Below are 128,462 nucleotides of genomic sequence, written 5' to 3' on the forward strand. Positions count from 1 at the left end.
GGGTAGTATAGCTGGAGTGCAGTTGAATAAGCAAGAGGGAGAGTAAATGAAGGCACAGAGGTCAGGTCTCAGGGACCCCAATCATGCAGGGATTTTACTGAGTACATGACGCAAAACCACAGGAGAATTTTGAGAAAGAGGGTGCCATGATTTGGCACATTTTGAAAGGGTCCCTCTACTACTATGGGAAGAATAAAGTAAAGAATGGCAAGAATGGCCCAGGGAGCCGAGAGGCTTCGCAATACCCTGGTGAGAGACAGCAGAGACTGGACTAGGGTGAGTGCATTCTCACATAGTTTTCCCCACTTGGCAGTTTGTCTTACAGTAAAATTTCCAAAGCAGGTCACTGGGTCAAAGGATATAAACAGTTCGTATCCTTTGTTTTGATACTCGTTGTCAAACCACCTTACAAACAGGTTGCACTAATTTGTACTCTTCTGAACTAAGCATTTCTCAAGATCTTGACTAATACTGTTATTTTTTTTAGCCAATCTGTTTACCTTCACCAATAGGCAGAACATGATATCTAAATTTTTTTTTTTTATCCTCACCCGAGGACATTTTTCCATTTTTTGCTCAGGTAGAGTGGGAGGGAGAGAGAGGAACAGAGAGAGAGAGAGAAACATCGACGTGAAGGGACACATCGAGTGGCTGCCACCCGCACGACCAACCAGGGCTGGGGACAAACTGCAACCAAGGTACGTGCCCCTAGCGGGAACCGAACCCGGATCTCTCTATACCGCAGGCCGACGCTCTAACCGCTGAGCCAAACCGGCCAGGGCGATATCTAAATTTTTAATTAACATTTTCATCATTAGCAAGGTTGAACAACTTTTTAATGTTCTGACCACTTTATTTCTTTCTTTTGTAAATTGCCTATTCAGTTTACTTGTCCATTTGTCTAGGTGGGGTGTTCATTCTCCTGTTGCTTTGTAAGGGCTTTGTGTATATGGGGCTTATTAACCCTACCAGAAATGTTGCAAATATCTTTCCCAATTTGTCCTCTGGCTTTAAATCTTAACCTGATTTTCACAAGGCAGATACTTTTCAGTTTTAAGTAAAACTAACATATTAGAAAACTACAGAGGGTTTTCCTAATTAAATGGTTAAATATGTTAGAGCCATATACTCCTACCAGCCCACAAATAGTGCAACCTTCCCTCCAGGAGCAAAGAGCTAGGTGCTGGGGAGAATAAAACATTGATTAAACGTATTCTGATGGCCTCTGTGCGTTTCCCCTCCCCAGCTTCTCCCCCTTGGCTCCCAGCCCTCACTGAGGCATGCTGGAGGCCATCTGCATGATCATCCCTTTCCAAGGTTTCTGCTCTTTAAAGGTGATGTATATTTGAAAGTGTCGTGTTCGCATTGGAACTGAATCCTCTGCCTTTGCGCATTCGTTTGAATAACCCTGAAGAACCACCAAGCATTCGGTATAGGTTTGGCTTGTGTTGGATGGCACACCCACTGAAGAACCTCCCCGGCTGACAGTGAAGCTGCTCCGTCCCACCCCAAAGAGAGAGAAAAAGACAGGAAGACAGAGTGGCAGACAGATTAGCAGGGGGAGAGCCCAGGGAAAGGCTCTGCCAACTCAAGCTCTTGCCCCAGCTCCCCATGACTGTGGTTGAAATGGAGACTGTCATCTGTGAACAGGCCGGCCTGGCCTTCTCCTGACAAAACCCAATTATTGCCAAACCTCAAAGGCCTCCCAGTGCACTGTGGCAAGAGTCCGCTCAAAGCGATGACTTCACCTGCAGAGAGCCGAGCCAAGAACCCAACTACTTTGTTTTCTGCTGTTTATTTTAAAATCACGATTATGTTCTCTCTTTTTTCAGGGACATCAAACATGTAGGAACATTGTGCAGGGACTTCAGGGGGGCCTGGTCATTGGCAAGAGCACAGAGGAGATTTCAGGCAGGTGCTGGGAACAGTGTTTCCATGGCCGATGTTCAAAGAGCTGACCACACTTGGCTGGAGTTGCTGTCCAACAAGTGTGTCTAGTTCCAAGGCTGTGGTCATCTGGGAAAAGTCACAGGGTACATGGTTCCCCATCCCTAAGAATAGTACTTCCCCTATTTCATCCTCTGGGGGAAACTGCTTATCTTCAAGCTCAGGAGGTGGGGTTGACATCCTCCTTGATCTCAGGCTCTCCCAGAGAGATCATTCTTCACTTTGTGCAAATTCTGGCTCTTTGGAGACTCATACTTTGAAGCACTCTCCCACTACCACTCCCTACCACTGCTCATTTATCAACAACCCCAGTGTCATGTGAACAATCATCTCCACCAACCAAAGTCCCTTGGTGTCATCAACATCTGCAAGATGACCTAGGCAACTCATGGAGGCTTAGGAGAACTCCGAGCAGGGAAATGACAGCTGCATGGGCAAAGACAGCAGAGTGTACTGCAAAACAGCAGAGCTGATCTTCCCGTGTGAGGGCAGGGGTGGTTCTCCAGTGAGCATGCGTGAAGAAGGGTGGACCCTTGACATACGTCCACGAGAAATGCAGTTTTTGATGTTTGTGAACTCCTAGAGTCAAGGATACACAGAAGTGTTTGTACTGGATCCTGGCTTTCTCCCAAATCACAGGCAATGGCTTTTCCAACGCACATTAGTTTTCTCCCACTTAGTGAGCCATTTTGAGCCAGTTAGAGAAGCTATTGAAAATGGTTTTAGGAAGCGCCTATTCTTCTTTTCACATGAGACACCTGGTAAATGCACTTCCACCACAGGTGCAAACCTCTGCTGAATTCAATGTTCCATCTGCTGATTTGTCCAGAGTTCTAAGAACACTCATTTTCTGGGCCCACTTCTGTTTCTCTGCCTGTCTCTCACCAGCAGAAACCTCTGGCATTCTTCAGCAATCATTATTTTTCACATAGAAACGAAGTTTTTAACACTTTACACTTAGTGTCCATGATGATGAGCAGAGAACATGAGGACTGCCCTAAGACGTTCCAAGCAACCTGTTGGGTGTTAACGGTCTACAGTAGAAGCATCTGTGCATGTTGCCACCTGGCATCTTTTTCATCCTTCTACTGACAATTGTATCGTCTCACCAACTCTTACAGCCTGCGTTTTGGTGGGCTGCGCTTCATTGTCAGGACTTGAGCCCACACTCTGAGCTATAAGCTTATGCCAAGTAGACCACCACATCCCTGGCCACGGTGACCAATTTGGGGAAAGATATAAGACCTGTTCTGAACCAGTGAGAGGCGAGGAGATCTTGGCTCCAGTTTCCGGGAAGAGACTCCTGCCATGTCCTGCTGTCTGTGCATCTGAGGCATGTACAGTCAGCCATTTAGGATCCTGAGGGAGGGATCCTGCTTCCAAATGGAGTCAGACCACAGGGAGCAGAGTTCAGAGAGATGGGGGGGATGAGAAATATACCGGATCCCGGTGATATTGGCTGGATGAGGTCCTACCTGAAGATAAGCCTGAAACCAGCCCAAACTCTGCCCTTTTTAGAGAAATGGGCTGATAAATTCTCTTTCAGCTTAAATTTGTTTAGATTAGGATTTCTGTCCCTGGGAAGAAAAAAGCTAAAATGGATAAAACCGTATCACAGCTGAATGTAATCTCAGACTTCACCAGTCCACGGCAGACATCTGGTCACATCAACAACAGTGTGGTGGTGGCTCTTAGCTTCCACCAAACCTGCAGGGACTCCGCACTCCCAACCCCAAGGCTCCCTCGGTATCTCTTGATGCTGTCCCCCCAATGGGCACCTCACATGTGTTCAGGAAGAGTTCTGGTCCTGTTCTTCTATAACATACTCTTGTCAAATGACCGTGGCCGGCAGGTCAGGATAAATCAATTGGCCTCATAATGACCACTGGCAAAGGTGGAAGGAAAGTGAGTATAGCTGGCAGCCTCCACTAGGACCACTCAATCAGCATAGAGGAGAGGCCATCCGTGAAGAAGGGAGAACTGTTATCAGAAGAACTGGTGAAGAGCTGGGCAGGCAAACCAGTGGGGTCCACCATGGGCAAGGAGGGCGATCATCACCAACTGATGAGAAAACAGAGGCCTAGGGGAGGGGAGACGTGTCCACAGTCGCCGGGGGAGAAATTTGCAAAGCTCGACACCAAGCCCCAGGGTCCAGGATGCTTCTCTTGCTCACCCATTACCTTTGCTAGAGAGCTGGACACGCTTCAGAAAGAGCCAGGGATATTCACAAGCTCATGCCCCAGTTCCTTCTAGTCCTCTGTCAAGGTTAAGTGTGTTCCTGAACAGTGGAGCAAAGACATGATCTCTTCAGCAACCCAACATCCCCCCAACATGAGCACCAGGCTCCCCATGCTGTAAACTGCCATAGGACAGGGTCTTGACCCCCTGCAGCCTCCTCCCTGAGAAACCGCTGGAGTTAAAATGGAATCTTTTTGCCCCAGGCTTGACCCAATACTTCCTGACACACCCCCACTTCAGCCATCCCCTGTGACTCTAACATCCTGCAATTCTCTTACATGCTGATAAGAAAATTCCCTTGGTTCCCTTGGTCGTTCTCTCTCTCTCTCTCTCTCTCTCTCTCTCTCTCCCCTCCCCCCATCATCCCAGAATTCCCTTACCCATTTCTATGAGCTAACAGCTTTCCTTCCACTTCTACCTCTAAGATTTTTCTTCTTCAAACCGAACTCCAGCCCGACCTTCACATCTCAGACTCTTCAATAGTAAGGACCTGAACTGGAAGCAGGAGCCTGGAGGGGCGGAGCCAACCCTGGGACCACTCCCCTTAGTTATGTTGGACCACTTCCTCCTCCTCTTGGGCTTCAGTTTGCCCTTCCCAATGCCAAAGCACACAAATGCCAGGACCTGCTGCATCAGCTGGCTCCCTAGAGGCATAAAAGGCACCCTCTTTCCCCCCTTCCCCAACCCCAATTCTCATGACACCAAATTCTCCAGCTGTGACCTGTTCCCAAGCTAGACCTGAGTGATGGGAAGGGACATTCTTGACCCTAGACACATGGGAGTCCAAGGCTATTTCTTTTTTTGAAAAGTAAACTGTGTGACCCTTTCAGATTTGGGGGCTGAAGAGCAAAGAGAAAGGGGATATAAGAGAAGTTTCAGGGCTGATTGCCAAAAATGTTCCCACCCCCCAATTTCTTTAACTGGGAACCTCTCAAGGGGGAGCTGACCACATGGTCTTCATTTATTACAACTTCACACATCAGACTGGTGCCCTTTCGGGGGCAATGGACGGTCAACCGGAGCCTTTTCAGAGCCCCCTCCCCTCTGTCCGGGGCTGGCCACTGGCCAGGAGAGAGACCCCAAAGAAGGAGCTGTGCAGCCCCCAGGAAGCTGCTCCTGCAGGTAACATCCCCCCTTGAGCCAGAGCTCTGCAGAGGATCACACATGATGAGATGTGGTGACAAATGGCATGTGGAGTCAAAGCCTTGGGACTGGGCCCAGGAGAGGGGAACACATGTGTCCATGGATATGGTTGACAACCTGGAGAGCACCATACAACACCCGCCCCCCATGAGTGTCACCTCCTCACACACCAGCTCCCACACACACACATGGACAACAGTCCACGAGCTCAGTCTCTGCTGCAGCTGGGACACCTCTGACTTCCCAACTAGCTGTGAATGGGGTGATGGACACACACACATGCGCACGCGCACACGCACACACACACACACACACCTCTCAGAAGTCCATCATCATGAAAAGTCATTTTAGTTACGCCAAGAGTTAACTTCCTTTTTCCCACTTCCCAGTCCAAGTGCAAAGTCAAAGCAAGCACATCTGTTCCCCACAACACAGCTGCCTGCAGGGAGGGTCCATGCTCGCTGACACCCTGTGCTGTGACAGCTCTGCAGCTGGCCCAGGTGTGTGCCCATGAAACATCAAAGCCCTCGGACACACGGGGAAGGAACGGTCACTGGAGAGCTGCAGCAAGTTCCGTCTGGAGCTGGCTCCTGGATGGGCAGGAAGGTAAAGGGAGAGGCTGGGCCCATGGCCCCTGTGGGCTCCTCTCTCCACTGGTGGCTTTCCTCTAAGTATTTTGCTCAAACCAGCAAAAGCATAAACCCAGCCAGAGTCCGGCACCTAGATGCATTTTCCCACCAAAGGATCCTCACCAGAACATTCTTTCCAGAGAGTCACTCAGGGACCCCTGTGCCCCGGTTTCTGAGCCAAGCCCTGCTGGACCACGTCTTCTTTGCCAGACAGGCGTGCCTGCACCCTGGTGCTCAGTCTTTGCCACTCCCACTCACAGACTGGAATCAGCTCATGGGCTCCGTCCTGGGCCCAGCCTGGCTGGGGAGGGCTGCTGGGCTCTCAGTCTGTAACCAACACTGCCGGTTCGGGGCCCCGTGGTGCAAAGCATCAGCCTACCAGGGCGTCCCCAGGGACAAGCCCACCCCAGCCTCAGAGAGGGCACAGGGCTGCCAGGGATGCCAAGGTTCGTTTTGTGATTGGGAAATATGCCAATGGTAACCGAGACAAGAGTCAAACCCAGCAACTGGCAGTTCCCCAGACCAGAAAGTTCTAGAACATGCTGCTATCCAGTCAGAAAGGGCTCACTGCTTCCCCAAACACCTCTCAGCTACACTCACTTTCAGGAAAACTCTGGAGTGAGATTCACAGATGACTCTGGAAGGCATTTTAATCCAGTACCTCATTTTCTAAATAAAAAACTGAGGCCCAGCCCAGCTGGTGTGGCTCAATGGTTGAGCGTCGACCCATGCACCAAAAGGTCGCCGGTTCAATTCCCGGTCAGGGCACATGCCCAGGTTGTGGGCCCGATCCCCAGTGAGGGGAGTCATGCAGGAGGCGGCCAGTCAATATTCTTTCTTATCAATGTTTCTATCTCTCTCTCCCTTTCCCTTCCTCTCTCTCTAAAAATCAATAGAGAAAAGAAATTTTAAAGAAAAACTGAGACCCAGAGAGACGACAGGCCTGCCCAAAGCCTGCACAGCTGGCTCATGAAGCCAGGCTGTTACAGCAGCTAGGGACCCCGGCCTTGGAGATGGGTGGGCCTCAGCCCATCCAAACTCCACTGTGGCCAGCAGCCAGCACCAACTTTTCTAGGGTAGCATCCTTACCAGTAAACTAAGAACACGGAGGTAGGTGAGCTTTAAGGGGGACAGTACATGAGAGTCCAGCACACAGTAGGAGCTTAATAAATGCCAGCTTCTGCCCCCTTGTTGCTCTGAGCAGTTTCCCGGCCATCTGACTAGGTGATGCTTTGGAGATCTGGCCCACAGTGGATGGGAGGATGTCAGCATCCACCCACCTGAGGGCCCGGGGCCAGGTGCAGCCCAGCATTCCAGGGGCTACAGGAAGAGCCACTCCCTCCAAAGCCTGCTCCACCGGCCCTTGTGCTTCAATCCCGTCACAACGGCAGTTCCAACAGAGCAGACCCCTCCTCACTCAGTGGCCCTTCCTGAGAAAGGGGGAAAGAACACTGATTTGCAGAATCATGCAGCCCCGGGTGTGGCTGAGTGGCTGGGTGGGGCCCTGATGCCTGTCCATCCTGAAGGGCTTTTCTGAGCCAGAGGGGGCCCTACGCAGGCTTATGGCCCCAGAAGGCAGATCCAGGACCCAGGGCAGCTGCAGCTTATTGGGAGGAGGATCCTACCTGCCCGGGCTCTCCCTCTTCTCGGGCTACAAGATGTTCCCTATGCATCTTCTCAACTCAGAGCATCTTCTCAACACTTGCAGGACAGATCCTAGCAGAGGATGCCCTCTAGCCAAAGATCACACTAGGGCTTTTTCTAGTGGGTAAGGAAGGAAGGAAGAGGGTGGCTTGGAGGTTCTCCCCAGACCCAGGGCTCTGTGAGGCCACCAGAGGGTTTGAGTTCAACTCCATCAAAGGTTCGGGGCACTGAAGGACAACCCTAAACATCACATAGTAAGAAGCTGGTTGCTTTTATGAAGTTCAGAAAGGACACCTCCTACACCAGGTATGTCCAACAACTTAGCTACAACTCCCCAGCGAGGACAATCCAAACTGAAATGCCAGGCCTCCCTCCCCAACCCAGAAGACGGAAAGACTTGCGGCGGAGCCTACCGCATGGCCCAGTGAGGGAAGTAGGCCAGCCGACGGGGGCGATCCGTGATTGGCACCTGCAGTGCAGCATTCCAGGCCAAGCCTCCCAGGACACACATCTCTGTCCGCTCGGTCTCCACACCATCAACAAGCAGAGATTTCTCTAGGCTGGTCCTCACCGGGCTCACCGGGCAGGAGGAAGACAGCTTTCCGGGGACAAATAAAGTCACTTTGCCCAGGAACTTGCTAGGGCCAAAGTGGGCCATCTCTCTTCCCTGAGTTCTAAGACCTCCATGCCGGGGGTGGGGTGAGGCCAGAAGGGACACTGGGAGCCATTCTAGCCAAAGCCCCATCCAGGGTTCGGACCCTTGAGCCTCTGCCACAGGACTGATGACCACCGACTCAGGACTCGCACGGGGTTGCAATCTAGGAGGCCTCTTCCACGTGTTGACTCTGCCTGTCTGTTTCCCCCACCCACCTTCATTCACTCCCCAAATAGGATTTGGTCATCTGCTATGAAGTGAGCGGATGGTCCCTGCCCTGGCAGACTTAGAAGAGAACAACTCGGCCCTGCTGAATCCCCAGCGGCCAGTCCCCCAACCCCCCTCCCTCAGCGGCTCCTGCGTGGAGAAGGTGGGAACTGGTAACACACCCCAAAGGGTTCTGTCCTGAGGGTTTCAAGGACCAGGGTCTCCCAGGTCACCGGAGGGAAGGGTGACCGGGAAAGGGTGGGCCTCGTGGGTCTGATCCAACCTCCCTTAGCTGTCATGGGAAGGCCCAGGGAGGGAGGCAGCCAGTGGTCAACACACAGTGCTTCAGAGCAGAGGAGAAAGAAGACGACACTGGCCCATCATCTTTGCCTTGGTTCTTGGATCTACAAGAGCTTGGAGCCATTTTGGATTTACTTTGTTTTGTCGAGCTAGGGGTGGGGTAAGAACCCGAGTGTCAGGTGTCACCGTGTCCTTACAGATAACCTACTCTAGTGGCTTTCACGATGCTTGATGGAGCCCTTCGGGTGGCATAGCCCTTTAAGAGGTGCTGGGGGAGTGCACTGTAGGGGCAAAGCAGGACCAGGTCTTCCTCCCTGCCCTCTCCAAAGAGTGATTCTAACCTAGTCCATGGATGAAGCATTTTGATTGAATAAAGGCTCCCATAGATCTTTATAAAATTTTTTGGATAATCCTTGCTTTTTATTAGAGAAAATAAAACCAGGGCCCAAGGAGGAAAGGAGATTGGCAAAGGCCACAGAATGGGATCTGACTGTCCAGCCAGAGTTCATGTCATCCAATTCGCCCAAACTTCAGGACTAGTTCAGGGCAAACAGGAATGCTGCAAGTGAGAGGTGAGTGGTGATTGCTCCCTCACTGAGACCCACAGGAAATGCAAATCAATATTCCACGGATGGAAGCTGCATGCAATCCAGGCTAGGGGGGGCCTGGGGCCTGGGCAGGTACCTAAGCTGCTGGTCCCCAGGCCCCCACATCCAGGAGCCCAGTTTCAGAGCCCCGCACAAGCCCTGCAAATGTTTCACTTTCCAGAGCCCGTCCACGGGCCTGGAGCAGAGAGTTGCTCCTGTGGGGAGTTACCTGGCTCAGGTGTGGATCCTTCAAGGCCCCAGGCCAGAGGCCCTGGACAGAGCCCGGCGGGGGCTGAGTCAGTTCAAGGAGGAGACATGGTGTCAGCGTCTAGCTAATGCTCAAACAGATCATGAATAATTTGCTGGAAGCAACTGAAGGCCATACACATTCTACAGCCATCAGATGTGGACTGTACATTGTTTTTAAACTTATTTCATGTTCTCCTTTGCCAAAAAAGGGAAAAAAATGACACAAGCTCTGGGCCACGAGAACCACGGCTTCCTCCGCTCTGCGGCCCTGCTTTTCCTCGGGCCTGGGCTTTTATTGGTGTTTTGTCTGTGATGGGCTTTGGCCACGGAAATGTGAACAAAATGAGGTAACTCGCAATTAAATCCTCTGGCTATATTGTGGCTGATGGCTAATGCCTCTGAGTATCAGCAGGATTGGCAGAGAGAGGCCGGCAGACAAACACCCCAATCAAGTGGCCATGGGGCCAGGAGCCAGCATGTTCCACAGACCGGGGGGCTCAAACCAGAGGTCTGGGGTCGGGGAGGCCCCGGGCAGCAGGACAGGATGCACCTTAGCTCAGGCTGCGGGACATGCTCGCCGAGCGGCAGGAGGGCCCCAGTCTGAGTGCTGCCTGGGGACTTCGCACCCCCACACGGACCACACGGTCCTGGGCAAGAACAATGGCAAACAGGAGACCACAGCCTGCTCTTCTGTCGCCCGTTCTTACTCATCACTGCAGAAGTGGCGAGAGAGGAGGGGAAGGGGGCCAGGGATGAAGAGGACACAAATCACGACAGAGACTGGACGTTCCAGCAGCCAAACTGGATTTAGGAAAATAAATGTGACATTTCTTACATCCAAATGACACGGTTCAAATTCACACTGGTTCCACCTGTGCCAGCAGTCCACACCCAGATACTAAGCACCCACTGTCTATCAGTCCTCTGCTGCGATCTCAACCCCAGCGGACCCGCTGTGCACCCAGGGAAGGCCTGGCTCCCTGCCTTCTCGGCCCCACCATAGAGGGTAGGGAGAGGCTGTCTGTCCCAAGGAAAATGCGGGTCTGTCTGGGAGCTTTGCATTTACGAAGTCATCAACAAACACCTAAAATACTCCCGGTAAAGATTAAACACAGGTCTCCCTAGATAGATGTGGGCATGGCATTTTTTCCTTTCTTCTATTTATTCTGTGGGCCTTCAAATTCGGAGCCACTTACTCAACATATCCAGTGCTCGCTAATAGCTGTTTCTTTTCTTCTTCCTGGGTCCAGCCCCTTTGCAGTTAGGTGGGGCCCCAGAACTAATTCTGGTTAATGAATGGAAGTGATGTGTGTCACTACAAAATCAAAGCATAAACAACAGTTGGGTGCCCGGCCAGTGTGGCTCAGTGGACTGAGTGTCATCCCTGGACTGAGAGGTCCCGGTTCGATTCCCAGTCAGGGTACATGCCCAGGTTGCAGGCTCAAACCCCAGTGGGGGTGTGTAGGAGGCAGCTGATCGATGTTTCTATCTCTCACTCTCCCTTCCTCTTTCTCTAAAATAAAAATCAATAAAAATATTTTTAAAAAGAAGAACAAGTGGTGACCCTTCTTCATCCCCTTCCTCCACAACAGTGGCCTGCATAGCCGCCCTCAGCTCAGGCCCCTGAATGACTACATGGAGCAGAATTCCCGGCTCCTGATCTGTGACAGACAGGAAGCATGAACAGGAAATAAAACACTGTATTAAACCACTGTGATTTCCAGGTTAATCTCCTACCTAACCTAGCCTACCCTGACTACTATAATGGTCAATCCCAGGAAACCTGTTCCGAAAACAGGAGTTTGGGGGTGGGGTCCAGAAATCAGCAGAACGTAGGGAGCCTGCATGGGGAACCCAGGAAGAAAAGTCACAGAAAGTGGGGCCTGGGGCAGCCAGAAGGAGCTTTGACAAGTTCATGTTCTCTGGAGGTCGATCCCATCCGGTCCTATCCCAGCCAGCAACTACCCCACCTGGAAATGTTCTCTGCTCAGCTCCTTCCCCAGCTCCCCCCCGTCATCCATCTGAGCTGCACGAGGGGTTGGGAAAACCTACATGGGCATGGGGACAGGACCAGCTACATAATCCAGGGGTCCCAGGCAGACTCGTTTTCAGACACGTTTTATGGGTCCTCTTGTTCAGAATCTATGAAGGGCTTCCAGACAGCAACAGTGTGAGGCTCCTCTGGGCACGGCCACCATGAAGTGGGGAGGAACCGACAGGGGCACAGGAGGACTCAGAGCCCCACACAGGGCCCCTGCCATCGGGCTGAGTCAGAGATCTCTGCTCCTAACCTGCCCCAGCAGCAGCTCTGAAGAATTCAGTGGACCACACAGCACATGTGCGCCCTCGAGGCCAGCCCCCCGTCACCCAGTGTCAGATGGGACCTGGGTGGAGCTGAAGTCATGAGCTCAGCCCTCGGGTGGGCCAGGAGGTCCGGGCATGAGGCTGAGCCCCAGTACCCACCTCCCAGCTGTAGCCACCATCAACAGAACGTGCAAGGAATGAGCTTTCTTACACACCCGTGTCTGAGAGAGGTCGCGAGTGCTGAGCTCTCTGGGCCCCAGGGCACCAGGCCACCTCCGGGGAGGCACCAGGACGTCTCCGCAGCAGCGGGCTCAGTGCCAGGGCTGGGGCTGGGGAGGAACAGTCACAGGCCGGGAGGATGGCCAACGGCTCAGACACCCTACCCCGCAGGAGAACCACGTCCCACCAGCTCAGGGTCTCTAGAAGACTACCTGCTGGGCATCTCTCCCATTCTTGGCTCCTCCCATCCTTGGTCCCGAGAGACGAGAGACGACAGATGAGAGAAAGAGGTGCGGTCTCAGGCCCACCACTGACCTCCTTCGGCCCTCAGACAGACGCCCTTCTCTTACCGGGCCTCTGCTTCCACAGTGAAACCCGAAGCCGGGCTCTCGGATCTCAAAGGCAAGCCGGCTCCAAAGTCAAGACTGTCCTGCGAGGACTCCTACCCGAGCGGGGCAAGCCAAGGGATGAACTTCAAGTCCCCCTGAGAGCAGAGGAGGAGTCGGGGCTGCACGACTTGACCTCCTTCCCGGCTTTGCTGGAGCCCACCTCCCTGTCGGGCCTGGGGCCGCTCTGCCCAGGTGGTGTGGCGTGATTTCACACGTGGGGACCGCCCACGGCGAGGGCCCTGCCGTGGACGCAGCCAGAAGCCGCTGTCCAGCTGGCAATGTGCGGATGCTCGGACAAAGGCCATGTGAAAATCACCCATAAAAATCCTTCTCTTGCTCCCCACCCAGCTTTACTGGACCCCACAGAATAATTTACGAAGCCCAAGTGAGGCAGACTTCATCCTCCACCCCAGGCCATAAAGCCAAGGGTTCCGACCGCCCCGCAGGCCCCAGGCTGAAACAGAGGAGCCCCCCACACACGGGCTTCCAGGCTCCAGCACAGAGCGGCTGCTTCACTTCCATGACGGCCTCTCTGCGGGGGCGCAGGCATCGCAGCCCCAGGACAAGGACGTGGCAGACTCAGGGCTCCCGATCCATTCGCCACCATCACTGCCTGCACAACAGAGAAAGACTGACGGCTCACAGCACGTTTCGTGAATTATTTCCAGATAGCTATTTTATTAACAGAACGAGTGTGCCTATATAGAGTTATAAAATCAAATAGCACGCAAAGTTATACAATGAAAAGGCCTGCATCGAACACTGAAGAGTCAAGTTGTGAGTAGAGTCTAGTCCCCATTCTACAGATGCAGAAATTGCAAGAACAGAGGTCAAGTGGTTTGTCCAAGGTCACTCAGCTGGTCCGTAATGGAGCCCAGGCTCTCTGACCACCTGAGGCGATAGGTCCCTCGAGAGGGCACTTGTGACACTATGCATCCCAGGGCTGGGAGGTCCAAAGTGCCCCTGTCTTCTCCTGAGCCCCATGCAAGCCCTGGTGCACTGTCCACCCTAAAGAAAGATGTCCGCAGAGACGGTTTCTGGTCCTTCCTGTGCAGGTGGGGGGCCTGGCCTCCGGCACCTCACCCACAACAGGCCCCTCTGCTCCTGGCTCCTCACAAGGGTCTGAGCCAGGGCCAGTGGGACACGGTGGGGAGAGAGGGAGAAAGTTGTGGGTCTGGCACCTGGGGGATGGGGCCCTTACAACCAGAACAGACTCAGCAGAGGAGCAGCACACAGTGGTGCTTGAATGGAGAATAAAGAAATGAGTACCTCATTCAGGGACAAACTGACTTGCAGCATCATTGGGTCGCCTGGGGGGCAGGTCCAGCCGGCCCCGAGAAAGACAGCCCCAGGACCACCAGGGGAGACCACCCACTGGAGGTGCAGATGCCACCTAGTCATGGCAGGATGACATCTGTGCCATCTGCACCTGCCTAGCCAGAGCTGTGTGATCTCAGACAAGTCCCAGAGTCATCTGAACCCCCAAAAGCATCCAGAATTCTAGGGATACTGAATTGTAAGAGAGCCCAGGATAGACCATTGTGTGCCCCTAACCAGCATCACACAGAAGAGGAGAAAGGCTCTTCGTGATCACAAGATTCTCCCCTCCCACGGCAGGAGTACCCTCAGTAGCTGTCCTCACTTATCTTAAATACTTTCTCCATCGGCACTTACGCCCTTAGAAGGCAACTGATTCTTTGGTTGAAATTTGAATTTCTTAGGTTTTCTTTTTATTTGACACGAATCTGTCTTTTTATCATTGTAGCAGAAGCAAGTCTAGTCTCTTAAAGCAGTTTTTTCAACATTGTCTTCCTCCATAACATATACTGATGACTTCCAAATGCATACCCATAGACATTCATTCATGCAGTTGCTCAGTACATTTTATTGATTGCCTACTAGGTGCCAGGCACCAGCGCAGAATACAACATTAAAGAGACAAAAACCCCTGCCTCTTCGAACCTTTATGTATTATTGCTTATAATAATAATAAGTAAAATGCACCAGATATCAAATGGAAATAAGTAGAAAAATAAATAAAGCAGAGAAGAGAAGGGTATGTTTTCAAATAGAGTAGTCAAGGAAGGCTTCCTTGAATAGAGACCTCAAACAGGAGAAGGAGCAAGCAAGCCACGGAAGCGAGCAGTAGGTGCAAAGACCCTGAGGCAGCAAAGGCTAGGGCACAGACGGCTCGGCCCCAAGATGGGCCTGATTCTACGGAGTCCAAGTAAACCCTACCCTCAGCTCTCCACTCCATAAAGAACTAGAAACGCAAAGGAATGAGAAGGCTATTTTAGAGGTAAACCTTGAATCTGCTCTAATTTCTTTTTTAAAGTACACAAGTACTTTATTATTAGCAACAGCTTATGTTGACAACATACCTCACAGTGAAGACAACTCCCCAAGGAACACACCGTGCTGAGAGCTCTCCCGTCCAGGATGCAACCCACCCAGCCTTCTCTTCGGAGAAGAGGAGAGAGGACTCACCTCCCTCACTGTCCTGTCCTCTGGACCCCCTCCAGCCTGTCTGGGCCAATCAATCATTCTCCATCTTTTTCTAAATCACGATGTGCAGCTCACAACACGAAAGATGGAGAAAAGGCACGCTGCGTATCCGTTCACACACAACTCAGGTTGCCTTAACCCAGACGCGTGACCCCTGTGCTGGGGAGTCAGCGCACAGACCACCCTCCCCCTTCGCATCCACGTCACCTCCAATACCAGAAACATGTATCACTCGGGTCTTTTCTTTTTTTAAAAAAAGATGTTCCCAAGAAAATCTGTATTTAATTTATGGGCAATTTATAATGGAAATAGACCATATAAAATGTATACAAATGCGAAGGGCTGTAGATGGGGCCGAGGAGACAGATGAGCTTAGCGGTAATTAACGTGCAGGGCCTCTTCCCTGCTGCCAGGTACACGTTTGGACTGTCCGGACTTTCATTAAACTGAAACCTCAGGGGCCGAGGTCCAAACATTCCTCAAGTCTATGGAGGACGTCAGGACCCGGAGCTGACGACAATACATTTCACCAGGGTTGCCAAAGCCTTGTGTAAGTTCAGGAGATGCCTGTATTGCATTACTTGGACAGAGGGAGCCAGCCTTTGCGCCACAATCAATTTTCCGGAGAAGCAAAACCGTTTCCCGCCAAGCCAAGCCCAAACCAACGTAAGGCCACAGGGCTTGCAAAGCAGCCGGCAGCACACGGGACACCCATCTGTCCCCAGCCCTGCGTCCTCGGCCCCGAAGGCAGGGTGGCTGCGGCTCCCAGGGCAGGGCCGCTCTGCTCACGTCCAAGAAGAGCTACAGAGAACCTCCGAGTTGCCAGAAGCCATTTCCAGGGGACTTTGATCAACTGATGCTGTAATCTCTGAAGGAAACATACTTCATTTAGAAGGTATTCTTTGGTGTCATTCCCAAGGAGAAGGCATACTTGTTTTTGGAATAACAGAGCCTTCGCTCTCTCTCCCCCCAACCCCCAGCCATGAGCACTAATTACGATGGTACACAAACAACCTTGCTGAATTGAACACAGTGAGAGAACATAGGACATTCTGTCGGCCAGAAAAGCATGTTTTCAACAATGCTCATTTAGGAGCCAAAATCCTAGATGGCAGCAAACCACAGCCTGAGGGCCAAATCCCAGGCCCCAGCCTCCCCCCACAGGCGCCCCCAGCCTCCCCTCGGGGACTCCCTGTCTCTGCCTCCGTTGGGGGTGAGGCTCCATTGTGGGAGAGGCGGGTCCTCCTAAAGCGTATATGGGTCCCTCGAATCCCTCCATGCCATGGTGAAGGGTGGTACATTTTAAATAATTTTTTCCTGGCATATTCTGACATGGCTTAGATCAATTACCTCATTTTTCAACAATGAAAAGATTAAACAGTTATTAAGGGTTATAAAATGATTTAATATGCTGTTAAGCGGAGATGTAAACTATCAAAGTTTAAGTTTCCAGCGAGAGACTTAAATATCAATTATATCCACATCCAATTTGTTCGCCGCTGGCCGCCACGCCCCCTCCCAGAAGCCGCGTTGGGGACCGTCCCGCCGCCGTGGGGACACGTGACGCCTCCTAGGCGGCTGTGAAAATCGCGTCCTGGACTCTGGTTTCATGAGAACTTGTCACGGACAAGGAACCCAGGCTCAGACGGTTCACAGTACTTTTTCCCCTTGAAATGAAGAACAAAATCAAACTTCGGAGACATTGCGGGCTGCGTGTCCACGTGGACGACAGGCCAGCCCCGGGAAGGACCGGACCTGAACCCAGAGCAGGGCGCTAACTTCGGAGCTCGCTCCGGCTTTCACCCTTCGCTGCGGGCAACATTTCAAAGGAGATTTGTTTTTGTTTGTTTTTCAAACTACCTTGTAAGGCAAAATGAAAAAGAATCCTTTTCCTTCATCCGTCTCTTCCAGCATTAACTTTGAACAATACTGGTTCTTCAGTCTCCCTGACTCCCCAAACACTTCAGCCTGGAAACCCGCAGCCCCGACAGGGACACCCCCCCCCCCCCGATTTGCATGGCGCCCGGTTCCCATCACCGAAGGGGCAAAGCGCGCATCCTGCGTTGGTTCACCTCTTGGCCCCGGACAGATTCCGACACCGCGGGCCCCACCACGAGGGTGACTCAATAACCCATTTTATCAATTTCAACCGCAAGAGGGAAGTCAAGGCAGACCCCGCTCCATACGGAACTCGGGATCAGTTTTCATAGAACACAGATGTGCCCCCACAGTCCTGCTGCCTGTCTCCTGTTCTCTCCAACTAGAGAAAATCACGCAAGAGCAGCGCCCCCAAGGCAGGCTCAGCAGCACCGCCCTGTGGTCAAACCAGGCTTCCTGTTCCCGCTGGACCCCTGGGCCCCCGTTTCCTCCTCCAGACGCCAAGAAGTCTTTAAAGACAATGAAGAAGGAATCCAGAGGTGAGAAGCAGGGCGCCCCACTCCTAACAAGAGTCTGGAAAAAAATGTTTCGCAGAGTGAACGTCTCCAGACCCCAAACCACTGCTACCCCATGTCCGGGAAACCAGAAAGCCCCCATCAGGGCAAGATTTGATCGCAATTATAAAAATGTACACATGCTATGCTTTTCAAGCTCTAGCCAGACCCCCCAACTGAGCAGTAAATCAGACCGGGCCAAACATGGGCTGCCGGCTTCAGAAACAAGCCCCGAGCTCCTCGAGCTATTAACTGCACAGGGCAGTTCGGCCCGTCCAGGGGAGCGCACCTGGCCGGGGTCCTCCGCTCAGCTCCGCGCCGCAGCCCGGCCGCGGGATGAAGTGGCTGTCCCAGGGGCTGGCACTTACTCGCGAGACAAATGGAGCAAGTGTCGCTCTGAGGACGTCCTATTTCTCCTTCTCGGAGAAGAGAGGCACGCGTGTGCACAAGGCGGCGGGGAGGCGTGGATGCGCCTGGAAGGAAGAGACGCACCACGCCTGCGCGTGCAAGGACTGAACGCACACTTGGCTTGTCAGAGCTATGACACCCGAGTCCCCGAGCTTGAGGCCACGGGATGGGGGAAGCAGCCTGGTGACTTCCAAGCTCCTCCTTCCAAGCTCCTTCTTCCTCCTGTCCCGTTTGCTACAATTCCTTTGGACTTTCTTCTTTCAAAATTGTGCTCCCAGACAGCTTGTGATGAGCAGGGCGGGGGCATCTCAGAAAGACCTTGAACCCTCTATCTACCTCAACCAGCCAGGCCCTGGTACCGAAGGACGGCACCTTGAAGGCAGGGTAGAGCACGGTTCTGTAAGGACCTGAGGTGGACCAGTCAGTCGCATTCAGGGTCCCTTAGCCAGAGGCCAGGGCAGATTCATGCGATTAGAAGGTCTCCTCTTTCATGTCTGAAGCGTTGAGTCCCTGGTGCTGTTTCTGCAGCAGAAAGATGCTTTGCCAAGGGTAGGGTCAATGGTGAGAGGCATCGCAGAAGTCACCCTCCAGAACCACAGGCTCTGTCCTCCCAAAGGCGCCTGGCTTGATGCATGCCTCAGAGGCGTGGGCGAAACTGCCCTGAGGAAGGCAGACCCGGGTTCTAAGAAGTGAGAGCAAACGCTAAGTCAAAATGGTCCAAATTATGACCTTCAGAGCTTCGGGTCGTTTCTGCCTTTGGAAACTTGTTTGGGTCTGAACAGTGGGAAGTTGGGATCCCAGCAGAGGCAGGTGAACTGCACGTGGAAGGGGCCCTGGCCAGGTATCCCAGCCCCCTCTGTCACCTGGTGACTTCCAGGCAGAGCCTCGGTAGGAGAGCCTGAACCCACCTCCAGCTGCAGGGGCCCAGGTTTCTGAGAAACATTGTCAGAGCTGTTTCTAGACCTGACTGTGGGTTTCCCTCCTTACAAGGGCATCCAGCAAGCTGAGCATTCTCCTGAAACGAGCTGAGCCAATGCTAATTGTGAATTTAGAGGCATCACGTAAAAATGGGATAAAACTGATGTTCTGTGCATAACGGGCCATAAAAGTTACCCCAGATGGTCTTTTCTCCAACAGACAGTCTCTGCCAGAAGCAGAGATAATAGCCGCGCTCGCCTGCCCAGCCTGGACACTGCACCAGGGCAGCTTCCCGAAACGGGGTGAAGGTAAAGAATCCCTGGTGCCTGAAGAACCTCAGAATCCGTAGTGTGGTTTGAAAGACTCAAGAATGCCCCAGCTCAGTTCCCAGGAAGCACTTCCAGAATCCACAGGCAGACTGGCACCTCTTCCTCTGTTCTTTATACACACAGATCACAAAAACATCAGGGCGTCCATATCAGTGCACCCCAGGTCCCAGATGAGGGACGGAGGTGAGGGGGTCACTCTGGTAGGAAGCAACAGGGCAGGACTGGAGCCCTTTCTCCCCAACTCAGCCATCTTCTTTCTCACACTGAGCACATGGGGACCGCTTTGTGTGCCTGCCTGTCCCCCCACTATGTCCTTCTGCAGGCTGGGGACAGAGGTCTGCAAAGCCCAACACGTTGGAGGCCTGACCTGTGCTGGCTGAACGATGACAAGGGAGATTTTCAAATGGCTCCAGGGAGGCAAAGAAGGAATGTGATCTGGTGAAGAGGGAGAGAAGCCGGGAAAGGTTAACAAACCAGGTGGGACCTGGGTCTGGACTCAACAGCAGGATTGAAGAGCCAGCAAGGAGCACAGAGGACCCGCAGGGCAGAGGGAACCACAGGCAAAGCGCAGGGGCCGGGGCCTAGTGTGCAGAGGGAGGAGCAGGACACTCAATGGATGAGCGCTAAGAGAGCCGAGGAGTGGGGTCAGCAGTTCAGATGAGCAGATCCGTGGTGGCCTTTCTGTTGTTGGGAAGGCTCTCAGAGGACCCGAGGGGCACCTGCAGCCCTCAGGTCCCACACCCGCTTCTCCCTGGGTGCCTCCATCAGCAGGGTTTCCTCAGCCAGGGTGGCCTCCCCACCCCTTGCTCCAGCACCAACCCATCCATCATCAAGGCCCTGATCAACCTCCACCTCCTCCACGAAGCTTTGCCTGGACTCCTCGGTGGGCAACCATGCCCTTTTCCGGGTCCTGCTCCAATTTCTATCGAGCTGTCTGTTCCACCCAAGCTAGCCATCCGCTCAGAGTGTGACAAGGTGGAGTGTGTGCTTCCGAAGCTCCCAGTATCCCCAGTGGGACACGCTCTTCTGAATGAAGGCCCACTGCACACACCGTGAGCTCCCCCCACCCCTGGCCCGTTCCAGGCCAGCCACACCAGGTGTGGGGAGAGACACTGGCATGGGAGGGGGCAGCCAGCCCTAACCCACCAGGGACTCTGCTCACCTTCCCAGCCCTTGGCCCAGGTACCAGAGCTTCTATCCCCTTCTTTTTCTTTTTCTTTTTTCTTTTTTTTATGTTTTGAAATAACAGTTTATTCTTTGTAGTTGGAAAAGGAGCTATAAAATACATTTTGTCCTTTTATGATTGATTTTTTCTTAATTAATTTTTGTTACAGATATTTCTCCTTTTTCCCCTGTTGACACCCTCCTCCCTACTCCAGTGCCCCCCGCCCCCCGGTATTTTTGTCTATGTCCATCAGTTATGCATAAATGCATAAGTTCTTGGGTTTATCTCTTCCTGCTCCGCTCCCCCCCCCCCAAGGTCTGTCAGTCTGAATCATACTCCTTTCTATGTCTCTGGGTCTGTTTTATTCATCAGCTTATTTTGTTCATTATATTCCACAAATAAGTGAGGTCATATGATACTTGTCTTTCTCAGACTGGCATATTTCACTTATATACTCTCCAGGTCCCTCTATGTCATCTCAAAGGATAAGAAATTTTTCTTTCTTACAGCTGCATAGTACTCCATTGTGTACATGTACCATAGCTTTTTTATCCACTCATCTACTGATGGACACCTGGGCTGTTTCCAGATCTTAGCTAATGTAAATAGTGCTGCTATGAACATAAGGGTACATACATTCTTTCTGATTGGTGTTTCAGATTTCTTAGAGTATATTCCTAGAAGTGGGATCACTGGGTCAAATGGCAGTTCCATTTTAATGTTTTGAGGAAACACCATATTGTTTTCCATAGGGGCTGCACCAGTCTGCATTCCCACCAGCAGTGTACTAGAGTCCCCTTTTCTCCACACCCTCGCCAGCACTTGTTTGGGGATTTGTTGATGACAGCCATTCTGGCAGATGTGAGGTGATACCTCTTGGTCATTTTAATTTGCATCTCTCTGATGATTAGTGACGTTGGCATTTTTTCATATGCCTCTTGTCCATTTGTAGGTCCTGTTTGGAGAAGTGTCTATTCAGGTCCTCTGCCTATTTTTTAATTGGATTCTTTGTCTTCCTTTTGTTGAATTGTATGAGTACTCTGTATACTTTGGAAATTAATCCCTTATCTGATGTATCATTGGCAATGATGCTCTCCCATATAGTGGGTTCCCTTTCCATCTTGATAGTTGTTTCTTTTGCTGTACAGAAGCTTTTTAGTTTGATGTAGTCCCATGTATTAATTATTTTCTTTGTTTCTCTTGCCCTAGGTATTATATCAGTAAAAGTTCTGCTGCATGTGATGTCTGAGATTTTACTGCCTACATTTTCTTCTAGGATTTTTATGGTTTCACAAGTAACATTTTAGTCTTTTAGCCATGTTGAGTTTATTCTTGTGTATGATGTAAGTTGGTGGTCTAATTTCATTTTTTGCATGTAGCTGTCCAATTTTCCCAACACCATTTATTAAAGAGGCTGTCTTTACTCCACTGTATGCTCTTGCCACCTTTGTCAAATATTAGTTGAGCATAATGTCTTGGGCTCTACCCCCTTCCTTAAGGCTCCTACAAAGCTCCTCCACCAGGTTCAAAAGGCAGCTCCACCTTCTGCGCCTCCCCCCAGAACCCCTCAGTTCCCCCACCTCGCCAGCCCACCACACCTGAAGACCATAGGTCACCACTCATTAAAGCCGGGCAGTGTGGCCTGCCTGGTGCCAACACTTTCTGGCTCCATCACATCCAGCCAGCCCCTCTCCCAGGAGGCCAACTAGGCCCGGCTGCCAGCACCATCCACCCCTGGGGCAACTTGCCTGGTCAGAGCAGCTGAGATCAGCCCTATCCCAGAGAGCACCCCATTTTGCCGAGGCCAGAGGAGAGCTGTAGGGCGGGGGGAGTGGGTGAGGGGAGCCGGGCAGAGTTCTGGGCTTGGCGCCTCCCACCGCCGAGGAAGTAGGAAGACCTGCTGTTGCTTCCCCGCCGCTGGGAGGTGGGCCTGCACACGACGCCTCCGCCTGGGAACAAGACGGAAGTGGTCCTGGGCTCCAGGTCAGCAGCACAGACACTGTGTCTGGGACTCTGCCCCTCATCACCAGGAGAAAACACACCATGTTTAATGAACTACTTATGGGCAAGCACTCTCATGACGAAAATATCCCTCCTTCAATACAGGGTCCTCTTCAGGAATTCACACATTCACCTCCAGCACGGAAGTGCTCCCGGGGGAGCTAAGTGAGGCCTTCCCCGGAATCACGCAGCGTAGGTGGTAGTCAGTCACCCCTTAGTATGAATCAGCTTAACAGATTGCTTTCCCAATGCCTTCTGATCGAATTCAGCTTTCTGAAAGACTAGGTTCTGTGGGGACTGACCTGCGGTGGGTCATCACGGGGTCAGGGGCACAGTATGAGGCTGAGAAGAATCGGGGAGAGAAAGAGGAGGGCCGAACAAGGGGGGGAGGAGGAGAGCTGGCGGATCTCAGAGGCCCAAAGGGAAGGAGCAAGGGTCCAAAACAGCCTCTCAGACGTGGCCAGTTCCTGTGCTAGAGCTGCCTGGCAACAACAGAAGCTTACCGTCTCCGTCCTGGAGGCCGGAAGTCCGCGACGGAGGTGTCAGCGAGGTTGCTTCCTTCTGAGGCTGCGGGGCGCATCGGTGTGAGCTGGTCATCTCTGCGGTCACTGGCATATAGAAACATCACCCCGTCTCTGCCTTCACTTCACGCGGCACTGTGCCTGCCTGTGTCCACATTTCGCCTTTCATAAGGACACCATCACACAGAATCAGGGCCCACCCTCGTCCAGCATGGCTTCATCTAATTACACCTGCAACCGCCGGATTTCGCAATAAGGTCACATTCTGAGGTTCTGGGGGTTAGGACTTCAACACATGAATTTGGGAGGATGTGATTCAACCCCTAACCGGCACATTTTCTGGGTGGAAGTGCCCAGAAGAGAGTGAGGGTAAGTGACCTGAAGCAAAGCGCTCCTTGTCAGACCCCCAGTCTCTGGCATGGGGTGGTGGGTCCTTCCCACCTGCCCCCAGCCTGCTGAAAGGGACCACGAGGACAGGCCCCAGGACAACAGCTGTCTCAGCAGTGCCTGGCCTGACTAGATCTTCTCTTCATCCTCTCAAATAAGGTCATAGGTCTCGCTACCAGCACCCCGAAGCCCCAGGAAGAGGGAGCTGGGACTCTGCACGGTGTAAATTACCAGCCCACCACCAAGAGCCCTGGAGACGGGTAAGCCTCAGACCACAGCTGAGACCTCCGCAGAAAAGCATTCTGTTCAATATTCCAATAAATTCCCGATGCTGCCTACAGCTTGTCCTTTCAGAGGCAACAGCACTAGCTCTGATCTAGTGGGGCCCGTGGCCTTCAGAACAGAACCGGACAAGGGGGCACGCCTCCAGCATCTACCACAGGCCAAGGCTCACTAAGCCCTCAAGGAGCCTCAGCCCGAAAGGAAGCCTCTCATGGAGCAACAGCGGCACCAAGTGGTCACCTAGAAAATGGCACTCTCAGGCCCTTAAGGAAATCGCCCAATGAGCCTACTATGTATAAATTATGTCACCTTTGAGCTCCACAACCTCTGGATTCCAAGTGACTCCAGTCTTAGGAGGGACGGAAAGGACACCTCCACCTTCACAGGGCCATCTGACCACCTGAACAGCTATATAAAAGAACAAAACCATGCCCCAAAGTGAGGCAGCCGAGCCCTCATCTCGGGTTACTCATGCCACCTGTGAACGGCCTGGCTGACTCTTTAACAGGGTTCCGCCCCAGGAACACGTGCAGCAAGGCTCCCAGGTGCCCCCAGCAGGCCCAGTGTCAGGGATAGAACTGGGTTCCAGGCCTAGCTCTGCACCAGGACCAGCCGAGCCCTCACCCCTGTCTGGACCCACACCCCCTGTCCCTGAAGTTGAGGGGAAGGTGGGGTCATAGCAAACCACTTCTGAGGGTATTCATGGCTCGGATACCTTCTGGGTCATTGCGAACGACTTTCCTTCAGGATGCTGAGCTTTGGCATCCTGCTTTCAAATTGAGTTCAAATCCTGCTTCCGCCCTTAACCAGCTCTGTGCTCTAGGGCAAGTCACTTAACTCCCATGGGCCTGTTCCTCCTTCTCTAAAAGGTTTTTCAGAGAACTTACCTCACAGGCTTACCAAGAGGATCTGATAATACGGTGTGCAAAAGCACCTCACACCACCTTTCCCATGACAGGTGCTCAGAGGTGGCTCCTAGTTTAGCCTCTGCCGACTGCACATGGGTGAGACGGCTCAGTGTGGAGTGAAGACATCACGGATGCAGGGAAGGCGTCTGCTTCCGCTGCCCCTTCTCAGAACCTGCTGGCCATGGACCTCACACAGCCGATCATGCACCCCCACACAAGCTACCCCAGAATCAAGTCTGCATTGATCCCACCCAGCATTCCAGCTTGGAATATAAATTGGAAAATATAATAATAATTGGAAACCCCAATTATTATTTCTCTTTGAATCTCTGCACCGCTGCCCTGATCCCCACCTCGCCAGCTGCCTGGAGAAGGCGGGAAAAGCCCAGAGACACGCAGGGCAGGTCCCCTCTGCTCTTTCCTCGCTCTTCTGATCCAAGGCAGAACCCTGAAGCCCAGGGACAGAGGACGGGGACAGGGGAGGGCCAGCCACCGCCAGCATCAGCAGCGCGCGGTAGAGAGGAAGGAAGGAGTCCAGAGAGTTGAGAGATGGTTAAAACGGGCCGGTACTCAAGCAGCATGTATCAAGGAAATTGGGGTTTCACACCCTGGGGAGGCCCTGCTGAACCCTTCTGCTGGGGTGGGGGGACATTCCTCTTAGGCTGGGGCTCCAACCCTGCCCAAGGCCCAGCCTCCCTGTGTGACTGGAGACCACCCTCCACCAAATGTCATCAGCCCACCAGCCTCAGAGCTGGCCACAGCCTGCAATAAGCCCAAAGGGTTTTTCAACTCAGTGACATTAGGAGCCAGTAAGTGGCAGAAGCAGGAGCAATAGAGGTAAATTGTATTTTGTTTGACCTAATATATCCAAATATGTTTTTCTACTGACACACAGTCAATAGAAAAAATTATTCCTGAGATATTTAACATTCTTTTAATTATACTAAGTCTTCAAAAGCCGATATATATTTAACACAACACATCGTGATTTGGACAGTAAATTTTCATCAACAATATTTTATCTGTATTCATACTTTATAAACTTTACCATTGGAAAAGGAGAGTTACATACTTTAAATGTGAATTTTGTTCCAACCATCCTTTAAATGTTTCCAATAACTAAATTGAGTATTTTTGAAATTTTTAATTAATTAAGATAAAATTAAAAATTCAGTTCCTCATTGTGCTAGTTAGTGTCTATCAAATGGGACAACTGCAGCTAGATCCTCCGCGTGATTCTGAAGTGAGCCATACCCAGGGGCACAGCACGTGGCCATCCAGGCCATTTCTCCTTTCCTGGTCCAAGAACTCGGTGTCTCTAGACTTCATACGTTACAGGGCCAACCATGTGTCCCAAACCCCTCCCGCTGACCCCTGGTGTGGGTAACAGTCAAAGCACCGCACGCAGCATCCACAGCACAGAAAGAAAAAGGGGGCACAACTGCTGAGCAAGTAGCCGCTGCCCGAAAGAGCCAGGGCTGGGGAGAACTGGGGGGTGAGGCCAGTCTGCCCCACAGACCCGAGGGGCCCACGCACCCGTTTGTCCAGACCAGCGTCAGTGAGAGGCAGGGCCACTCCTGGAGCCCCAGTCCCCGTGTGCCCAGTTCTGAGCTGACCTCACCACCTCTGTTCCCTGAACCTTGCGTTTCCCTAGGAAGGCGGTCCTATGCCTGAAGGAGGTCCTGCCTCCTCACCCAGTGCGGGTCGCAGGCAGCACGCAGGGCACCGCTGGCGGCGGGGTGGCCCTGCTCCGCCCACCTGGCTCCCCCACTGGCAGCAGCGGGCCTGCTTCCACACCTGGATGGGGCACAACTGTGAGAGCCGCTGGCCTGCCCCAGCCCTCCAGCGCCCCAGCCAAGTCACCATGCTCCCCAGGTAGGGGACCCGGCTCCCCTCCCGCTCCCCGATTGTCCCTAACCCACCTGTCTGCGCAGGCTCTCCCTGCCGCTCCCCGTCTTCCAGCCGTGGCTCCAGCCTTGGGGCACCCAAGCCACCACCTCGCTGCCTCCAGGTCAGTGAAGTGTCCCACTGGGTTTCACCTGCCGCTCCACGGCGTCTTCCCAGGCTTGGTGCCCTCCTGAATAGCAAATGCTTCGGCCTAGAACTCACCGGTGAGAGGGGGCAGGCCTTTGCATTCTTCTGGCCCCACGACCGACCGCAGCGCAACCTCCTGCCCCCACCCCAGCTGAGTTCTCGGCCACCCTGAGCAACCGGCAAGACTGGCCGGTGAGAGGAAGGAGAGAGCGTTGAGGGGCTGCCGCTAGGCCTGCGTGCCAGCTGGGCAGTGCCTGTTCCTTACATCTGCCCTGCCCTCCGCCCTCCACCCACAGGGAAGCCCTGGGCATTGCTCTAAGCAGCCGGTGCCGGGACGCTGACGCTGCCACTGGAGGGTAGAAGCCAGCCTTACTCCTCCCGCCTCAGCCCCCCTGGGTGCCCGGCTAGCCCCGGGCTACGTGCCATAGGAAGGTGTCAGGGGAAACCCTGTGCTCCAGGCCTCTGTGCAGGACTGGCACGTGGTCAGTCAGGTGAGAGGGCTTCTGAGGGGCCCTCAATGAACCCCCAAGAAACAGGAGCTCATGTCCCAAACTCAAACAATAGCCTTGGCAAGTCCCAGTAGCGACGTGGATGAGCACCCAGGCCCTGCCCCCGGAACCAGCGCCACTAGAGATCCCGGCATCCCTCCTGGGCGCCTCACCTTGACATCAGCGCTTCCCCAGCTGCGGAGTTCTCTTGTGTTTTAAGGGCAGAAACCACGGTCCCATCTGTGCCCTGCCAGGGCTGACCTGCCAAGCTATGAGCGGAGCTACTCTGCAGGGTGGACAAAGAAAAGCCGGGTCCCACTTAGTGGCGGTGACCTCAGAGGTGGGACCGGGTCCGTCGCCCTCCGGCCTGTGCTCCTCCACTGGTGGAAGGCCCAGCGCCTCGGAGTTGGGAACAGTCAGCTCACAGGAGCCCTGGCTCAGGTGAGCCTCCAAGCAGACTGGGGATGTCCCAGGGGAGAGCGATCAGGAAAGGAGCCCCCGATGCGATGGCAATGCCACTGGGCTCGCTACGGTGCAAGCAGGTGGAGGCCAGACGGAAGCCCAGCATGGCTCGGACCCGGGGCTGGGGGATTGAGGGTATACGGAGCTGCCGGGAGTTTTTACAGAACAGATGAGATTAGACATCAGTCTCTAAATCCTGAACCTCTTCAATGTGTCTCTACCTGCTCTGTTTTGTCCTACTGCTCCTGCCCTGCACACCTCCACCTGTCTAACAGGAGACATGTGCCTCAGCCCCACCAAAATATGTGGGACTTGGCCCAGTCTCTCTGCTCAACTCCTACCAAGTCCTCTTTAGGATTTAAGAGCTTTCATGTCCTTGCAGGATAATGAGTGTTTTTCCCTCCATGTGAACATAAAGCAGGACTTCCGGTCCGGATGGCGGGTAGGTAAACGCGGTATCCGTCCTCCCACAACCACATCAAAGTTACAACTAAACTACAGAACAACCATCATTCCAAACCGCCTGAAATCAAGCTGAATGGCAGTCCTACAACTACGGGATTAAAGCAGCAGCCACACCGAGACTGGTAGGAGGGCGGAGGGGACGGGCTGGGCCCACACCCAAGCGTGTGGCAGATAAAAATCAGGAGGACACCTCGGCTGGGAAGGTCCTTCCTGAGGACTGAGGGGTCCCCGTCCCACAGCAGGTGCCCCGCTCAGGGTCCCAGTGCCAGGAAGAGAATCCCCATCACTTCTGGCTGGAAAAACCAGCAGGAACTGAGGCTCAGGGAGGCTGACGCGCTGGAGCCCCAGGCAGCTCCTTAAAGGGCCCGCGCACGGACTTATCGGACTCTCTCCCTCTAAGCTCGGAGGGGAGGCAGCTCGAGGGGTGCCAGAGACACACAGGGAAGAACTGAGCTGTTTGGCACTGGAGCGAGGGCTGGAGAGGGGGCTTTCTCCGGGACAAATGTGCTGTCAGAGGCCTTTGTTCCTTTGGGGAGCCCTTCCCTGAGGCGGCAGACAGCCGCCATATCTGGGACTCCAGCAACCTGGCTCACACTGGCAGCCCCGCCCTGGTGATTTCCTGAGGCCCCGCCCCGCCCCACCCAGCTTTCAGGCCCACCCAAGCTGTTGCCACTTGCTTAACCATAGGATTGGCCTGTCTTGGATCCTGCTTCAGATTTTCCTAAATTCTTTCAAACAAGCAGCATCTGGTCTCAGCTAGCCCTATACCTCTCGTTAAGTAATACACTGAAACAAACACAGGGAGGCAGCCAAAATGAGGAGACAAAGAAACAGGTCCCAAATGAAAGAACAGAACAAAACCCCAAGAAAAGAACTAAGTGAAATGGAGATAAGCAACCTAACAGATGCTGAGTTCAAAATACTGCTTATAAGGATGCTCAGTGAACTTAGTGAGGGCCTCAAGAGCATAAAAAAAAAACAGTCAGAAATTATGGATGCACATCAGAATTGAAGGAGGCATTAACTGAAATAAAGAATAATTTACACAGATTCAATAGTAGAGTACATAAATCCAAGAAGCAAACCATCGATTTGGAATATAAGGAAGCAAAAAATGCCCAATCAGAACAGCAAAAAGAAAAAAGAATCCAAAAACAATGAGTGTAAGGAGCCTCTGGGACAACTTCAAGCGTGCCAACATTCACATCTTGGGGGTGCCAGAAGGAGAAGAGCGAGAACAAGAAATCGAAAACCTGTTTGAAACAATAATGGCAGAAAACTTTCCTAACTTGGTGAAGGAAACAGACATACAAGTCCAGGAAGCACAGAGAGTCCCAAACAAGATGAATCCCAAGAGGCCTATACCAAGACGCATCATCATCAAAATGCAAAAGGTTCAAGACAAAGAGAGAATCTTAAAAGCAGCAAGAGAAAGGCAGCTAGTTACCTACAAGGGAGTTCCCATAAGGCTGTCAGCTGATTTCTCAAAAGAAATTTCGCAGGCCAGAAAGGAGTGGCAAAAAATATTCAGAGTGATGAAAAGCAAGAACCTACAACCAAGATTACTCTATCCTACAAAGCTGGCATTTAGAATCGATGGCCATATAAAGACTTTCCCAGACAAGAAAAAGTTAAAGGAGTTCATTACCACCAAACCATTATTATATGAAATGATGAAGGGTCTTTTTGAAGAAAAAGATAAAATATATGAACAAACAAAATGGCAATGAATACATATCTATCAACAATGGAATCTACAAACAAGATGAACAGGTAGAACAGAAACATTTTCATAGATACAGAGAACATTTTGTTGGTTGCCAGATGGGAGGGGGGGAATGGGTAAAAAAGGTGAAGTGATTAAGAAGTACAAATTCATTGCTAGACTGACAAACCCCAAAGGGAAAGTGGTTGGGGGGGGTGGGAAGAAATAAACCAAAGAACTTATATGCATAACCAATGGACACAGACAATAGTGTGGGAAAAGGCAGGAGGTGGGCAGGAGTGGGGAGGGAGTCAATGAGGGAAAAATGTGGAACATCTGTAATACATTTTACATTCAACAATAAAGTTTTGTTTTTTTTTTAAGTGAGGGGAAAAAAAGCATCGGGCTGTTGAAACTTGGGGAAAAGACCACTTAGAGCTATTCCATGTTCTGTTCCTATTACATGGAGGTGAGCACACCTGAATGGAGCTTAGAAGGAATGATGGACCCAGTCAGAAGGCTGGATCCTCAGGCACTGACACTGCTTCATTCATTCATTCTATGAATATAAGCCAAATATAGAATACAGTCCTTTAGTACTAAGTCCTTATCTGCCATGAACTAGATGCTTTCCTGGAAGCAAGATTTAATTAGGTGGCAGGGAAGGAAATAGAGTATTTAAGGTGAAGGAACACAAGCCTAAAGGTAGGTAGGCTGTATGCAATCTCTACTGCAAGTGACTCCCTGCTGTTGAACTTGATCATAGAAATAGTGTCAAAGCTGGTGCCCCCAACCAGGCCCTCAACCCTTAGGATGGTCTCAGGAGACTGTTAGTCCCAACAAGAAAGGCCATTCAAATGTGTGACCTGTCACTTTGGGTAGATTCCCTACTCTGGAAGATGTCACTGGGCTGGCATGGGTATTTGCTGGACCAGGTCCTGGGAATGTGTGTGAACTGCACACATGTGTGTGAACAGCCCCTGCAGTGGAGGTGACCTAATAAAGAGGCTAAGACACACATGAATGTGGACAAAGAGGCTCATGAGATGCAGAGACTGGGGAACGTCTCTGAGAGTGCTATCTAGACAGAGGTGAATGAGTCAACCTTTTGTGTATACCTACCATTTTTAGAACCCTACTTGGTGACAGGTGTTCCTGAAGGGCCACACGCCTGTGGTCTCTCAAGCCCAGGGCCCTGACCAGTGCACTGGCTGGCTGCATTCCCCATGGTAAGACCAGCAGTGAGGTTCAGGCTTGAGCAAGCTCTATCTGGGTACCCTCATGGAGAGAATGCCCCGTGTCTCTAAGAAAAGCCTAGAGCAGAGTTCATGAGCAATGGCCAATGTTTGGGTGCACGGCATGCCATTCTAACCTCTAGAACTAGAATGCCCATTTCAAAACCAGGGAAGTCCGGGCAAACTGGGACAAGTTGGTCCCCCCAGAGGAAGCTTGGGTTTAAGAAAAAAAGTCTCTGGGACTCTCTCTGAACTTTGACTCCAGTGTAATTTAAGGCTAATGTAAGTCAAAACCCATCCCTTTTAGTAAACTGGAAACAATGTCAATTTAGAAGGGAAATGAGGAGGCTTACATGAGAACACATGGAAGATGGCAGGCATCTGCCTCACCAGAAGGTTCTCTGACTCATCCCTGACCCTACTCCCCAAAGCTTTCCTTCCTCTGGATCTTGGGTTTTATATGAATGTACCGTTCTTCCTCCCATATTCACAAGTCAGATGATAACCAGCAGTTAAGTGGGTGAAAACACCATTGGGGCTGTATAGCCTGCCTCCCCCCAACCCCTCCCAAATCTCTTTATACCAGCTTCCTTTCCTGCAGCCCCAACCAGGGCCCCACCACTTACCTGTGCCCGGGCACATCCTGTCTACCTCAGGGTGTGATGTCGGGGTCTCTACATAGCGCTTCTCTGCGTAGGTTTCTGGGCCGTGGCAGGATTCCGCACACGCTGGGCCTGTGGGCTCCCATTCTGCAGGATGGCCCTGGGTGAAGGACTGGATCCTGCAGCAGGTCTAGGTTTACCGCCAGGACTCATGGAAATAAGTATAAACTGAGGTGCTTCACCACCTGCAAGTCACTGTCACTCTTAAACGGAGAGCTCAGAAGAGTTGGTCAGGTTCCGTTTTTCACCAAGGGCATAACCTTTAATCCAGACCCCATCCTGTCTTCCCAGTAAGGAAGCATTGGGTGGGGGGATGAATAACCCCACCACAGCGGGTTTTTAGGGCAGTGAAATGACTCTGTATGATATTATAACGAGGGACACGTGTCATCATACATTTGTCCAAACCCATAGAATGTGCAACACCGAGAGTGAACCCTAACGTAAACTATGGACTCTGGGTGATTACAATGTGTCCATGTAGGTTCATCCTTGGTAAACATTCATTCATTCATTCAGTAAAATAAAAAGTGTGCCATTCTGGTGAGTGATACTGACATTGAGGGGCTGTGCATGTGTGACGTGCGCATTATCTCTGCCCGTCCCTCTCACTGTTCTTATAAACTCAACACTTCTCTAAAAATGAAGTTTTTCAAATAAATAGCAATAACCAAATAAAAAATAAAGGAACAGATGCTTTCTCAAGCGCCTCCAGCTCAAGTGTCATATGCTCTGGTTAAAATTACATACCCATTAAGCAACTGGAAAGGAATTATGTCTAGAAATCTGAAAGCCAGCAGCCAGCGGAGGAGAAGGGCCACTTGAGGCCAGGACACTCTGCTCCCAGCCCGGACTGCTGGCTGGGGGTTCACCGATGCTGCTGGGACCCCCAGAGTTTCACGAGCGTGATGAGGGGAAGCCTGAGCAGGCTATCGTTAGTCACGTCCGAGACCCTCCTCGCCGACACAGTGAGCCAGAAGAGCGAGCCACTGCCACCAACCGGATGAAGGGTCTACTGGTCCAGAAAAAGGTTAGCCAGCATGGCTGCATTTGCTCAATAGCAGTGACTTTCTTCCTGGGATGGAAAATCCACATAAACTATTGCAAACAGAAGTCTGGATCAACTCTGGCCCCAACGCGGTAACTCATTACCTGTTGGGCGAAATTACACGATGCTGATTTAGTCTCCAGTTTGCGAAAGGAGACATAGTGCTGCCCCAAAAAAACCCAAATCCTTGAAAGACTAAGGAGGACAACAAGAAATGTCCCCACGTCCGCCCTATCCTCTCCCCTTCTCCCAGCCCCACACGCTGGAATAGCATAGAGCGGGCAGGAGGAGACCCTGACTGGCTACCCCTGGACACCAGGCACCCCACGCTTAGACCTGGGCTAAGTGCCAGGGACACACACACACACACACACACACACACACACACAGCTCCTGACCCAGAGTCCCCAGCTTGAAGGCGGAGACAAACACACAGGAAATGAAAGAGCATAACTAGATACTTGACTGAATAAGACAAACAAGTGCATCTCAAACTCAAGTGTGCATCAGGTCTCCTGGACCCAGAAGGCTGGGCCCCACCCCCGGGGAGTCAAGTTCGGTGCCGCTGGGTCAGGCCCAAATGTTGTATTCTGACAAGTTCCAGGTGATGCTGGTGCTTTGACAGACGGAGGGTCGGGGCTCCACATGCAGGCGCCCCACTCCATCCGCCCTCCACCCACCCTCCCATTCAAGAAGCTGCTCCAAGTCCAGCAGGTCTGTCTTCACAATGGAAATGATTTTGTTTTGCCAGCCCCACTGGCAGCTCCCGACACCGCTCAGCCAACGTGGGTGGCGCCGCACTGCCTTGCTGCAAGGGCTTGTTGCTTGGCAGTCTGGGGTCTGGAGCCAGAGGATCTTCGGTCTTCCAAGAGGGAGCTGAGTGTCTTGAAGGCACCCAGGTGGTTACAAACGTCTCAGCAGACAGAGCAAACCAGTATGTTTTGTAGGGTGCTGAGTCACGCCCCCCCCCCATTCAGGGTCACATAAGGAAATAGGAGCCCCCCCCCCTTGGAAAGCGTTCATTTATAGGCTTGTGCTAGCAAAGTGTGCACCCTCTTCCACAGAGCTGCCTTTGTGGGGCAAGAACACAGAAGCAGGTATGTGGAAGGTCTCTCGTGTGGACGCTGAACTAATGTTTTTTCGATCTTGTCTCAGATCCCCGGGCTGCAATGGCCAAGTACCACAAACTGGGTGGTTTATAAGAGCAGAAACGAATTCGCTCACAGTTCTGGAGACCAGATGTCTGAAGTCAAGGTGCCAGCAGGGCCAGGCTCCCTCCAGAGCCTCTAGCACCAGATCCTTCCTCGCTCTTCCAGCTTCTGGTGACCCAGGTGTCCTTGGCTTGGGGCTGCATCACCCAACCTCTGCCTCCATCTTCGCACATCGTCTTCCCCGTGCTCGTGTCCAAATGTCCTTCTCATAAGGACCTGAGTCATGTAAGGTGGACGGCTAAAAAGGACACCGGTCATATTATATTAAGGTCCCACCCTGCTCCTGTATGACCTCATCGTAAGTAATGACATCTGCGACAGTCCATTCCTAAATAGGTCGCATCCTGAGGTACTGGTGGCTAAGACTTCAGCATCCCTTCTGGGGGACACAGTTCAACCCAGAACAGGCAAGTGTTATAAAACCATCTTAAAACAGAGTCCCTGCTGAATGTGTCCTTGTCTTTTTTTTGTTTTGTTTTGTTTTGTTTTGTTTTTTATCCTCACCTGAGGACCTTTTTTCATTTTTTGTTCAGATAGAGTGGGAGGGAGAGAGAGAGAGAGAAACATCGATGTGAAAGGTACACATCGAGTGGCTGCCACCTGCACAACCAACCAGGGCCGGGGACAAACTGCAACGGAGGTACGTGCCCCTAGCGGGAACTGAACCCGGGTCTCTCTGGACCGCAGGCCGACGCTCTAACCGCTGAGCCAAACCGGCCAGGGCTGTCCTTGTCTTTTGAAGGGCTTCCTTCCTCTAAATTAAACTAGAACAGTAAGCTATTTTAACTAAAGTGACACTAAACTATAAAACAGGCCACATTCTCAAGAACAACTGTAGAACAAGGAACCGAACACCACATGTACTAGCCAGTGATCAAGTGAAATAGCAGGTTGGACAATTAACTCATGTATTCATGCAACAGATTGGTGGCCCTTCTGAAAGCCATTCACTGTTCGAGGTGTTGATGACACAACAGAGAACAGAGCAGACAGAGCCCCGCCCTGACTCAGCTTACCTTCCAGGAGAGGATGGGCGGAGGAAGGACACACACCACCTGGGCGGAGAGAGAAAAGAAAGTGAGCTGAGGGACATGCTCGGGATCTGCAGCTTTAAACAGGGTGGTCAGAGGAGGACCACCTGAAGGTGACAGACGGGCAGAGGCCGGGAGGAGGGGCAGGCCGGGCCATGGGGCGAGGGGCGCGGGAGGGCCCGGTGAGCACGTAGGCCTTGGTGAGCACCCTGCTCTAACTCTAAGCGATGAGGAGCCTTTTCCCAAACCCTCACTCATGGCCGTGTTGAAACAGATCTGGGGGCGAGGACCAGGGCAGGGCACTAGTTGAGAGACCTTCGCCAAAGAGGGGGTGCATCTTGGCCTGGGTGCAGAGGGGGTGAAAATTGCTGGACTCCGGATCTGAGCCAAGGTCAGAACCCACATTGGCTGCTGGGGGCTCAGCTGGAAGGGGTCTGGCCCCAGGAGCCAGAGACTGGAGAAACCTTGAGGGGAGCCGGAGGCCCCGGAGCTGGGTTTGGGGCTGTAAGCTTGTTACCGCCACCCTGCAGTCTTCGAAAGAGCACTGAACGCGGTGGGAATAAGCTCAAATACAAGTGGACCTGTTCAGACACTCGCGCACAAACTGGTCGGAAGTGCCTGGGGCACAGCACCACCCAGCGGACCTCAGGAACAGGAAAGGGAGCATTTAACCCTTTGTGTCTAGTGCTCTGGTTAGAAGTGGTCAGTTCTGGAGAGGATGTGGAGGTGGAGGGGTCTCACTCTTCCCTTACACCTCCTGCCCCATTTCAATTTTTATTACCATACATGTTATTAATTTTATAACAAAAAATTGGCAAAAATTTCTAATGTGGTTTTAAAAATCATGAGACTGAGCAGAGTGAAGTAGATTTCTCTGTTCTTCTATAGAAGAATGCCCAAGATGATGGAGCATTTACGTTACTAATGATACATAAACGATAATGCTGTGCATGTACCTGCATACATGTGTCTGCGTATTTGTATGTAGGAAAATGTCTAGACGGGCAGGCATTAGCCTCACAGTGGTTACCCCCAAGAGTGAAAATGAGGAAGGGCTTTCCTGGGGCAACTTTCACTTTTTACAATAAGGTGTGTTCCTCGGCAGTTCTCGCCGACTTTTAAAGTCCTTACCTGTTTTGCCTGGCCTGTGTGGCTCACTGGTTGAGCATCGACCCACACACCAAGAGGTCGCCAGTTCGATTCCCGGTCAGGGTACATGCCCAGGTTATGGTCCTGATCCCCAGTGGGGGGCATGCAGGAGGCAGCTAATCGATGTTCTCTCTCATCGATGTTTCTATCTCTCTCTCCCTCTCCCTTCCTCTCTCTAAAAAATCAATAAAGAAAAAAAAATTTTTAAGTACATGTTTTGATTTAAGGTCACTGCCTTCCCTATACCTTTCTTCAGTCAGAACTCAATTAGACCTCCACGGAATGCAAACAGAAATCATTGAATATCTTAAATCAATAGGGTAAAAACTTTTCAGTCCCCTTCTCTCTTATTCCTGCAAGAAATAACTTAGGTGACTATATTAACGACGAACTCTATTCAGGTCGTTACTCTGTAGAAGTGTCAAAATAAACTTTTTTTTAAATTAATCGTGACTCTTGTTAGAATACAGCATGAACACATCCAAGTGTTGATTTAACTCATGAATCAAGAGCACCACCACTATGGTAAAAGACCATTTGAGAACTGAGTGTTTACGGTCAAGGAAGAAAAAAACTGGGGAATGAAGTTACCAGATTGGAATCGACACTGGTCAATGTCCTCCAGGGCGATAAAACCATCATCCTTAGGGCTGTTGTTTCTACCAAAAATCATTTGCCTCCCATCTGGACAAATTCTATCAGTTGCACGTCATCTCACAGAGCCCTGGCCCTAAGGGAGGGCAAATAGAAAAATCACAGGAAGACACAGCCCAAAGGAAGACACAGCCCAGGGAATGAAAACGTCCCTGAGTGGCTGACAGGCTGTGCTCAGTGTAACACTGACAGGACGCACAGTCCTCCCTTTGCCTTATTTGTAAGCGTTGGATACTTTTCTTCACATAAGATACAAATTTACATATTGGCAGCTGTGATTTTCAGTTTTCCAAATGCAGCTTGCTCTTCATATTAATCTACTTTTCACCATCTTTTGTGTCTGTTTTCAATCAAGAAGGAAAATTACCAACAAGCAATTCTAAAATTGCAACAATGTTCCATTATAAAAACTAACTACATTTTCATATTGTTTTGATATTCACCTTTTTTTGGCAATTTAAACTTTGTGTGAGGACCAATAAAAAGCATCCGCATATCTGCTTCGAGTTGATGCCAGCAACAACCAAAAAAATCAGTTGATACTAACTACAGTTTTTAATGTTTATATGGCTTTGGGAACCAGCTTTGGGCAAGTTACTAAATTTCTTAGCCTCGGCTTCCTCCTCTGTGAGAAATAGGACTTCTCCATGGCACCACTGCACATGTGATTGAATGCTGCAGATTCAAAGCCAGGATGATACTCCTGCACTTGAATTTCACTCTATCATCGCATATTCACAGGTCATAATTTCTGCTTTATGGACTTCCTTGAAGGCTTTTTTTTTTTTTTTATCATTTGTCTTTTGCTACATGGATGCATATTACCTTCTTATGATTTGAAAAAGCATAAGCCAGCCCGGCCGCTGTGGCTCAGTGGTTGAGCATCAACCCATTCACTGAGACGTCACCGGTTCAATTCCCAGTCAGGGCACATGCCCAGGTTGGGCCAAATCCCCAGTGAAGGGCATGCAGGAGGCGGTCAATCAATGTTCTCTCTCATCAATGTTTCTATCTCTCTCTCTCTCTCTCTCTAAAATCAATAAAGAAAAAATAAATAAATAAGCATAAGCCATTTATTAAATTTTTATCAAAAAAGAAAATTAAATTGTATTTCTCATCTTTTTTTCCTTTTTGTAAAGAATGCAATGGTCTCTTGATGACCTCTAACATTAGATGTGACATTTTAAAAAATGCCATTTTTAACTCAAATCTGCTTCCCATAATTTACTGTCACATTTTTGTAGAAATACAGAAAACACCAAAATATAAATTTATGTAGGAGCTATAAAATTACACACTTAGCTCACATGGCCCACTGTTCAGTTAGTTCTTCACTTGCCTCTTGAAAAACGACACCATGTGTTTGTCAACAATTCCTTTTTTTAAACAACCTGTTCGCTCAAACACATTAAATAAATATGCCGTAAGAAGAAATATTAGTCCTGACTGGTATGCTAAGTGGTTAGAGTGCCAACCCTTGGACTGGAGAGTTGAGGGTTCGATTCCTAGTCAAGGGCATGTACAGGTCAGGGTCATGCAGGAGGCAACCAATTGATGTGTTTCTCTCACATCGATGTCACTCTCTCTCTCTGTCCCCTTCCTCCCTTCCACTCTATCTAAAAATCAATGGAAAAATATCCTCGAGTGAGGATTAATAAAAAGGAGGAGGAGGAGGTAGAGGAGGAGGAGAAGAAGAAAAAGAAGGAGGAATATTACATCATAATGAAAGAGACATGCCCTCTCATTTACTGAACACAAGGATCTAGCCAGAGGATATCACATGAACCAAACTGGAGCCGTGATGCTTATTTAGATGGCACCAGAAGGGGCATGCATTTTAGGACTCTTGCAGCTGGTGTGTGTGTGTGTGTGTGTGTGTGTGTGTGTGTGTGTGTGTTTAGGTGTTTTGAAGCACTCTCACATTTAGCCTTTTATTTGCCCAAAATAACTTCATTAAATACAATTTGCCTGCAAGAAAACTGAGACCCCAAAAGCTTGAAATTTTTGTTTTAAAAATGATACAGAAACTCTGTGTATATTTAAAACCATTGAATTATACACTTTAAATGGGTGAATTGTATGATATGTGAATTATACCTCAATAAAGCTTTTTTAATGGTACAGGAAAAAGGATGAGTAGACACTCATGCCATTATGGTTTATGTGGTTTTTGTAAATATTATAATTTCAAAGTGTTATTACTTACATAAAACCGTTTTCGTTGCTCAAGTGATCCATTTTTATGTCTGTAAAAAGTATTTGGAATTCATCATTTTTCCAATTAAAAACTTATTGAAAATATTTTTTCACATAATGACTTTCCACTCAGCGTAAGTATTTTCAGGGACAGATTGAAGTATTAAGCGAGAGCTGGGTTTAATGATCTGAAACTGAGAGTCGAATTTGATGCGGAGACGAGTATGCGCTACGTGCTGAATTGATTCGCCGCGAGTGGTGGAGATGGAACATACTCTGTCCGCTGAGAAAGACGTGGGACCTGAGACTGGCGGGGGCCAAGACCGTGCGCGGGGTTGGGAGGGTAGAGGCCAGTGAAAGAGAAAACACAGGAAAGGTCTAGGGAAAGGCAATTAGATGATGCCTGAAAGCTGGCTTGGACATGCAGTTTATCTCACCGGCCAGACTACAGCTTGCCGTCACAAAGTAAGTCGCTGGGCTTTATTCAGCTCAATTTCGGGGGGGGGGGGGGGGGGGGGGGGTTAGCTGCATGCTTAGGAGTTAAGAGTAATTTTCTAAGCCCAAAAGCAACATAAATCCATTTAGCCTCTCTTATCTTACTTTGTGAAAGACAGACCTTAGAACAAATTAGAATTTTCTGCCTTGTTTTTTGCAGAGAGAAAAACTGGAAAACTTTGGGAACTTTTCTGGTAGAAAAAGGAAGCGTGGGCAATCTGAATGCCGGCAAACATGAAATAATATCCGTAAGGCACAGATCACAGGTATCAGTCAATCGGAAATTTAGAATCTGAATGGGTAATGCTTAAAGTTTTGAAGGAGATAAATGATGAAAATATATATATATATATATTTTTTTTTTTTTTTATCCTCACCCGAGGACATTTTTCGATATTTTGTTCAGATAGAGTGAGAGGGAGAGAGAGAGAGAGAAACATCGATGTGAAAGCGACACATCGAGTGGTTGCCACCCACACGACCCAACCAGGGCTGGGGACAAACTGCAACCAAGGTACGTGCCCCTAGCGGGAACCGAACCCGGGTCTCTCCAGACCACAGGCCGATGCTCTAACCGCTGAGCCAAACCGGCCAGGGCGAAAATATATTATTCGTTAGCTATTTCCAGTAACTTAAGACAAAAATAACTTGAGGTAAATAAGTGCCTTGGTTCTAACCAGTAAGTGCTGATTGTAAACTTCATTGAATTTTTTTTCTGATGAAAGATGGAGAAAAATTGAATAATAAATTCAATAACCCAAATGGAATTTCTTACAAATTGTGTTTTCATATTATATCTGATCCCAGTCAAGAGTAAGCAAAAGAGAATATGCGCTAAGAGAAAATACAGTTATTGAAGCATTATTTAAGTATTTGATGATCTGGGTAGAATAGCTTGAAGCTCCCCCAAGGTCTAGGGACTTTGCTTTTTAAATACAAGTTTTCTTAAGGGAGACTTTTGTACACTTTAATGCATCTTTACAAATTCTTGTAAAGATATTTCCAACAAATGGAAAGATAAGTCACTTTGGAAAATGTAAATAATTCCAGAAATATGGAGACTTTCGTTTCCTTTCGAACTTCATTTCCTTTTAATACTCATTCATGCCCTGGCCGGTTTGGCTCAGTGGTTAGAGCGTCGGCCTGTGGTCCAGAGAGACCAGGGTTCAATTCCCGCTAAGGGCAGGTACCTCGGTTGCAGTTTGTCCCTGGCCCTGGTTGGGTCGTGTGGCAACCACTCGATGTGTCCCTTTCACATCGATGTTTCTCTCTCTCTCTCTCTCCCTCCCACTCTATCTGAAAAAAATATCAAAAAATGTCCTCGGGTGAGGATGAAAAAAAAACAAAACTCATTCACCTGCAGCCCAAATGCTCCATGTACTTTGCCACATATGACTTATTAACCACAAACTGGGTGATTACTTCTGCTTCATGAGATCACTTAAACTCAAAACATTAAAGAAAAGAAGAAGAGAACTGTTAAGGCTGATAGACGGGGGCGACGGCATCTGAGAATGCCCCAGGAGCTCCCCTGCACCTTCTCCGGACTGGCCACTCCCAGCCGGCACAGGTTCCCACGGCAATAATAAACGGGTTTGGGAGGGCCGCACATGCAGGGTCGGTATCTTGGAGAGCCAAACCTCAACAAGAAAAAACACAAAAGGCACATGAGACACAGCTGGCTTCCGCTTGTTCTCCCTTCAGCTTCTTCCCACGTCTTGATAGCTTCGTCAGCCCCAATCGCTTGTTGGCAGCACCCAGACAAAATCAATTGTTTTACAGCTTTATAGTCACTGAGTGCTTTTCCTCAGTTCCTCACCTCTCTGTGCCCTCCCATCCCACTCCCGATTTATTATCTGAAGGGCGTGAACAGAGACTTGTAGTAAACCTTTAGTGAATGTTGACGACAATAATTATTGTCATTATCTGCAGACAGAAAATTATGTTCAATAACAGTCTGAGAAATAGGGTAGACCCAGAAACATGGAAGTAGGGTACAGACTGACAACCCTCAGAAGAGGGGGTGGTGGAGGGAGAGAAGAGATAAACCACAGAACTTATATGCATGTACGCATAACCAATGGACACAGACAACAAAGCCGGGGCAGGGGTGGGGAAGATGGGGAGGGGGATGCCAATGGGGTAAAAAAGGAGAAACATCTGTAACAAAAATAAAATTTTTAAAAATTAAAATTAAAAAAAAGAAGCTGGAGACAGGGTAGGGAGAGAGGGGGAAGGGTGACCAATGGGGGGAGGAGAAACATCTGTAACGAAAATAAATTAATTTTTAAAAAAAGAAAATTATGTTCAATATTTCAATCCTACCTTATCAGTGATTTCTAGAGAAAATCAGTGTAAGTTGAATTCTTTAGAATCTCTCTCATATAGGACATTTGTTTCTTTTTACCTACAAATACCTAGCTACATAAAATAGCTTTGCTCTCAAGCACACGCCATGGGGAGAACAGGGGCGGGGACCAGTCTAGATGAAAAGAACTCAAAGGGACATAACAAAACACAATGTAACTTGACTGACTCCAGATCCAGAAATAAAAATCTACACAGAACATTTCGGAAACAATTGGGAAAATTAGAATAGGGGCTGGGTATGGATTATATTATATTCTTAGAAGATGTAGGCGAAAATATTTAGTGGTAAAGTATTATGGTATCTGCAACTCATTTTCAAATGGTTCGACAAAATGTTATATATTTAAATATAGAGAAACAGCAAATGTGAAACAATGTTAATAATTAGTGAATCCAAGTGAAGAGTTTATAGGTGTTTATGTATTATACTTCAACTTTTCTATAGATGTAAATTTTTTTTTTTAAATATTGGGAATAAAAATATAGCAAAAAATTGTTTTAGTAAAAACACCACACATTTCATTAAATATTTTACTGTAATAATATACAATTATACATTGTTACTACTTATTTATACTTTATGAAAAGCATACCCATTCCACATAAATACTTAATCGGAAATTAACTTCCTTAAATCAATTCTTTAACTTTTAGTGCTAATGTATAAACCTCTTTATCTTAAATATAAATCAAAATAGCTCAACACCTACTTTAATTAGAACAATGAGATGCCAGGTGTAAAAATCATGAACTAATATTTCAAAGATAATTTTTCAATAGTTTCTTCTTTGTTTTTCTTCTTTGTCTAACATAGTCTGCTTTAAGCTCAAAATAGCGTCTTGAAATCCAGGATTTAACTCTAATACTTTCTTGAAATCTTCCAAAGCATCATCAAAGTATCCTGTACCAGAATATAAAAAAAAAAAATTGAAAAGAGAAAAAAAGCTGAGTATTTCCTTATATAATTCATAGCAAAGTTTAGATACACATGCTTTTGCTTCTATATTTACGAGCTTTTAACGACTCCTACTGAAGGAATTTTTTTCTCTTAATAATGATATAGGGCCTGGCTGGTGTGGCTCAGTGGTTCAGCACCCACCCATGCACCAAGAGGTCACCAGTTCAATTCCTGGTCAGGGCACATACCCAACCCGATCCCCAGTGTGGGGCACACAAGAAGCAGCCAATCGATGTTCTCTCATTGATGTTTCTATCTCTCTCTCCCTCTCCCTTCCTCTCTCTCTAAAATCAATAAAGAAAAAAAATTTTTTTTAATGATATAGGTATGTCTATATCAATGTAATTTTGTCTGACAGAGCAATATACTTAAAATTAGCTAGGGGTTTACTGAGATTTAACAGGTAAATAGGATAAATTAGCATGACATCTCAACAATATTATCTCACCTATTTTAGATAATTACAGTAAAATTAGGAAGCAAAAAATATTCTTTAAATAAAAAAACAGTACCTACGCTCCCTTGATTCCAAGGATCTGAAACTCCTTCACTTTCCATTGTCCTGTGTGCCTCCCAAGACTTTAACTCCGGAAAGTTCCACAGGTGATCATAGGCATTACCCTCATTTCGCAGTTGGGAACATACCGGCACAAGTAATGGGGTCACCCTTCCTCCGGTGCCCAGGCCCAATTCCCATCCCAGCGCTCCGCTGTGGTCGGTAATGCCTATTGAAAGCCTAAAATAAACTCAGGAACAGCCCCTTTGTTCCAGGCTCTAAACCTAAATTTCACATCACTTCGAAGACTTGATGATCACTACATTTGTGTCACAACATCCAAGAGCTCGAACTTCGGCAGATATAATCCAGGACAAAAGGAGAAAAACAATCTTACCCAGTCTGTACAGTATCAACCCTCTGTTGTAATACGGAACTTCAAACTCGGGTCGGACTTCTATGGCAGATGTGTAGTCATCCATGGCTTCGTAAAAGTCAACCCTGAAGTACTTGATTTGCCCCCTGTTGTTATACGCAGTAGCCAAATCCTCAGGGCTGCATTCGCTTTAAACAGAAAGTTCACATTGAGAAGACCGTGTTACCAAATTCCTCCCACTTCACCTTCGTTCTCTTTGGGGTACTGTCGGACTTCCTAGCTACAGCAGGCGGCATCCACACTCAGAAACCGAGTGCAGAGAAGTTAAAGCAGTGGACCCATTTCTGTTTAACCCCGTTTCCCACTTTCGCAGGGTTACAGCACTACCAGTGCATCGGAAGAGCACGTTCATTTCACAGTGGGCACAGAGCCCCTGTTCACTGCCAACTCGTCTGGCTGAAGATAGCATCGAAATCATTGTTCATTTTCTAAGCACAAGCCAGCGGGGCGAAGACGGATCAGATTCAAGCTGAGCAAAGAGGGGAAAGCCAGCTCCAGTTTGCTATGAACATGTCACAAAGCAAGTCATCAATTTTATTCTCAGATTTTTAAGTGATCTCAAAGCAATGAGAGTTGACATCATTTTCCACCAATGAGGAAATAAAATTAACCCTAAGTGAAAATTTAACACGCTGATCCCCAGAGAGCACCTTCTGGGGGGAAAGCTGCCCCCCTCCAGTCCTGGCTGGGATCCTGCCCAAGGCCAGGCAGGCTTCCTGTAAAAGGGTGTCAAGGCTCCAGTCCACTTGGGGCTCCTGTGTGCAGAATCGGCTCTGCATCTCAGGGCGCCGAGGTTGCCCAAGGATCCTTAAGGGGGGAAGTCCAGGCGGTTCTGACAGCCACCAGCCCTACAGGTTACACAGTCCTCCCCAGTGTCTTTCTTTTTTTCCAAAAGGATTCTCAAATTTGAACCAAACTGGGAAGAGGCAGCTTAAACTCACCTGTCATTTCTATACCCCATAGTGCAAAGTACAGTCCTCAGAACATATCTGGGACTCCGTCAGTGTTAGTAACAGTTACTTCCCTTTTAGGGGGTTGGAGGGGGGGTGGTAAATCAAAGAACTTATTTGAATATGCACAACCAATGGACACAGACATTAGTTTGGGGAAAAGCAGGACGGGGATGGGAGTGGGAAGGAGGGGATCATTGGGGAAGAAAAGGGAGACATCTGTAATACTTTCAACAATAAAAAAATAACTTAAAAAAATTTTAAAAAGAAAAGTGACTTCCCTTAATCTTGATCCTTGAGATGTCAGACAGGGACTTTAACTACCGCTGCCATAGAGGTGCTCACAGCCTAGGGCTCTCTTCCAAGTCCAGTTTGCTAACGATGAAGAGGGAGCGCTGCAGTTTTAGAACATGTCTGTTTCTATGAGCCATCACTGAGGGAGGCTTCTGGATGCCACGCACACACTGTTAAAACCGAGAGAACAAGAGGGCACATTCCCTTCATCTACCTAACTGCTGCCCCGTAAAGAGTTTTAAGAAAAATGCAGCCTCGGGAGTCCGGTAAGGTTTTAGTCATTAGATTTCTATGCTTCAGAGCTTTGTTATAAATTTCTTATATTCAGAGGGTCATGGAATGTTTGATTGAGAATTAGACCTCATTATAACAAATTCTGAAAGCCTACTTTTCATGTGGAAGTTGGTTCATATTTTAAAGACATGGGCTAACAGAGTCCAAAATTTGTTTCTATAACATTGAGATGTTTATAATAACAGTATTTATGGTCATGTCATTTAACCAGATTACCTAATCCAAATGTGGATTTTTAGCATTCACTAACTTTAGTAAAGAAAAATACATTTGGCAATTAGATTATGGCTAAGGCTATGCTTGTGAACATTAAAAGAAATGCAACATTTGCAAATACTGCTTCAAAATGATTCAGTGACCCAATATTTTTAAAATAAATTTAAATTCTAAAAGATGCATGTACAGGAAAAAGTTGAAGAATTCTGTTTCAAGCCATGAGTTTCTAGCAGAATTCTGAAACCAAGAAAACTGAAGGTCCATTTTACAGATAAGAAAGTGAGGCTGAGTAAAGGTACGAGCTATGTGGCAAGGCCAGGGCTGGGATTCCAGCTCCCTTCTACTAAGCCATGCAGATTTTCTCTTAAACTGGTAAAGGGAAGAGTTACATTTGCTACAAACACACACTGTGCTCTTAGGCTTAGATATGCAGAGGAGGAAGAGAACAAGACTAGATGGCATTGTAACTGGTAAATACTATTTGAAACCTACTAGATCAGTCTATTATTCTTAGAGCTTGAAACAAGAATAGAAAACAGTAATTTTTCTATGTTTACTATTGGGAGGGGGGGTAACACCTTATTGCCTATTCAGAAACTTCAATTAACTATTATTCTGGTGTATTATTGAAATGAGAAAGCAATCTTATTTTCCTGGCTTAATACATATGGATTTAACAGGATAAGAATCTTAAGTCAACACAAAAGACAAGCTGCCATCCTCTCAAGAAAAAAAATCCTGAGGGGAGAAGAGGGTGAAGGTGTAAACAACTCAAAACTGTCAAAAAACAAGCTGTTCGTTCAACTCCTCTGTCCTTATCCGTCCTTATTCTCATCCTGGTCCACTCCACGTCATGAAGAACAACTAAGGCAAAATTTGAATTAATGAATGTTATACATCCAGGCATAACCCCGAGAAGCTTCGGGCATGCAGATAGTAGATGAGATTGCTAACATCACACACACACACACACACACACACACACACACACATGAGACAACTGGACACCACCTGCTTTCTGCAAGAAGTACACAACACCACCTATAAAGTACTCTTGCCATAGTACTAACTGAATAATCAAACCTCAATATTAAACTACCCACATGCAAACCCTGTAGGAGACAGAGGACTGTATTAAATGACATCAGGGAGATGGATCCACAAATCCAATATATGGGGAACTCCCAGGCCATGACATGGTTTCCTCAACAAACTAACTACAACGTGTCAACCGATGGTCACTAGTGCCAATTCAACACCAACAGGAATCCCCAATTTGGGGTGCATTGAAGTCAACTTTATTCAGTGCAAAACAGCTCAACTGTGATACAGCATAGCTAACACTGCTGTGAGACAGCCCAGGCCAGGTCCCCCTCCGCCAGACAGCTTTGCTCAGCTCCGCCCTGCTCCTGCTTGGTCTGCTTTGCTCTGGCCAGACACGGTCAGTGTTTTAGTTCAACCAGGAAGACTCAGTCTTGATGGAAAGTGCACTTTTAGAGCCAGAGGGAAGCTGGTTTATATGGATAGAAGTCCCTGTGCCTGGTCCTTGAATGGTCCATCTGTCCTCGGGCAGAAAAGGCCTCCAAATCCTCAAAGTTTGATTGGCCCAAAAGGCACTGTCCTGCTTGGTCAGAATAGAGCTGCTATGGTTGGTCAGAGCTGTGCATCTGATTGAATGGGGAAGGCCTCAGTCCTATTGGTCCGAATAGGATGCCAGGAACCTGGCTCTGATGGCAGACACACAGGCAGGCAGGCAGGCAGTTAGTTCAGTGCGGGCTTCTTCCTAAGTGCAGTTTGTTTGAGAGGCCCCTGTGTAGAAATGGCTGCTAAACATGTGTTTTTTTAAAATTTGAGCCAAATTAGCCACCAGAAGCCCTTTTTGGTAGGTGTCTTATTTACCAGGGCTCACAAAGAGGGGAAGAAGAAAAAAGGGTGAGCCTGTAGATTAGACGACCTACCGTGTATCCTGACTTGAACCACCTGCTAAAACCAAACCAACCAACCAAATAAAAAAATAAAAAATTTGTGTTGCTCAATCAATAAAGTTCCAACATTTACTGGACATTTGATATTAAAGAAAAATGTGATACTGATATTGCAGTTATGTCTTTTGAAGGATGCCTAATATTGAGAAAGACATGTGAAACATCGGTAAATAGTATGAGGTCTGGGGGAAATGATAATGATGAAACCGAACCATGATCACCTGGAGGTTCATTTACAGTTTTCCATCTATGAAAAACAAAACACCCTTGCTGTGATGATGTGCTTGGGTCACCTCGCCCTCACCAGGCCTCGGATGTCCGTACTGTTAAAATAAAACAACGGGTGGAAAAGCCCTCTCCGCTCCGAGTCCCTGGATGGAGAGGAAAGGGAAAGGGGTACACGGGGCGAAGGGCAGCCGATGCTCCGGGTGTCCCCGGGTCCACGCGCAGGGGGCTGCACTCCAAGACGCTCCCCCCACCACCGCTGTGAGGAAACCTGCATCGGCCCTGGGGGCACCCCCGCCCTGGGGCGCAGGCCGCCCTGGGGCACAACCTGTAAGCCCGTCGCCAGGACGCCCCGACCCCACCTCTCGCGATAGCTACCTCCCGGCCGGCGCTCCGGCGGAGGCCGCGCAGGCGCACTGGCGAATGTACGCGGAGTACAGCGTCTCGGCCTCGGCGTGCTCGCCCTTCTGGAAGAGCGCCTGGGCGAGGCCGAGGGTCGCGCGGCTCTCTTGGCCCTGCTCCCCTTCCATAGCGGTGGGAGGCGTGGGCGGGGTTGACGCAGAGGCGGGGCCGCAGAGCCACTTCCGCACAGGCTTTAGCCTGCGCGCTGGCGAGGACCTGTCGTCCGGCGAGATGAGTGACAGTTGCTAGCGGAGAGCCCAGGCTGCCCAGACAGCTTGGACACACCCCTGGGAAGTGCAGGCAACCTGCCCTTTGTTACGGGGGGTGGGGGGGGCGAAACCCGCCCCGAGTAGGCCGCGGCGACCCTGAGCCACTGTCCAGCCCCGCTCAGTTGTCCCGTGGTCCAGACTCCCATTCAGACTGTGTATTGGCTCCACGACCATAGACCGCCGACTTCTCAAACTTTCTGAACCTTTGGAATAGGGTAAAGATTAAGTAGTAGTGTGTATCACTACTTTACTTTGATGGTCTATGATGTTACTTTGCATTCCTTGGCTGTTTATACCGAAAGGAAACCCAGAGAGTAATTTAAATACAATATGTTTAATTCAATAAAAGTTATGTAAAATGAACAATCCATAGAGGAAATTTTTTGAAAATTCAATTTACAATAACATCAAAAAGAATAAAATACTTAGAAATTAACTTTGAGGAGGTGAAAGACTTGTTATACAATGAAAACATTGCTGAAAGTAAAAGAAAGGCATTTCATGTTTATATATTGTAAACCTTAATATTTTTTAAATGTTAGTACTACTTAAAGCAATCCACAGATTCAGTGGAATCCCTCAAAACCCCAATGATGTTCTTATGGAAATAGAAAAATCCATTCTAAAATTCATATGGAATTTCAAGAGATCCCAAGTAGCCAAAACAATGTTGAAAAACAACAAAGTTGAAGGACTCACACTTCCTGATTTCAAAACTTACTACAAAGCTACGGTAATCAAAACAGTGTGGTACCGGCATAAAGACAGTTGCACAATAAATGATGCTATGAAAACTGGTTATCTACATGCGAAAGAGTGAAGTTGGATCCACTTGAGAAGATCTGGTCTATAGGACACTGGAGGGCCGTGTCCTGTGCCTGAGGTGCTGGGGCCAGGTTTCAGTGGCTGTCCCTCTCCAACTCTCATGCCTGTCTTGCAGAGGCCACCTACACTTGGTACTTTGTCTGCAGAGTGGTACCATCAAGCCTTCCCTCCACCAGCTCACCTAGAAATACAACTAAAACAAGATGATCTGCTCAAAGTGTTATGCCTACCTGCAACCTCATGCTGTCAACTGCCACAGGAAGAAGTGTGGCCACAACAACAGTCTGCACCCCAGGAAGAAAGTAAAATAAGGCCCCTCCACCAGCTCCTCCTTCCCCCCCAGGGCAGCCCCCTACCTGAGCCCCAGGGCCCTAAGGCCTCAATAAAATTTCCTTTTTGTTAACTGGAGCAGTAAAAAATAAAATAAAAAAATTTTTAAACTACACACACATATACATACACATGTGTATACATATGTATATTTTCAGAATATATAAAATAATAAGAATACACAGAAGGGGGCAGCATAATATTGCTATTCGCATTTTAGAAACTCAGTAGCAGTATCTTGGAGCTCCATCATCAAATTAAATACTCTTTTATTTTCTCTTAAAAGTCTAATAACATAATCCCCCCTGCCCCCTTCTGGAGGAGAACTCTGGACCTCTATGTAGTAATTCACTCAAACCTCCAGTCATCTGACATTTGCCGAGTACCTTTATAGGTGGTGGTGGTGATGGTGTTTTACCTGTTTGGTAGCAAACGTGATACTGGACATCTGTTCTACCTCCTGACCCTTTCTCCCCATATCCACTCTGCAGTTCAAACCCTCCTAACCAACCCCCACCAAAATATTTATATCAATAAAACAAATAACATGCTATCCATAAATTCTAGATAAAAGAAACTTAAATGCAAGTCATTTTTTACTTCAAAATTTATTGTTTTTATATTATTTCACTTAAACCCAAATAAAACCTAAGATCTCAGCCCCTGAAACACAAAAATATAATTTCAAAGTATACTTAAAAAATGAACAATAAAGTCAGCATTTGTGCATGACAGCGGGAGGGTCAACACTGCTGTGTTTCTTTTAGGCACACTGCTTGCTTGTGAGCTTTACCAGTAGGTTCTAAGTTCTCAACACTCTGGCCTATCATGCTACTTTGAAACTTAATATAATTCAGACCACGTTATATGATAAAGAACAACTCAGCATTACTTAAAGGAGTCGGTTCATGTTTATTACAAGAAGAGAACAACATAACTGCTTCATATACTATCTTCAATACACGCTTCATTGTATCTATCCAACTTTTCTCCAGGTATTTGTCATATAAAGACAAGTTTACTTCCCTTTGCCCCTCTCACCGTGGTAGAGTTTGTTGGTGGTGTTACCCTGAAATTTCCTTCGTGTTGAGTAAAACCAGTTAGGTCAACTCATACTGTGAGCCTTTCTCTAGTACCATTTTCAAGACAAACAAGGCCACCAAGACATGGCAGATCACTAAAACTTTCACAGATATAAATACCAAACAACAGTCATAAGCTTTTACAACAGTAGAAAAAATATGCCTCTGTGTGTGTGATAATTAAGTTTACAATATATGAGAGGTTATTTTTAGAGATTTTGGTTTCTATATTAAACTGAATAAGAAGTAGTGACAGCAGTTCAGGCTCTATCTGAAATAATTAGGTAGAGGAAAAGTCCTAGCGCTCAGGCATCATGGGATTAGCGGCCAATGAGAAGGCTCCACAACAGAGTCCCCAACAGGTCTCCTGGGAAAGGCCTGAGGAGTCAGCCGCCGACTGTGGACTTGAAGCAAATTGTTTAACCTCCTCCTGATACATCCTTGCCCCACTCCCACGCTGCCCTGCCAAGATTTTTTAGTAAATTGGTAACCTTGACAATGTGAGAAAAAAATTTCTTATTCAGAATATTTCCATAGTATTATGTAACCAGCCACAAGATAGAGATAGATAGATAGATAGATAGATAGATAGATAGATAGATAATAATGATGATAGATAGATGATAGATAGATGGATGATAGATAGATAATAGATGACAGATGATGATGATAGATGATAGATGGATGATAGATGATAGAGATAGATAGATAGATAGATAGATAGATAGATAGATGATAGATGATAGACTGACATGAAACAAGGTTGACTTCTACACATTTTACATGAAAAATAGCATCAGTATTTCATAGTCATAGTTTGACACAAAAATATATACATAATATATATATGTGTAATATATAGACATAATTTATATATAATTTTGTGTCAAACTACGACTGAAATAATGATGCTGATTTTCATATAAAACGTGTGGAAGTCAACCTTAGATATACGGTTACAGCTGTGCATATGTGCTCCCTGTCCTTTGCAGTTGGACGCAGTCTGTCATTTCATCATCCCACGGAGCTGTGGCACAAGGGACAGAAGTTGTAGTTACTTATTTCCTGAGCCAGGACACAGTGCTTGCAGACGCCGCACATCCAGAACTGGTACTCCGTGATCGGGCTCCCTGTGGCCACGCAGGTTGGCAGTTTCCCTTCCCCTCTGTAAGAATGAGAAGAAAAACAAATGAGGGTACTTTAAAACGTTTAGTTACTTAAAACTTTAATTACTACATTTTAAAAACTGAGGAGTGAAAAATATTTCACGGTAAACTTAAAATAAAATTTTCTTACAATGAGAAAATAAAGCATTAATACACTTGTAAGACTAAATGAAATAGGGTATAATGTTAAGGCAAACTACTTCAAAATTTAGTGCTTTGATTACTATATCAAACTATTATACATATAGAAATCCAAGCTTCTAAGAAAGTAGAATGATATTTACTAATCACAATTAGCCTTACCCTTCAAGAAGGCTCTCCAATTCCGATTTTCGGTTATCTTTTGGAGTGTGTTTGGTGAAGATTTCTAGAGCGAGATCTTCATATTGCTGTTTCTGTTCAGGACTGAGGCTCTCTAAAGACTCAAGTTTAATAAAGGCTTTTGAACAAGTACCGAAAGCTCGACTGGCACACGCACAGAGCGCTAACAGAGAGTAGATCTCAACGGCAGGGATGATGTCTTCGTAGTCTCTCAGGTGCAGAGCTGGGAAGGAAAGGACAAATTGGACTTTGCAAAGTAATCATGATCAAGCATGGGAAAGAATCTGTGTTAAGCTGTCTTAGTTTCACCTACGTGAACTTTAGCGAAGTTAAAGAAAACAACAAACAATGGTGGGCGATCGGAGTGCTAGTGGGAAGAGGTAGGGTACGTGATCTCCAGGGTTCTGTAACACCAGCTAACAGCTCGGGTCCTGGAAATACAACCATCGCCAATGATGCACATGCCATTTATAGATATACACACAAACAAAAATATTTGGTGTCAAGACACACATCTTTTATTCCATATAAATAGGTTAGAAAATTTTGTAGCATTCCAGAAAAAGTAAAACATTTTCTCTTTGTGTTTCTTTGAACAGATTACTGCTTTTCTGTTTGTCTTATTGAAATAATAGTACTTTGAGGGCAGAAAAGTGAAAATAAGCCTCTAAGTTGTCAGTTAAGATAATTTATTTGGACAGCTATCATATCTTATTTTCAAGTTTTTTATATTAGTAATGTAATCTCTTTATTAAAAATGCAGTTATCTCTCTCTCTCAAATCAATAGAAACATATTTTTTATTTTTTTGAAACATTTTTTAAATGCACTGTAGAATTAATATCAAATTTGTAACAAAATTGTATTTTTTTCTTCTCTAGACTTTGCAAATCTTAAAAATATCTTGTTATAGTATAATATTGGACATTTCATAAAACAATTTAAAGCAATATATGCATGTATTTTATAATTAGGTTTATATAAATTGGTTTGGGGGATCAAATATTTACAAAAAAGTTCACTGGAAGTAAGTTATAAAAAGTAAATTCATTCAGTTATAATAAAGAATTTCAGCCCTGGCCGGTTTGGCTCAGCGGTTAGAGCGTCGGCCTGCGGTCCGGAGAGACCCGGGTTCGGTTCCCGCTAAGGGCACGTACCTTGGTTGCAGTTTGTCCCCAGCCCTGGTTGGGTCGTGTGGGTGGCAACCACTCAATGTGTCGCTTTCACGTCGATGTTTCTCTCTCTCTCTCTCCCTCTCCCTCTATCTGAACAAAATATCGAAAAATGTCCTCGGGTGAGGATAAAAAAAAAAAAAAGAATTTCACAGGTTCATAGGCAATAATTTGTAGGGCATACATTGTTTGAAATCATTTTGTCAAAGACAGAAATATTAAAGTGCCCTGGCCAAGTGGCTCAGTTGGTTGGAGCATTGTCCCATACACCAAAGGGCTGTGGGTTCAATTCCCGCTCAGGGCACATGCCAGGGTTTTTGGGCTTAATCCCCAGTAGGGAGCGTGAAGGCAACCAATCAATGTTTCTCTCTCATCAATGTTTCTATCCCTTTCTCCCTTTCCCTTCCTCTCTCTCTAAAAATCAATGGAAGGAAGGAAGGAAGGAAGGAAGGAAGGAAGGAAGGAAGGAAGGAAGGAAGGAAGGAAAGGAAAGGTTTCTTTTAAAGATCACGCCACTACAATACAGACTGATGATCTATGAGGGAGTGATATGTGTTGGTGATGGTTAAGAGCAGCAGCCTGGTGATTTCACACTGGCCCAACCAATGTGCTACATGAAGGCCGAGGTGGATGGCGACAGTCCCTACAGTACTGTCATGGCCCATCTGAAAACATTGTAATGGTTCAGTCTTTCATATATCCTGTTTTATAAGATACTTCTCATAACTATGCTCTTTTGGAATTAACATATCGAAACTTTAGGATAGTGTTAATCCAGAAATAAAGACTCTGATACTGCATATAAATAATCATCTATAAATTGAAGCACATAAATACAATGGCATGTTACACAATCATTAAAAAGAGTCACACAGATCTGTTTACCAACAGGGAAAGATAACTGCAATATACTGTTGAGGGTAAAAAGCAAGCCCTTGAACAACATATATTGTATTATATTATTTCCAGTAAAAGTGTATACAACAAATTTACAGTCTTAGAGAAATGTCGAAGAGGAAGTTCACCCAAATGTTGGAAATGGTTATTTCTGAGTTATAAGAGTTTTCTTTTTTCTTTGTTTTTTTGTTTTTGTTTTTGTTTTAGGTGAAATTGTAACATAAGTATCACTTTTATTTTAAAAAGTTAAATGCTACAGACATCAAAATTACTATTAACTACAGAATAACCATCATTCAGAACCACCTGAAATCAAGCCGAATGGAAGTCCTACAGCTATGAAATTAAAGAAGTCACATCAAGACTGGTAGGAGTTGGGAGGAGGGTGTCTGGGGCAGAGGGGAACATTGATAACAAAAATAAATTAATAAAAATTAAAAAAAAAAAAAGACTAGTAGGAGGGGCAGAGGTGAGGACAGGCTGGGCCCACACCCACGTGTGGCAGATAAAAATCAGGAGGACGCCTCAGCTGGGAAGGTCTTCCCTGAGGAGTGAGGGGTCCGTGTCCCACACCAGGGCCCCAGCTCAGGGTCCCAGTACAAGGAAGAGAAGTCCCCATAACTTCTGGCTGTAAAAACCAGCAAGAACTGAGGCTGAGTGAGGCTGAGGCTGCTGGAGTCCCAGGCTGTTCCTCAGACTTACTCGGACCCACTCCCTTCAGGCTCCAGCATGGGGGAGGCAGCTTTAAAGGCACCAGAGACATACGGGGAAGAACTGAGTTGTTTGGCACTGGGGCGAGGGCTGGAGAGGGGGCTTTCTCCGGGACACATGCACTCTCAGAGGCCTTTGTTCCTTTGGTGAGCCCTTCCCTGGGGCGGCAGACAGCCATCATATCTGGGCCTCCAGCAACCTGGCTCACACTGGTAGCCCCACCCTGGTGACTCCCTGAGGCCCCGCCCCGCCCCACCCAACTTTCAGGCCCACCCAAGCTTTTTCCAGTGGCTTTACCATAGGATTGGCCTGTCTTGGATCCTGCTTCAGAGTTTCCTAAATTCTCTCAAACAGCATCTGGCCTCAGTGGGCCCCATACCTCTCGCTAAGTGGCCCCAGGCCCAGCACTAGAAACAGCCAGCCTTGGTTCACAGCGTGGCTTTGCCTGGGCACCTCCAAGCCCAGCACAAGAAGCAGCCATCTGCAGGTCACTCTGTAGCTTATGCCTGGGGGCTCCAGGTAGAACACAGGTAGCAGCTGACCTTGCCCCAGAGCCAGCACACCCAGTAAACCACTTCAGACCACACTGAAGCACCACCATCCAACCACATCCACGAGCAACACATTCAAGGAGTGGACTCAGTGGGTACCAGAACCCTGCTGAAGGAAGTCTTGCTCTGTGTGGTAGGCCCCTGCACAGCTGATCCTCCAAGGTAGTCAGAGGTCAGTGGGCACAGCCAGTCCTTGCAGCTGATCAGCCTGAGTAAATCCCTGCCATTAATGTGCCAATAGCAATCAAGACCCAATTACAACTGAAGAGTGAACAGTCCACACGAGTGGTGCACCTTGAGGGCCCAGCTAGAGTGATGGGGAGGCTGTGCCACTGGATCCTAGGGGACACCTACTACAATAGGCCACCCTAGGAAGCCTAGGAGACACAGCAACTCTACCTAATACATAGAATCAAACACAGGGAGACAGCCAAACTGAGGAGACAAAGAAACATGTCCCAAAGGGAAGAACAGAACAAAACTCCAGGAAAAGAACTAAACAAAATGGAGATAAGCAATCTCACAGATGCAGAGTTCAAAACACTGCTTATAAGAATGCTAAAAGAATTTAGTGAGAATTTCGAGGAACTTAGTGAGGACCTCAAGAACATAAAAAAGGACTAGTCAGAAATGAAGGGTGCAGGTAAATAAGAATAATCTGCAGGGAATCAATAGTAGAGTAGGTGAAGCCGAGAAGCAAACCATCAGTTTGGAATACAAGGAAGTGAAAATCACCCAATCAGAACAAAGAAACCAAAGAAATGAGGAGAGTTTAAGGATCTTCTGAGACAACTTCAAGCATACCAAAATCTGCATCATGGGGGTGCCAGAAAAAGAAGAGAGACAGCAACAAATTGAAAACTTATTTTAAAAAGTAATGACAGAGCCCTGGCCGGTTCGGCTCAGTGATTAGAGCGTCTGCCTGCGGTCCTGAGAGACCCGGGTTCGGTTCCCGCTAAGGGCATGTGCCTCGGTTGCAGTTTGTCCCCGGCCCTGGTCGGTCGTGCGGGTGGCAGCCACTTGATGTGTTCCTTTCACATCGATGTTTCTCTCTCTCCCTCCCACTCTACCTGAACAAGAAAAACAAAAAAAAAAAGGGAAAATGTCCTCGGGTGAGGATAAAAAAAAAAAAAGTAATGACAGAAAACTTCCCTAACTTGGTAAAAGAAACAGACATACAAGTTCAGGAAGCACAGAGATGAACCCAGAGGCCCACACCAAGACACACCATCATCATCAAAATGTAAAAGGTTAAAGACAGAGAGAATCTTAAAAGCAGCAAGAGAAAAGCAGTTCGTTACCTACAAAGGAGCTCCCATAAGACTGTCAGCCGATTTCTCAAAAGAAACTTTGCAGGCCAGAAGGGAGTGGCAAGAGATATTCCAAGTGATGGAAAGCAAGGACCTATAACCAAGATTACTCTATCCTGCAAAGCTATCACTTAGAATCAATGGGCATATAAAGAGTTTCCCAGACAAGAAAAAGCTAAAGGAGTTCATCACCACCAAACCAGTAGTATATGAAATGTTGATGGGTCTTCTTGAAGAAGGAGGACAAAAATATGAACAATAAAATGGCAATAAATACATATCTATCAGTAATTGAATCTATAAGTAAAATGAACACGCAGAACAGAAACAGACTCATAGATACATAGAACTTTTTATTGGTTGCCAGATGGGAGGTGGTTGGGAGGATGGATGAAAAAGATGAAGGGATTAAGAAGTATAAATTGGTTATTAGACTGACCACAAAGGGAAGAGGGGAGAGGAGTGGGAAGAGATAAACCAAAGAATTTATATGCCTATATGCACAACAAACGGATACGGACAATTTTGTGGGGAAGGCAAGAGTGGGGTGGGAGTGGGGAGGAGGGACGAAAAAAGGGGGAACATCTCTAATATATTCAATAATAAAGATAAGTTTAAAAATAAATAAATAAAATACATGCTATGGAAATGTATCTACTAATATAAAAATATTTTGTAACATTTTTATAAAATGTTATTATTTTTTAAAAGTACACAAAAGTGCACAGCCAGTGTGGCTCAGTGGACTGAGCATCATCCCATGGACTGAGAGGTCCCGGTTCAATTCCCAGTAAGTTACATGCCTGGGTTTCAGGTTAGATCCCAGTAGGGGCCGTGCAAGAGGCAGCCGATGGATGTATCTCTCTCCCATAGATGTTTCTCTCTCTCTCTCCCTTCCTCTCTCTCTAAAAATATCAATTAAAAAAATAAAAGTACACAAAAGTATAATCTATACTCCCAATATTGTAAAATGAAACAAATTTATTTACTTAAATATATTTATTTTATATAATATACATACACACACACACACACACACACATAAAAGGACAGGGACTGGCTACTAAGTAATTAACTTTGAACAAAATAGTGAATGCTACAAATGTTCTTTTTGCTTATCTCAAACTTCTGGTTTTTCTGTGAACCATACATATTGCTTTCTATCTGTTAAAAAAATAAAAAGAACTTCAGAAAGGGGAATGCACTAAACAAGTATAGGTAGCAAATCTCAAACATAAGAAAATAAATCCATAGGAAAAAAAGGTGTTATTGAAAGTAATGTAAAGGCAGGTTGAAGGAGGTGCCCCCCCACTTAATTTATCATTTTTTTCCATTTTTATTAATTTATTTTTGTTTCAGATGTTTCTCCTTTTTCCTCCCCTCCTCCCCATCCCGACCCCCCACCCCACCCCCAGTATTGTTGTCCATGTCCACTGGTTATGCATACATGCGTATGAGTTCTTCAATTTGTCATTTTAGACAGACTCCGTACACATGTAACAGGCTCACCTGTCTTCAATGCAGTGTCAACGTAGCCCTCATAGAGCTGCCTCTGAGCGAGTATGAAGAAGTGGTAGGCCTCGGCCCCTCTCCAGGCGTTGTCTGTGAACCGACTAGCTGTGGACAGAACCTCTTCTTGCAGCAGACCAGCCAGAGCAGACGTGGCCTACAAGCGAAGCGGATCACGATCCCTGTCACCACAGCCCTAACCTCTGCCTTCCAATGAAGACGACTTCTGAAATCGCTACATTAAAGTATCTAAATGAGCAGATTTCATCATTACGAAACTGTCACTACAGACTTAATTTCTTCATTACAATTCATGTTCTATCAAACTGGTATGATCAAATTTTCTTCTGCTTTATTGAGGTATAATTGACAAATAAATGTGAGATATTTAAAGTATATATTGCGGTGATTTGCAATATGTCTACATTGTGAAAGGACTGATCAAAGTTAAAACAGAATTGATTAAACTTTAATAAGTGATTCATTTGCCTATTAAAATAATATACATAATCTAGGGAAATTTTCTGAACTCACAGATTAGACAGGATTAACGAAGTAAGGAATTAAAGCAAAGGCTATAGATTAGTCTTGCAGAAAGAATAGTTTTCAATATTTCCAAACAGAAATTTCTAAAATTTGAATATTAGTTCCAAATCAGTCATTCCTTTTCCTCATGTCATTTAAGAAAATAAATGCAAATAAGCAAATGAAATGGCCTGTTCAAAAAAAGAAGTTTGCTTTTTTCCTTAAACACTTCAGATGAGCTAATCTTATTTGATGGTCGACCTTACCTCTGAACTCTTCCCTTTAACCTGTCCTCGCTGGGCATTTTTCATCTGCTCGTGGTACTGCTCAGTAAGTAGAGCTGACAGCACATAGAGCTTCTTGACACGTAAAGGTTTAGTTCTCTTCTTTGCCTCTTCATCTGCAATCTTTAAACATTTAAAGAATTGGAGGAAGATATTGCTTAATCCATATTTGTACAGGTATAATCATCTCTCAACTCAATTCTTTAAAAATCAGGAGGAAAGTCAGTAGGGTGGAATGTAAATATCCCTCATTTATGATAATTATTTTATTTTTTTATTTTTTATCCTCACCCAAGGACGTTTTTGCATTTATCCTCTGATAGAGCAGGATGGACAGAGGGAGGAAGAGAGAGAGAGAAACATCTATGTGAGAGAGACACATCGAGTGGTTGCCACCCACACGACCCCAACCAGGGCCGGGGACAAAATGCAACCAAGTTACATGCCTTTAGCGGGAACTGAACCCAGGGCCTCTGGTCTGCGGGCCGACACTCCAACCCTGGAGCCAAACCAGCCAGGGCTATGTTAAACATTTTAAAACCCACTTTCTTTTCCTTAGTACTGATAAGAACTTAGTTCTTTCTTAGTGTTTAGCCCTTGGAATTAGAACTTATAACAGTCTCAGAAAATAACAGATCCTGTCATAAGTCAGAATGAAGAAAGTTTTCTTGGAATAAGTAGTATTTCCCCTAACAAAGAGATTTTTTAAATAATTGCCCTGGCCGGTTTCACTCAGCGGTTAGAGCGTCGGTGCACGGACCAGGGAGACCAGGGTTCGGTTCCCACTAAGGGCACGTACCTTGGTTGCAGTTTGTCCCCAGCCCTGATTGGGGTCATGTGGGTGGCAGCCACTTGATGTGTCTCTCTCACATTGATGTTTCTCTCTCTCTCTTCCTCCCTCTCTCCCTCCCACTCTATCTGAAGATAAATGCAAAAATGTCCTCGGGTGAGGATAAAAAATAAAATAATAATAATAATAATAATATTCTAAGTACACAGAGATAAAATGGCTTTAACATGTACATCCTTCAGAAATTTTTATTTTTTTAAATAGTTCTGAGGGCAATTTTCAAGTCTTTTTGTTGTTTTTATTTTTTTTTTCTTTATTGATTTTAGAGAGGAAGGGAGAGGGAGAGAGAGATAGAAACATTGATGAGAGAGAACATCGGTTGGCCTCCTCCTGCTTGCCCCCCACTGGGGATTTGGCCCATAACCTGGGCATGTGCCCGGACCGGGAATCGAACCAGTGACCTCTTGGTGCATGGGTCGACGACACTCAACCACTGAGCCACACCAGCTGGCCTAAATTTTCAGTTTTTCATGAAAGCAACTGGGGAGTGTAAATTTGCATACACAAACACAGTCCTAGTCACTTCCTGCCAAGGGTAAATGATGAGAAGGATGATGTCTTTAAAACCTGTGCATTTAAAAGGACTCAAAATACAATTATCAACAGGACTCAATTCCCGGTTAAGGGAATTTGTACTTCATGGTCCCTAAAATTCTATAGTTCTCTAATGTCAGTATTAAGTAAACACATGATTGTGTAGATATCAGTTAGGTGCTAATATTAATAAATAGCCTTGTTAGTAAAGGTAATACTACTAAGATAACACAGTTATAGTAGTAGTAAAACCAGAGGCATTTTGCTATAATAAATACTTCTTTCCAAACAAAATGAAGAATGTATTCATTAATATCTAAGAAAACACTGGCAATTAGAATAAACCAAATGTTCACCAACTGTATTACATACCTTAAACATCAGTTTAGCAGCATCATAAAAGTAATTGGCTTTCCGATAGAGTTCTATGGCATCAAGAATTTTATTCTTTTCCAATAAATGAGCTGCATACCTCGCTAACAGGGATCCAATTTCTTTCATACTATGATTTTTAGCCAATTCAACCGCTTTGTTCCACTAGGAGAAAAAATATACCATTCAGTTACCCCAGCATTTATAGTCATGTATGTCATAGAATCCACACAATAAAGCCTTAAGTTTATAATAATATCACTATATTAAAATTAAAAACTGGTATATGTTTTTAAAAATCACTAAAATCAAAACAATTATAAGTTTTATAAGTTAAACGTTTATCAAAATGATTAAATGATCTAAGACTTTTCTCTGCTTAAAAAATACATCTGTAAAGAAAAGCTTCAAAGTATGTGATATTAATCTTAAAATTAAAATTCTGCACAAAATATAAGAGAGAAAGATAAGTTTATAGTAAAACAAAATGTGTGATTTCAATTAAGGATATATCCTATTAAACATTTAAAAATTATTTTTATAAAGCAAATGCAGCTTTATAAAATACTTTAAGAAAATGCTAAAAAGAATGCAGTGATAGTCAGCAATTTCAACAATTCTGCAGTTCAATTTTAAATTCCAGCTCTTAAAAATATAAAGTATACATTTTCTTTACAGGGGAAATAATATAGATTTGCCAAAATAAATATGGATAAAGTAACTTAATTCTTTCCTCTTGCAATGATCATTACCTGGTCCTTCTTTAGAAGCAAAACCCAAACTTAATAAAATGCAGAAAATTATGAAATTACTTCCAGACAAAATCTTGCCAGATCAAAAGTACAGGGTTAGTTCATGTTCCCACACTGAGTTAGTTATGGCTGGGTCACCCCTAACGGTGGCACTTCAAGAAGTGAGGGAACGCCAACATGTTCTCAGTCCTCAACTAAGTAAGAAGCTACCTGTCTCCTTTCACAAAATTCATCTGGAGCCCTCCAACCTTATGTTGGCAACAGTCTGTAAAGGATGTTGGCAATAGTCTGTATAGGCTATGGCGACGTTGATTTTCAGTTCCTTACTTGGTTGAGATGTACACAAGTATCTACTGCTGCCTTTGGTTGGTTACATTTCAAAAATGCCGTCACTGCTTGCTCACACATTCCAACTCTCACAAACATCTGCGCTATTTCCTGTGAGGACAAAACAATGCTATCAGATTTCACAGACCGAGGAAATCAGTTACATTTTAATGTACAAAACTCCATCGGGACATGTTGCAGTTAAAATGATCGGAGACGTGAAGAAAGCACCAGCAGGCAAGATGCATTCAAGATGATCGGAGGGCTACAGCTCTCTCCGGCATGTAGCAATAATTTCACGATCACCATGGCTTTTGTTACAATGCTTAACAATTGCATCTGCAGAGTATGTGAGTAACTACATGCACACAAACGATGCTTGGTAAGCAGTGACCAACTCTATCTTAATATCTAACCTTCAAGATTTATGGTTTGTTTCCTCTATAGCAGAAACACAATGGACCTCATGAACCTTTGAGACAGACAGTTCCAAGAATTTGTTTCAGGAACTGCTTGCAGTTCCTTGACCTGCATGACTCGCTTGCAAGACCACACAGAAAACTCGTCCTTGGCTGTCCTCCAGTCCTTAAGGATCCATCAGGGAACATGCGAGTATTAAATGTACTGGTGGTTACAATACTTTTGCATTTAAACAGCCAGAGGGCCAGAGCGGATGCTAAGGCATCACCTTCTGTAAACCTGGTGCTTCACCCGGTTCCTGCCGGGGATCTGGGTTTTAACCAGGACCTGAGGATACCGACTTGACTTTCTCAGTTTAGAAGCTGGTTTACAGAAATATCACGCTCTAAAACTACCCACAGTAGTGGGTAAGAAAAATCTTTCAGGCATAGATGGTATAATCAAAAGTAATTGTTCATTTGTGGCTTAAGGGAAATCTCATTCACAGAGCTCCCTGATATCTCTATAAAGAATGCCCCAGCCCTGGCGGGTTTGGCTCAGTGGTGAGAGCGTCGGCCTGTGGTCCAGAGAGACTTGGGTTCGGTTCCCACTAAGGGCATGTACCTCGGTTGCAGTTTGTCCCCGGCCCTGGTTGGGTTGTGTGGGTGGAAGCCACTCGATGTGTCCCTTTCACTTCGATGTTTCTCTCTCTCTCTTCCTCTCTCTCCCTCCCACTCTATCTGAACAAAAAATGGAAAAATGTCCTCAGGTGAGGATTAAATAAAAAAGAAAGAATGCCCCAGACAGCCCTGGCCTGTTTGGCTCAGCGGTTAGAGCATTGACCCGCAGACCAAAGAGTCTCGGGTTCAATTCTAGCCAAGGGCACGTATCTCGGTTCAGGTTTGTCCCTGGCCCTGGTCCGGGTTGTGCGGGAGGCAACCAAATGATGTGTCTCTCTCACACCAATGTTTCTCTCCCACCCCACCCCCCACCTTCCACTCTATCTAGAGATAAATGGAAAAAGTATCCTCGGGTGAGGATAAAAAAAAAAAAAAAAAAAAATGCCCCAGACAAGCAAGCTGGCCATTCATCAGTCAGGACGCTAGACAGGAAACAGCCCCCTCAGAGGGCGGTGGCAGGAGACAGAAACGCAACGAGAACCCATCATGCCCACTGGGCGGGACTTCCCATTTCCAGAATACCATTGTCTTTCCTCCTGAATGTCTAATTGGCCAGAGTTTTTCTCTCTCCCTACCTCTACTTTTAAAATATTTTGAGAAATATAAAAGTATATTTTATATCCAACTATCTTTTTAAAAGTAATGCTTATATTTTTCTGATTATAAAATAATACATTCTTATGGTAAGAAAAATTTAAAAATCCAAAAACATGGTTACACATAATCTCATTACGCACAGACCTCTCTCAACAGTCTGCTGTGGTCCCTGACGGCTCTGTCCTCTGAACACAGACGTGCTGGGGTGCTGCATGCATTGTGATCACACAGCGCAGGGTGGCACAGACTGTGGGGGTGCTGCACGCATAGTGATCACACAGCGCAGGGTGGCACAAACGTGCGGGGGTGCTGCACGCATTGTGACCACACAGCGCAGGGTGGCACAGACGTGCGGGGGTGCTGCACGCATTGTGACCACACAGCGCAGGGTGGCACAGACGTGCGGGGGTGCTGCACGCATTGTGACCACACAGCGCAGGGTGGCACAGACGTGCGGGGGTGCTGCACGCATTGTGATCACACAGCGCAGGGTGGCACAGACGTGCGGGGGTGCTGCACGCATTGTGACTACACAGCGCAGGGTGGCACAGACGTGCGGGGGTGCTGCACGCATTGTGATCACACTGTGCAGGGTGGCACAGACGTGTGGGGGTGCTGCACGCATTGTGATCACACAGCGCAGGGTGGCACAGACGTGCGGGGGTGCTGCACGCATTGTGACCACACAGCGCAGGGTGGCACAGACGTGCGGGGGTGCAGCACGCATTGTGACCACACAGCGCAGGGTGGCACAGACGTGCGGGGGTGCAGCACGCATTGTGACCACACTGCGCAGGGTGGCACAGACGTGCGGGGGTGCAGCACGCATTGTGATCACACAGCGCAGGGTGGCACAGACGTGCGGGGGTGCAGCACGCATTGTGATCACACAGCGCAGGGTGGCACAGACGTGCGGGGGTGCAGCACGCATTGTGACCACACAGCGCAGGGTGGCACAGACGTGCGGGGGTGCTGCACGCATTGTGATCACACTGCGCAGGATGGCACAGACGTGCGGGGGTGCTGCACGCATTGTGATCACACAGCGCAGGGTGGCACAGACGTGCGGGGGTGCTGCACGCATTGTGATCACACTGCGCAGGGTGGCACAGACGTGCGGGGATGCTGCACGCATTGTGATCACACAGCGCAGGATGGCACAGACGTGCGGGGGTGCTGCACGCATTGTGATCACACAGCGCAGGATGGCACAGACGTGCGGGGGTGCTGCACGCATTGTGATCACACTGCGCAGGGTGGCACAGACGTGCGGGGGTGCTGCACGCATTGTGATCACACTGCGCAGGATGGCACAGACGTGCGGGGGTGCAGCACGCATTGTGATCACACTGAGCAGGGTGGCACAGACGTGCGGGGGTGCAGCACGCATTGTGATCACACTGTGCAGGGTGGCACAGACGTGCGGGGGTGCTGCACGCATTGTGATCACACAGCGCAGGGTGGCACAGACGTGCAGGGGTGCTGCACGCATTGTGATCACACAGCGCAGGGTGGCACAGACGTGCGGGGGTGCTGCACGCATTGTGATCACACAGCGCAGGGTGGCACAGACGTGCGGGGGTGCTGCACGCATTGTGCACGCACTGTGATCACACCGCGCAGGGTGGCACAGACGTGCGGGGGTGCTGCACGCATTGTGTACGCACTGTGATCACACCGCGCAGGGTGGCACAGACGTGCGGGGGTGCTGCACGCACTGTGATCACACTGCGCAGGGTGGGGCAAATGTAGGTTTGCAGCTGAGGGCCTGAAATGGCTTATTCTTGTATTATTATTTAGTAATTACTGTCTTATTTTCCATACGAACAGCGGTAAGCCTACTTTTGCCAATCCTGTATACAGCTTTGTATCCTGCATTTCCCACTTAAATAGTATGTACAGCCCTGGCCGGTTTGGCTCAGCGGTTAGAGCGTCGGCCTGCGGTCCTGAGAGCCCCGGGTTCGGTTCCCGCTAAGGGCACGTACCTCGGTTGCAGTTTGTCTCCGGCCCTGGTTGGTCGTGCGGGTGGCAGCCACTCAATGTGTCCCTTTCACATCGATGTTTCTCTCTCTCTTCCTCTCTCCCCCTCCCACTCTACCTGAACAAAAAATGGAAAAATGTCCTCAGGTGAGGATAAATAAATAAATAAATAAATAGTATGTACATTTTAGCATATTATTAAAAACTGCTTCAAAACTTGATTTAAAATGTACTGTGCTATTTTAAATGTTTACCTACTAGTATAGCTATAAGTGCTTGGTATTTACCAGTAACATCACTATTCTGGGTGCCCTACAGTCACACCTTCTTTCTGCATCATCAATACGCTAACAGACGACAGGCATGTGGGCGACGCTGTCCCTACTCCCCGGGTTGTACGTGATTCCCATTTCCTTCCCACCCCAGAAAACACACAGCACTGAGAACAAGGGTGTGTAAAATGCCGTTCTCACAGGGACAAGTGCTCTAATTAACAGGAGAGAAAACTGAATTTTCAGAATTCTATACTCATCTATCAACAGATACCATTCTTGTGGCAGAACTCACCACTGATACCTTCCAGACCCTGCAGTTGACAGCTGCGAACTCCATGGGTATTATTCAGCTCAGAGATTTACATTTTAGATAAAACAAGTGAAATACAAACTCATTAACATCATTCAACAGTTAAAGACACTTAAAAAGAATCAATCAAGTTCCAGATAACTCTGCTTTCAGTTTCTCTTTTTCACATGAATCCTTCATTATGAACATAAACAAATAAAAGTCAAGCTATCTTTTTAAATTTTCATTATAACAAATTTCAAACACACACACACTAATCACCAGACCCAACATGGATTATTTGGAAGCAAATCTCTGACAACACACCATTTCATCTGTAAATGTGTCATGTGTTCAGCTAACTTTTAAAAACAATTTTATAAAACTGATAAGACTGCACAAAACTGTGATCATGTTAAAGTCACAGGAGTATGATTAATTTTCCCTCTATTTTCAAGTATTCTGTAATACTGATGTAGTGTTTTAACAATTAAAGGCATCATGCCACATCTAAGAAACTGTAAGATTATTGATCAACTTAAATGTTCCTTGTTACAGAGGATATTTCCTGACTATAACATAAAAACTTTGTAAAGTACACTAACAACTTCAACAACTAAAATTTCTACCTACTGGAAGCAACTTGTGGTTTTCTGGAAGGGAACCGGCAAGATTCTCCAATCCCTCATAATCTTCTAACATATAGTAACACTCAGCTAAGCGCTCCTGGTTTTGGCCTTGTACATAATATTGTACAGCACTGAACCTATGGGAGACAAAAATAGAAAAAAGAAGATTTTAAAGCTGATGTGAATCTCCCGATTTACAACACTTTCACCAACAATGTTCCTTCATTAGAATTACTAGTGCTACTCTAGTGGACATCTTCCGTTACAAAATGTCTTTGAAGCATATAAATTGGGAGGGGAGGGGGATCTAAAACTGTGAAGCATATTTTAATGACAATGTTCTTTGAATACTCTTAATATTGTTTTAATCTGATACACAGTAGTACTTCCAAACACTGACATAAAGAAAAAAGCATATTGCCCTGGCCGGTTTGGCTCAGCGGTTGGAGTGTTGGCCTGCGGACCAGAGAGTCCCGGATTCAGTTCCCGCTAGGGGCACGTACCAAAAAAAGAAAAGAAAAGAGCATATTGATCAAAGTGAAAATTTAAGAATAAAATAATCTACAATAGCAAAATAAGCCAACATAAAATACTGTTTTTACTTTTCGGAAATAAGTCATGGGACGGCTTAGAATTGCACACTGTGGTCTCCACAGGAAAAAGCTGCTTGGAGCTAAGAACAAGTTCTGTGAGTGTGGAAACTCCCAAGTTGTACAGGGCTCATCTAACAACGTTAAGCATCTTGTGCTCCCCATCGTGAATCCAGAGCTACTTGAAGTTCAGGGTCCAGGAAGATGGTCTTCATTTCCCGACATTATTCCACAGCCAGTATGCATTTCTTGTGCTGGTGACTGGATATGGGTCCAGACAGGTTACTCACCACTTCTGTCTGTCAGCAAAGTAGTCTCCAATGGCATTGTGGGCTTGCTCAAGGAGACTGTCATCTGCATCACCGGATCCGGTTTTCAGGAGTTGGAGTACTCTAAACCAATCTCCCAATTTCAGCCGGAGGCCAATAGCAAGATCTCTGCAAAGGAATTCATTCATTCATTCATTCATTCATTCATTCACTTAACAAATATTTATCAAGTGCCTAGTATGTGCTAGGTCCAATTCTAGGGTTCTGAGAATACACAGCAATGAAAAGACAGACAAGGCAGTCCTCCGAACACTTTAGAAACTTATGACCAGGTAAGAAGCAATGGAGAGAACCCGGAGTAGGGAAATTATAAAACAATTTTGCTGGACTTCCAATTTCCTCAGCAAAATAAAGACTGAAACAATAGTCACTTCTTTTCACCAATTTCTTAGACATGAGCAGGCTTATTTAAAAACCAAACATATAAAAAATGTTTGGTTTTGTCTTTCTTTTCAGGGCTTAAGTTGTAGTAAGGATCTCACAATATTAATCAAAATTAGACATAATGTTTACAGCTGAAATGAAGTCCATACATTATTTTATATAAATCTAAAATAAAATGTAAAGAATAAAACTCAATCCCTAAATACATTTGATTTTTATTTCATGCTCCTTGACCACAGTAAATTAAATAATGGCCTAAACCCAAATAGTGAACTAAGTAATAAATGGCAAAAGCCCCCCAAGTCTCTGAACTCATATGATTATTTTTCCAACCAACTGAAACAAACCTCCCATGGCCAGCTATTCCTACGCGTGAAAACTGAGAAGCATCCCCGAATTATAAACCAGTTAACGAGGAGCATGTGGAATACCTAGGTTGTAATGCAAACTGAAATTATTCTCTAAAAGAAATGGTGCGATACAGTTGGTCTGTTTCACGTGCCTCATTCATAAAGAAATCACAACTCTGGAAGTACTCCGGGGGCCTGCACCGTGGCACTGACCTTCTGTCCATATCCAGATACATCCGTTCAGCCTCCTCGAACCTGCCGAAGTAGGCCATGACCTCTGCCTGCTGCATGGCCTCGCTCTGCAGCCTGCCCAGGCGCTTGGCGAACTTGATGCCCTGGTAGTCTTTGCAGCGCACGAAGGCCTGCTCCGCGGCGTCCAGGTCCAGTTTCTGCAGAGCTGCTTCCGCCAGGAGGCGCCTTCGTGAAACAGGCGGAAAAGTTTACTGCAAATGACTGGGCAGCAAGTCTTATTTTTTTTATCCTCACCTGAGGACACTTTTCCATTTTTTGCTCAGATAAAGTGGGAGGGAGAGAGAGAGAGAGAGAGAGAAACATCGAGGTGAAAGAGACACATCGAGTAGCCGCCACCCGCACGACCAACCAGGGCTGGAGACAAACTGCAACCGAGGAACATGCCCTTAACGGGAACCGAACCCAGGTCTCTCTGGACCGCAGCCCAACGCGCTTACCGCTGAGCCAAACTGGCCAGGGCTAAGCAGCAAGTCTTGACCAAGAATTATTTGATTATTGTAACTATGATTTCCAGGTGGAAAGTGATTATTCTAACACATTTTTATACATGTTCCATTTCATATTATGCTTATTTTGAGTTCTTCCAAATCTAAAATGAATTTCTCTATCTTAAAAAGAAGAGTAAGAGGCCCTGGCCGGCTTGGCTCAGCGGTTAGAGCGTCGGCCTGCGGTCCAGAGAGACTGGGGTTCGGTTCCCACTAAGGGCATGTACTTCGGTTGCAGTTTGTCCCCGGCCCTGGTTGGGGTTGTGCGGGTGGCAGCCACTCGATGTGTCCCTTTCACGACGATGTTTCTCCCTCTCTCACTTCCTCTCTCTCCCTCCTGCTCTATCTGAATAAAAAATGGAAAAATGTCCTGGGGTGAGGATTAAAAAATAAGAAGAGTAAGAGGCGGGGGTCAGTGGGGGCGGGGGAACATCTCTAATACTTTCAACAATAAAGATGTAAAAAGAAGAAGAGCGGGAACAGGAAGTCCATCCCTATGAAGGCCAGAGAGAGGGACCACAGAGCTGAGGCTTCCAAAGCATCCTCCAGTCACTTGGGGAGGAGTCTCCACTTCTACGTACCAAAGCCGGGGGTGTGGATTGTCCTCTACGAACTGAGATGCATCTTCAATTCCAACCTTCTCAATCAGTGCTCGGCTATCTCGCAGGGACCGGATCTCAAAGTTCATTATGTAATCCTTGTTGGGATGTTCTGGATTCTAAAAGTGAAGGTGAAAAGAAAGGAATTCAAAAAGTTGTCTTTGGAGGATATGTTTTGTTTTTACAGTTTAACAAAAAACTGCATCATATTATAAGCAAAACTTGGAAGCAGAGAGTCCCATGCATGGGTCGCTGGAGTCACCTGGAGAACACCCTCCTGAGCCTCTCCGGCTGCCTGCGGGGAAGAGGGGGCCGTGGTAGAAGGGGACCCTTTCTAGAAGGGGAACTCGGTGGCCTTGTTTCCCTCGGCTCAAATGGCCTATTCCCAGGCTTCTCGTCGAAGCGCGGGGCCCCCAGGAAAGCAGGGAGCATGGCCGCAGGGCCTCGCCGCACCCTCAGCCTCCCTCTGGCCTTGGCAATGAGGCGGGTGCTCCGCGTGATGCCGAGCAGCAGGCAAACGGAAGGAAAGGAGCTGCTGTTCACCACTTTTCTTGGTAATTTCGTAGGCTGACAAGAGACTGAAGGCCTGCCTTGCAGGAAAGAGCCAACGGCCAAAGAAAGGAAACAAGTGGTTATGATGAACTCAGCAACATTCTACACATTCTACAACATTCCAAGTAACAAAAAGTGAAGCACACGAGGAAGTCAGAGCCCCCAGGTGGAAAGAGCAGTGGCTCCCAGAGACCAGAGTTCTCCATGAAGGTGAGCTGAGCCACACGGACGCCGCTCACCCCGCCACCACACTGCTGAACCTAGAAACTGGAGTTCTTAGGGGACTCCCAGGCACAGAGGAGGAAGTGGCGTGACAAGAGCATGACGTGGGATTCAATCAGACCCAGGCTCAAACCCTAATTCCACTGCTTTCTGGCTATGTGGCAACTCTTCCAGAACCTGCCCCACACCCTTCCCTCCCTACCAAAAAAGCCAAAACCATCTTCCCAAAATAGAAACCATGACACATCACTCTCCTGCTTTACTGTCCCACTGACTCCAGGATGAAGTCCAAACTCCACAGCAAAGCATCGGAGATCCCTTGTGACCTGGGACCCCTCCCCATTCCCTCTTCCCTTCCTCATGTCTGCCAGTTTCAAACACCAGCTTTGAAGCCAGACATCTTGGAGTCAAACCACGTCTTTGCCTAACAGGGTATCACTGGCAAATTAGTTTCCTCTCCAATCCTCGGATTCTTCATCTGAACAAATGGAGATAATAATCAAACTTACTTCCTTGAGTTATGAGGATAAAATGAGATAACATATATCAAATATTTAGCACAACGCCTGGCTGTGCTGCTCACATTGTTCAGTCTCAGAACTGACCCAACACCGTCTTGCTTCAAGACCTTTGAAGAGTGACACCTGCTGGCCAATCCACAGCATGCCCAACCCTTTCCTGGTTGCTGCATTTCTTGTCTACCTTCCCAACTCCTGTATCTGAGGCCAGGAACTATAGCTTACTGTCAATAAACATTTGCTGAGTCAATGAACAGTTACTTTTGGGGTAAATCTTTTAGCCTTCCTCATCTAGATCTGGCAACAGCCCAGGTGTCCATCAGCAGATGAGTGGATAAAAAAACTGTGGTACATGTACACAATGGAACATTATGCGGACATAAGAAAGAAAGATCTCTTATCCTTCTAGACGACATGGAGGGACCTGGAGAGTATTATGCTAAGCAAAATAAGCCAATCAGAGAAAGACAGGTATCACATGGCCTCACTTATTTGTGGAACATAATAAACAAAATAAGCTGATGAACAAAATAGACCCAGAGACACAGAAGTAGGGTTCAGACTGACAAATCTTAGAGGGGGGGTAGATAAACCAAGGAACTTATGCATATAATCATAACCAATGGACATAGAAACAATGCTGTGGGGGGGGGGGTGTGGGAGGGATCAGGAGGAGGGTGTCAATGGGCGAAATAGGAGAAATATCTGTAACAAAAATAAATTAATTAAAATTTTAAAAAATCATATCTGAGGCATGATTGCAATCTAGGATTATATAATCTCCAAATGTGAGCCTTGGGCTTTTCTCTATGTGGAGAACACTTCTGCAAAAAGTAGAGAAAGGCCTGTCCCTGTTAAGGTATTAGAATTGTGAAAGAACTGAACTTGTTTCATCCGCAGTTAAAAAGTAAATGCTTTGCCTGGCTGGTGTGGCTCAGTTGTTGAGCATCGACCCACGCACCAAGAGGTCACCAGTTCGATTCCCGATCAGGGCACAGATCCCCAGTGGGAGGCATGCAGGAGGCGGCCAATCAATGTTCTAGCTCATTGATGTTTCTATCTCTCTCTCCCTCTCCCTTTCTCTCTCTCTAAAATCAATAAAGGAAAAAAAAATTTTTTTAAGTAAGTGCTTTGGATAAAATAAAGCTAAAACTGCATTCAGTATAATCTTAGAGAAAAAAAAACTCTCAAAAGATGGTTAATGAAGGCCAAAATAGGAGTTCAAAAAGATACCTGGAACCAGAAATAAAAGTTACTCAAGCATCCTAGAACTAGAAAAAGACTAGAGTAAATTGACAAATTTTTCTTCAGTAACTCTCCATTATTAATGGAAAAACAGTAACAATTAGCTATCATTTTTGAGCTCTTGGTACTAGCACTGTGCTAAGTGCTTTTCACACCTTATAAAAAGTTAATCCTGTAACTTTATCATTATCTGTACTTCACAGAGGTAAAAAAGCGAGGTTCGTGACGGAAAGTGAAGCTCAGAAGGAACCCAGATGTGCTGACCTCTCCATCCACACTCTGAGTCAGGACACCACGCTGCTTGGTGCAGAAAGTAATCCCAGTCAAGCCAGCAGCAAAAAAAAATAACTGTTTTTGGATAGTTACCTTGCCCTGGTCGGTGTGGTTCAGTTGGATGGAGCATTGTCACATGCACCAAAAGGTTTCGGATTCGATTCCCAGTCAGGACACATGCCTGGGTTGGGGGTTTGATCCCTGGTCAGGGCAGGTTTGTATGTGAGGCAACTGATCAACATTTCTCTCAAACATCAAAGTCTCTCTCTCTCTCTCTCTCTCTCTCTCTCTCCAAATAATCAATAAAACATATCTTCCAGCGAGGATTAAAAATAATAAGAATAATTACCTTTAATATCTCGTCCAGTAAAACAGATTTAATTTCTAAATCCTCAAAGTTACAAATATATCCAGAAGTCTGAATGGGTTCCTTTAAAAACAAAAACAAAAGTTATTCTTAAATATATAAAATTTTCCTTCCTTAACGTATCATTATTTAAATTTTTATTATCAAAATTTCCTACCAAGAAAAAAGTAGAGAGGATGTCTTTAACACCCATATTCCCATCGTCTAAATAATTATTAACATTTTACTAAATAAGCTTCAGTCTATTATTTGGCAGAAGTATTTTAAAGTAAATTTATAAACATCATGACATTTTACCCCAAAATAGTTCAGTGCCTGTCTCTAAAAGATAAAGATGTTCTCCTGCATGGCCACATTAGTATTATCACACCTTACATAATCAATATTAATTCCCTAATAGCATCCAATATCAGTCCAAATTTTTCCAATTAATCCAAAAATGCCCTATAAAGCTTGATCACTCCTATTCATGCAGTTTGACACTAAATTTAATTCTTAATAAAATTGACAAATGCTATATTTGTATTTAAGTACATATATCAAAGTCTCACTGAAAAATCCATCCTCTGTAACATTAGCCAGAGAGCATTCCTGACAGATTTTCTAAATAAGAAGACTTAATTTGCCAATATGTAAATACCTGAGTCTCTTACGTGGCTGTCTCTTATCCCAGTGTTTTAAGGCTTGTAGAAATAAAGTACTGTAAATACTTTAAATAAAGTATCATAATCTAAAGTAGCTGCCCTAAATCCCTAGCAGAAATAATAGTATGAATATATAAATCAAAAGAAATTAACTCCCAATATTGTGAAAAGAACAGGATAAGGCTGTCTGGTAATGGAAATAATACCAGAGCATAATTTTTTTAAATGTGAATGTATATGTGTATCATAATAAAATAGAAAGTAACCAAAATCCAAATGAAATTACATATGAAATTTGTAATTCTGAAAGTTGGTCCTTCATATATAATAGAAACTACAAACATTTTAATAGGAAGATACCAAAAAGATGAAAATAAGAATCATATTTAGTTTGAGTTTAGTATGTCTAGGTTTAAGAATGAGGCCCCTGTATGCACATTATATGTTCTAATTGTGTTTTTAAATGTATATTCTTTTTTAAAGTAAAAATTACTGAATAAAATAATCAAATTATATGAGGAAAAATTTATGAAATCCCTTTATTTCCTCAAAAAAAGATTTTATTACATAAAAGTAATATATTCAATAAAAAGGTAGGTATTCAAAAGTTTGGAAACCCCTTGTTTGAAAAAGAAGCAAGTGTACAAAAATGATAGCCTAATAAAAATATGAGATATGAATAAAAACATGAATATGAACATGGAAATGAAATAGCAATACCAATGAGAGGGAAGATCCAAGAAAAAGAATAACAGAGCGGAATCAGCACCCTGAAAGGGTCCCTGAAGACGAAAACGATCGAGCAGGAAATAGCAATATTAAATTCTCAAAGAAAATGCACTTTATCAGTGAATCCGAACTCTGCACTCAAATGGCACCCTTTCTCACACATAGTCTGAAGAACAGTGTACAACTTAAAGAAAGGTATGAATTTAGAATTCATGGTAACACTCAGATAGATAAAATTCTGTTCGGCATTAACCGTCAAACAATAGCTTGCTTCCCTCCTGAATAACAACACAGAACACTGTGTCCTGAAGGAGCGCCAATAAGTTCTGTTCGAAGAGCTTGTCCTTACATGATCGGTCAGTAAAGCAGCAGAGGAATGAACAGCAGAGTAAGTCACCAAGCGGGGACCACAGCCAGCCAGCATCCTCACGAATGAGAACAGTACGGCATGGTTATGAGGAAGCCCAGTCAGTGGTAAGGTTATAAAAAATTCATCTAGCTGTAAATCTCATACAAACTGAAGTACTTGCCAAGCCAGACAACAAACTCCAATCTGAAAACAAGGCTGTTCTGTTGAAACTACTTAAGAAACACTTTCCACCGGGCACAGATTCCACTCGGTGCTCCTTGCTCTGTGTGAGCTACACACGTCCTGAACAGCCAAGCACACACCCTCACTTCTCCGCCTGACTTCTGAACTAGTACCAGTAGTAATGAGCAGCAATTTCCAAGGATGGAATAAAGGACCCTAACATTCAAAAAGTGTTCTACTTCCATCTTCAAGGTTATCCTGTGGTTATTCATCAAATTCCCACACTTGTTTGGTGGCAACGGTCGTATTTCCTTTGGACCCTTGAAAGAAGCCATGTTACAGGTCAAATGAATGCCTTTCCTTTGAACCACTACTCAGGGTCTAAAAATGACAAAGATCCTTGAGACTCCTAACAGCTTTAAGAAAACTTTTGAGAGCAGTTTACTTCAGGTCATTTACCAACCCAAAGAGCCTGTGGGGCTCACATGGGGAAATGTAAAAATAATTTAGGATATTAAAGAGGTAAATAGTTTACCACTAAATAAATTACTACAGAAGATGGTCAGCAGCTCAGGGGCCCAAGCATGCAATTCCTTCCAAGCAGAAAACTATAGGTGCAAACCAGCACCAATTAATGACATAAAGCGTTTATTAACCCATTTCTTATTATTTACATTAGCAGAGTACAGAAAATTCCAAAGTGAAAATCCACTAATTGTTTAAAAGGGTTATCTTTTTTTTTTTTATCCTCACCTGAGGACATTTTTCCATTTTTTGTTCAGATAGCGTGGGAGGGAGAGAGGAAGAGAGAGAGAGAAACATCGATGTGAAGGGACAGACACATCGAGTGGCTGCCACCGGCACAACCCAACCAGGGCTGGGGACAAACTGCAACCGAGGTACATGCCCTTAGCGGGAACCGAACCCGGGTCTCTCTGGACCACAGGCCAACACTCTAACCGCTGAGCCAAACTGACTAGGGCTAAAAGGGTTATCTTCTTAATGATGGCTGTCATCCACATTATTTTGAATTTCCTAAACACAACAGTTTACAGTTGGTCCACAGCAAAATTCAGAGCCTAAAAGTTAGCTGATGTCAGCCACAAGTAGAAAATCAAACTATAACTAACACTAGTGAGAAGAGGCTTCCTGGGACCCCGGCGAGAGGTCAGCCGGCCTACATTTGCCTATTCACAGGGTGCCGGCGAGAAGGACCGAGGATCAGCGGGACAGCTGCACGTGGAACGAAGGAGAAGGCAAGCGCAGAGCAGGGTGGGGTGTGGACAGATGAGAGTGAAAGGACGAGGCGGTTTCAAAACCATATTTTTTTGGTTAGGTTGTCTTAAGCAATTATAGTAAATGAAACTACTGATTTTCTCTTTAACTTTGACAGGGAACAAAACTAAAGACTAGATGGTGACTGCTCATGGTTCCACCTTTTAAGCAGAACAGATAACATGCTTAGGAAGTGCCTTTCAGAGGAAGGAGAGAATATTTAAAGAATGAGTATTATTCCCCCTGAAGACCACATATTTTAAAACCTTACAGAAATGTTTGTTTACTTTCAGAAATTCGTGCAGCCAACATCAATAAACCTCTTGCAAACACAAAGGGGAAATCCCCAGGTCTTGTATTTGGCTCTTTGTGTATCATTTTAATGCTCATTTCTTGTTTTTACCTCGGGATCCAGGTTTCTGAAAACATACATTCTCGTCTTCTCCATCATCGCAAACAAGTCCGGATTATCTCTGGCCCACTTCATGTCCCAGACGTCCTTTCGCTCCAGCTTCAACAACTCGCCAACGACTTGCTGTCCCGTGCTGTCGGTGACCCGAGCATCCAAGTCAAAGAAAGTCAGAACCCCTGAGTTGTCTACGATGGCGAGACGACTACAAATAATGAAATGGGAGAAGGGAAAAGTGTAAAATTGCTATCAGCGATCATGACTATAATTACCTATAGCCATTCTTTTACAAAAACAGCTCATCAGAACCTGGGAACAAGGTAGAAATGACTTTAAATAACCGATTTTAATCAAATAATTTTTTAAATATGTTTTTATTGATATTTTAGAGAGAGAGGAAGGGAGAGAGAGAAACACCGATGTGAGAGAGATACATGATCTGCTGCCTCTAGCGCGCCCCCTACTGGAGATCAAGCCCGCAACCCTGGCATGTGCCCCAACCTGGAATCGAACTGGGACCTTTCAGTCCATGGGACGATGCTCCATCCACTGAGCCACACCAGCTGGGCAAATCTTTATAAATGTGAAGACATGGACTACCCCTCCACCTGCTCCCTTGTGAGGAAAAGGTGTCCGAGTGGGTGCTGAGGCGAGCAGAGCCGGACCAGACGCGGTGGCCGGGCTGCAGGCAGGACTGTCGAGGAAACGCAGCGTTTGCTGGCAGAACCAGCTCCCAGCATTACAGCAGACCCAGATGGCAGCGACACCGTTATGTTCATGTGGTCACTGCTGGCCCCCAGGACTCCCCCTCTGGAGGAGGGACCTTTATTTATTTATTTGTTTCTTTCTTTATTTATTTTTAATCCTCACCGAGGGTATTTTTCCATTGATTTTCAGATAGCATGGGAGGGGAGGAGGAGAGAGGGAGAGAGAAAAAGAGAGAGAAACATGACATGAGAGAGACACCGATTGGTTGCCTCCCGCACGACCCCTCCTGGTCGAACCACAACCGAGATACGTGCCCTTGACCGGAATCAAACCCACGACTCACTGGTCTGAGGGCTGACACTCTAACCACTGAGCCAAACCAGCCAGGGATGAAGGAGGGACTTTAAAACTTGAACTATTCCTTCCAGAAAAATACCCAATGGCAGCACCTAAAGTACGTTGCATGACCAAAATGTATCATCCTGATGTAGACAAGTGAGAAGAATATGTTTAGACATTTTGAAAGCTAAGTGGCCCCAGCACTGCAGATTCGCAGAGTTCTGCCCCCATCCAGGCCCGTTCAGTGCTCCCAATGCAGACGATCCCTTCGCAAATGCTGGGGCGGGGCGCTGGAAGACCCACGGAGCCCAAGCCACAGAAACAGCTGGGGCATGGACAGGCCCTCTTCCATCAATAGTATGTACATGATCTGATCGAGTGCAGATCACTTCTCCTGTGCTCCAAGACTTACTCCTTTTTGTTTGCATTTAATGGACACAGTCCTAGAAACACTACCGAATAAAAGCCCAGACATCTTCAGTCCTTTGGTGATTGAATGCACATTAGCAAAAAAGAAAGAAAGAAAGCAAAGGTATCCAAGTGGATTAAAGCAACTGGTATGCAAATAACTTAAAACATTACACTAAAATTTCTATATTTTACCCAATTAGAGAAAGACATCTAGACTAAATACAGTACAAAAAATATAAATATTTAAATACAAATACAGTATAGTAAAACCGCACTGAACTATAAGGTAAGTTTAAACAAACACATATCTTTGTATTTATTCTATAAATTCAACAATCTAAATTGATAACATCTAACACCTGCTTGAGGAGAGTTTTCAGACTTACCTAGAGTTGCAATTCAGCGATAACTGGTTGGCTCGGCAATTAAGGGAATATTTTTGAATCAAACCAACATTAGGAAGACTGTATCTCTGAATGGTGCCAGATTCACGACCCTAGGGAAAATACTTTTATTACTAAAGCAAATTTCCCACAATAAAATTAAGCTACAACTACAGGACTCTCTATATATTTATACATTTGTTTCAAAATCCAAGTGATGGTGCCATAGTGAATTTCCTTGTGATACTGAATCATGTTACCAGTACATGTTTATCTCCTAAGTTAATTAAAACCTTTTAACAGGGGCAGAAGGTAATCTAACTTTGTTTCATGTAGCATTCAAAAAAGAAGTCAGAAATCTAGTTCTTCAATAACACATACCCACATTCTTACATCACAAGGAAGAAATACCTAGGGTCATTTATAGTTGTTGTCTGGCGTAATAGTCAGGGTACATTAAAGGCTAAAACATAAAGCATTTATTGAATTAAATTTCAAATATATGAAAAAGCAATAAAAGATCATAGGAAGCAGTTGCTACTGAAAATCTATGGGATATGAGTTCGCAACAAAGGGAGACAAGTAGAAAGCAGTGACACAATCAGTATTAGTTTAAATGTGTTTAAAAATAAAATAGAGCATAGGACCCTGTGCAACTCCGTGCATGCCTTAAGGAGAGGACTGTGGTTTCCGAACCCTCCGTCCTGGAGCCGTGCAATGGGACCGGGCCGGGGCTCGCTCAGCAGCCCACCTTCCCCTCTCCCCTTTGACAGACCAGCACTGCTCTGCAGCGTGTCTCTCAAGAGTGGCCTGTCCAGCCTCCCGGAAAAGCTGGGGAAGGCCAGGGGGTGGGGAGGGGGGAGGAAATTTTTTAATGTATCAAAGGGATGTATGGGTTTTACAAGATTTAATACATTGACAAAATAAGACTTTTTGAACAACAAGGGCCTGTGGCTTAAAAAGTTTGAAAAAGTGCCCTGGCCAGTTTGGCTCAGCGGTTAGAGCTTCGGCCCAGGAACCAGAGAGTCCCAGGTTCAGTTCCCACTAAGGGCCCATACCTCAGTTGCAGTTTGTCCCCAGTCCGGTCGGGGTCATGTGAGTGGCAACCACTAGATGTGTCTCTCTCATGTCGATGTTTCTCTCTCTCTCTTCCTCCCTCTCTCCCTTCTGCTCTATCTGATTTTAAAAAAACAAAGTTTGAAAAAGTAATAGTTATGAAAACTGTTCACATGGCAACAGTGGAAGGCAGTTTTCAATGCAGAAGACATCGTCTCCAGTGAAATTTTTTGGCTGGTATTAAAACTATTTGAGTGCATTTCTCTGTCATTTAGGAATTTGGTTAATTTTTGTGACTGCTCTGAGCTGCATGTTATTTTTTTTTTTCTGCAAGTGTCAGAAACACACACACACACACACCAGATAGAAAAGCATCTCAAAAGAAAACAAGAGATTCCACAGACCCAAGACAAACTGTGTAAAGCATACACCATGTTCATTTGGTGAGGAAAAGTGAACACTATGTTCTTAAGATTTTTTTCCCCTTTAAATCCACTTGTGGCTAAAGCACATAACTAGACCTGGAAACAGACGCTATTAAGGCTTGGTTTGCATAATTCATTTTCAGTGACTACCAGCATTACTATATTAAAGTAAACATTTATCTCTAAAATTAATATTTTCAAATGTCAGAACTCAAGAAAAGACACTATACACTGATGTTATTTGAAAATTTCAGCAAAAATGTGCTATGTCCATCTTTATTTTACTGGCTAGCAAACACACTGTCTCTTCATTCAAAGTCCCATGAAGGTAGTTGAGCCGAAGCACTTTCTCCCATGTGAATTAGCAGCCACATGGAGGAGGAAACTTCCCAAACCTCCGCTACCATCCGGTCTGCCTCACTCTGCCAACGAGTAGAGGGCTCATTCAAACTCTCCCCAGCTGGCCCCCACTCTACTGCTTTTAGAAACAGCTATTTTTGCAAAGGCTTAACACTATGTGAGGCAATCTTTAAGACTTTCTTATTTCTTATGTTGGACTCAGTAAAACACAAAGTGCCCCATAAGATGTTTTCAAATCCAAAATATATTGCTTTACTCTCTTTTTACAATTTAAACAATTATTATTCATAAAATAAATTTTTTTCACAACTTACCACAATCAACGTCTTATCAGATGCAGTTATGGCACAAATTGGATCCCTTGTGCCCTAAAATAAACCAAGTTGTTATTCTTTAACAAATATTTACTGAATGGCTTATTTGGTATGAGGTAGTATGCAGTTCAGTAATATATTTATTAACTTAACAAACATTTACTAACTGAGCACCTACTATGTACCAGACACCAAACTAATCACTGGAGATGCTCTGATGAAATCTTTACCCTCAGGGATTAGTCAGAAGTCTACTGGGGAAGACAGTGAACTGAACACCTAACTACTTTACAGTATGATACAAATTTTAAATGAGGTCCACACGGCAGTTATGAGAGTACAGAGAAAGGAGCTTAGTCAGAAAAGATGAACAGATGGTAGAAGGACCAACCAGGCCAAACGCGGAAAGGAGAGGCGGCCTGCCACTGGCACCGCTGGTGGGCTCTCAAGGGGCTGGCTTAGTGAGAAGACCCCATCTCCAACGGCCCCATGCTGTGACCCCATTCATAGAACATTCTCAGGCTGTCAAAACTCTGGAGATGGAAACAAGTTAGTGGTTGCCAGTGGACAGGGATGGAGTGGACAGAGGGTGTGAACAAGGCAAGTTCCTTCCTGATGATAAGATCACACAAAAGTGTGCGCACGCACATACATGTAGAAAGTAGTGCGAACAGTAAGGAACCAGGTCACAGTTTAACAATAATATTACCAATGTTAATTTTCTGATTTTGATATTAAACTATAGTTATATAAGATGTGCCATTTGAAGAAAGCTTGGTAAAGAGATTCTATTTGTGCAACTTCATGAGAGCCTCCAATTATTTCTAAATAAAATGTTTCTAAAAATAAAAATGAAAAAGTAATTGATCTACAAAAAAGTTTTCAGAATAAAATTTTTTTAAAGAATTACTAAAATAATATGCTATCACTGGAAACAAATTTTTCAGGTTTCAAGATAAAACTACAGATATTAACATTTGATGGCAGCAATAAAATCACCTACTTGAATGGCTTTACTATAATCAAGCACCCCATCCACTGATCCAGAAGGAGTATCATCAACATGATAAATTCTGAAAAAGAAAATCAGAAGTTCAAAGATAGTATAAAGGTTATACTAGTTCATAATCTCTAAAACAGAAGATTACATGACACCAATAAATATTGTTATTTAATATAGATGTCATTATTTGAAAGAGTTCTTCACAAAGCTCAGTCTTATAAAGGTAGAAACTATCTTCCAGGTATTTACTAGTTACACAGGTGATATGGTCCTGAGCCATGCCAGAAGTAGTTTGAACATAGACTCACATATTTCCAATGAATTTCATTAAGCCCCAAGAGATACAGTCTCCAAGTGAACATCAGTCAAGAGTAACTTCTAATACACTGTTTCTATGTTGTTTCTCCATAATTTCCCTTCTAACAATGTGCTTAATAAAAATAAAACTTAGATGTATTTGGGACGCTCTAATGAATGAAACTTGTTCTGAAGTAAAGACTTCCTCCCCATGCTTACTGTGTTAGGAAGACGCACCACTGTGGGACTGCCATCGCCTCCCTCTCCCTTTGCTGTACTACTGTTCCCACTGCAGTGTCACTGCTAGTTTCCGTGTCTCTCCCACCAGATGGTGAGTTTCCTGGAGACAAAGACTATCCCCAGTGCGTAGCACAGTGGCACACAATGTCAGGTGCTCTATAATGTCTGCTAAAATGAATTAAATATTAAAATAGAGTAGATAAATCGTAGAGTAGCTATGAGACCCTGAGCGAGCTGCTTAACATCTCTGAGCCTCAATTTCTCCATCCATAAAATAAGGATGACAAAGCCCCTGTGGAGGGCTTCTGAGGCACAAATCAAACGGTGCTTATAAAGCATGTGTGCACAGCCTGACACAGACAAGGCTCCAAGAAACTGTAGTTATAGTATAATCACAGAAAAAGCAAGCCAGTTTCCACCTTTAAAACATTATGAAATTTTGTCCTTGTTCAACTGAAGTCATAATTATACTTTCATCAATGTAACAAAATCAAATGTTAAATTTAATAGAAATATATTAAATGCAGAAAAATGGACCAATTTAGAGATAGCATGTGTCTGCATTTTAATACATTTCTAATAAGTACACACAGTTACTATTTCTACTTAGTTACCACAAATAAAAGTCAGAAGTCCGAACAGGTATTTCAGGAGATCTGATCCACCTCCCTCCCTTAAAACAAGTAGGTATGACAAGAAAGACCAATCTGAGCAGTGTGGTTCTGAGCTAGGTAACTGCCTTTATGTCCCATCTCTACTTATCAGCCTGTGACCTTTAGCAAATAATTCAAGCTTGTGTGTCTTGGTTTCCTCTCTGTGAAACAGGAATAACAGGAATATTAACTAAGGAATATAGACTTTCCACAGCGTCTGGCACATAAGGACAAATCAGTGTTAACTGTTATCCTCATCATCAAGTGCATTTTACAAATGAGGAAACTGAGGTCCAGACAGAACTAGCCCAAAGTCATTAAAATTAGTAAATATATCCCAGATAGAATACAAAAGAGTGCTGCCTTCTTTATTTACACAAAGCCAGAATCTCTGTAGCTGGCCCACGGAAGACGCGCTCCCCTACGGACAGAGTGGCCGTCTCTCCGGCTTTGTTCTGAGATCCACCTTCTCCCCGCAGCCTGCCGGCCTCCCCGTCTACCACGGCCACATACTCTCCTCAAAGAGGCCAGAGATTCTTCCTGCTGTGTCTTTCAGAAGTACCGAGAAATGCAGTATTTCTCAACTGTTCTTTTCTGCTCCACGTGAACTCACATACCAAAATACCTTTACTGGGGACATGTCTCCTATCTTAGTACATGAGTGAGTCTTAAAGGGAAGGAAGAAGATGGTTTGAAAAAGCAACCTGGGACTTCTGATATGAATGAATGACTGCCTGCTGCCCGCCCCATCAACAGAGGCTTCTGCCCTCATTAAGAATCATCCGGTTAGCCCTGGCCGGTTTGGCTCAGCGGTTAGAGAGTCGGCCTGCGGTACAGAGAGACCCGGGTTCGGTTCCCGCTAAGGGCATGTACCTCGGTTGCAGTTTGTCCCCGGCCCTGGTTGGTCGTGCGGGTGGCAACCACTCGATGTGTCCCTTCACGTCGATGTTTCTCTCTCTCTCTTCCTCTCTCTCCCTCCCGCTCTGTCTGAACAAAAAAAAGAAAAAAAAAAAAAAAAGAATCATCTGGTTAAAACATTCAACAAAATGCTTTACTTAATGTCTTAGGATAACAACAAACAGGCAACACATAGAGTATCACTAAAGAATCCCCCCGTCCTGGCTCCTAAATTCTCTTTGTGGTAGAGCCCTCTTCACCCTCAGTTACCAGAAATAGTTCCAAACCCAGACTCCTGGAATCCAGAGCAAGAGAAAGCCAAGTGACCAGCACACCCTGCCTGAGACCCCTTCCATATCGGTGTCTGAGGCCCTTCCTCTCCGATGTGAACACTAGAATCACCCCACCCGGTCCTGGCAAGACCTGCACCACTAACACAAACCCAGCTGAATAACCTTTTTCAGTAGAGCACTGTAGCTCTAATTTGGTGAGAGTAGATGAGAAAGAATAGCCATTTCCTTATAAAAACATAGACTTCCAGTCTTTATCTCTAAGGGCTTTCTTTTATTATACATTTAACTCTCTTTTGTTTTGATCAATTTAATTTTTTTTTTCTTTATTAATTTTAGAAAGAGAGGAAGGGAGAGAGAGAGAGAGATAGAAACATCGATGAGAGAGAACATCCACTGGCCTCCTCCTGCACGCCCCACTGGGCATCGGGCCCACAACCTGGGCATGTGCCCTGACCGAAATCAAACCAGCAACCTCTTGGTGCATGGGTCGACACAACCACTGAGCCATACCAGCTGGGCTGTTTTGATAAATTTAAATAGATATATTTGAAAGATATTCAAATTAACTGGAAAATATTATTTCTATTAATCAAAACAATTTACAGTTCTCAAGCATGACAATTTATAACTTGTCTGATTTCAATGTGATGTGGTTGAGGGGAGCATTGGAGGTCTTGCTCCCTGGCATATGTTGTCAGTTCAGCTCAAATAAACTCTTACAAAATTCTCTACAGGTTTTGAAAAAATAAATAATATAAATGTGATATGGTTGAGCTTCTAAAAAACATGCATCAAAAGATATAACTTTCTGGTTGCAGGTTCAATCCCTGGTCAGCCAATTGAGGTTCTCTCTCACATTGATGTCTCTCTCTCTTTCTTTCTCTCTCTCTCTCTCTCTCTCTCTCCCCCCCAATCCCCTCTCTGTAAAATCAATAAGTATATCCTCAAGTAAGAATTAATAATAATAATAATAATACAATTGAAATTTAAAAAATAAATGAGACAAGATCAAACTAAAAAAACAAAGATATATACCTTTCTCTCCCTTCTTTCCGAGACCGCGTCATCTGATTAATTTCCAATGCTGTGAGCTTCTTAGCCACCCGATATTGCCAGATATAAAATGCTTCTTTTGAAGCTGCTATCACATGGGTTTTGGTCATTGCAACAAATAATGGTACTATTAAAAAGAACATTCAGACAATTAGGTTATAGTTGCACAGAATTGCAGAACGTGCTGCAAAGGACTTCAGTGATCACTGAGCTCAACCCCTCGTCTCACAATGTACCACCACACAGTTTGGGAAATCAGATAGGAGTCAAAAGCTTGTAAAATCATATGAAAATATTAATTCCAAATGGATCAAAGACCTAACTATGGAACTCTTAAGAAACAATGTAGGAGTAAATCTTTGTGACTTTAGATTGGGCAAGAGTTTCTTAACTATGACACAGAAAGCACAAGCAAGAAAAAGAAAAGTAGATAAATTGGACTTCATCAGAATTAAAAACATTTTTGCCTCAAAGGACAACATCTGAAAACTGAAAGACAATGCACAGAAGGGAGAATATATCCCCAAATCATATACATGATAAGGAATTATATCTAGAATATGTAAATAATTTGTATAACTCGGAGACAAATAGCCCAACTGTAAAATGGGCAAAGGATTTGAATAGAAATTTCTCCAGTGAAGATACACAAATGACCATTAAGCAAATGAAAAGATGCTCCACAGCCTTAGCCATCGGGCAAGTGCCACAGTGAGGTACCACTTCACACCCACCGCGTCTGCTAGAACCAAGCAGCCCGACAAGGGTGTGGGGAGTGGTAGGGCTGCTCAGGGGTGCAAAGCCTAGAACCAAGCAGCCAGACAAGGGTGTGGGGAGTGGTAGGGCTGCCCAGTGGTGCAGAGCCTAGAACCAAGCAGCCCGACAAGGGTGTGGGGAGTGGTAGGGCTGCTCGGTGGTGCAGAGCCTAGAACCAAGCAGCCAGACAAGGGTGTGGGGAGTGGTAGGGCTGCCCAGTGGTGCAGAGCCTAGAACCAAGCAGCCAGACAAGGGTGTGGGGAGTGGTAGGGCTGCCCAGTGGTGCAGAGCCTAGAACCAAGCAGCCAGACAAGGGTGTGGGGAGTGGTAGGGCTGCTCGGTGGTGCAGAGCCTAGAACCAAGCAGCCAGACAAGGGTGTGGGGAGTGGTAGGGCTGCTCGGTGGTGCAGAGCCTAGAACCAAGCAGCCAGACAAGGGTGTGGGGAGTGGTAGGGCTGCCCAGTGGTGCAGAGCCTAGAACCAAGCAGCCCGACAAGGGTGTGGGGAGTGGTAGGGCTGCTCGGGGGTGCAGAGCCTAGAACCAAGCAGCCAGACAAGGGTGTGGGGAGTGGTAGGGCTGCTCGGGGGTGCAGAGCCTAGAACCAAGCGGTCAGACAAGGTGTGGGGAGTGGTAGGGCTGCTCGGTGGTGCAGAGCCTAGAACCAAGCAGCCAGACAAGGTGTGGGAAGTGGTAGGGCTGCCCAGTGGTGCAGAGCCTAGAACCAAGCAGCCCGACAAGGGTGTGGGGAGTGGTAGGGCTGCTCGGTGGTGCAGAGCCTAGAACCAAGCAGCCAGACAAGGGTGTGGGGAGTGGTAGGGCTGCCCAGTGGTGCAGAGCCTAGAACCAAGCAGCCAGACAAGGGTGTGGGGAGTGGTAGGGCTGCTCGGGGGTGCAGAGCCTAGAACCAAGCAGCCAGACAAGGGTGTGGGGAGTGGTAGGGCTGCTCGGGGGTGCAGAGCCTAGAACCAAGCGGTCAGACAAGGTGTGGGGAGTGGTAGGGCTGCTCGGGGGTGCAGAGCCTAGAACCAAGCAGCCAGACAAGGGTGTGGGGAGTGGTAGGGCTGCCCAGTGGTGCAGAGCCTAGAACCAAGCAGCCAGACAAGGGTGTGGGGAGTGGTAGGGCTGCTCGGGGGTGCAGAGCCTAGAACCAAGCAGCCAGACAAGGGTGTGGGGAGTGGTAGGGCTGCTCGGTGGTGCAGAGCCTAGCGGGTCCTCACAATACTGAACACAGAATTACATGTGCCCAGACATTCCACTCTTAGTATGCCCAAGAGAAACAAAGACATATGTCAACATAAAAACTCACACACAAATGTTCTTAACAGCATTATTCGTAATAGCCAAAAAGTAAAGGACCCAAAGGTCCATTAACTGATGAATAAAAAATAAAATCCCGTTCCTTCCTCCCATCCCCACTACCATTACTGCTTGGCTCTGCATCTGTCCTTCCTTCTCATCTCGTATGTCTTCTATTTCCTCATTAATTCAGAAAAGAAAACTTGGCCAGAGTGGCTCAGTTGGTTGAGCGTCATCCCGTGCACCAAAGGGTTGCTAGTTCGATCCCCAGTCAGGGCATATACCTGGCCTGCAGGTTTGACCCCCAGTCAGGCAGTGTATGAAAGGCAACTGATCGAGGTTTCTCTCTCACACTGATGTTCCTCTCTCTCCCTTCCTCTCTCTAAGCATGTCCTCAGGTGAGGATTTAAAAAAAGAAAATTCTCCTAACTTCCTTCCTAGGAATTTAGGAATATATTCTCCTAAACATGTAATTTTTTTCACATGTTCTGATTCTTATAGAACATTTAATTAAGCTCCTACTGTGTACCCTTATCAAATCCATCCTACAGATAAAGAAATGGAGAATTAAAGAAGATAACTTGTCCAAGGTCACAAACTAAATAAACAACATAAAATTAAACAAATTCAGCCCTGGCCGGTTTGGCTCAGCGGTTAGAGCATCGGCCTGCGGTCCGGAGAGACCCGGGTTCAGTTCCCGCTAAGGGCATGTACCTTGGTTGCAGTTTGTCCCCGGCCCTGGTTGGTTGTGCGGATGGCGACCACTCGATGTGTCCCTTCACATCGATGTTTCTCTCTTTCTCTGTTCCTCTCTCTCCCTCCCACTCTACCTGAACAAAAAATGGAAAAAGGTCCTCGGGTGAGGATGATTAAAAAAAATAAAAAAATTAAACAAATTTACACAAAATGTATTTTGAAAATTCCTTCAAAAAAGATCACTTTAGTACCTAATATCTAAATTCATGATTTAAATGATACAAAAATTACTCTTCTACTCATAAATGTTATGAAAAGTCACCATCTATAGCCAGAATGAAGAAATGGTGTTAATTATAGCTTCCATTTATGGAGTTCTTGCCACACACGGGACAAATAAAAGACATTTATGCCCTGGCCGGTTTGGCTCAGCAGTTAGAGCGTCGGCCTGTGATCCAGAGAGACCCGGGTTCAATTCCCACTAAGGGCAGGTATCTCGGTCACAGTTTGTCCCCAGCCCTGGTTGGTCGTGCAGGTGGCAGCCACTCGATGTATCCCTTTCACACCGATGTTTCTCTCCCTGTCCCTCTCCTCCTCCCCTTCTTCTTCCTCCTCCTCCCCCTCCTCCTCCTCCTTCTCTCTCTTTCTCTCCCTCCCTCCTTCTCTCCCTCCCTCCCTCCCTCCCTCCCTCTCACTCTATCTGAACAAAAAATGGAAATATGTTCTCGGGTGAGGATTAAAAAAAAAAAAAAAGACATTTAAGGCAGTAAGAGACTTAGAAACTGAACAAAGAATTAGAATCCAGACTGATGGTATGATGTTAATTGAAAATCTTAACAACTTGGGGATTCAAGTTCAAGAATTTTTAAGTGGAAAATAACACAGTATAGCGAATCATATTTTTTAATGTTTTTCCTTACAATTGTCAAGGTTTTTCTATTAAAAGTGTGTACTAGCTCCAGACTCTAGAGGGAGACAGAAGCCCTCATGTGGGGACAAGTCTCTGAAAGGCAGTCCTGGACAAGGCAGGAAGCCTGGGGGAGGCTGAACCGACCCAATCAGCAAGCCAGGCCCCTGTGAGCTTGGCTGACCCTGTCGTCTTCACTAAATCATAAGGCCTTTGAGAAATTCTTAGTAAATTCTATCACAGAGACTCTGATGCTGGTAACTGCTATGCCCCTAATGGGATGTGAAGTTCACCAACCATAACAGCGTTCTAATAAAATATCATTTTTCCTAAGCATGTTAAACCATTTTTCTAACCAATGTTTACCTACGATTATAAATTATACTCATGTCCGTTATTTTGACCCATCCTAAATAATCACAAGAGTTTATCATTAGCCTGATTAATTCAAAATTAAAATATTAGTGGTTCATAGTAAAAGTCAGACTTCTTAGATTCAAATCATAAGTATTTGCTAACTCTGTGGCCTTAGAAACCTTAGTTTATTCTCTCTGAACCTTAGTTTACTTAACATAAATTGAAGATAATAATAATAATAATACAAAGCTGCTTTAAAGATTAAAAGAAATAATAAATTTAAAGCATAGTAAAGTGCCTGGCATGGAATAAATGGTTAATAATAATTTTAAAAGCCAGTATTTATTGAATTTTTCAAAATTATGTAGGGCATATATTTTAATATAATTATATTAATTATAATTGTATAGTTATAATGTATAAAAATTATATTAATATATAATTAATATATTACATATATGAACTTACAACCACCCTCTCAGGTAGACAGCATTATTATTCCCGCTTATCAGATGAAAAAATTTAAGGATGAAATGGTTAAACACCTTGCTGGAGTTGCATAGCTAGAAGGTGCTAGAAGCCAGGACACAAACCCAGTTAATCTGGCTCCAAATCTACGCTCTTAACCACTAGCGCACACTGCCTCTCATTAAGGGTTAATGTGTTCGGTGTGGTTGCTATTGTTGTTTTTGCTTGTATAACCTACATAGGTTTTATAATAAAACCATATACTAGTCCACACAAACATCAAATACAAACATATCTGAAACATAGCTTCTTTTGAATCAATATGGCAGTAATTTCAGCAAATTCACATGGGTAGCGAACCCCATCTACATAAATTATGCTAGATCTTTACTAAGAGAGCGATCCCATCCAGGTAGATTTGTTCTTAGTTTCCTAGACCTAAGCCCCTAGGACAAAGTTAGAAGAACAAATTTTAACAGACAGAATATTTCAGGAAGAAAATAACCAGGATAAAAGCACTCCATGTCCTTCTCAGCTGTTCAATATCTGGAAAGAGAAACTCAAAATATCTACAAAGATTATTGCAAAAAAACTTTAACAAAGTAATTATGCTCTCATTCACTGAACTTTGTAACACTAGTAGGTAGTGATTACTAGCCAAGCAAGGATTTAAAATGATTTTTCACATCTAAGTAAAACCTGCTTGTAATATTTACGTGCTGAGGAGTGAAATTAATGTCTGCATCTGTCATGTTCCCCCACTTCCCTACTTATTCATTTCTCGGCCCTTTAAAGAGCTGATAAACTGAAGTTGCTGAAATGTCTTCATCCACCGACCTCTCTCAGAAGCACAGGGAAGACGCGGTGCATGCACTACGGACCATCATGAGATACTTGTCAGGCACCTTTCATGCCTTTGTTCCTCTGCAAATGCTATTTTCTCTCCTGAAAATGTCACCTGAAGAAATACCCTTCAAAACTCAGCCTAAATGAAACCTCTTGGTAGAAAAGATGTCCCTGATATCCTTATGCACTGATATCCACTTACCAGCACCTCGCACAACACCTAGCACATAGCAAGGGAGTAATGGTCATTGTTTGTGGATTAATAATATTTTAATTATTTAGACATCCTACGGGAAATGTCATAATTAATTTCTTATCCCTTCCTGTACCCAGCATAGTACCTGAAACTATATATATATATATATTCATTGATGGTTTACTAAATAAACGGACACTATTTTAAATATTTTCATATACTCAATAAACATTTGTTATCGGGCAAGTACAGCGTTAGGCGATAGGGATACAGAAATGAACAGATGCGGATCTTTAAGAAGCCCAGAGTCACGTGGGGAAGACAGACACGAAAGGCAACAATCCGCGCAGAGGCAGTACTGTGAACAGAAGCACACCACAGGTATTCTGAAGGCTCGAAGAAGAACACCAGGAAAGGGAGCCTAACTCCTACATGTCCAGTACAACAGAGTCCCACAGACTAAACTTCTACAGTAATGCATAAAGTTCTTTTAACGTTCTATAGTGATTGTCAGGAAGAAGACCAAGTGACAAAACAAAAATTAACTTTCTAGAACAATATCGGTTACTTTTTTTTTTTTTTTCTTTTTTTTGCTTTAGCCTCCAGTCCTCATGAAAATTTGGCATAGAAACTTAAAAAGGAATTTTACAGTAAAAAAAAAAATGTTGAGTCTTGGCTGAGTTTACTTTGGCAGTAAACCAATGAAAGAACTGTTTGTTAAAACTTCAGTCACAGAGACTGCAAAAAAAAAAGCTTCTAGACTCAGAACTACAAATAATCATGCCCTCAAGCATTTGCCATTTGATGAAGGTGAAGAATTTACATCTGGCTTTATTAAAAATAGAAGACGTGAAGCTAATCCTATCATTTTTATGATTCCATGTTAAAACTTGATATTAAAAGAAAAAAGCATATTATCTGAAGGTTGACAGAATTCACCTCCTTAGACCTTCGTTTTTTAATAAATAGAAGGTACTCATGCGACAAGTTGGTAATAATTTTAAGCTAAGCCTTTTAACAAGGAACACTAATACACACACACACACACACACACACACAAATATGTCCATGTAGCAATGAATTTAATACATTAAGTTGTGCCCTGGCCGGTTTGGCTCAGTGGTTAGAGCGTCGGCCTGCAGTCAAGAGAGACCCGGATTCGGTTCCTGCTAAGGGCAGGTACCTCGGTTGCAGTTTGTCCCTGGCCCTGGTTGGTCGTGCGGGTGGCAGCCACTTGATGTGTCCCTTCACATCGATGTTTCTCTCTCTCTCTCTTCTTCTCTCTCCCTCCCGCTCTATCTGAACAAAAAATGGAAAAATGTCCTCGGGTGAGGATAAAAAACAAAACAAAACAAAACAAAAAACATGAAGTTGAACAGTCTCAAGAAATAAAAGTGAGTTACCAAGACCCTAAACATAAAATACAAACTATTCCCCACACTTGTCTGTATCATCCAAATGGCTCAGCTAAATAAAACACTTAGGAGGCAGACACTCAGATTTAATTGTTAAGGCTAAATGCGAAATCTGAGGAAAAAAGAAAGAAAGTAACGACTAGCTCTCCGTCCAGAACATAATTCAATGGGTTTTCAGTTTTTAAAATCTAATAATTTTTCTAATGCCATATCCAATAAACTACCCATATGCTTTCAAAGAAAACCATTACTTCTGGAAGTTATAGTGAAACAGCAACAAAATATTTAGTAATCATTTTTAACAAAATACTTAGAATAAGATTTGTAATTTTTTTTTTTTTTTTAATCCTCACCCGAGGATATTTTTCCATTTTTTGTACAGACAGAGTGGGAGGGAGAGAGAGAGGAAGGGAGAGAGAGAGAGAAACATCGATGTGAAGGGACACACCGAGTGGCTGCCACCCACACGACCAACCAGGGCCGGGGACAAACTGCAACCGAAGTACGTGCCCTTAGCGGGAACCGAACCCGGGTCTCTCTGGACCGCAGGCCGACGCTCTAACCGCTGAGCCAAACTGGCCAGGGCTAGATTTGTAATTTTTTAATGGTTGCTTTCAAAGTATTTGGATACAGGGAATGGTACAACTAACTAACAAATATCTGAAAACAAAAAGTCAGGCATTTGTAAAGTCCCTATTAATAGACATATTTCATTGGAAAATTCTGGAAAAGGCAAACTCACTTTTACAAGCAGCTAAGCATTTTTTATAGAAGAGAGGTATTTATAGGCAGTATATTAATAATAAAAGTGGTTAAGGGAAAAATTCTTTCTATAATCCTCAGTTTATTACATACTAATCATTACAATGCATACCAATTCCTATACAATTATAGTTCCCATTTAAAGCAAATGATGTCAGTGTAGCACTTGTGAAATTACTATGGATTTTAGATAAAATGACCTTAAAAGTGATTGTATTACCTGGGATGCTTCTGATTACTTCAGTGAAATGGAGTGTTATTAATAATTGTACCATGACGGGCATAAACTGGACCTAGCAAACCAGAAAGTATGTTTTGGAGAATACCATTCTAATTTAGTAACACTGCTGTTAGGTTGTTGAATTAGTTTTACAAATAAAACCTGATTAAAGAGGGAATAAATATTAATATTTCCTTACCAATATCAATGTACTTGGGATCCAAGGGTGTGCCAATAGAATTACAAAGAACTAGCACAAACTGTGAACAAATAAAACAAAAGGTATCAAAATTCCTGCTTAAGAATCAAAAAGGAAGTAATGCTTCACATATCATGCTTATTTCTTTTTCAAATATCACTAAGAAATAATGGATAAAATTAAGTCAAAGAATAGCAGGTAAATAAAATCGACAGCCATAAAAATAAAGAAATACAAATTAAAATTAAACTAAAGCTAATTTCTTGATAATAGAACACTGTGGTTTTTAAGAGGTTACTTAAGAAACACAAATACACTGGCTCCTTTTCATTATTTGCACTTTTAAAATCCCTGATCAGCTATAACATCAATATTCATTTTTATACTGTGATCAGTTACAAGAGCTAATTTAGTTCGTTACCATTGCACCAAATGTTTCCATCTCGCTCTCCTCCTTTGAAGCAATATATAAATGACATGAGAAATGCAGAAAAAGTCAGTTAATTTAGAAAAAACATAATCCAACCTAGTGAAGATGACTTAAAATGCTCATTACTTAACACATGTAATTATAAATGATTCATATTAGAAAAATAATCAATCATAATTCACACTTTACATCATATTATTCTAAAGCGATCATTTCATCTTTTTTTTTTTTTTTACTGTTAGTTATCTCTTTTACTTAGATGTTCTTTTGATTAGGATAATGATCTCAAATTAACCAATTCTCTGTGTACTTTATTTTTCCAACATCTCAAGTAAAATGTAATTTCATAAATATAATCTAAATCACAAAAATTACACTAAAGTAGCATAATTTACTCTTCCACTACTTAAGCTTACTCACTGCCAAAAATACCACGAATACCTGTATGTGAACCCACTTGTCATATGCGTGCTGAGGACTCAGGCTCCATAAGACTTCTGACTGGAAGCACAGGGCTCCCAGCTTCCCTTGTCTTGCTCCCTAGTTACTTTCAGCTCCTTTAACTCATTGTTTTGATATTTACCTTCACAAATCTAACACGTTTATAACGGTCCTTCTTTTGTTTTGTTAATTTACTCTGGGGCATTATCTATTGCCTCCCTGCTGTCAAGACAAGTATGTAGCCCTCTTCCACCCCTTCTCAGTGTGGCTCCCCCCAAACAGGAACACACCTCCCTCCCTCCATTCCACCACTTCAAACTATGTTAGATCAGTATGCAGGGTTTAGTAAGTCACCAAGTACATCATGATCTGTTCTCCTTTCAAGCACATTCTGCTTTCCTTATAGTTGGTAGCTGTCTTTCTCTCTTTGCTTAGTTTTCTCTAATTATGACCAACTCAAGTCTTCAATTACTTCCCAGTTATGCATGTCTCCTCTCAAGGGTTCAACCACATTAAGAATTCGATTAACTTCGCCTTGAATATCTCCAGCAACCCTGTGCCCTGCCCAAGTGATGACCGCCCAGGTGGCTCTGCTAGGACCACTCGTCGCCCCTGCTGTCCGGCTCTCCTGTTCCTTCCTTTCTGGTTTACTCCTCATTTTGGAAGACCAAACCCTGAAGGAACTTTCTAAGATCAGGAAGCTTGGAGGGTAAGTTTTTGGTGAGCTTGTACACCTAAAAATGTCTTCATTCTACCTTCATTTTAATAGTAGTTCTCTTAAGACATGACATTTAAGCTGGGAGATCATTTTCCCTCAGAATTTTGAAAGCAATTCTCCAAGTAGCACTGTTGACAAGTTGAATGCCAGTATATTCCCTGATCCTATGAGCTCAGGTTTTCCTCCCAGAAACCTTGTAGGATCTTTTTATCCCCAGTGTTCTAAAATATTACATAATATCTTTATATGACATGACTTAATATGGAAATATTTTTATTCAGTGACCTGGCACCTAAAATCTAGAAACTCAGGAAAATTTTCTATTTTCAAAATCACTTGCCTCCATTCTGCCTGTCCATTCTGTTCTGAAACTATTATTCAAATGTTGAATTTCCAGGGCTGGTCCTCTAATGCTCTTATATTTTCACCCCTAGTCTCCATTTCCTTATCTCTTTATATATGTAATTTTTCTTTATTGATTTTTCTCAAAGTGAGAGGATGGGAGAGGGAGAGAGAGACATAGAAACATCGATGAGAGAGAACATTGATTGGCTGCCTCCTGCATGGCCCCCACTGGGGACTTGGCCCACAACCTGGGCATGTGCCCTGACCGGGAAATGAACCGGCGACCTCTTGGTGCATGGGTCGACGCTCAACCACTGAGCCACACCAGCCAGGCTTTTTGCTCTACTTTATGGGAGTTTTTCTTCATTTTCTCTTCTAATTCTTCTTCCAAATTTTTCATTGTTGTTACCATATTTGCAATTTCCAAAAGTTTCCTTTCCTATAGTATCCTTCCATTGCTTTATGGATGTACATACTATCTCTTAATTCTCTGAAGATATCAGAAATTATTTTTCTGAAGAGTCTCTGCTTCCTCCCAGTTCTTTTCTCCTTGTGTTTATTTTGTGTGTCTGTCTGTTGAATCAGATGCTTTCCTTAAATGTCTGATAACCCTTGTCTATCTGCTTATATTTAAGAATGTGACACTAAACAGCTGTTTGGAATCTGTTTACGGGTGGGCCTCTTCGACTCTGGTCCTCACAGTAAGGTGACTGGGCAGGGGTGTTTCCTTGGGGACTCTCAGTGTGAGCACTTTCAGAGGTCTTTTCTCTGGAACTGGTCAGATTCTCCAGAGAGGTCTCTTCCCATCTCCTGCCTAGATGCTATATGTTTACCAGCCAGTGCTCCGGGAACCACGTGGGACGATGGAGGGACACTGAGTAAACCTTTAACTTAATTGCCTTATTTTCAGCAGAGTCCCGCCACCTGTACCTACCCCGGGTGCCCTCAGTGCAGGAACCTGCTATCCTCTCTGGAGAGTAAACCCGTCTCCCTAGGTGACAAAGGGCAGCTGCTAAGGGCTCAGCAGAGGAAAGGGGACTTAGGAACCCGCTTCTTTCCATGCTTTTTTTTTTAAAGTTTCCTCCTTCCTGCATAATCTCTGGTACTTCCAAAGCGCTGTTCTATTTGTTTCTTTCTCGCACCAGGTGCCCTCACATGCTGGTTGCTCCTTGGCTTCCTCCGAGGAGAGAGGATTCAGCTTTGCTGGGTCTGCGGAGAGGTTATGACCAATCCACCTCCCCTCCAGCCCCAGAACCATGCTGCCTTTCCTCGCCCTGGCTGGTCCCTACGGGCTAATGACTTCATTAAAAACACCTTGTTTTAGTGAGTTTCAGGGGAAAAAATGTGCCTATTCAAATGGCCTCTTTTAAACCAAAAACTCTATACTTTTTAATGGGATAAAATAATTTATAACACAGCCCAAGACAATGGTGATCCTGTTTTGGAAAAACTTACATGCTTTGCCCTGCAAGTTGCTCAGTGGTTAGCGCATCGGCCTGAGCACAGGAGGGTTGTAGGTTTGATCCCTGACCCTGGTAAGGAGCATGCAGGAGGCACCAACGGATCAATTGATGTATTTCTCCCACCTCTCTCTGTCTGTCTGTCTCTCTACCCCCTTTCCACTCTCTCTAAAAATCAATGGAAAAATATCCTCAGGTGAGAATTAACAAAAAGAAAAGAAAAAAAGCTTCAGTACCAAACTGGTCAATATAAAATGTCAGTGGTCTAGCTGACAGGGGGGAAAATAAATCAGGGGACACAGAACCAATGGGGTCATATAATTTTCCAAAACAGAAGTCTAGCCAGCCATGACCTACAGACCCGATACTTCCCCGTACCTGCCAGTACAGTAACGACCGCTTATCAGGCACATAACTGCAGCCCAATTCTGCCACGTAGCTGACTGATCTAAATTTTACAATATCCAGGAACACCTACCTGAGGATGATTTTCATCAGCTTTCGTAGCCAAAATGCAGAAATCTCCACAGGTAGTAATAGAAATGAGACTCTTCACATATTTAATGTATTTCTCATTGTTTTTTGTATCCCAAAATATAACACAGTACTCCGGACGGTCAGGTCTGGTATAAGCATAAACTACAGTATTTGAGCAATAACCCCACTAGGAAAAAACAAAGGAAGAACAGGAGGGAAGAAGGGAAGGAAAAACAGAAAAGGGGAGAAAGAACATTTGACACTGGAAAGAAAGACCATATTCCTCTATTTTTACTGTAGAAATAAAGCAGACATGTGGTTTCTCAGTCCTGACAAAATGTCTTCTGCAGAAACGACGACAGAAGGTCTGAACACTCAGCTCAACACCCTTTCTCATTGAAACAACAAGAAATCTAAGAGCAATAGATAGTTATAAAACAAATAATATACTGCAAACCTAAATTAGTTCAACTCGCCTGATTTTAATTTGTAAGATTTAAGCCTCAGGGGTGAAGAGTTCAGATTTCTCAATAGTCAATAATAGCTGTCTGGGGACAATAGGAAAAGTGAATCTGGTCAAAAGTTTAAATTCTAGTCCCCAAGCCAAATTCAAAAACAGATGCTTTGACTTTGTTCCATCTGCCCACATTTTTTGTTTTTATCAGAGTAACATATGCACATGGTTTACAGTCAAATTCTACATGGTTTATTTAAAACAAAAACAAAATGTCGACTCCCCCCCCCCCCCATTTCCTCCTGGGGAGCCATTTACAACTCTTCCAGCTGCACTGTGTCGGTATTTATCTCCATGTCGCATGTGTATTGATTACAGAACTTAGACACTTAGAGCTTTGCCTTCCTGCTAACTCTCCCAACATACTTACATGTAACTTTGAATAAGTCAATATTCAGAGTCTATGTCATTATGACTGTGTTTACTATTTAAAGCTAAGCCATGTTTACTTTTTTATACCATGATTACTTTCTTAAATTTTACTGTAAAATAATTTTAGATTTATACAAAAGTTGCAAAGATAGTACATAATTCGCTGTACCGCTCTCCCACTTCCCCTACTGCTAATACCTCATGGCACCAGGGTACACCTGTGACAACTAAGAAACCAGCCCTGATGAAGCACTAGCAACTAAACTCCACACTCACCGGGATTTCATCAGCATTTCCCAATGTCCTTTCCCCTCCAGAACCCTACTGAGGATCCGTTACACTTAGTCACCATGCTCCTAGGCTTCCCTGGGCTGCGGTGGGTTCTGTCTCCCCTTGTTTCTGATGATCTCCACAGTTCTGAGGAGTACAGGACTGGCCAGGTATTTCGCAGAATGTCCTTCAGTGTGGTTTTGTCTGATGTTTTTCCCGTGCTCAGGTGAGAGCTGTAGTTTTGGGGAAGAGCTCTTCTGCCATGTCACATCAGGGGGTGTGCAATATCCACATGACACCCTGATGAGGCTGACCTGACCACCTGATGAGGCTCACCTGACCACCTGATGAGGCTCACCTGACCACCTGATGAGGCTGACCTTGACCACCTGATGAGGCTGACCTTGACCACCTGATGAGGCTGACCTTGACCACCTGATGAGGCTCACCTGATCACCTGGACAAGAGGGTGTTTGCCATGTTTCTCCACTGTAAAGTTACTTTCTTCATTTCCCGTTTCCATGCTGTACTCTTTGGAAGTGAGTCCCTAAATGCAACCCACACTCAAACCGGGGAAGAAGGGGACCATACGTCACCTCCTGAAGGGGGCGGTGCCTAGTAAATTCGAATACTTCATTGAGGAAGATTTGTTTTGTCTCCCCCACTTCTTTAGTTAAATTATTTATATCAGTTTGTATTCCTGGACACTTGTTTTATAATTTAGGTTACAATTCATTGTTGTTTCATTTATTTTGTTGCTCGAATTGATCCACCTTTGGCCAATGGGCGCTCTTTCTGGTTGGCTCCCCTGTCTCTTTGGCCCGCCCCAACCTCTTGTTTTCGGAGCACCCCTGGCTGTCGTGCCCTGTGAGATGCTCCGTGCTCTCTTGCACTTTCCCCACGCTAGTCCTAGAACCAGCCATTTCTCCAAGGTTCTTTGCCCTTTAAAAATTAGATGTGGAAGTCTTTTTAATAACAAATACCCTTAGTAGTTTACCAGCTCAGTCTCATCCTTCAGAACTTATTTTGGGTCAAACGTTAAATTTAAAATAAAATACTCATTAGTTATTATGCTGCTTATTCTCATTTTCCCCTCTGATTCATTCTCTGCCCTTCTCTACCATTCCCTGGGCTACCTTGCCCTCTGGTTTGGCCAAGAGAAGACACCAGCAGATGGAGACAGGGTTGAAGTGTCTACTAACCGCCCCCCCACACACACACACACACACCCTCCAAGCTGCCTCTGCACAGCCACAGCTCTAGTGGGCTCCAGAACAATACTTCCTTACCTTGCCCACCGCTGCTAGCCTCTAGGTGCTTACTGTGCCACCCCGTACCAGTCCCCTTCACCCTGCCCATACTCCTGTACCAGACCCTGCCTCGGTCTCTCTCAGTGACTCCTCTGAGGTGCCTTCTGTTTCCTGTGGGACCCTGACTACTGGAGTAATGTTACTAATTACGTACAGTATCCTAGAAAAGTTCACTAGTGCGAAGGTCTTCACACTAAAAAGCCTCCTTTCGGCTGGTTTCTAAAACAGGCTAAGAAGACATGCAAGAAGCATATATTATACTTTGAGCTATAACAAAAGTATTTAGTAAAAAAGCAACTTTTTCTTTTTAACAACTGTTCATAATACTCACCTTGTAATCAGGTCGAATATTTGCAAAATATATAAAATGATCTACAGCTAGTGCAATTTTCAGTCCACCACCTTCCCAAGACAGGGCCGATATCTGCTTTCCAGAAACCTTCAAGGTGCCTAGAGACTGAAAGATGATTACATTGAACCTAAAAACATCACAAGTAAATAAGCTACAAATTACTACCAATCACCTCACCGGGATCAAAACTAGAATGAAAATTATTTTGTGGAAGGTTACTACTCACTTCAAAATCATTTTCCTTGAATTTTTATAATGAAAACCATACATATGATAGGAGAAATGTATAAACTATAACCAAGGAATTCAGTATCTAATTTTATCAAACCTAAGATGCCAGAGATTTTAACATGCATCTTTATTATGTGTAACTAAGGAAAGAAAAAACACATTGTTAACTAGAATAAGACAACTTCGATTATAAGATGCATCCAATTTTAGAGTTGCAAAAAATTGTGCTTCTTAGAATCAATGAATTAATATAACAGTAAACTCAATCCTTCAGTCTCGTCTCTCATCCCTCACAACCAACCAGTCACCGAGCCCTGTTGCCCCCATTCCTATATTCCCTCCACCACAACTGCCTCCTTTCTTGAATGAACTATAGTAATAGCCTCCTAACTGCAGTTTTTACCTTTCATCTCTTTCCTCATTCCCACCCTGTACCCCCAAATTCAATCTCCACTCTACTGTCATAAATATCTTTCTGGAACACAAATCTGATCATATCCTACCTTGCTTTTTAAAATGTTTGATAATTTGCCCAACAGGTATGCCTCACTGGTTGAGCGTCGACCCATGCACCAAGAGGTTGCTGGTTCGATTCACAGTCGGGGCACATGCCCAGGTTGTGGGCTCAGTCTCCAGTGGGGGGATGCAGGAGGCGGCCAATCAATGTTCTCTCTAGTTGATGTTTCTATCTCTCTCTCCCTCTCCCTTTCTCTCTTTCTAAAATGAATAAAGAAAAAAATATATTTTTAATACTACAATGTTTGATCATTTTTAAAAATCAGTAGTTCCCACTATCACATTCTTTAGCACAGTGTGCAATGCCTTTTCCCCTTGGAGACAACACTACCCTCTTTGGCTCAATACCCCCTATTTAGCCATAATTACTGCGCTCGCATGAGGAGAGGACTTGGCCTCCACACCCTTGGCCCGTCTAGTATCCCGCCCCCCTCCTGCTGTTTCTCGTCCTCCGGGAATGCCTCTATTCACCCTTCAAGATGCAACGTGAATATTGTTTCCTGCCTTCTCCTCTCCCTCCGTGGCTCTGGAGAATTTAGACAGTGAGCTACCTGAGAGCACTAACTTTATCACATTCACATTTATTTCCCTAACCCTTCATAAACTGATTGGTCAACAGGTACTCAATAAATATTTATGAAGTCAATAAATGTATAGTAAACTAAAGTAATGTCTTCTAACATAGTACATTTTATGGCTAAATTGATGAGTGAATAAATGAACACACAGATTGTTTTTAATGTGGCCATAAAAAGAAAACATTTTTAATCTATGCTTGTTTGACAGAACAGTATAATCCCAAGAATGCAAGTTATACTGAATCCCTTGTTAAGCAGATTTGTTCTAAAGTCAAATGTAATGCATTACGCTTCATTGACCAAGAAGTTACCTTCCCTGTCTTAACATAAATCCAAAAATAAATCCCCCATATATTCACTCATAAAATATTAAGTGAGCCCTGGCTGGTTTGGCTCAGCAGTTAGAGTGTCGGCCCGCAGACCAGAGAGTCCCAGGTTCGGTTCCTGCTAAGGGCACGTGCCTCGGTTGCAGTTTGTCCCCGGCACCAGTTGGGGTAGTGTGGGTGGCAACCAGTCGATGTGTCTCTCTCACATCGATGTTTCTCTCTCTCTTCCTCCCTCTCTCCCTCCTGCTCTATCTGAAGATAAATGCAAAAATGTCCTCGAGTGACAATAAATATACATATAGTGACTAATAATCCCTGAGGAACTATGCTAGCTACTTTCAATTACAACTACACCAAAACCAGATACAGTTTTCACTTTAACACATAGCACAGGGTTTTGCAAGATAAAGCAAACGAGCCTTAGAATCCATGCTTTTCTACTCGGAGAAGGCTGAACTAACAAAATAAGCAGATAAAACAATTTAACGATAAATAAGCTGATGGCGATGAACAAAAATAATAAAGAATGGGAATTAAGAAGAAGACTAGAAACCTCAAAATAAACATCAGATGTTTAATCATTTAGGACCCTTGAGAACTCTGCTTCTATTTTTCTTTAGTGTTTACATCTATGGGAATGTCATTAGCTGACAACGCGGAAACAGTGCCCACTCTCTAGAGCAACTTCTACTGGGTAACTGAGAGATACCGACTCAAAACATCAGCCGACACCATTTCTTATTCTTACAGAAATTATTAAAATGTAATAAAAGGTGAATGTTAAAATATTAATATAACTGGTGAAGGCTTTGTATAGCAAAATTACATAGTTTTGAAGTCTATGGTGAATTTATCAAAAGCAACAGAATAGCCAAAAGGGGCTGAATATATTCCAGAGTTAGAAAATGAAATAGGGCCCTGGCCAGTTTGGCTCAGTGGTTAGAGCGTCGGCCTGCAGTCCAGAGAGACCCGGGTTCGGTTCCCGCTAAGGGCACATACCACGGTTGCAGTTTGTCCCCGGCCCTGGTTGGTCATGCGGGTGGCAGCCACTCGATGTGTCCCTTTCACGTCGATGTTTCTCTCTCGCTCTCTCTTCCTCTCTCTCCCTCCCACTCTATCTGTACAAAAAATGGAAAAATGTCCTCGGGTGAGGATTTAAAAAAAAAGAAAAAGAAAATGAAATAGGTAAAACTTTATTAAGTTGAGTTACTAACAAGTTCTCATTTTCTAAACTGTTTAAAATTCACAATATATTCATTCTCCTATTTGATATTTTCCACTACTACTTCAAGAAATCTCTCTTTAAAAATTAAATTTGGGCCCTGGCCAGTTTGGCTCAGCAGTTAGAGCGTCGGCCTGCGGTCCGGAGAGACCCAGGTTCGGTTCCCGCTAAGGGCACGTACTTCGGTTGCAGTTTGTCCCCGGCCCTGGTTGGTCGTGCGGGTGGCAGCCACTCGATGTGTCCCTTCACATCGATGTTTCACTCTCTCTCTCCCTTCCTCTCTCTCCCTCCCACTCTATCTGTACAAAAAAAAATGGAAAAATATCCTCGGGTGAGGATAAAAAAATAAATAAATAAATAAAAATTAAATTTGGTAATAATGCCATTGAGAAGGATAACGTGCATTTATTAAAACAATGCTTATCTTTTAATGTAGAATCACTTATTAATTATTAAGATAGATTTTCTTAAAATAATTGATTATTCCACAACAAATTAAACTATTAGAAGCTTAGAGGAAGGACAGATAGATACATATATTTAATATCAATGCACATTTAATATATCACATTAAAAATCCAAAAATTAGCCCTGGCCAATTTGGCTCAGCGGTTGAGCATCGACCTGTGGACCACAGAGTCCCGGGTTCGGTTCCTGCTAGGGGCACGTACCACAAAAAAAATACATAAATAAAAAATGTTTTTAAATCCAAAAATTAATCTGAAACAACTAAATTACACCAAAAAAAAACACTTAAAATCCAGCTGCAAAAACACATGCATATTCAGATCACAAAGAAAATATTCTAAATAATTATTCCATGGTGATATCCTTATGGGAAACATCTGGTTTTCTAAATGTATAGAGTAGAAAATAAACTCCAAGATAAAATACAACTACGAAGACATATAATGAGGACCATTCAAAGATATACACCTGATTATTTTTAATGTCCCTTATAAAAAATGTGACAGCCCTGCTAGTGTGCCTCCGTTGGCTGGAGCGTCATCCTGTGCACCGAAGGGTCATGGGTTCGACTCCTGATCAGGCACATGTCCGGGTTTCAGGTTCCATCCCCCATCAGGGCACATGCAGGAGGCAAACAATCAATGTTTCTCTCTCTCTCTTTCTCTTTCTCCCTTCCTTTCTCTCTAAAATCAATAAAAACATATCCTCAGATGAGGATTAAAAAAAAAATGTGACAAGTTTATACCTTTCCCCCTCCTTTTTTGCTCTCCCTCACTCGCTGCACTTAAATGGGAAGAAGACAAACTCCTGAGCACACTGACCTCACCGAACGGAGTGTAGAACTGCACGATGTTGAGATCCTTCTCCTGCGCGCCGCCCACTCTCTGGGAGCCCGCCAGGGCCAGCACGCTGCCCGTGTGGTTCCACTGGATGCTCACCACGCACATGTTCGTGTCAATTAAAACAGGATCTTTCAAAAAGAAGAGATGAGCCAACTGTGGTTAAACAGCCGAGAGCACCTTATAATCTTAAGGACAATTTTTAAATACTTTTTTAATTCTCCACATTAAAAAAAAAAAAAAAATTACATACTTTGGTCGTTCTCATGTCTCATTATCTGGCACCTCCCGTTGTCGAAACAAACGGCCAGGCAGGGGCAGTCGGGCTCCAGGTAGCCCTCTGTGCCGTGGTACCAGTGAATCCCAGCGATGCTGACGGCTCCCGTGACACTCACCAAACAATTCAGCTTCATTTTCATCTAAATAAAATCAGTTGTGTTACTGCTCCATATTTTAAAACAGATCAGTAAGGATAGATTCTCATAGAAAAACAAAGAAAATAGGATTTTTAAACCTGTTCAAATGCAAGCTCCATCACTTACTGGTTTCCCAACCCTGAACACATCACTTCACCTGGGTTTCAGTTTTCCCCATTTGCAACATGAGGATTAAAAACACTCAGGTTTTGCCCTGGCCGGTTTGGCTCAGCAGTTAGAGCGCGGTCCTGAGAGACCCGGGTTCGGTTCTCGCTAAGGACGCGTACCTCAGTTGCAGTTTGTCCCCGGCCCTGGTCGGTTGTGCGGGTGGCAACCACTCGATGTGTTCCTTTCACATCGATGTTTCTTTCTCTCTCTCTCTGTTCCTCTCTCTCCCTCCCACTCTACCTGAACAAAAAATGGAAAAATGTCCTCGGGTGAGGATAAAAAAAATAAAAATAAAAACACTCAGGTTTTACAAGACTCAAATGACAAGAGGTACAGAAAAGCACTGTGGAAATAAGTGTCATGTAAAAGCTGGCTTAATGACTTCCATTAATGAGTGGGTGTGTGCAATGTCCTGACCCTACTAAAATCATCAGATCTATCACAGCTCAATCTTGCAAAGCCAGAGTCTTTCTTGAGATGATGCAACCCGAGCCCATTCATTTGCTTCTTTCCAGAACCTGCCTTCTGTCCCTTACTGTTTAAGTCTTCCATTCCTTTCACAAACAACCTTCATTCAGTGGCTTTCTACAAAAATATCTGTGGTATCTCACGGAACTCTGGCTTCGGGTATGAGAAGATACAAAGATCAAACCGCACATCTTCCTGCTCAGCATCCTTCAGCTTCGGGACATGAAATCTGGGCCTTCCAGCCACCAGAAAATCGGAACGGAAAGCAACCCAGAGGTTTTTCTAATAAAAATAAATTTTTTAGACGATTTAAACCCAAATTTAATACTTTTTTGGTTTTTTTTTAATTTGTTTGGGTGACATTGGTTCACACAACCATACAAGTTTCATGTGTACGACTCAACAAAACATCATCTGCACACTTCATCATCACCCATCGCCCCAAGCACAGTCTCCTTCTGTTCCCATTTACCCCCCTTTGCCCACCTCTAACTACCCCACCTACCTTCCCTCTATCACCACACTGCTGTCTGTGTCTGTGTGGTTTTCGATTAATCCCTTTACCTTCTTTCATCTAGCCCCTCCAAATCCTCTCCCTGTGACAGCTGTCAGTCTGTTCCATGTGCCCATGCCTCTGTTCCTATTTTGTTCATCCATTTATTCTGTTCATTAGATTCCACATATAAGTGAGATCACAGGTATTTGTCTTTCTCTGACTGGCTTATTTTACTTAGCATTATAACCCTGAGGTCCACCCATGCTGTTGCAAAAGGTAAGACTGCCTTCTAACGACCAATTAGTACTCCATTGTGTACACGTACCAAGCTTTTTATCCACTCATCTACTGATGGGCACTTGGGTTGTTTCCAGATCTTGGTGACTGTAAATAATGCTGCTATGAACATAGGGCTACATATATTCTTTCAAATTAGTGTTTTGGGATTCTTCAGATATATTCCCATAAGTAGAATCACTGGGTTAAAAAGCAGTTTCATTTTTAATTTTTTGAGGAAACTCCATACTGTTTTCCACAGAAGACTGTCTTGATTACACAAATCATCATAAATAAATGTGTACAAAATAAATAAATGAAATAGACACATTAAAAAATGTTTTTAAAATTAAATGTCAGCTCTAATAACATTTAACATTTTGAAAAAATAAATGTGTACATGTATATGAATGATATATAAAATTAAAAAATTATATAAATAAACTAATAAATATATGGGTATATACTTACTATAAAATTCCCTTGACTATCATAAATGTGTATTTCTCCATTTGCCATTCCAAACAGTAAGACTTTACCATCTGTGGACCATGCCACATGCCACAACTGGACCCCCTTCAGGTCTTTCCCCCAAATTCGATTCCCTAAAACAAAACATACAACATAATTATTTCATTAAAAGTTCAAGGTTGCCTATCAATGTTTCTCTGTCTTTCTCTCTATCTCCCTCCCTCCCTTCTACTCTATCTAAAAACCAATGGAAATATATCCTCAGGTGAGGATTAACAAAACAAAAAAAAAGTAAAACCTTTAAAAAAAAGTTCAAGGTTGCCCCGGCTGGTATGGCTCAGTGGTTACAGTGCCGGCCCTCGCACCAAAGGATCTTGGGTTCGATTCCAGGTCAAGGGCACATCTGCGTTTCAGGTGCGATACCCAACCTGGGTCAGGGCACATGCAGAAGGCAACCAATCAACGTGTCTCTCTCAAATCAATGTTTCTTTTTTTCTCTTTCTTTTTATCTTTCTCTCTCTCTCTCTTCCCCCACTCCTTCCCTCCCTCCTTTCCACTCTATCTAAAATCAATGGAAAAATATCCTCAGGTGAAGATTAAAAAAATAAGTTCAAGGTTATGATTCTCCACAACTGCTCTAAAGATCTTGTTTTGCTAAGAGCTCTCATATCCTTCACAGCATTCACACATGTTCAGTTATTTGGTCGGCATTACTTGTGAGCAACTACAGTGCGTACTGCATGCTAGGCACCCTGGCAAACATCTGACAGAGCAGCTGTTTCCGACTCGCTCCCTGCTCTTCTGAACTCTGACCCGGAACCTGACTCCACTGAGCAGGCGAATTCATCTTCTACTTCGGAAAGAAAATAGAAGTTTTCTAAAGAAACCCTTATTCTTCCCTTCAAACATTCAGAACGTAGCTGAACCCACATTGACCCTTTCTGCTTTGCCCCCCAATACAAAGAAAAAGGTATGTCCCCAAGCAGACCCTCATCTAAGGCGAATCCCTGCACCTACTCTCTGATCTAATCCCTTCCAAGCTTTACAAAGACCTCTTTCAACTCTCCTCTCCAGCTCTCTCGTGAGTATTTAAACATATTCAGATCTGTTCCTCCTCATAACTACCACTTCAAATAAAAACAAACAAAACAGAAAACACTTCCTCAAACCTAAGTTCCCGTCCAGCTACCAACCTCTTTCTACCACTCCTTTCCCAGCCACACTTCTTGAAAGAGTCACCTATATCTGTAGTATCCACTTCAGCTCCCACTCAACCCTCACGCCAACGAAATCTGGCTTCTGCCCCACCTCACTGAAAATGCCTTCAGCGGGTCACGAATGGCCTGTTACTAAATCCAAGGATACTCTGTTTTCTTTTCCTTTTTGACCACCCCTTCCTTCCTTTCTTCTTGGCTCCTAGGAGTCCATGTTCTCCTTTATCTCCAAGACTTCTACTTTTTAGTATTCTTTATGGAATTCTCTTCTTCTGCCATCCACCAAATGATGTTGGTTTTTAGTCAACAGATGGCCCTTAGGCTGTCATCTATTCCAATGGTTTAAATTACCATCCATATGCTGGTGATTCCCAAGATTATGCCTTCAGCCCAGATATTTCTGAAATGCAGACATACATGTCTAACTGTGGTCTAGACATGTTTACTTGGATGTCCGATGGCATGACAAAATCAACATGTTCAAAATCAGCCTTTCTGCCCTGGTCGGTTTGGCCCAGCTGTTAGAGCGTCAGCCTGTGATCCAGAGAGACCCGGTTTCGGTTCCCACTAAGGGCAGGTACCCCAGTTGCAGTTTGTCCCTGGCCCTGGTTGGGTCGTGCAGGTGGCAGCCACTCGACGTGTCCCTTTAACATCGATGTTTCTCTCTCTCTCTCTCTCCCTCCCACTCTGTCTGAATAAAAAATGGAAAAATGTCCTCGAGGATAAAAACAAAACAAAAACAAAAAAAAAACAGTCTTTCTCCCACATCTCTCATTTAATAAAAGACACCATCATCTATCCAGGTGCCAATGCTAAAAACCTGGATATCACCCTAGACACTTCCATCCCCTCACCCCAATCCAATCCATTCTACATCCTAAGTACCTCTGAAATGTGTCTGCTTACTGCCCCTCCTGGTCATCAGCCTGGTCCTGGCTACTAGCCATCGTCTCTCACCCGAATGCCATAGTAATTTCCCAGTCGGTACACCTGCCCTCTGTCTTTCCTTCCTCCATTCTCCATATCACACTCACAGAGATGTTTCTAGAGACCAAACCTGATCACATTGTTTCCATTCTTAAAACCTTTCATTGGGTTCCCAATACTCTTAGAGATAAATCCAAACTCCTTTTATAACTTACGATCTCCACAGTCTGGCCTCTGCTACTCTCTAATTTCATCACACACAACTCTTCTCCCTGGTATTGTACTATACTGATTCTCAAAATATTTTCAATACCCCAAACGTGGCTAAGTTCAAATCCTCAAATGCTATTTCTTAGGCCCGAGATATTCTACCTATCAACCTTCCTTGTGGCTAATGCTTCATCATAGACATCACCTCCTCCAGGGTGCCTTCCCTGATCCCTCCAAGTCTGGGTTAAAAACATCTTCTGCATTTTTCTGTATTTTCCCTGTCTCAGCACTTATCACAAGGCACTGTAATGCTTGGTTACTTATCCATTTCTCCTAATCTAAACCTGGACTAATTTTTTTGTTGTACCTAGTGCCTAGAACTACAGCTGTGATTTTGTAGGCACTCGGAAACAAACATTTATGGAATACACAGTTATACACACACAAATTTTTTAAATCAGAAAAATAAAAATGACTTCAAAATAAATTATTTCTCTTTAGACAAGAGTTTCATATTAAAGCAAAGGTACATTTCAGAAGCCCAGTGTTGTCTATGACCTAGAATTTGATCGCTTCTTAAACTTTTGGCTAAGATCAAGTGTATGAACTAGAATTTGAAAGAGTTTTTAAGGCTACAAAACACAATTAACAATGACATGCTCAGTTCTATTAAAAAATAATTGAGTGATCATTTCACAATATATAAATTATCAAATCATTACGTTGTACACCTGAAACTAATGTTATATGTCAATTATATCTCAACTTAAAAATAATAACCAGAGATTATTATATATCTATACACTTTTTGAAATTAAAGTCTACATACTTATAATACAGTGTAATAAGTATAAAGAGAAATTATATAATTAGGCAGACATATTTAAAATAATCCTGAAATTTTAATTCACTTTTTTAAGTGCCACTGTAGGAAATTTTTTAAAAATAGACTTTTTTACTTGAATATACTTAAAAATAAATGAATGTCATCAAATTATAAACCAACTGTTTTCTCTTTTTATGTTTATTTTTCTGTCAGATGGCTAACATATAGTAATTACTTTAAACCTCTAAAGATGACAATGTCAGCTGAGTCTTGACCTTAGCTCTGGGGATAACCAGGCATTACCATCCACAGAACCGACTATCACAGCGCCGTCTTCGTACACAATGCAGATCTTCTGCCCGTCCGCGGTCCAGCTCATGCTGCGAACCACTGATTTATTTCTGTTGTTGATCATTTCCTCGTACCAGGAGCCTATTTTCACAAACAAGAACATTACAAGTCAAAACTTCCACATCTATGAAATGGTACTTACGATTTGAAAACATTCCATGGAACACAATGTAAAATAAATAACTGCAAAGTTTTCTACAACGTGAGACATTAAACTGTAAAACCTTCCAATCCAACATAAACAAAATGAAAAATTAACTTAGGCCTGAACTAATAATTGCTTCAAAGAGTATCGCTGAAAACGCAATAAATTCCCATCTTTTTTTCTTTCCCTCTTTCTTCCTTTCTTTCAGTCAATTAAAAAGTCAAACTTCACTCTAGGAATATACCCTAAGAAGCCTGAAACACCAATCAGAAAGAATATATGTACCCCCATGTTCGTAGCAGCACTATTTACAATAGCTAAGATCTGGAAACAGCCCAAGTGTCCATCAGTAGACAAATAGATAAAAATGTTGTGGTACATATACACAATGGAGTACTACGCAGCTGTAAGAAAGAAAGATCTCTTATCCTTTGAGACTACATGGAGGGACCTAGAAAGTATTATCCTAAGCGAAACAAGCCAAACAGAGAAAGACAAGTATCATATAATCTCACTTATTTGTGGAAAATAATGAACATAACAGTCTGAGGAATGGGGTAGTCCCAGAGACGTGGAAGTGGGGTACAGACTAACAATCCCCAGAAGAGGGGGTGGTGGGGGAGAGATAAACCACAGAACTTATATGCATGTATGCATGAACAATGGACATGGACAACAAAGCTGGGGACAGAGCAGGGAGGGAGGGGGAGGGCGGAACCAGTGGGAGAAAAAGGAGAAACATCTGTAACAAAAATAAATTAATTAATTAATTTTTTAAAAAGTCAAACTAGCCCTGGCCAGTTTGGCTCAGCGGTTAGAGCGTTGGCCTGCGGTCCGGAGAGACCCGGGTTCGGTTCCCGCTAAGGGCATGTACCTCGGTTGCAGTTTGTCCCTGGCCCTGGTTGGTCGTGCGGGTGGCGGCCACTCGATGTGTCCCTTTCACATCGATGTTTCTCTCTCTCTCTCTCTCTTCCTCTCTCTCCCTCCCACTCTCTCTGTACAAAAAAAATGGAAAAATGTCCTCGGGTGAGGATAAAAAAAAAAATTTAAAAAAAAAAAAAAAAGTCAAACTTCACTTACTTTTCAAGGGCCAAAACAACTGATTTTTCTCAAAGCTAACTTTTCCCACTTGAACACACTTAAGATAATAATTAAGAAAAAAACAGAATAACCACAATAACTTTGTGTATATGCATAAACTCTCCAATGATTAACTATAAGCATAGGAAATACAAACATATTAAGTATAAACTCTAAGCCTACTTTAGAAACATTTTAAACAGTTTATATCAAATTACTGATATCACATTATGAATGCTGAATAACAAAAACGTTCTTGTGCACAGGTTTGGAGTGAGATGTGACTTGTCTCGAGGTAACAGCAAACGTGAGGCAAATCACAAGTCTATTTTGTTTTGTTTGGGGGTTTTTTTGATTTTTTTAAATCCTCACCTGAGGATATTTTTTCCATTTATCTTCAAATAGAGTGGGAGGGACGGGGAGAGAGGGAGAGAGAAGCATCGATGTGAGAGAGACATACTGACTGGCTGCCTCCCACATGACCCTGACCAGGGTGGCGAACAAACCGCAACCAAGGTACGTGCCCTTGATCTAAATCGAACCTGCAACTCACTGGTCTGTGGGCTGACGCTCTAACCACTGAGCCAAACCGGCCAGGGCTGTTTCTGTTTTTTTAAAAGGCTTTACCACATTTCGGTATAGGGAACTCTAGCCTGCTGAGTTCATTTGGAATACATGATTATCAGAGCAGGGTATTGTCAGAGTCAGGACTGAGGCCCTGACACCCTTCCCTGGAAAAAGACAAAAGTTTATCCAGTCTCTCGTACTTTCACATCCACACACATAAACTTTAAAAAATAATAATAAATTTGTGTACTATGGCATCTTTTTTAACGAAGAATTTTTAAATGGTATACTCTGAACATTTTCAAAACAACATCCATGAACTAAGGTACTCTTTTCATTTCAAGATGATAGCTATAGGCCTCCAGAGAACACATATTATGAGTTTTGTGGGATTTTCTTTCACAATAGTGACACACCTAAATTATTCCTTCTCTCAACTCTCTAGTGGGCAAAAGGCACAAACTGTGAGCCAGAGTCAGAGCTGAGATAAAATCCACATCCATGAAAGACAAGGAAACTAACTGACTCGAGGAAATGAATTATTTCCTTTGACTCCTTAATAAATATGTTTTTACCTACTGACCTAATTCCAGTCACTGATCACAGAGGAACTAATTCTTCTTGGAAACCTGGAAAAGCAGGAGCTACCTCAAGCAGAAACTATTCTGCTAAGAGTCTAAGTTAATTTTGGAGATAACCAACAGTCACCCAATTCGCTTTCCTAATACAAGGTCACAGTTCAAAGGAAATGAAGTTAAAGGGAAAAGTAGGGACCAAGAAATCCAGAAACATCACCCCTGTGCAGTCAGGATGAACTCCTATGGCTGGTTAAAAGGGGTCTATTTCTGCCCTGGCCAGTGCGGCTCAGTTGGTTAAGCACTGTCCTGTGTACCGAAAGATTTCAGGTTTGATTCCTGGTCAAGGCACATGCCCAGTTTACTGGCTGGAGGCAGTTTCTCTCTCACATCAATGTTTCTTTCTCTCCCTCTCCCTTCTTTTCTCTCTAAAATCAATAAGAATTTTTTTTTAAGGGGTCTATTTCAAAGACATTATTTCCCCATTCAAATACTGTAATCCAGACTCCAATTTGTGAAAGATTATATAAACTCTCCTAATATACCTTTATAAAACATCCAAACAATGATAAGCCCATTTTGATCACTGGTTGTCAACTTCTGATATTGTTCATTCCATGTGACAACTTGAACACAACCTAAAAAATATAAAACAATTTAGAAACCACAAAAATGCTATAATTTCATGCATATTTTTATAACAAATGCCAAAGAGTATGTTAAAATCAATACAGTTCCTGTCCAACTAACCAATCCTTAATATTAGTCAAAAATATTCATAGGATATAGTTACTATTATCACTCACTTTTTACAAGAATGCGTAACACTATTTTTCATGTCTGTTCCTATTTCATGCCGGCAAAGCACCTATTATGGTCAGATGCAAAAGCTGCTATGTATCTGCTGCCAGACACAAAGATAAGATTTACCCAACTGGCCAGACTCCCAAGGATTATAATGCCCAAAGGACATCATACTAAGTACTTGGTTGTTTTTGGTTTGGTTTGGTTTTGGTGGGGGAGGCGGGGGGGATTCTTTATGGTTATGTCCCCTAATGTCTCTTCTCCATACCCCTTTGTTTTTCAATCTATTAGTAAGACACTCTTAAGCAAATCTTAGACATCTCGGTTATATGAACAAATGACTTTTTTTTTTTTTTTTTTAGTTTTTGCAATCCCTAAATACTTTAGTGTATATTTCTTAAGAATAAGGACATTTTCTTTCATAACCACATTACAACTCAGGAAATTTCACATTGATACAATATAATTCTCTAACCCATAGTCCACATTCAAATTTTATCAACTGTGTAATTAATGCCCTTTACAGATACTTGTTTTTCTCATTCCAAGATCCAATCTAAGATTAATAGCTCATTCAGTTGTGCCCCAGCCGGTGGCTCAGTTGATTGGAATGTCATCCTGTGTGCCAAAGGGTTGCGGACTCAATTCCCAGTCAGAGTACATACCCAGGTTTCGGGTTCAATCCCCAGTCAGGGTGTACAGGAGGCAACCAATCAGTTTCTCTCTCTCTTTCTCTCCCTTCCTCTCTCTCTAAAAATCAATTTTAAATAATATCCTTGGATAAGGATTACGAAAAAACACAATAGTGCATTCAGTTTTTATATCTCTTTAGTACTTTAACCTGAAACCATGGGACAAATTCTCAAAAAAGATTATATCCTATCCATAGACAGATACAGTATTTTCTAATATATAAAATAACAGCTACCATTTTTCAGATTAATTGAAGATGTTGTTTAATCATGTAATGCAAAAGTTGTTGAATGACTCTAGGCTGTATTATGGCTCAATAGAAATTACTACTTTATTACTATTATTGAAAATGATGACAATTCCGCACTAAGGAGATGGTTTCCAAATGCCTAACCATGAAATATAATTTAAAAATTACATGACTTACCACTATGACCTTCAAGATTCTGATTCATAGAAAGGTTATTAGGAGCTGCAAGACCCCTCAATTTTGCATCATCTAGAAAAAGCAAAAAATAATAATAAAACTACTATGGTAAATATATAAAAGTGACAGATTATAAGATTTTGACATTTCTTGTTTTTGAAAGGAGACTCTATTCCTGGATGATATTAGAAAGATTTGTTTTAAGTATGCCTCATTCTAATCTATTTTTTTCATGGTGGAAACATGGACAATAATACATACACCCTTGCTAAGGTATTATTCTGGCAAAATACAGCAAAGTGTATATAAGAACATTGTTTACTCCGTATATTAAATAATTAACAATTATTATTAGTACTACTTATTCCTTCCCAAAAGATCACAAATAGAAATATTTATGACATGTAGATTTAAAAAATCTAAAGCAGAAGAGGGATAAAAAGCAAAGACTTTGGAAACTGGTTTTACTAGATTTTATAAAGTCTTGTATTTATTCATTCATTCAGCAAATGTGTATTGAATATCTACACTGTGGGAGGTTCTGGATATAAAATGATGAACAAAATAGCCAAGGCTTCTCTCCTGAGAGAACTTGTAGTCTGCTGAAGGGATAGATGTTAGATGCATGCTCACATGTGCACATAAATACATCAGTATAAATGTACATATTAGTATTTATATAAACTGGAGAAGTAAAGGCATAATAAGAGATAGTAACACACAGGGGTTAATTTAGATGGGAGAAAGGGAAATCAGGGAAGACTTTCTGAATAAAAGATGTTTAAGCTGAGACAGAGATAAAGTGAGATGGACAAGTGAGATAGGGAAAAGGGGAGTATTCCAGGCTAGGAAACAGCCAGGGCAAAGGCCTGGGGGTTCAGGGGTAGAGCCTTTGACAAATTGAAAGAAAGCCCCGTTGAGTTATGGGAGAATGACATAAGATGAGACAGGAGTGATAAGCACAGGAAAACTTATGAAGTCTTTGTAGGAAATTATAAGAATTTTAGATTTTATCCAATGTGCAATGAAAGCCTTTAAAGACTGCTTTTTTATTTAAGTTATTTGTTCTCTTTGATTACTAATCATACTATATATAATATACACAATATTAATATACATCATTTCAGTAATGTCATCTTCGCTTGGAAAATCGGATCATTACATGTAAAATATAGCCTTCTAAACCTTCCATTTAAAAATACAAATTTATGAAAATCTTAAAATTTTGTGACAATGGTAAGTATAAAGGTTGATGCTAAAAAATTCTACTTTCTGCCCTGGCCAGTTTTGCTCAGCAGTTAGAGTGTTGGCCTGTGATCCAGAGAGACCCGCGTTCGGTTCCCACTAAGGACACGTACCTCAGTTGCAGTTTGTCCCCGGCCCTGGATGGGTCATGTGGGTGGCGACCACTCAATGTGTCCCTTTCACATCGATGTTTCTCTCTCTCCCCCTCCCCCCCCACTCTAGCTGAACAAAAAATGGAAAAATGTCCTCGGGTGAGGATAAAAAATTAAAAATAAATATTATAAAAATATTCTTTTTTAAAATATGTTTTTGGTTATTTTTTAGGGAGAGATAGAAACATAAAAGTGAGAGAGACACATCCATCAGTTTTCTGCCATATGCACTCCAACTGGGGCCTGAACCCCACAGCCTAGGTATGTGCCCTGACCGGGAATCAAACCCGCAACCCTTTGGTGTACAGGATGATACTCCAACTGAGCCACCTGGCCAGGGCTAGACTACCCACTTTAACACCACAGTCAGCTGTCAAACAATTAAGATAGAATAAATATTGTGGGCACACACATTAGTTTGAACTTTTTTTTTTAAATCCTCACCTGAGAATATTTTTCCATTTATCTTCAGATAGAGTGGGAGGGAGAGAGAGAGGGAGAAAAGGGAAAGAGAGAAACATTGATGTGAGAGAGACACATCAGCTGGTTGCCTCCTGGGGCCGGGGATGAACTGCAACCGAGGCACATGCCCTTGACCAGAATCGAACCCACGACTCTTTGGTTCGCGGGCCGATGCTCTAACCGCTAAGCAAAACCAGCCAGGCTGAACATTATTTTTTAAACATAGGGTTCTTTCACTCACTGAATCTTTAAAAAATTATACTGTACACTTAAAACTTATTCAAGTATTCTAAAAATATTTGATGGCAATATTTTTCTTAACTTATAGCACTGAAAATCCATTCTAAAGCCTTTAGCTACAGTCACTGGAACCAAGTAAAATTAGTGATAAGTGATTCTAATGGTTTATAGGACCTAATATATTTGAAAATATGATGAAATAGTTTCCACTGGTTTATATTGTCTGAAATCACAGTTCTGCACAACGAACATGTTTTCTCTGTTAAACCATAAAGGACAAGACTCTACATAAAGTATATGCTGACTACCCGGGCTGGTTTGGCTCAGAGGTTAGAGTCTTGGCCTAAAGACCAAAGGGTCCCGGGTTCAATTCCCAGTCAAGAGCATATACTTGGGTTGCAGGTTTGATTCCAGGCCCCAGTCGGGGTTGTGCAGGAGGAAACCAATCAATGTGTTTCTCTCACATTGATAATTCTCTCCCTCCTTCTCCTCCACTCTATCTAAAAATCAATGGAAAAATATCCTTGGGTGAAAATTAACAACAATGACAAAAAAATTATATATATAGCCCGGCCGGTGTGGCTCAGTGGTTGAGCGTCAACCCATGAACCAAGAGTTCGCCAATTCAATTCCCAGTCAGGGCACATGTCCAGGTTGTGGGCCAAATCTCCAGTAGGGGGCATGCAGGAGGCGGCCAATCAGTGTTCTCTCTCATCAATGTTTCTATCTCTCTCCCTCTCACTTCCTCTCTCTCTAAAATTAATAAAGAAAAAATATATATACATACACACACACACACACTAACAGATGAGAAGAATATGGTTTTGAAATTTTGCTTTATATATTGAACAAATATCATCCACAGCTGAACACTGTCTCTTGCTGGTAGCAATTCCATAACTTGATCATGCAAAAGATATTAGCAAAACCCATGTGAAAGTTCTGATTTCCAAATAAAAGGCCAAAAGTTTTAAATGAAGCCACCAATTCCCAAGATTCCATTGAGTTACATTACTAAACACCCCATGGCCAATAAGGTGACAAATCAAATTGGCGTGGGAACAAAAATCTGGTAATACTGACATAATTATTCTAAAAGCACATGCCAGTAACCCTTGGATTTAAAAGGTATGATGAAAGAAGTCACCCTAATAAAACAAGGCATTGAAAATCCATGAAGACGAATTTCAGAATGAAGTCAGTGATTTTAACAATCCAAAGTATCTCCCAGGAGTTCCAAAAGTCCAAAGGACTTAAAAAGATTAAACTGTGACAAAGCTAACTGAGAATGAAAGATGTAAGAGAACAGAAGATGCTGCTAAGAATACGAGTAACCACGTACAAATCTTTGAGAGCCTTTATCTTAGGAAAATCTGGCTGACATTCATAAATATCAATCTTTGCATTTTACATTTATAAAAATTGTTAGCAGCCACTTCCAAGAGAAATTCCTGTTATATGCCACACAATAATTTGACAAGCAAGATCAAAATATATGGACGACATTTTTGCAACATTTTTGAAAAGATAGAATTCTGAGAAGGTGCTAGGGCCATGTTCTCCAGACTGAGAATTGATAGGATCGCCTGGCTGCCGTGCTGGTCTGTGTGAATAGCTGCAGGTGACTGTGTACACATCCCCAAGTAGAGCTTTGGACACCTGAGCTGACACCTCTGGAAGCTGGACTTTCAGCACATCCTTTAGGTATGGAGTTGGTCTGGATAAGAACATTTCTAGAATGAAGGCAGGAACCTCTCCCTGCCAATCTTGTTGGGTAGGCACATTGGAAGTCTCACCACCTGCAGTTCCTGGAGAACTGTGCACATGGCTACAGTGGGCTTGCAAGATCTAGGAATACTTTTTCTCTGACCCAAATGTTTGCTTTAGGGAGATATCTCCTCTCATGATGATGAGTGGACAGAGGCCTCAGCGGCAGTGACAAGAAAAGCAAGAGATGACATCTCAACCCTCATCAGGGCCATTATTCTCAAACCCTATCACAAGCAACTCTGGCCCAGACCAGCAGCCCTTTAAAGACTTTTTTTTTATCCTCACCCAAGGACATCTTTCCATTTTTTTGTTCAGATAGAGTGGGAGGGAGAGAGAGGAAGAGAGAGAGAGGGAGAGAGAGAGAGACATCGACATGAAAGGGACACATCGAGTGGCTGCCACCCGAGCGACCCAACCAGGGCCGGGGACAAGCTGCAACCGAGGTACATGCCCTTAGCGGGAACCAAACCCGGGTTTCTTGGGACCGCAGGCCGATGCTCTCACCGCTGAGCCAAACCGGCCAGGGCCCTTTAAAGACTCTTTAGCAGGGGAATGACAGGATCTGGTTCCTTTCTTTAAGATCACACTGGCTGGAGTGTGAAGAATAGTCTAGAAGGAGGCAAGAGACAATGGATGGAGGGAAACTAACCCTCATAAGCAATCCAGGTGAGGGATGACAGTGGCTGGCACTAGAGAAGTCATAGAGGAGACAAAGGGAAAGGATGGATTCAGATACATTTTGGAGACAGAAGCAATAGGGTTGTTAATGAAGGTGATGTTAAGGGGGGGAGCTTCTAGCTTGAGCAAATGGATAAAATTAAGACGTTTGCTGAAATAAAGAAACAAAAGATATTTGGGAGAAGATCAAGAGTTTAGTTTTAGACACAATAAGTAAGAGATGCCTATGAAAGATTCAGTGATGTTCAAGTTTGAAAATCAATATTGAGCTGGAAAGATAAATTTAGGACTCATCACCCCGTAGATGGCATTTAAGCCGTGGGAATGAGAAAATAAGTATAGAGAGCATACAAAATAAAGAGAAAGTTCTCAGGAATTCTAACTGTTAGAAGAGAAAGAGAATATGGTAAAGAGGCTGTTAAGTTCCAAAACAAGTAATTTACTCTATTTTCCAAACTTCTCAAGAAGTTCTACTTTCCCCCAACCTTGGAGTATCCGGATGAGGCTCTAACCAACTGAGCTACCTAGCCAGGGACATGAATGCATTTCTTTTTTTTTTTTTTTTTTAATCCTCATCCGAGGACATTTTTCCATTTTTTGTACAGATAGAGTAGGAGGGAGAGAGAGGAAGAGAGAGAGAGGGAAACATCGATGTGAAAGGGACACATCGAGTGGCTGCCACCCGCACGACCAACCAGGGCCGGGGACAAACTGCAACCGAGGTACGTGCCCTTAGCGGGAACCGAACCCGGGTCTCTCCGGACCGCAGGCCGACGCTCTAACCGCTGAGCCAAACCGGCCAGGGCATGAATGCATTTCTTAATGTAACGAAAACTTGTTGCATATGTTAAGCAAGATAAAAAGGCATGTATAATAACATACATATGCATATATATTTAAGAAACATAACAGAGAGAGAAATTTTCTTTTAAGACTGTTAATAAAACCAAAATATTGAAAGATTAAATGACTAAACATCAGAAGCCAAATTCTTGTTCACTTTCCATCAGTAACTTCAGCAAAAGCCATCTGAACTTGACTGCAAAAATACTCTAGAAAAAAACACCACAAAATGTTTGGGATTTTGCCCACCCCACCCCCCAACTCCTTTAATTTTTTTTTTTTTTTTAATCGCATACTGACAATAACATGAGCGAATCTCTAGCTAGTTTTCCACCAAGTTCAAACATTTGGGCTTGCATTCATTTACCTACCTGTCTGTGTCTCTAATTTCAAAACTTTCAGTAATCCATCTTCGCCACCACATGCTATGAATCCTTGGTCCTTGTTCCAAGATATACATTTCAGCTTCACGTTATTGGGAATGGCAATCTGAAAAGTAACCACAGCCACGCTCACAACTTTTTACGAAGGAGGCGGGAAGTGAGTCTGCAGGAGAGGAAAGGCTGAAGACAATTCCCAAACGGTCAGCCTTGGGGTGAGATGTTTTTGGAAAGGGGCGTGTCCCTGAACTGTGCGGGGCCCTAACTTTGGGGGAAAGAGAGAAAGGTGCACACAAAAGAAGGGCGCAGCGAGGAACCCAACGGGGGAGTCGCCTGATGGGTTTTTTAAAGCGGTGAGTGGGACACGGGGATATAAATCCCTACCATCGATCCACATTCGCCTTCACACACACACACACACACACACACACGCTCACACACTCAGGCTATGATTTTGTAATAATTTTCACGGAGCTCGTGATGGTCCAAAGAATAAGTCAGCTGGGTCAGCAACAGGTGGAGAAGGAGAGAGGGCAGCACGTCGGATGTGTCCCGCGGGCCCTGCTGACGAGCCCAGCCCGGGCGGGGAGGGGAGGGGGTCCTGCGGCAGGGCTGCCGGCTCCGCCAAGGACTATCTGGGGCTCGGGACCGGCCGGAGGAGGTCCGAGGCTGGACCCCCCAGGAAGGTTGGAGGAAGGATGGAAACGCCGCGATCCGGACGCCCGGCTTCGCGGGCAGATGCGGGAACCGAGAAGGAGCGAGGGCGCCCCCAGGGAACACTCACTCTCTTGCTCAGATAAAAGAACATCCCGGAGGCCCCGAGGGGGCGACCCCAGCCGCCGAAGCTCGCAAGTGGAAACTAAGTCGCCAATTGCCAGTACCGGCCGCTCTTGGAAGCTCCCGTTGCCCTGGCAACCGGTCGCATCCGGGGCGCCCGGGGACACTTCCGGTGTCGGTCGTGCACGGCTCAAAGGGCGTCGTGCGCCTGCGCGGACGTCGAGGCGGGGCTCTTAGGAGTGACTGTTCCAAGGCCAAAGCTGGGCTGGGGGCTGGGTGGACTTCAGGGCTTCGCTGTGCTCACTGAGCAGGGCGCCGACCCTCCGAGCCCTGCTCGGAAGCCTCAGATGCCAACCCCAGCGGCTCCGGGCACACGCCGCACCCCAGATGGTCCCTGTGAAACTCGCAGAAGGTGTCAGCATCCCTTTAGGAGGGAAGGCGCCCGTTCACTGATTGGATATTTATTTTCTAAGCCCCAAAACCCCAGCATTGCTGAAAGGCAAAAGTCATTAACTGTATTTGGTAGGTTGGCGCCCTCGGGCCAATGAGGTTGCAAACATGCGAGTTCAGTGCTTGCAAACCATCCCCTGGGCCTTCGGGGATTAGAGAACTCCCCAGAGCCTTTGAGGGTTGGAGTGTGTGTTCATTCTGTTTGTTTTAGAACTTTTTAACACCTTATTTAAACTGTTATTACAGCCCAAGGGCCCTTATAAAAATATGTGCGAGCTTTGGGCCATTACAACATATAATTGCCATTGGGGCATAGCCTTCCATTTTTAAATAATTGAGGTATCTGGTATTTTCTTGCCTGGAGGCAACTGTTCAATAATCTCTTCTTTTTCTGCCTTATTTCTTTCTTCAATTCTCGTTTGTGCTTTTTGAATCCCTGGAAAGTTACAAAGCACCATGTTGTGGCGCAAGAGAACAGAGAGACCACCAGAGCCAAATTAAAGCCAAACAGAGAACAAAGCCTCCGGCAACTGATTCCGAGTTCTCCAGAGGAGAGTTATCGGAGATCAGCCCTGACTTTCAGCTACATTTTTATTTACAGGGGGGTTGTTACAAATTTCTGCATCTGGCATTTCTTGATGGCCTTGGGGGAGAGCAAGCAAGCAAGTACTGCAGTGGAGGCAGTTGGTGATAAGTGGAAGGGAACAGAGGTGGGAGGGAGCGGAGGCGGAAGGGAACTGCATCAGCACACATCTATGGTCAGGGTTGTCCTGCTATTCACTCTATTTTCTAAGTTCTAAAAAACAAGAAATTCACTTAGAGGACAAATTTGCTTAGAGGACAACCAGGCCAGCTGGCACTTCTTTGGTTTGTCCCTGAAAGCTCCACAGTCGGCCTTTTGTATTATTTAATCAGGGCAAGGCGATACAAGCAGGCCAGCACATTCCCCACTGGTTTTCAGGGGAATCAGATCATTGTTTCCTCTTCTGAATTTTGAATTCTTTGGTAATGGGTGCTTAGGACCATAAGTTTAACTGTCTGGATTCTTTCTCTGATATATTTAGTTAAACAGTTAATAATTATGGGGCCAAAAAGTAGCCCTATGAGCAATAATAGAAGAGGTCCTGCTATAGCTGATAAGAGGGTCGTTAACTATGGAGACCAATTATATAGACCCTCGAACCAGTTGCTTCCTGATTTTCTTAGTTCTTCTCTGTCTTGGAGTCTTTGCCTAACTAGGGACAGGCTGTCTCGTATCATGCCAGAGTGATTAGCATAAAAACAGCAAGTTTCACCAAGAGCTGTACATACATTTTCTTGTTTTTAGGAAGAGGAGTGTTGGGAGCCAGCTATGTGTCTGACAGAGTCCACAGAGCCTGGAGGTCTTGAGTCAGAGACTCGACCTCTCCAACAATCTCAAGGAATTAGGCATAGGCTTGCATTGTGTTTGTGCAGCTCAGGGCTAAGTGTGACCCAATGTACCTTGAAATACCTAAGATAACAGACTGGGTATTCCTGGGTGCTCCTGTTATCCGCAAAGCAAACTAATTCTATTCAGCATTGTTGTAGCCCTGGGCATTATATCAAGAAGATCCTATTTTCTTATAACACTAAACTTTTGCTTTAAGGTATAAAAGGCATGTAATAAAGCATATTGAGGCTGATCCTGCTGAGGACAGTCCTCCTGATCCCATATCCGTATCTTCATCTTCATTCCCACCACTCAAACTCAGAGACTCTGCTCTCCAGGCTGGTTCCTGGCACTGACGGACCATAAAAGCCTCCTGCAAATTGAAACTACCTTTGGGTGGCCAATTAACCCCAAAGGTAGGCCATTCAAGTTCGCATAAGGTTAGTAAGGTCCCTGAGCTAACCGGAACATTATAGCTTTTTGCCCGAGCTTTGAAATTTTTAAAATTATCCAGTAGGAATTGCAATGGAGTTTTTGTGCCAGATTGACTTTGGCCCATGACAACAAAGGGAAGTGCAACCAGACAACAACAGACAATCAGAAGGGCCATTAAACAAACAGAAAAAACACAGTCAGGACCAATAACCAAAGTTCCCTGCGATATCTCGCTAGGGGACCTGGCCGGGGAAGTAATGCTGCATCCATTCTTCTCCCTGCCACTGAAAGGTGCCATCAGAGTAAACAGAAAACGGTACTCACTGGTGAGATCAGATCCAGATGACTCAGGCAAATCCAGATGCTCTCCCAGAATTCCATTTAAAGTGGAATTTGAGACCAGGCTAGGGAAACTGGGAGGGCAGGCTTAATCCTGGGGCAGAGGAACGTCTCTCCGAGGTCTTCCCCTAGGTTAGCCCCCACTTCCAGTTTCAATAGCTGGTCTAGTTGTCCAGTCCAGGGCTTCCCCATAAGGGAAGGATCTTGCTGGGGCCTCCAAATGTTGTGGCACGAGAGAACCAAGAGACCACCAGAGCCGAATTAAAGCCAAATAGAGAGTAAAGCTGGCTGGTGACTGATCTCCAATAACTCTCCTCTGGAGAACTCAGGATCAGTCACCGGCCAGCTTTGCTCTCTATTTGGCTTTAATTCAGCTCTGGTGGTCTCTCAGTTCTCTCACACCACAACAGACCACAATTTTAGACACAGTACAGAAACTCTCATGAAATTATTGTATCACCCATTTTTTCCTCTGGTTTTCCCTTTTACCATATTCTTTATAACCTAGCATGTACTTTATGCAACAGTAGTCGATTTCCCCACCTAGAGTCTTTCCCCATCTCAGGCAAATAATGTGCAAACCCGTTACCTGAGACTGTTACTTCCCCCAGTGCACTAATAATTGACAAAGGTCCTGCTGCCTTTCTATGAAATTTAAACCCTGGCTAAAATCAGATCGATCACCCTTCCATCCTCAAATGTCTTTACTATGGTGCCCCAAATCTAAGCAAGCCAATATGCTTTCTGCATCTCGTCATTCCGCTCTGCTTCTAAGGCCTTTTATATCCTATGATTGTCCTACTCTCTTGACCAACTGTGCCTAGCCAAACACATCAACCAGGTCTTTTTTTGAGAAATTCTTTCCAAACTTACCCCAGTCCATTCAAATAATGTGTATTTGTTTTCAAGTGTATGTGTATCTTTTTTCAGCACCACACTGTAAATTCCTAAAATGTGTTGGCACCTCCTCACAGGCTCCCTAGACTCATGAGGCAAATGAGTATTATCTAAACCAAGGGATCCCAAGCAATGGTCAATTTTTGTTTTTATTTTTATTTTTTTGTGTGATATGTGCTCCTAGCGGGAACCAAACCCGGACTCTCTGGTCCGCAGGCTGACGCTCAACCCCTGAGCCAAACTGGCCAGGGCAGCAATGGTCAAATTTAAGAAACGATTAATTGAGGCTTGTTACTAATGGTCTCACTCTTTAAAAATCATCTCTAAATAGCTTTTCTTAGTTCTTGAATGTGAGCTCTCATTTATTCCTTCTATAGCACCATCGCTCTGTGATATATTAATATATTACTGATTCTGTGCTCAACTAAGTTTGGAAAACAATACTGCTCTATGTTATATCTTTCAAAAATGTTGAGAAATAACAATATATGTTTCATAAAATATATACTGTCTTGATGTATTTATTTTTCATTTATTCCCTTTAAAGTTTATATTTTAGATTTTTTACTGTTTCTGGGTTTGACTGTTCCTGTAGGTTATATTTGCTTTTCAGGCATATATATTAATATAACCTGATCATAATTTTACCTAAATTTAGATCATTTTACTTTACTCCCTCTCCCACAACATTCTTGATTAAAGCCTTTCTATTTAACCTGAACTTACATTTCTAACCTTCAGAGAATGTGATTTAAATTATAGAGTCACATTATTTTCTATGACAAGAAACTACTATATATGCAAGATAATTGAGTTTACTTTAAGGAAATATGTTAATAGACAAAATTAATGAATCAAACCCCCCCCAAAAAAAGGCATGACAGTAATATATAAAGATACTTTTTTATTATACTAAAGACAATACAAACCAAAGAGAATTAAGCAGTACACAATTTAAAGGACTGTTTGCTTCAAAAAATGATAAGCATTAAAGCTGAAAAAATGTATATGTATTAAATATATAAGTGAAAACTAGACTTATCACTAACATTTAAGAAGACAACGTTAGGTTTTGTTACTTGTTACAATATTTATAAACATAATTTTATTGATTGGGTCATAAAGTAAAAGAATAAAGTAAATCTAAAGGTTTTGTCTTTGGTAAAAGTTATAATACTTTTAAAAAATATTTTATTCACTGATTTTAGAGAGAGAGAAACATTGATTTGTTGTTCCATTTATTTATGCATTAATTGGTTGATTTTTTTATGTGCCCTGACCAGGGGTCGAACCCACAACCTTGATATATAGGGGTGATGCTCTAACCAACTGAGCTACCTTAACTCACAACTAAAGATTTTAGTTGTGTGTTTCTTTCAGACATAAGAATGAATTTAAAATGGCATGTAATGCCCTGGGTGGTGTAGCTCAGTTGGTTGGTGCATTGTCCTGTACACCAAAAGGTGGTTTGATTCCTGATCAGGGAACATACCTGGTTTCGGGTTTGATCCCCAGTCAGGGCACATGGAGGAGGCAACCAATGTTGCTCTCACACATCAATGTCTCTCTCTCCCCCCGCCCCCACTCCCTTCCTTCCTCTTTTCCTTCCTCTCTCTAAAAATCAATTTAAAAAAATTTTAATGCCATCTAATGTTCACTTGATCTATTTAACTGTTTTATTTTATTCCATTTTATTTTTAGAGAGAGAGAAAGAGAAAGAGAGAGAGAGAAACATTGATTTGTTGTTCCACTTATTTATGCATTCATTGGTTAATTCTTCTATGTGCCCTGACCAGGGATTGAACCCTCAGCCTTGGGTGACACTCTACCCAACTGAGCTACCTGGCCAGGGCCATGTTAGGTATTTTAGATATGTGTATTACAGTCCCCTGACCATAGTTTCGGTAACACTCTAGCAAACATGAGCAAAAACACAAAAAGTATTAAAGAAACAGTCCTAAATTATATTCATCTCCATTTAATTAAAGGAGCTGTTTTATGTGTAAATACTATGTAAAATTTAAATTCTTAGTAATAAGAATGGCTTAAACTACAACTACTATGAAGAGAAAAATAGATCAAAAAGTTCCCACAATATGGAACAGAATAGTAGCCCAGAAATAAATCCATGCCTTTGTGGTCAATTAATATTTGACAAAGGAGGCAAAAATATACAATGGTGTTTTTCTCTGTACCGCAGGCCGACGCTCCAACCGCTGAGCCAAACCGGCCAGGGCTACAATGGTGTTTTTAATACATGGTGCTGGGAAAATTGGACAGATATGTACCAGAAAAAATGAAATTAGACCACCTTCTTACACTGTACACAAGAATAAACTCAGCCCAGCCGGTGTGACTCAGTGGATTTATCACTGTCCCATGGACTGAGAGGTGCTGGTTCAATTCCCGGCCAGGGCACATGCCTGGGTTTCGGGCTAGATCCCCAGTAGGCAGCGTGCAATGTGTAGGAGGCAACTGATTGATGTTTCTCTCTCACATCAATATTTCTATCTATCTCTAAAAACTCAATAAAAGCATTAAATAAAAAAACTCAACACCAAAACAACAAACAATCCAATTTAAAAATGGGCAAAGGACCTGAATACTTTACCACAGAGGACATACAGATGGCCAATAGACATATGAAAAGATGCTCATTGTCACTAATCATCAGAGAAATGCAAATTAAAACCACATTGAAATGTCACCTCACACCTGTCAGAATGGCTATCATCAATAAATCAACAAACAACAAGTGCTGGTGAAGATGTGGAGAAAAGTGCACTGTTGGTGGGAATGCAGATTGGAAAGCAGTCTGGAATTACCTCAAAAAATTATAAATAAAACTGCCTCATGACCCAGTGATTTCACTTCTGGGAATACATCTGAAGAAATGCAAAACACTGATCTGAAAAAATATATACATCCCTGTGTTGATTACAGCACTATTTATAATAGCCAAGTTTGGAAGCAGCCCAAGTGCCCATCCGTAGAAGAATGGATACAAAAGCTGTGGTACAGCCCTGGCCGGTTTTGCTCAGCGGTTAGAGCATCGGCCTGCGGTCCTGAGAGACCCGGGTTCGGTTCCCGCTAAGGGCATGTACCTCGGTTGCAGTTTGTCCCTGGCCCTGGTCGGTCGTGCGGGTGGCAGCCACTCGATATGTCCCTTCACGTCGATGTTTCTCTCTCTCTCTCTTCCTCTCTCTCCCTCCCACTCTATCTGAACAAAAAATGTCCTCGGGTGAGGATAAAAATAAATAAAAAATAAAATAAAATAAAAAAAGCTGTGGTACATGTACACAATGGAATACTACTTGGCCATAAAAAAGAAAAAAATCTTACCTTTTGCAACAGCATGGATGGACCTGGAGAGTATTATGCTAAGTGAAATAAGCCAGTCAGAGAAAGACAAGTACCATATGATCTCACTTATATGTGGAATCTAATGAACAAAATAAACTGATGAACAAAACAGGAATAGAGGCATAGATATATGGAACAGACTGACAGCTGTCAGAGGGGAGGAGGGTTGGGGGGCTGATTGAAATAGGTGAAGGGATTAATAAAAAAAAAAACTCATAGATACAGACAACACTATGGTGACTACCAGAGGGAAAGGGGGATGGGGGCAGGTAGAAGAGGGTAAAGGGGGATAAATGGTGATGAAAGGAGTCTTGATTTTGGGTGGTGAACACACAACACAATATACAGAGGATGTATTTTAGAATTGTACACTTGAAACCTATACAAATTTAGTAACCAATGTCACCCCAATAAATTCAATAATTTTTTTTTTAAAGAACAGAACAAAAAAATGTATGTTTATTTTATAAAGGAAGAACATTGGAAAAAAATAGTAAAATCTCAGTAGTTTTGTACAAGTGATTTTTATTTACTTCTTTATACTTTATATATTTAAAAGTACAATGAATATATAATATGACAATAATTATTGAAATAACAGACTTGTGTTTGAGAACAGAATGAGAGCTCAGGAACTGAAACAAAATGAAATGGCTCGCCCGGCTGGTGTGGCTCAGTGATTGGGCATCGACCCGTGCACCAAGAGGTTGTGGACCCGATCCCCAGTGGGGGCATGCAGGAGGCGGCCAATCAATGTTCTCACTCATCAATGTTTTCTATCTCTTTCTCTCTCTTTCTCTTCCTCTCTAAAATCAATAAAGAAAAAATATTTTTTTAAAAAATGAAATGGCTCAATTAGTAAATAAATAAAGATATACTAAACCAGCAGTTCTCAACCTGTGGGTCGTGACCCCTTTGGGGGTTGAACAACCCTTTCACAGGGGTCGCCTAAGACAATCGGAAAACACGTATTTCCAATGGTGATTCATAACAGTAGCAAAATTACAGTTATGAAGTAGCAATGAAAATAATTTTATGGTGGGGGGGGGGGTCACCATAACATGAGGAACTGTATTAAAGGGTTGTGACATTAGGAAAGTTGAGAATTCTTCATTCTACTTTCTACCAACCATTTCATAGTCCTAGTTTAAAGACACTAAAGTTTGCATTTTAATAAGGGTCTGGACATTTATTTCCTTAGAAAAATGACACTGATTCTCCAGAAAATCCTCAAACCATTTATCCAGTAATATTCAAGCATTTGTAAT

At 44.3% G+C, this 128,462-nt stretch overlaps 2 protein-coding genes and 1 pseudogene across 3 annotated transcripts; all 3 read right to left on the reverse strand.

Moving 5' to 3' along the window:
- Positions 1-42,144: 42,144 nt before the first annotated feature.
- TTC32 (tetratricopeptide repeat domain 32) lies at positions 42,145-47,966 on the reverse strand. The gene is made up of 3 exons (XM_036263283.1): positions 47,805-47,966; positions 43,424-43,590; positions 42,145-42,473 (listed from the first exon to the last, which is right to left on the reverse strand). Exons 1-3 carry the CDS (start codon positions 47,954-47,956, stop codon positions 42,346-42,348), a joined length of 447 nt encoding a protein of 148 aa, XP_036119176.1. The 5' UTR covers positions 47,957-47,966; the 3' UTR covers positions 42,145-42,345.
- A 3,233-nt stretch (positions 47,967-51,199) lies between these two features.
- On the reverse strand, positions 51,200-120,424 carry WDR35 (WD repeat domain 35). Of its 2 annotated transcripts, XM_036262617.1 has the most exons (28): positions 120,307-120,424; positions 119,514-119,631; positions 113,753-113,824; positions 112,374-112,466; positions 109,414-109,542; positions 105,934-106,067; positions 103,892-104,057; positions 103,621-103,769; positions 99,438-99,563; positions 96,642-96,827; positions 93,191-93,223; positions 92,770-92,830; positions 84,633-84,777; positions 81,218-81,287; positions 80,215-80,268; positions 78,063-78,172; positions 76,213-76,423; positions 72,612-72,692; positions 69,435-69,571; positions 68,330-68,533; positions 67,344-67,490; positions 66,468-66,600; positions 61,615-61,725; positions 60,536-60,700; positions 58,762-58,902; positions 57,971-58,127; positions 51,804-52,044; positions 51,250-51,499 (listed from the first exon to the last, which is right to left on the reverse strand). In XM_036262617.1, exons 1-28 carry the CDS (start codon positions 120,328-120,330, stop codon positions 51,349-51,351), a joined length of 3,549 nt encoding a protein of 1,182 aa, XP_036118510.1. In that variant the 5' UTR covers positions 120,331-120,424; the 3' UTR covers positions 51,250-51,348. The 2 variants fall into 2 exon arrangements, with proteins under 2 accessions (XP_036118509.1, XP_036118510.1); XM_036262616.1 differs by lacking the exon at positions 93,191-93,223 and having other exon boundaries at positions 51,200-51,499.
- LOC118630682 lies at positions 115,974-119,489 on the reverse strand (annotated as a pseudogene).
- Positions 120,425-128,462: the final 8,038 nt, after the last annotated feature.

The sequence above is a fragment of the Molossus molossus genome, unplaced genomic scaffold (assembly GCF_014108415.1).
Source record: "Molossus molossus isolate mMolMol1 unplaced genomic scaffold, mMolMol1.p scaffold_m16_p_15, whole genome shotgun sequence".
Lineage (NCBI taxonomy): Eukaryota > Metazoa > Chordata > Mammalia > Chiroptera > Molossidae > Molossus > Molossus molossus.

What these genes read in the sequence shown, in the direction of transcription:
- TTC32 (XM_036263283.1), bottom strand. Translation starts at nt 47,956, where the DNA reads ATGGAAGGGGAGCAGGGCCAAGAGAGCCGCGCGACCCTCGGCCTCGCC. An exon ending in GCCGGAGCGCCGGCCGGGAG is followed by an intron (nt 43,591 to 47,804) that starts GTAGCTATCGCG and finishes TTCTGTTTAAAG; the next exon opens with CGAATGCAGCCCTGAGGATT. An exon ending in GTTGATACTGTACAGACTGG is followed by an intron (nt 42,474 to 43,423) that starts GTAAGATTGTTT and finishes ATTCTGGTACAG; the next exon opens with GATACTTTGATGATGCTTTG.
- WDR35 (XM_036262617.1), bottom strand. Translation starts at nt 120,330, where the DNA reads ATGTTCTTTTATCTGAGCAAGAGA. An exon ending in TCCCAAGTACATTGATATTG is followed by an intron (nt 84,778 to 92,769) that starts GTAAGGAAATAT and finishes TCTTTTTAATAG; the next exon opens with TACCATTATTTGTTGCAATG. An exon ending in TATCTGGATATGGACAGAAG is followed by an intron (nt 67,491 to 68,329) that starts GTCAGTGCCACG and finishes ATTCCTTTGCAG; the next exon opens with AGATCTTGCTATTGGCCTCC.